The following is a 144,179-nucleotide window of genomic DNA, read 5'->3' on the forward strand; positions in this document are numbered from 1 at the left end:
AAATGCAGAGATTTATATATCCAGGAAATTAACATCATTCTTGTTGTTGGCTTGGTATAAACAGCTTAGCTGCAGAAGAAGATGCAAAGTTGGTGAAGAAAACAGGCTCAGGTCTTGACATTTTTTTCCACCCAGGAGCCATGTACACTAGTCCAATCGACATCATCTAGTGAAGGCTAATCCATTTGGGCAGATTAGACACTGGCCCACCAAACTCAATTGGCTTTCAGCCTCCACCTGCATCCAGGGCCTCGAAGTGGCTATCAACTTTTTTCGCCTTAGTCTCAGTGTTGCCTCTTACAGAACCCAGCAGGGGAAATGATGAGGACACAACTAGAATTAGTTACCTCTGCATGTTATGGACTCTAGCTCCACCTGTCATTGGCTCTCTGGGTCTATTGCGGTTATTGTGTATATGGAAGCAACAGGGTGAATAAAAACTTCTGGAAATAAAAATTGTCCAGTCCAAAAATATGCTTCAAACACACACTCAATGCTACATCCAAACAGTTGCATAATATCATGTGTTTGTCCAAGCAAAGATACAGCATCTTAGAAATATGATTTTCTTCTATTCAGAGCTGAAAAACAAAGCCTCTCCCTCTGCCACAAAGACTTCAAATCACCCATAACCACCCTTTAAGGCGGGTACAGACCCCAGAGGGCAGCACCTGCCATTTACTCCATAGAAGACCAGTACCACCTCCTAGTTGCCTAGAGGTGGCATGGGGGGGGGGCTGCTGAGGAGAAGACCATTTGACCTCCAAGAAGAGCATGGCAGCAAGTGATGCATTCCTGGGAGACGGTATCTGCTGCCCCTGTGGATCCTGCTGCTTGAAGCAGTCACCTCACCTTGCCTCATGAGTGGGCCAGCCCTGGTTCTTAGGTAGCAAAGCTGAGGAAAGATCCCTGCTGGCAACCTTAGAGAGGTATAACCTATAAGGCAGCTTCACCTGTTTCACCTGTTCAAGAGATTTTAAGCTGCTACTTTACTTTAGGACAGGGGCAGCAAACTTCCAGCAGGTATGTTGGGACCAAAGCTCACAATTTGAAAAAGAACTGTTACAAAATAAGGATAAACTTTTGCCTTAAATGTATAATTTTTTATTAGAATGGGAAACAAAAGTTGAGCTAGTTAAAACTTCAGTGACATACTGGGAAATAGATATAGAATGCAATATAGACTTAAACCTCTGGGAGAAACTTTGGAAAAGTTAATTGAAATTTACTGCATGTTATTCATTGAAAGAGAATTATTTGAAAATGATTCGTAGTTGGTATTTAACTCCGAGTAGGTTGGTTAAGATGTATAAAGTAGAATCAGATATGCACTGGAACTGTAAATAAATGGAGGGAACTTTTTTCATATGTGGTGGACATGTAAAAAGGTAAAAGAATATTGGGAAATGATTTATAATGGGTTGAGGGGGAAATGCTTAAAATTACCTCCCCAAATAGACCAGAGTCCTTTCTATTGGGAATAACCCAGACAGAAATCCCTAGGTTCCAGAAAAGTTTATTTATGTGTGCAACAGCGGCCAGTAATCTGTTAGCCCAAAAATGGACAGTGAGCAAGGTCCCATGTAAAGAGGACTGGATGTTAGAATATGCAGAACTTGCAGGTTTAACACACAGAATAAGAGAGAAAGAAGAATGTATATTTAAAGAAGAGTGGAAAATATTTATCAAATATATGGAAAAGGGGAAGTCATTAGATATTTTAAAGCTTGTAAAATGTTTATTTTGAAATGAAAATTCAAAAATCTATAAAAAATAGATTTTTTTTAAAAAAAGCATGTTGATCTCCAGATCTGTCTACCCATCAGGACTCCCCAGGCCTCAGTCTGCACTCTCTGTGGTTGCTTTTACCTGAGTGGAATGTATCCTTGAATCAGGGTGGGAAACCTCTGACCAGTGGGCTGAATTAGGCCTAGCATGGGTCTCAATTTGGCCCATAAACCTATTTCCTCCAAACAACACACACCTGTCACACCTGACATCAGGTGTAGGGCAAGTGAACCATAGGCTACAAAGCAAGCTCCCAGTTCTGCCTTTGCTTAACATGAGCTCCCAGTTGCTCCTTAGGTTGGCTGACAGCACCAATTACATGTTTTCTATCTGCATCATAACTGATGTGAAGAGGACATACATGTCTTGCCATGGAGATTCAAAATTCTAAGTATGTTTTATGCTTTTTTTTAAAATTCAGGGGAGGCTGAGCCTGGAGCCCACCATAGTGCAGCTTCAATAGCTGGTGGCTCCTCCTCTCTTGTGCTCAGGAGGAGCTGGCCACTGAAGCCGTGACACGCTCAGCTCCACGCTCAGCTCCACGCTCGGTCTCCTCTATGTCCTCAGCATTGAGGGGGCCCAGCCCCTCCCAACAGATATTGAGAGAGCTTGAGACACCTTGGCCCTATGAAGTTGGAGCTCCTGCCTACATGTCAGGATGCTTTCAGCAGCTCCCAGCTGGTTGCCCAGGAAAGTATAAAGACAAGGAAAAGTTTCTTACCACCCTTTTTTTATTTCAGTCTTTACAGAGAGAGGCTATAGAACCCAGCCTCTTGGATAATGGTGTTGTCCCTAGTGAATCTCCACCCCCTTTCTCTCCCACTTCCTCATTTGTCATTCTCATCATCTCCTCTATTGGTTCTGCTATGTGCCCTCTGTCTTTGAACTCTTTGCTCTCCTACTTTTAAGGCTCACCAGGTTCTGGGAGATGGAATGCTTTCTAATGACAACATGTCAACTGGGTGTTGTTCTGGCTCTTCCATGATTTCCCAGCTTTCCCCTTCATCTGCCTCTGAGCTGCTACCTCCCTCAAACTCCTGCTGTAAATCTAGACTGTCTTCCTCCTCCCTGGAAGGGTCAGGATGGGGAGGCAATCTCCACCATTCCTCCTCTGCCCAGTCCCTGACACTATAGCAGTATTGAGGCATTATCCTCATGAGCAAGTAAAACATGCAAGTGAGATGAATGGAGACAAGCGTACTAACTCCACCACCCTGTTGCCATCTCCATCTCCTTCCACAAGTTAGCAGCAGGGAGACTCTTGTACTAATGGAGGCTCCCTGTATCGTGTAGATTTCCCATGGTCTTGCATCACATAGAGGTTCTACACTAGTAGAGCTGCAGACAGTCCGCCTCCAGTTTATGGAAGACGATGAGGAGAAAATGTTCATCCTTGCTCTCCCAGGCCGCCTGTCCTACTTACTCATGGGTGTCCTTCCTGAGCTGAGATATGAGCCTGGGCCACTGGAGTTGGACTGTGGGACTGCCTGGTCCCTTTTGCCTTTGCAATTCTGCAAATTTCCAGGAAAGCATTTTTAAAAAGCAAAAGAAGCAGCACCAGAAAAACAGAATAGTGACCAAATTTAGAAACTGATGCCTGTGCCTTCAGTTGTCCAAAATAAAGCACCAGATTGGGGCTTTCAACACGTAGGTCCAGAGCTACATTTTGCTACTCAGGCCTTTCTCCATTTCCTCTCAGGGAGCCCATTCATCATCGATGCTGACATATCTCTGGCCCCAACTGCAGCTGCCAGAGAGTTTTTGTCATTTTATAATAAATCTAATAGGAGTTGCATATGACACGCGATGAGGAATGAAGAGCCTTCGCTGCTTTAAAATGAGTAGCTGCGAGTGCCAGAATGACATGCAGAAACAGAAGGGGATGGAGGCACAGAGAGTTTCCAAGTTCCACGTAAGGAAATGTGCTGATTTTTCCACTTAACAAACACAGAGTCCAAAGTATTTCCCCCTTTTAACTTCAGTGCAGCTGATGCTGCCAAGAAATTGGGGCAGTGGAATGCTCCTAGGAGAAGACACCTAGGGCCAGGGAGCACATACTCAACAACTCCTGAACTTATGGGGCAGCCCCAGCTCCACTTTTCCTGGGGTTGATTAAGTCCCGTGTGCCCTGAGCGAAGGCAGAAGAGGAGAAGCCCAACCCATGCAGCCAGTGTCGTCTGTTCCTGAAGTCAGCATGGGAATATTTTATACCGTTTGTTTGTGTTAATATATTAAATTATGCTGATATTACATTGGAATTTCACTCCAGCTAAGCTGAATAAAATTCATTCAGACGCACAATTTAAGCATTGGAAGTTCCCAGCTATAAATGCACCTTTGTCACATATGCAGCTGGATTGTCAGAAGGTTTATGATTTGGGGAGGAAGATAGTCAGAACTATAGTGAAAATGATAGGTTGCAAATTAAGATACACTCCAGTGCTAGTCTTAGGGATGTAAGAAAGCAGTAAATTCTGTTCCATCTTGTCTTCATCTCAGTCAGTGCTGTTTCCATTCTGCTGCAGTTCAGATTCCACTGAATATTACACTATTCTTCTTGCTGTCAATTTAATAGAATTATGTGCATAATTTTATGCTAGTTACAAATTTAATATAATTAATGATGTCATTGTTCTATACATTTAAGTGAAGAGGGCATGCAATTTAAATGGGGTGGGTGGGGTGTCATTAGTTACGTATCTTTGCAGACTAAATACAATCAATCAATATTTTCTGGATTGATTTCCATTCTGGGCATGGGACAAATATGCAGACATTGGCAATTTCCATTTCCATTTTTGTTGAAATTCTCTTGTCTTGCTTAATGTGATTGAGGCAAACACGTGTAACAACTTGAACTTCTTGATGCCAATTATGTTAATAGCTGATCTGTCTATAAGGGAGTGGGTACTGAAATGTCTAGAGATGGCAGAGATTGACAAATGGAGATGGAAAGTTTTGGATTAATTAGTTTATAGAGAGATGGACTTGTTTTATCAATTACTGGAGTGTAATTACGCCAATGTAAGGCTCTTGAAAGACATTTATTTTCTGTAAACAATGGTTTACTTGCAAATGGCTATTTGCCCATTGATTTAATAAAAAAAAACAAAAACTGCTTTGGCAGAAGGGAGGTATGTAAATGCAACAAGTAAATTAGTAAAGTGCTTGAATGTCTATTTTGCTGACGGTTACTCTCCGTCTTATAGCATTGTACAGTGTATTCATTCATGTTTGTAATATTTCCTCCTTTGCTAATAAACTTTTACAAGCAACTTTTTTGTCGAGGAAAACAAAACAATAATGTTTCTTATGCTTTTAAAAAAAGATATATCCTGAAATAAATATTCCATCAAAGAGACTTTTGTTTCACAGTGGCAAGTCTCAAGTGACTTGAGTGATATCATGTTCAAAACCTGGGGTATGATCCATTTTTACAGTAGATTTACTCTATCACAGTTACTAATCAGATTAGTACTGCTTTCATTCTGACAAGCTTTTAAAAGTTGGGAGTAATTAAGGAAGTTGCATATAACAGCAAAGGAGCATGTGATGTTGAGTTTTGCTTTTCCAGGGAACTACTTTTGCTAGCTGCTTCATCCCTGAAAACAGCCTTCAAGTGAAGAATTAATTGTTTGTGGATAGGCAGAGCCTCTAAGAGAAACATGAGGGACTGATTCCTATTATTATTATTACTACTACTACTACTATTATTATTTATTACATGTGTATATCATCCAAAGATCACAGAGTGGGTCACAACATAAAAATACAAAATGAGAACACAAAATGCATAATAAAACCAGAACAAACACAAACCAATAATCCCCCCTCCCATAAATACATTTAAAAGGCCATAGAATCAGTGGCAGACCTTGACACCTCATATTTCAGTGGCACCCTGTGTGATGCCAAAATTTGGTGCCTCTCCCATCACCTTCTGTTGGGCGTCGTTGTGGTGTCTGCTGCAGCTTCCCAGAAGCTCCCCACCCGGTGCGACCAAATCGGTCTTGCTGCCCTAGATCTATCTTTGACAGAATGTTCAATCAGCCCAAGGCCTGGTTATAGAGAAACCACGTTCCCATGAGAAAACAGTTCCTGAATGGCAGCAGTACCAGAGCAAGGGTGTGCATCTTTCCTCCCAGGAAGCAATGGCACGGGCCTAAGCCCTCTTCAGGTATGCAGATTCTGCATCAATTTAACACATGAGAGTGGACTATGGGGACAAGCACTCCAAATCTGCTCCCATGTGCCGTTCATGAGGCAGAAACAGTGACAAACTTTAAACACCACCTAAAAAACCATCTATTTAAGAAGGTATTCCCAGACTCACAAGACTCATCGCATTGCTCTATTATTTATTGATATTTAACTGAAAGTTGTATTAATGGCTTCTCTGGTATTTACTGATGTGTTTCTTGGTATTTTGGGTTTTAAATGTTGTATATACAGCTTTCTTTTTCTTTATTATCTTCCTGTTTTTTATGTAAACCACTTCAGGATTTTGCATATTAAGCAGTATATATTAATATTATTGGCGATGATGCATTTTAAAATGCCCTCTGTGCTAATACAGTACTCAATGCCCAGTTAAAAACATTAAATCATAGAATCACAGAACTGGAAGGGAGCACAAGGGAGTCCATTTGGCTGTTGAACAGCGCTTTCTGTCAGAAAGTTCTTCCTGGTGTTTAGTTGGAACTGGAGCAGAGGCAGCTAACTCCACTCACCCCAGACAATGTATTTCAAAAATCTAGGAGCCATATTGGAAAATGTATTTTCCTTCATCCTCAACCAAACAGCTTCCTTCCAGAGCAGACCTGCTCCCAGAGCAGTTACACATAAGGAAAACAGTTTCCAATGAAGCAAATGAGAGGGGTATTTTTCCTTTGCAAATTGCAATTCCCCCTACCCCTCAATCCAAATCAGCATCATAGTGGGAGTCAAAAAGTTAAAGGCGCCTGTGGCGTTTGCCCGCCTATGTGTGTGACATCATACTGGGATCATAGGGAAAGGGTTAACTAATTGTAAAATGACTAAACAATGGGAACCCAGGGGGCAGAGTTAACTGTGTATAAGGTTTAAGCACAGGGGTGTGTTTTTTAGAGAGTTAGAGTTAGGGTGGTTGAGAAGACAGTCTGGAGTTAGAAGAGACAGAGAAGATAAGTCTGTGGGTTGGGCTAGTCTGGTGTGAGAGAGTGAGAGAATTTGTTAAGAGGAGTCAGTCAAACAGCTGAGATAATCAGTCAGAAGGTATTAGGAAGTTATAGGCCGGTAAAGAAACTAAAGTCAAGATACTGACAGGAATATTATCTGAGAAACCATAAACTTGTTAATGTTTGTAAAATAAACTTGGGTTTTTTGGTTCACTTTTAACAACTGTCTGGACTCAGAGTTTTACCCAAGAGTAATGGGTTGGTCCGTATAGTAAAAACTCTGGTTTTCCCAGTAGTGATGTATGGAAGTGAAAGCTGGACCATAAAGAAGGCTGATCGCCGAAGATTTGATGCTTTTGAATTATGGTGCTGGAGGAGACTCTTGAGAGTCCCATGGACTGCAAGAAGATCAAATTCTTAAGGAAATCAGCATTGAGTGCTCATTGGAAGGACAGATCCTGAAGCTGAGGCTCCAATACTTTGGCCACCTCATGAGAAGAGAAGACTCCCTGGAAAAGACCCTGATGTTGGGAAAGATGGAGGGCACAAGGAGAAGGGGATGACAGAGGACGAGATGGTTGGATAATGTTCTTGATGCTACCAGCATGAGTTTGACCAAACTGCAGGAGGCAGTGGAAGACAGGAGTGCCTGGCGTGCTCTGGTCCATGGGGTCACAAAGAGTCGGACACGACTAAACAACTAAACAACAAAAACAATGGGTTGGTGGCAGCGGGGAAGCGAGCCCAGTGGTGGTACAGGGATCAATAGACTGTTAAACGTCCGGGAACCCTGTGTGATTGCCATAGTGCCCCACAAAAAGGTCTTCATCCAGATTTAGGGCCCTGAAGTAGCAATTTGCCCTTTTTTAAAAAAATCAAATATCACTGCTGTCAGGTCTGCCGCTAGGTCCCAGCTCACAGAGGACCAACGCCCAGTGAATATTATATACAAAAGTCTTTATTGAAGTTTAGTTTCCATTTCCAAGCTCTGGGCGCGCAGGCCCACGTCTTAACGCTAGACCGGCTAAGTCCCCTCTGACTCACTGCTCCACCCACACCAGTTTAAGATTCTAGCCCGGCTCCACCTCTTGCGCTGCTCTTTCCTGCGTTGGGTCCTTCTGCCCTCTGGGGTTCCCTCCTTCCTGGACTCCTCTGACGCGGAGCCTCCTGAGTCTTGCCCCTCCCTCCGGCGGGCTTTAGGACCTGGCTCCCTTCCCGGGCTCCCCGCTGTGCCGCGCTCCTGTACATTTGAACTTGGCGCGCGCGCCCAGCCGGTGACTTTCCTTCTGACCGTTTCCCCGCTTCCTGATGTGGGTGTTGCCAAACCTGACTCCTCTCCTCCCTCTGGTGGTGAGGACACTGGTCCCGACTCCTGGGACTCCCCCTCCCCACTGCGCTCTGGTGGAGACGCTGGCCCTGATCTCCAGCTGCTGTTCAGGGACTCCCCGCTGGCCCCTCCCTCTTGAGGTTTCTCCCTTGGAATCTCCCTTGCTCTGGCCACCGGCGCTCCCTTCTGTGAGTCCTCCGATTCGCTAGAGAGGCTTGTGGAATAACTCTGGCCACTGTCACTGCCTGCGCCCCCCTCGTACTCCTCCTCCTCACTCTCCATTTGCTCCCCCTCCTGTGTCTCTCCTTCTGAACCCCTGACAACTGCACTTAAGGGCACAGATACAGAGCTAATGTATCCTCTCCTTTAGCCTTCATTCATTTCAGTAGGCATTTGTCTAAAAACAGAAATCTGAAACTGATGATTTCCTAATGCATACTTTCTGTCATACAAATTCTGATCAGAGTTCTTATTTTAGGCATGATTGTGCAAGCAAAAGATTTCCAGTAAGTGTTTGGTTACAACTAAATTTTTAGTCATCTTTTTGGCAAGGAGTACTTATTTACAATAACAAGGCTTCTTTGATGTTCTGGTCATTGCTAACCACTCAATAAATGAATAAATCATTGTGCCCCCCTCCATGCATCAAGCCTTTTTTTAAAAAAAGAAAAAATGGGGAATTTAATGTTACAAGAAATCTCTGTCAGCATGTTAGTTTCATCAATATGGATTTAAACAGATATACATAGGAACCAGTTTTCATAATAAATCTAGCTAGGTCAATAATGAACAACATCTAATTTCCCTTTGAAGCCAATTACTGTGGGGGGGGGTTAATTAAATATATTTTCATAATGGTTCCTCCCCCTCCCTAATTTCCTAGATGGTGATAGTCATCTGGTATCCTCAAAGACTGGAAACGAGCCTTGAATCCAGGTTTCACCACTCCCATACCTGTTGCAGGCTCTTGTGGTCAATAGAAGTCTGTTGCCTTTAGTTTATAGAATTGTAGAGTTGTAAGGGACTGCAAGGGTCATCTAGTCCAGGCCCCTGCAATGCAAGAATCTTTTGCCCAATACGGGGATCAAACCCACGACCCTGAAATTAAGAGACTCCTGCTCTTATATTTGACTTGCTGATAGGCTGCACTCTGCTGTGAATGTTCATTGAGCAGAAAGTTCAAATGAGACTCTTGAGTGATTCTGTAGATATTTGGCAGCTCTCTACCCTCTTGCCATTGTCTCAGAGCAAGCAAGCAATGTGGTACCCTGCAGATGTTGCCGGTCTCCAGGTCCCATTGTCCCTGACCAATGGCCATGCTGGCTGGGGCTGATAGGAACTGTCTGGCAACATCTGAAGAACATCACGTTGGCTACCTCTGTTTGGGGTGCATAAGCATGAATGCCAAGAAGCTATTTCTCCAGGACACTCCTAGGCTCAACTCTTGTGCTGCATTGGTTTCTGAAAGTTAGGCTGGTCTACGGGGAATTGCACAGTGAGGGAGGCTAGAACTGGGAGCATTGCAAGAGCATCCCTGATCTCTGAAATGAAAGCGATGGAGAAAATTATCATTTCATAAAAGCTGCATTGCTTTGATGGTTCCATTTTATTTTGAGTCTAAATTGGAGAGGCCTGTGCTTACCTTTTATAATAGAGAACTAGCTGTTTTCAGGTTCGTTGTGTAACGGGTGTTAATTCTAGAACACTTATAAGAATAAACCGCTAAAATGCATGAAACTCTATGCATTAAAAGAGAATCGGCTAGACATGGCAATTGTGATTAATCTTGAATTGTTTCGTAGACAGATGAAAGAGGGATTTGGGAGACATTTAAGGGGTAGGAAAAATTAGTTCAAAGTCTTAATAAAGAAAGGCCCTGAAAAAATGATTATATGTAATCACATGATAATATGACGACAGCTGATCTGAAGAGCTAAATGATTTTGATTGGTTCAGGATGATGACATTGGGCTATAACTGGAAGGGACAGGAAACGACTTTTGTTTACTGTTGGTCACCAAAGCTACTCAGAAAGGCTGACAAGTGGCCAATCTCAGCGGAGACAGCCTACAGGTTGCACACCAGCTCTTAGCAATTCTGTATTGCATAGCTACTAAAAACACAACAGTCCTGAAGAAGGCACATTCTCTTTTAAAGAAAGCTTTTGGAGATGGTTCCGTATGTTCAGAACTGTATTTGTGTAAACTGAACTTTTTTCATTGCCTGCTTAAAACATTTTTGTTTTAGGCAAGCCTCTGCAGACAGATGTTAATGTGTTTTAATCTCTTCTATTGTTAATTTTAATCATTTTTAAAATGTTTTTATTAGTATCTGCAATATTTCTTGTAAACCACTTAAAGGTTTTCTCACAATCAAGCAGTATATACATTTTGTTAAATAAATAAGAAGCTTTAGACATGTACCACAATGAATTTCTTTCTGCTTTTAAATAAACAGAGGGTAACCATAACAGCAAAAATGTGCCTACATACATACACAAACAAAGCTGTATTCTTAGGGCCAAAAGCATTGTGAAGTGGGACAGCTATGGCACAACTTTTCAAATATATTTTAAAGTTTCTATGGCAGTCCTCCAATTTTGATTGAAAACACAGGGGTTTTTTAAACAAGCAAGAGTGTCATCTATCAGAGTGCCAGGATAAATGACAGAATGGCCTTGCTCTGGCAAGTAAATGAGGTTTGCTTGTGACAGAACAGCATAGAGGAAATCAGAGAATGAGAGAAATGATCAAGCAGAGGCTGAATATGACTTTCCTGTTCTTTGATGGGGTTCCAGCTTCCTACTAGCAATTTCAGTTGTAACACTTCTTTACAAAATTGCTTGCATTTCTCATTTAACAGCTAAAGTTTGCATTTCAGCTGGCTGAAGTTCTTCAGCTCAATATGCTTTACTAGCTGAAGGCAGAAGTTTGAGTTATTCCCAAATAAGTATGCAAGTTTGACTAAACTGCGAGAGGCAGTGGAAGACAGAAGTGCCTGGTGTGCTCTGATCCATGGGGTTACGAAGAGTCGGACACGACTAAACAACTAAACAACAACAACAACAAGTATGCATGGAATTGCAGAATGGTGATCCTAATTAATTGGGCATGATTCACAACAAGAGTCTTTTTCTGGTGGGAAGATGAGAGCTTCCATGCCCACTTTGCATCCAACCGTAGGGGCTCCCTGTGCAAGTCCTATCAAAGGTGTCAGATATGATCACTTTAATAAAAACTAATTATTTTTTTTAAAGATATGATTACCTTCCATAACAGGTTCTGTGTTGGCATAGCAAGATACATACGAAACACAAATAGCCTTTGTATTCAGCAAATAAATGATATCAATCATTATAACAAAGGACTTGACAAAGCATGCAAACCTATTCAATATAAGATTCCATTGACTTCAGTGATATTTATTTAGGACTGGAATGAAATGCACACGAATCATAGAAGGGCACCAATACATAACAGCAATTCTATATTGCTTCATTGAATGGTCTAATCATGAAAACCAGACATTTCCCCTTAATATTCCTGTGTGTTTTACCAACTGCTCTTATTTTAAGTGAATAAATGCACTTAGCAGAAAATGCAATAGATACAAAACATCACACTGCTGCATATGCTCAAACCAAAACCATATATTGTGGCTGCAGGTTTGAAAAGGCCAACCCAAACAATGTTCTACAAGTTATTCGGGGAATTGTTTTTCACACACGGTGCCCCAACTGACTGTTCTGCCCAGTGTTATATAACGATTCGAGCAAGCATGAAAGTGAGGTCAATTCCAGTAGCAGTCCGGGTAAACATTAATGTTGCAATAGGGAACAAGCGAGATTGACCTTATGGCAGCGTCTTCTCTGTAAATGTTAATAACTGGTTTGTATACATCCAGTTAAATATTTAGTTTGCTTTGGAAATAATAATTCCCCTGCAGTCTAGATGAATTCTGTTCTAGGGCCCCATATCACAACTTCAGACCAGGGCCAGAAATACTGTACCTCATTAACAAGATCTAACCAGAACTGCAAATACAGTGCTACCTCGGGTTACAGACGCTTCAGCTTACAGACTCATTAACCCAGAAATAGTACCTCGGGTTAAGAACTTTGCTTCAGGATGAGAACAGAAATCGCACGGCCGCAACAGGAGGCCCCATTAGCTAAAGTGGTGCTTCAGGTTAAGAACAGTTTCAGGTTAAGAACGGACCTCCAGAACAAATTAAGTTCTTAACCCAAGGTACCACTGTAAATGGAGAACACCTTGATCTAATCCTCATCTGAATTATGTCCTCCTCCACCCCTTTAGGTTGCTGATCCAGGCTTTGGAACACTGTGGTGGAAGGGCTATAGCTCAGGGGTAGAGCATACAGAAGGCCCCAGGTTCATTCCCCAGCAACTGCAGGTAGGACTGGGAGAAACTCCTGTCTGAAACCCTGGAGAGCTTGTTAATTGTCTAATTGTACCTTGAAACGGAAAATAACTCTGGATGTGTCTTGCTAAATGCCACTGAAGCTAGGTGAGGCTCTCTGAGTGCCTAATAGGTTCATAATTAACTAAGAATGTGTCTCTGCTAGCTTTCCCGTGGTGTTTAACTTAGATCACATGGGAGGGGTATTCAATTCCAAATCTCCATTTTGTGTGAGCTGGTCTTTGTTCTGAAGCCACAGAATATACAGAGGGTGTGCTAATGATGTCTCTCCTGGAATGCCTCAGGCTAGAATAGAGTCTGTGTGGAGAGAAAGGTTTTCAATTTCTGTTTGAAGTAATTTCATATTTTTAAGGTGCTTGGACAAGTACTTGATTTTACGCAACAGTATGGATGCACCATTATAGTTGAAAGTCTGTTTTGGAACAAGTTCTGTTAGAAAAGCTTTGGAACCATGTTTTTGATCTGGACAATTTTACTTCAGGAAGAGTCAGCTTTTATTCATCCTATTGCTTCCATATGTGCAATATTAATAACTGCAATTGAGCTGCTGCCAATCAGCGTATACAAGGCTGTGCTAGATGGATCAATGGTCTGTCTCATAAGGCAGCTTCCTATGTTCCTGTGCAATAGCAGGGTGGTCAGAAAGCAATGCAAGTTAGGAGCTGTACTAATTACTTATTTAGCTACATTTATATCCTGCCTTTCCTCCAAGGACCTCAAGGCAGTGTACATGGTTCTCCTGCCACCCACCCCCAATTCATTTTTTCCTCACAACAACTTTGTGAGCTGGTTGGAGAGGCTGTGGGTAGTGACTGGCCCAAGGTCATCAGGGAACTTTATAGCCAAGTGGGCATTTGAACATGGATCTTCCCGGTCCTCCTGTTCATGCATACATCTCTGCACCAACACAAGGTGCATTAGGGTCTAAATCACGGGAAGTCAGTTCCTTCCTTCCTGGCTATCAAAACAATTTACTAAGAGAATACGCTGACATGAGAGTTTACAAACTCCCCTTCAGCAGTTTTTCAGAAGTGTTCAAGGAAGCTCTGGAGTAGACCAAGGATGGGGGAGCTTTGGGCCTCCAGATGTTGGATTCCAACTCGCATCAGCCCCAATGATCTGGGATGATGGGAATTGTAGTCCATGGGGATGCCTCACCACTTCCCTAGGCATACATAGAACATCTCGCCTCTTGGGCTAAGACTGAATTATCCACAAAGTTGTTCCATTTCTGATGTTGTTGTTGTTTAGTTGTTTAGTCGTGTCCGACTCTTTGTGACCTCATGGACCAGAGCACGCCAGGCACTCCTGTCTTCCACTGCCTCCTGCAGTTTGGTCAGACTCATGCTGGTAGCTTCGAGAACACTGTCCAGCCATCTCGTCCTCTGTCGTCCCCTTCTCCTTGTGCCCTCCATCTTTCCCAACATCAGGGTCTTTTCCAGGGAGTCTTCTCTTCTCATGAGGTGGCCAAAGTATTGGAGTCTCAGCTTCAGGATGTGTCCTTCCAGTGAGCACTCAGGACTGATTTCCTGAAGAATGGATAGGTTGGATCTTCTTGCAGTCCATGGGACTCTCAAGAGTCTCCTCCAGCATCCATTTCTTATATTATAGTAATATTTCTGTTATTTCAGTACAGGCTCGTAACAGCGATGATGTTTGGTCCAAGTCCAGGGAAGGAGCTTCATTTCTAAACAGGTGCTCATTCCTCTGCAACACATTATCAATAGTCTTGTGCAAAAACTGTAGCTAACCAGTAACATAAAAAAAGCCACATCAGCCATTTAGTTCTAAATAGAAATATTAGCAGGTCCTTGCAAACAATGGGATGTGCATCTATTTAAATAAACTCAGTAATTAAGGTGAAATCTCCTTCCAGTTAATTACATTTATCCTTTATGTCTTATGTTCCTACTTACCTACAGATTGCTCAGTAAATAATTTATGTTGAAAAGATAGATTTATATTTTCATGCCAGAGTGGTGGGGGGGCCCACCCTGGATTTTCAGTATAAGTCTTGGAGAGAGGGGGAGAGATACATATAGTATCAGTAACCAGCATACAGCAGAACTCAACACTCCAAAGGTTGAAAGTGAACTTTAGTCCTCCAGTGATCACCCTCAAGTACTTAGTCTTCATAAATTTCCCCCGTTTATAGAGTGTTTTTGATGGCAGACAATTCTTTGCTGAAAGTTAAGTGCTCTTTTATATGAACATATAAAGCAGGCTTTGGTTTGAATGAGTACATTATTTTGACAAATGTTTATTGGAAAGCCAATTACAGCTTCATAAATCAGGGCTCTCTGTGGCACATCAGGCAAGCTTGCCAGTGCCACCAGATGCCGCAGCTGAGACCAGCAGAGTAATTAAAATAATTTGGTGGGATCCTGCCCCCTCATCCACAGCACTGACAGTAGTCAAAACAGGAAGAAATTGTTTATTATCTTTCATTTAACTTATTAAAATACTTGTTGCAAGATGTCATGGCTATACTGGGGGGTGGGGGTGGATGTGGCGGGTAACATTTGCTTTCAATTTGCAGTTAGATTAAAATGACAAGGTCAAGCACAATCCATGGTCTGACTGGCAGCTGGATTTTAAGGGCTGCCCAGAATAGAAAGCGGAAGTGTGCCTGAGCATCTGTAATAGATTGGAATCCAAAGAGGCCTTTACCATTTTATTTTCGAGGTGGCCGTTTTTAATTTGAAATATCACCCTTAATGATATGCACATTTACATGATTCTGCTTGACCTCAGATACACTGGTACTGATTTAGACACATTCAGTTGACACGAGGCTTAAGCACATCTGAGTCATTCGAGTTTTATAGCCTATGGGTTTATTCTAGGCAATGTTTACAGGAAACGCTATCATTACATTTTGCTGTAATTCTGTAGTTACTCATTCCTGTTTCTTACAAAGAAGCCCTCATGTGGTGAAATCAAGATATAACATGACGGAAGGACTGTCCTGCAAGATGGGTGGAGAGAGAGACTGGAATCATGCATGCATTTTTAAGTACTTTAATCAATGTTCAGGAATCTCCACTGCAACAGTTAATGAGCGTTGCTACTATGTATTCCCACTTCTCCATGAAACTGATTAGGTAAAAAGATTGTCATTGTCACAGCTGCTGGTTGTACCTGAGCTGCTGACGTGTTAAAGAAGAAAACAATTGCAGCAGTGAGTTTCTCTTACCTTGTAAGCTTCATGGAAGAACAAAGAGTGAAGAGAACGGTCATACTGTAGAAGGCCAGATTTGTAGAAAAGGAAGAGTAATTTGATAAGGAGGGCATGCCAGTCAATAACAACACTTGCAAACAGGGAGATGGTGTTATAGGAAAAGCTGCAGGAAAATGGTGAGTGGAAGATAAAAAATGTGCTTCGGACAGACCACAGCTGTTCACAGGTAACAGAAAGTGCAAGAAGGTTATGATGCAACTCTACCTTTCAATGCCACTATTAATGGATTAAAAAGCCTGATACAAGACTATTTTGAACTGCATTGCTATTTTTCACATAAACACAAGAATAGGAGAGAGGTTCAATAGTGTATTATGCAGCATGTGCAAAAAAGGATAGCCATATCTTTATAAATGTTGTGCTGGGGCCAGTTCACTCCATAACTTCCATTCTCTTTGAAATAAGGCCAGCAAATACGGTGCCTTCTATATGTTGTCGGATCCTGACCTTTGCCAGGTTGGTTGGGCCTGCTGGAAGGTGCAGTACAACATCTGGAGGACACAAAGTGGGCTGCTCCTCCTCTAAAACCTACCACCAGCTATTGTTAGATGCCAATAGTATTACTGAGGGCATTTCCACACAAAGCACTTTGCAGACATTTGGCACCTGAAGCAGAAAACTAATCATCCACTAACCACAAGCTCATGGCAGTAGCAGTCTCTGGCTGCATAGGCAGCAAACATTTTAAGCACGACTTACCACAAAGAATCCTAGCTTACCCCTCACAGAGCTACAATTCCCTGCACCGTTAACAAACTACACTTCCTAGGATTATTTGGAGAAGTTATACAGTTTAAGGTATGCAGACTTAGTCCCTGCCTAGCAGAAACAGCATAGAGACAGAGCTACTCTTATATAACAAGTTATGGTAGCTCTTAATCCTTCCAACAAGAAGTACCTCCTTAAGAGACACTTCCTGATTCTGTGGTTCTGTCATGAATCAAAACAATAAGTGGAACAGCCCTTTGGATTTTGCCCTTACAAAGAGCTTCCTGGTCAAGCTGTATAAAGCATTCCCCCTTTGTTGTATAACATACCGTTCATAGCACCTGTGGCTTTTTCTTTCCAGTGGGGTGAAAGTCAAACATCACATGTGAGCATGTGAATTCCATTTGCTGAACTAACGTAGCCTTTCGTCAGTTTCACATGCTTATAAGATGCATATTGAAGGAATTGCAGAGAAATGTACCTTGAGTGGGACATTTCCCTGTAAAGAGTATATAGAAAGTCACCCCAAAATAACAAAACAGAAAGCCAAACCAAATACAACACATAAAATAAAATAAAATGATATACGGTACTAGAGATACAAAGGCTCATTATACCATAATTGAAAATTGCTTTGTACAAACAATAATTCCAGCCAGGAAATGCCAGCCTGCCATGAACATGACATTTCACAGAAAAGTAATGGAAGGCTCAAGCTGTTCACATATTCACAGATCAAAACTAGCATCACAAATTGTGATGTATTATAAGGGCATAAGAAACCATTGAACATCCTGGATTACTAATTCACTCTCTAGATCATTCTGAATCAGCTGCAATCTTCAGGCGAAACACACTGTAGAAAACATTTCTGCAATCAAGTCTTGGCATTAAAAGGCATGAATGAAGTTGTCAAGACCAAACTGAAAGAAAGGTTGCATTTTCCCCTCCAGATGAAGTCACTGAAAGGATTTCGTTATAGTTCCTACCTGAATGACAAGGAGCAAAGCAAGCCTGCAAGTCTAATAAACTTGGGAGCCTTCCAAATGTATTTTATTGTTCATTCTTGATTTGGGCTCATTATGATATTGGCGTACTAGTTGTATGTGATCACACTTTCAATTCTGCCAAAGTTTCAGGGTCCTTTGTTTCCAATCAGCGCATGTCCTGCAGCTTCCTGCTGAAATCCTCTAACTTTTCATATGCCACAATTGTTCTGGGTTATCTTTCAACTGATGTTGTATTATATGCAAGAAGACTCACCCAGACAGAAATAATGTGGAAACATTGGGGAAGCATCATGTTGTTGTTGTTTAGTCGTTTAGTCGTGTCCGACTCTTCGTGACCCCATGGACCAAAGCATGCCAGGCACTCCTGTCTTCCACGGCCTCCTGCAGTTTGGTCAAACTCAAGCTGGTAGCTTCAAGAACACTGTCCAACCATCTCGTCCTCTGTCGCCCCCTTCTCCTTGTGCCCTCCATCTTTCCCAACATCAGGGTCTTTTCCAGGGAGTCTTCTCTTCTCATGAGGTGGCCAAAGTATTGGAGCCTCAGCTTCAGGATCTGTCCTTCCAGTGAACACTCAGGGCTGATTTCCTTAAGAATGGATAGGTTTGATCTTCTTGCAGTCCATGGGACTCTCAAGAGTCTCCTCCAGCACCATAATTCAAAAGTATCAATTCTTCAGCGATCAGCCTTCTTTATGGTCCAGCTCTCACTTCCATACATCACTACTGGGAAAATAAAACATGATGGCCCAGTATAAATTGCCCTCCAATGCACTATTACTGCATCAGTGACTTTTTGCACTGAGGGAATTATAGAATCATAGAACTGGAAGATATCCCAAGGGTAATCTAGTTCATCCCCTTGCAATTCAGGAATCTCAACTAGATCACACATATGAAATGGCCATCCAACCTCTATTTAAAAACCTCCAAGGAAGGAGAAACCACCTCCTCTCGTGGGAGTCTGTTCCACTGTCAAACAGCTCTTACTATCAGGAAATCATTCCTGATGTTTAGTCGAAATCTCCATTCTTGTAACTTGAAGCCACTAGTTCAGATCCTAGCCTCTGGAACTAGAGAAAACAAGCTTGCTCCATCCTCCATGTGGCAGTCCTTTAGATATTTGAAGATGGCTATCATATCTTATTAAATAAAAAGAAGCATAGCAGCTGCAACAGATAATTGTCATGAGATTTATTGCATCAGGAATCCCCTCATTCTACAGTTTTCTGTTCTTTCACTTCCTGGTTCATCAACTACATCTTGTGTGTAATAAATTTCTGGTCCATCAACTACATCTTGTGTGTAAAAATTCCTAGGATGAAAATATGCATAATATGAAATAAGAAAAATAATGCCCAATATTAGGGTGATAATGACCACCATGATTACAGATAACAAATATATTTTCCCATTAAACACTGATTTGCAGGACATGCAAACATACACTATTGTTGCAGTTATAAACCCCCGAGCAGTATAATAAACAATCAGAGGTATTTTGGTCTTTTCTCCCTTGACATTAAAAAAGGTAAAAATAAGAATGATTCCCACAATAGTCCTGTAGACAATTTCTGGTCCTTTAGATATACAAAATGTTGTGTGTTGCTTTAGGACCCAACATATACTCAAAAGCCAAAGAAACACAAGTAGAACGAGAGACGTTATACTTAGTATGGTGACCAGAGCGATGCAGAGTATCCAAGAAGTCAAAGTCAACAGTTTATAGAAAAGATATATTAATTTGGAAAATATCCCTGGAAAGTTTTTTTTCTCAGGCAGGGATTTTCGTAACGCTATCTGATAATCCACAGTTGCACAGGAGATGCCGCAGAAAGACATTGCAATGGTTACATCTAAATAAAAGGAAATAAAAGTTGTTAGCCCTGTTAGAAAAAGAAGAGTTTTTTCTATTCAATAATATTCATACAAAAATGGCACAAGAGTCTGAACTAGATAGACAGAGAGACATACTCTTAGAAGCTATGGAAATTAGATATACAGTGGACGCTTGGGTTGCGAACGTGATCCGTGCAGGATGCACATTCGCAACCCGCAGCGTTCGCAACCTGCAGCTGCACATCTGCGCATGCACGAGTTGCGATTTGGCACTTCTGTGCATGCGCGACTGCTGAAACCCAGAAGTAACCTGTTCCAGTACTTCCAGGTTTCGGCGGTCCGTAACCCGAAAAAATGCAGCCTGAAGCATCTGTAACCCAAGGTATGACTGCACTAACTACTGGGAAGCTTTTGGTCAAATAACTGGCTGGTGGTGAATTCATATCAATTCGGCCTGTCCCATCCCATAACTTGTTTTCCTTCACTACCCTACGAAAGCTGCCAGATCCCAGAGGAAAGATATCAACAGAAATCACAAGTAGGATGCAGGGCTTTTTTTCAGCCAGAACTCACCTGAACTCAGTTCCGGCACCTCTCAGGTGGGCACCTTTGCCATTATAAGAGAACAAGGGAGGTGTTCATGGAGGGTTCCGGCACCTCCTTTTCTAGAAAAAATAGCACTAAGTGGGAGAATATCTCTTCTATGTAGTTCATGAAGGTGCAGCTGACCTGGCAGGTTCTCAGCAGTAGACAAAATGGCCCCTTGGCTCTCTACCCACTGTCCCAACTACTCTGCCTGATTATTCCCTCCCTAATGAATGCACACAGCCACTTTGGCCTCCAGGCTCTTCATGAGGTTTTACCAAAGTCCTCCTTTTTCCTTAGCTCCTTCTTTGAGAGCATCAGAAGAGCACTGCTGGATTAGACCAAAGGCCTATCTCAGGAGTGGAGAACCTTTCTCAGCCTGATGGCATTCCTGCCTAGTGGGCAACCTTCCAGGGGCCACATGCCAAAACTAGGTGGCACAATGGGTGTGACTGTTAACTTTGTGCAATAGGTTAGAAGTCCGTCCACCAAAGGGCCAAGAGGGATGCATATCATCTATGCACCCATCTTTCTATGCTGGCAAGCAGAAGCCTTTATAGAAACATCCTAGACAGTCAAAAAATAAAAAATAAAAAATGGGAGGATGGTTTGAGGGAAGGCCAGTGATTGGTATGGCTTGGGAAAGGTGTAAATAAGAGAGTACTGAGGTGTGAAAGATTTTGTGCTATGAATGGGTAGAGGAGGAAGGGAAAGAGAGAGTGAGAGGTACAAGGGAAGACAAGAAACAAAGTAGAGCCGGGAGCAGTGGACTAAGAAGCAGAAAAGAGAGGAAGCAATGAGTGATCTAGAGGGGAAATGGAAGAAATATGGAGACATAAATAGATTTAAAGACACTCCAACCATGGAGTTGGGTGAATGGGCAACAGCATGGCAAACATTATTTAATGCGAGTCTAAAGTAATGTACCGGTACATTGAGACAAAAAACAATAATCAAATGCCACATAAACAACAGCGAGGAATGAACTGGTGGTGACTGATCTCTGTCTTAAGGCACAGAAGGTGCATTTCATATGTACTGAAGCAGTTCTCTGAGCAGTTTAAATGTTTGTGAATATTCTGTGCCATCACATGTTCCACACACTGTTAGGAGATGGCTTCCATCACCACAAGCAGACTTACACTGACTGGGGGTAGAACTGTCAGATGTCATCAGGATATAGATCTGAAGAATGAGCTGGGGCGTGCTCTCCAGAAATGCCCTAAATAGTCTGAGCATACTTATATCAGTCATTGCACAAATGGCACTCTTGTGAATGGGGCTCGTGCACCCATCAATCAATCCATCTTCCAAGTTGTTTGTTTTAAATGCTGCCTGGTAGCCACATTTCAGCGCGGCCCAGTACCTGCAATGGAGAAAGGCACAGTCGGGCATTTTGTAAGATTTAGGGCCATGTGCACAATTGGTTTATCATCCCTTTCCTTCACATTGAGACCCATTCACACAAAGGGAGTGCGAGAAACTCAACCTCTAAGAAGCATCTACCGTATTTTTTGCTCTATAAGATGCACCAGACCATAAGACGCACCTAGTTTTTGGAGAAGGAAAACAAGAAAAAAAATATTCTAAATCCCAGAAACCAAAACAGCAAGAGGGATCTGGCTTCTGGGATAGCCTCTTGCTGTTCTGTCTTCTGGGATAGCCGTGTGAAGCCTCTTCAGGGCAGCAGGATGAAGGCTCCCCCTGCCCAGAAGAGGCTGCGCGCGGCTAAGCTGCCCTCTGTCCCTTCCCCCACCTCCTGCAAAAACCAACCAAGAGCTGGGCACTCTTTAAAGGGAGCGCGGCTCTTGGGGGCTTTTCTGGGAGATGGGGGAAGGGACAGAGCTGTGCGCTCTGTCCCTTACCCCACCTCCCACAAAAGCCGCTTCGCGCGGCTAAGCCAGAAGCTAGAACAGCGAGAGGGAGCGCTGCTCCCTCTCGCTGTTCTGGCTTCTGGGATAGCCGCGCAGCCTGCATTTGCTCCATAAGATGCACACACATTTCCCCTTACTTTTAAGGAGAAAAGTGTGTCTTATAGAGTGAAAAATACAGTAAATGAAACACAAAATTAGCGGGGAAGTTCTGAAAGAAAATGTTGGCATGGTGACAGATCCCATAGAAACTATTGCTCCCACTTCCCTCTTTCCATTTTATTTTCCCTCTTTTTTCAGAATCTCCCCCCCCCCCAACTTAATACAAAAATATGGGAGGATATGGCCCCATCTGCACTATACATTTAAAGCAGTATTGTATCACTTTAAATGGCCATGGCTTTGCCCCAAAGAATCCTGGGAACTGTAGTTTGTTAAAGGTGGTGAGAATCATAGAAGCGTAGGGCTGGAAGGGACCCTGAGGGTCACGTAATCCAACCCCCTGCAATGCAGGAAATGCAAGGTAACCCAACGCAATGTGAAACCATACCGGACCCTGCTTAGCTTTTTGCAAATGGGCTAGCTGCTTTACCAGAGTTCTGGGGAATAAGGATTGGTTGTAAAACCACTCTGAGAATTATAGCTCTGGGAGGAGAACAGGAATCTCAGCACCTTGAACAAACTACAGTAGTTCCTAGGATTCCTTGGAGAAAGCCTTGACTGTTTAGAGTGGTATGATACTGCTTTCAATATATAATGCAGATAGGGCCCATGATGCACATGCTAAGCTTTTCTCTGCTGATGGCAACTTTATTTCCTATAACAAGAGCGCCATCCTAGATAGGATAAATGACTTGCTGAGGACTTTTCAGAGCTCTATAAAAAGCTGTGTGTCCCCCCTCCCCTGTGGAAACAAACCCTTATCTGTTTATTTAGAATTATTGCCTGCTTTCCATTTTAAAGAAAAAATCCAATGTAGCTTGCAATAATATTAAAGTAACGGTATTTGGGAGTTTAAAACTTATATCAGAAAATTTTATATTCAGTCCCTGCTTCTACAATCCTATTGGTAACAGCACATTCCACCTGTGCTTTTCTTTTATATATATAGTAAAGCCACTTTTATATATATAGTAAAGCCTTGAATTCCTGTGCTATCCTTACAAGGAATGCCAAAGGCGGCTTAAGTCTTCAGTTTGCTTACCTGAAAGTAAACTCCATTGAATTCAACAGGACCTACTTTTGAGCAGGCATGTTTGTTGGTTGGTTGGTTGGTTGGTTGGTTGGTTGGTTTTAAGAACCCTATTTATATACCACAATTCATAAAATGGATATCAGAGCTATTTACAACAGTGATACATAAATCCACATAAAAATTTACAATCAGAGATCAGCTAACTATTATGGAAAGATGTATTCTTAACTGCTTGCAGAAGCCTGGAGGAACTGAAATGTTTTCGGTAGACATTTGAAGGTTGTAACAGAAGGCACCTGCTGCTCAGTATAAATAGACATGCAAATTCTATTGTAATTCTTAGGGCACATGAATTTCTTGTGGTGACATGCATTTCATTGGTAGACAGTGGAAAATGAGGGGCTAATGCACGCTAATGTTTACTACTGCATTATATCTCAACTCCCACAGCCGTACACTGAATAATGTGTCCTTAAGGCTATGAAGTAATTTCCTATAAAATAAAACATAGATGGAAAACACACTAAACATTTCAGGGGGGGGTTAATTCATTGCCTCATGAAGAACGTTCGCTTCTCAAAATATTTCTATTTTCTTTTGGGAGATGCAGTTTTTATTCCCACTATCAAATCACAGCATACATCCTCTGGCAAGGAACACGTACATCACTGAAGAAAAGATGTTCGGCATTTGCCAAACTCGGAGAAACACTCTTGGGTGGAATCCATACACATACAGTGGTATCTCAGGTTAAGAACTTAATTCATTCCGGAGGTCCGTTCTTAACCTGAAACTGTTCTTAACCTGAGGTACCACTTTAGCTAATGGGGCCTCCCGCTGCTGTCACACCGCCACCGTGAGATTTCTGTTCTCATCCTGAAGCAAAGTTCTTAACCTGAGGTACTATTTCTGGGTTAGTGGAGTCTGTAACCTGAAGCGTCTGTAACCTAAAGCGTCTGTAACCCAAGATACCACTGTATTTGAAAAAAGGTATGAAAATGCTTTTTTTTAAAGTGTTTTTAAAAATAAATTGAATTTTCCATAAGGCTCACCATCCAGTGTCACATTGTATATTGCACTTCAAACATTTTATTTGCAGCTGTATAGCTGAGTCCTTGGTTTACGCAAGAATTACCGGTACGTTAACCCAATACCCAAGTTGCTGATTTGGACGCTTGTTTTCGAAACAGAGGTGTCTTCTCATTTGAGCACAAGGCACATTTTTGAGCAGATGCAAAGGTGTGTTTGCTCTGCATCTCAAATGTTTCACAAAGAAGCAACTGCAAGCAGAGATAAAAGGAAGATAGAAAGCCCCTCTTAAAACGTATTTTAACCAACCTCATTTTCTGCTGTTTCTCAAAATGACAGGGCACTTACTTGCTCCTCTTCAGTTTGTTGTTTTTAAAAGCTCTGCTTACAAGAACATATCCCAAGAAGTACCGATTGCCCCTGTGTGAACTTCTGAATAATGTTTTGAAGTTCACATGCTGGCAGTTTTGTGGCAAGCTCCAATGTACCCTGCAGAAATCTTGGGTAAATTTATACATAAATATCTTCCTGCAGAACAGCAATGGTGGCCCTCCATACCTGTGGCTCACCTCACAATGCTTTAGCTGAACACTGAAAACAACTTTCACCCCTTAAAATAGATTTTGGGGTGTCAGAATGTCCTCATTATTCTGATAATTATAGCGAAGATTAACCCAGGGGTAGAAGTTCCATGCACAGTGTGCCTGAATGGCTTAAAATATTTGACAATTGCACTGGATGTTTAATGAAACCTTACTGCAGGGGTCGGCAACCTAAGGCCCATGAGCCACTAGCGGCCAATGGGGGTCATTTAACCAGCCCATGAGCCACCCCCAAACCAAGCTGCCTACTTAGCGAGCCCCCACGTGCTGTGCTAAACCGGCCCAGCAACTCGCTTCCACGGTGCCGGAAATTGTGTCTGCGAAGATGCAGACACCAGAAATCATTTCTGCGCAGACGCAGATGCCAGAAATCGTGGGCGCATCCACGGAGGGATCTCCACTGGAGTAAACCGGTCCAGACAAGGTAAACCTTTCCGACCCCTGCCTTACTGTATGCATGGTTATGTAGTCCACAGGGCAGAGACACCCTATGTTTGTGATCAGGGGATGTCATCAATGACTGCCTTGCCCCACCTTCCAGCCCCTAGAAGCAGTAGCAGCTGGTGGTGTGGGCAGAGTTGCGATACTGACCTAACTTCCCAAAGCCACATATCACTGCCAGTTGCTTAGAGGTGAAGGGCAAGACAGCAGGGACAGTTTCCTCCTTTTTTAGTTTCCTCCTTTTTTAGTTCTCTATCACCATGTGACCTCATCAAAATAGGACGTGCCTGAGTTTGCTCACTAGGAGCTCAGACCATGAGCTATTTTATTATATTTTGTATCCTAAGATTATTGCCTGTGTTTACTTGCTGCTGCATGGATAAATACATGAACTTGACCTTTTGAACTTTGTAAGTACAGTGGTACCTGGGGTTAAGAACTTAATTCGTTCTGGAGGTCCATTCTTAACCTGAAACTGTTCTTGACCTGAGGTACCACTTTAGCTAATGGGGCCTCCCGCTGCCGCCACACCGCCACCGCGAGATTTCTGTTCTTATCCTGAAGCAATGTTCTTACCCCGAGATACTATTTCTGGGTTAGCGGAGTCTGTAACCTGAAGCATCTGTAACCTGAGGTACCACTGTAAAGCATTTTAAAACTTACTCAGGACAGGATACATTTAAAAGGTTTGACTGCCTATATCCCCAGGCTATTCTGCTGCTTTCTTTTGTGACTTGAAAACTCTGCTGGGAACTGTCTCTTACTGGATAATATGTTTAATCTGCACTTTGGATCTAGGGATCCAGCAAGTTTTTAATTAATTATCACATATGGGTGATCTATATCTATTCCCCCCCCCCAAAAAAAAATAAATCTGTGGCCCTCCAAATGTTGCTAGACTACACCTAGCAATGTGTGGAGGGGAGATTATTTGATTGTTCTTTTTTATTGTGTATTTTGTGTTTTTATATTGTGACTTTATGTTGTGAACTGCCCTGAGACCTGCAGGTATAGGGCAGAATACAAATTTAATAAATAATAATAATAATTAATAGACTACAACACCCATTTTCCCTTATCATTGATCATGCTGGCTGAGGCAGATGGAAGTTAAATTGTATCTGGAGGGCTGAACCATAGGATTTAATAACTATGCACAGATGCAAGGACTCCCTTCCTGCTCTTTCTGAGGCATTGCTAGCAACTCTTGAACTGGGTAGCAAAAGTACTTTGAATGGGCAAATGGCTAGGCATAGGCTCTTGAGCAGGTTACTTGTAACACATGAGATGATGGTGCCATTTTTCTCTAAAGGAGGGTATGCATTCCATTCAGGGATGTTGCCCTCTAAAGAAGGGTGCATATTCCTTTCATGGAAGTTTATTGCTGCCCTTAAGATTCATGAGCAGTTTTGGAATAACAAACTAAAAATCCAAGACCTGCTCCCTGTTCCTTCGGGAATGCCTGCAGCATTGACAGAAACTGTAGGGATCCCATTCATGACTTTGAGTTTAATATGTAAAAACAAGCAACAAAATTTCTATACAGAACTGCTTTCTTGTGTGGTGCTGATGACACACATTTATATTTCTGAATGACAAAAGCCCTGCAGTATTCTCAGTTTATAAAACAATCAGAAACGCAAACATCTGGTTCTTGTATCCTAGACTGAGGCATCTGTGTAGCCCAGTATTTTCCAAAAAACCTGCTTGAGTAAATCAATCTGTTCCTCACACACACACACTCATACACCTAAGCTTGTGGTTGTCCAAGCTGTGTGTTGGGGCAAGCTCGCAGCTTTATGTGAAACCTCCCCGGTTCACAACTGAGAAGCTTGATAAGGTGTGAGGTGACCTTTGGACGCCTGGCAAGGATTCTCACAAAGTAAAGTGCTTACTGAATATCACTTGGCATTTACCTAGGGAGAAATTGTTGGGTTATGTTTAGCTTCTGCTTCTTGACAGACATATGACCTGCTCTTGGGCCTTGTATTAATGCCAAATTAAATACATTAACCGCTTTTTTAAAAAAAAGTTTTACTAATATATGTTTGGATTGGATGGGGAAAATATTAAATAGAAATAAAGAGCAATTTTTTTGAAAAAAATGCTTCATATTCTACAAATAGCACATTATTTTGAAGATCTGAAAGACACGATGTTATGGAAGGAAAAGTATTGTACAAATGCCTGGCCTGTTAGACTGTTTGCTCCACAATGCTTTTTACATTGCAAATGATAAAAGAGTATCATTCTCTCCTTTGCCACCGCCACCATCCAACAAACATGTTAGGAATTTGAAGTCTACTCAGTACTACTGCTCACCCTGACCTGCTTACTGAAAGGTAGAAAGTGGGCAGGGAGGTTGGCATGGTGCAAATGCACCAGTAGGAGGGTTAGATTGGCTCTGCTGGTGCATTAGCAGTGCACCACCCTTGCCACTGCCCTTCTCCATCTATCTCCTGGTATGCAACAGCAATGCAACCAACCAGAGGTCAGGCGAGTGGCGGCACCACATCATCCCCTACTGAGTTGTTATTATTATTAATAGGTTGTTTGATATTGCACATTCCATTTCCATAGTGGTCACTTGCTTGCCACTTGTACAAACTGCACTCATCTTGATGGAGCATATAGTGGGAAAGATAGCAAATGTATGGTTCTTTTGTTCTAGTCGCCTTCTTAAGATGACGAAGAAACATTTTAGTGGCAAGTACAGAAAGCAAGCATCCTTAGCACTTCCAACATCCACAGCCTGGAACAGAGGAAAAGTTAATTTGTCTAATAGTTCCTTTGGCTAAAATGACTGTGAGAAACGTAATTAGTTAAGAACATTTTAAATCACACAAGTTCTCATGACAGTCATTAAAGGAATCTTGGCAAAGCAACTAATACACTGTCACTTGGATGCTATGTACATAGATGCTCCTTTGTCGGTGTTTGACATCCTTAGTTATTGGGGGGGATGAAAGAATATTAAACAAAAATAAAAGAACAACAGGAATTTTGGTAGTCTCCAAACTGTTGTTGTTTTGGGGTGGGGTTTGATCACGTACCAGCAAATTCATGTGTACATCACTCCACATCCCTGCCTCTCCTTCCTAACTGTCACTCTTTAGGATAAAGCAACTCAGCAAATGGCAACTAGGCAACCCACTCTACTTATCTTACACCAGGGGTGTCAACTTGAATAAAACATGGAGGAGGGCAGGTAAGCCCTGCCCCACATAATCACATGACGCAGTGCAAGAACACCATTTGAATGGCAGTGACCATCAACTTTGGGGAGGCTGGCCCCCTCAAATATTTTATTGGGAGGGTGAAGACCCCTAGGAGTTGGCTCCTATGCCTCACACCCCTGCACACATTTGAAATTTTGAAAATTTAACCAGTCACCATCATCATCTTCCCCGTTAAAAGTCATCTAGGACATTACAAGCATAGCTAGTTGTATGTTCTATGTTTTATATTTACCTTGTAAATATTCCAGCTTGTAAGAGATGTACTGAAGAAATCCAACTCAGCTTGTGAGTGCCATCATCTTTAAACCAAGTGTAACTGAAATACTGGACAACTAGTGATGAAAGAAGCCCTGTGGCCAATGTCAAGGCACACCAGAGATACTGTCCCTCATGGAAATATTTGTTTGCTACCCAGAGATCTGCTCCAATATCCGCGACATAAACCACAATTCCAAGAACCATCGTAGCAAACTCTTGCTTTGTATATCTCATTGTCTTGATGGATCATTTCATCTCAGGTCAGAAGCAAAATATGTCATTTCTCAGTGCATCACATACTAAGAAAATATGTGAGCGTATTTCTCCTTGGAGAAATTGGGGTGTGTATTTGTTGAAGTGGCAAATTGAATCAAAAACCACAGATATTCGGATAGATTAGCTCTGCTTCAGTACTAAATATTCATTTGCGTACATATCCATATGCACAGTGAATGGTATTGGTGAAGCTGATTCCTTCTGATAAGTCCTGAAAAGAATAAATGGATAGGTAACTAGCTGAATCAGAAGAGTGTAAAAACAGCAGCATAAATAATGATTACAGCAGCAGAATTACCGATGAAAGAAGAACGGAGGATGAAATTGATGGACTATGCAGAATTAGATAAACTAACAGGAAGGATTCGAAACCTGCGGGATCAGAGCTTCTCAGAAGACTGGAATAAATTTACGGACTATTTGAAAAGTAATCATGATGGACAGTTTATGCTAGTAGGTTTGCAAGAAGTTTTGTAAGGTGAATTATTTGAAATATTGCAAAAAAGACAATGAGGAGAATTATTCGTTAAAGGTAAAGGTAAAGGTACCCCTGCCCGTACGGGCCAGTCGTGTCCGACTCTAGGGTTGTGCGCCCATCTCACTTAAGAGGCCGGGGGCCAGCGCTGTCCGGAGACACTTCCAGGTCACGTGGCCAGTGTGACAAGCTGCATCTGGCAAGCCAGCGCAGCACACGGAACGCCGTTTACCTTCCCGCTAGTAAGCGGTCCCTATTTATCTACTTGCACCCGGGGGTGCTTTCGAACTGCTAGGTTAGCAAGCGCTGGGACTGAGCAATGGGAGCGCACCCCGCCGCAGGGATTCGAACCGCTGACCTGACGATCGGCAAGTCCTAGGCGCTGAGGTTTTACCCACAGCACCACCCGCGTCTCGTTAAAGATAATTAAAGGTAATATGAAATTAAGAAATGTATAATAAGTGATAAGAATGGAAAATCATCAGAGGTGTTGACGGAAGTCCAAAAAATATTGTATAAGATGTGAAGTTCTGTTGTATGAATGTTAATTAATATGTTAAAAACTAATAAAAATGTGTGTGTGTGTGTGTGTGTGCGTGCGTGCATGTAACGATTACAGCAGCAACAAATGCAATGCAATCCTATGCATGTTTTGCTGTGTTCAATGAGATAACTGTGCATAGGATTGCAGCCCTAAACTACTAATCAGATAGATTAATCCATAAAAGCCTTTCCAATTGATTTAAAAGAAATTAAGAAATTAAAAGAAATTAATAAGGAATTCATTTGTTGTTGTTTTTTAAGTTGTTTGTTTTTAATATAGGTATGTCAAAAAAGTAAAGATGAAAGGCAGCATTTTAGGACAGACACTCCCTGTTCTCTCTCAGGTGATGGGGATGGAAGAAGACACATCTGAAAACAAAGTATTCTATCCAATGCTGTGCCAGCAGAGTTCTGCTGGTGTAACAGGACTTCTACTTCCTCTCCTCCCCCTTTCTGCTTCTATGGCATGTTTGCCTTGTACTTTGCACTCGATCTTTGGTACATTTGTCAGAACGATTGGCCGCTCTTTTCCGAAGCATTTCACTTAATTTAACTCTTGAGACCCTTTCCAGGGGGAAATCCTTTCCTGCTCAGCAATGTGTCGTTTTTATGGCTCATTGGTAGTGATAGCCATACGGAGCAATACCCATTACATTTTAAAAGGGTGAAAGGCTGGCGTTGTGGGACGGCACAAGAGATGGTAAGATGTTTGTGGCTGCAGACAATTGCTGTCTGTGTGGTTCAGGGGCAAACAATTGTTTAATCTCTTCAAAGAGACATAGCCAGTTCCTTCAGGCACTTGTGCAGTGCTAACCTTTTCTACTCAGAAGTAAGCCTAATATAATTCAAGGAGCCTTACTCCCAGATAAGTGGGGTTATGATTGCAACCTTATCAGAGGGGCAATTTGACCCTAGGGCATTTTGAAAGCGACCCACAAGTGTGTGTGTTTGTGTTTGTGTGTGTGTTTATGTGGAACAGAAAGTGGGAATTGGGAATTTCGAAACTGAATGTGTTTTATTTCTACCCAATGTAAGTTTGACATAAGCATGACAGAAATGCAGAGAATGAAACAAACTGAAAATGCCTTCAGTGTCAATTTTTCATTTCCCACCTACAGTAACATCTTCAACAATGTGGAGAGCATTTACTGAGAATCAACATGAAGAAACATATCCCTTATTATTCCATACCCAAAAAAATCCCTCTAGTTTTTCTTCCAAGATCTAGGGAAACATTTGATAGACTGCTTGACAGCATGAGTTAACCATAACGGAACAGTTCTGGAACCCACAGTAATACTTGTTTGTTTCCCTGCCGTATAACCACTGAAGTAAACAAGACACATCTACTTTGGTTGGCTTCTGGATTGTCATTCTAAGTCTGTAGATGATGTAGAATATGATCACCTAGATTTTTTAACTACAGGCAACACCCCTCTCATTAAGAAGACTTACCTTAAAACTTTCCAGATAAATAAACATTCCAGTAGCAAATCCATAGTCAGAGAGGTGCCTTGAAAGTCTGGATGTTTTACACTGTTGAACTGTGATACTTTGCAATCTGCAACCAGGAAAAGGTAAAGGGTGTGGGATAGAATGAAAACTGAAACGCCCGTCTCCTCTGGGCCATGTGATTCGATTAATAATACTCTAGCTACGTGGACTGTCATTGCTTTGACTGAGTCAACCTTTTAAAAAAATATAAAAAAATCATTTTTTTTAAATAATCTGTGACCACTTTCCTAAATCCATGCAAGATATAAAAATGAATCCTTTGTTTGGCTGCTTTGTTCCACATGTATTTAATGGTGATGACAAGTTGTACCTGCAACAAAGTGTTGCTATGTAGAATCCTCTCTCTTCAGGATTCTGGTCACTCCATTCAATTCCATTTCCCTTCCCCATATCCCCCACTCCAAGAGTAGATCAGCATCCCATAACTACTGAGCGTGCTTAATTCTCCTTATTGGATAGTTTTAGGTTCCCCGCCCACTCCTGCTTAAGAGTTTTTCATTTATATATATATATATATATTTTGTACTTCTGCAAACCTCAGGGTTCCTTCTCAGTCTTCTCACTTGTGCATTGGTGGTCTGCATACATAATCAACAGAGCTCATAACCTGAACATCAGAGGCAGAGGGAATAAAAGAGTCTTGCAACAAAATGCTGCAGTATGGAATGCTCCTTTCCCATTTTTCCATCAACAATGAGCGGGTACACACTAAATCAGGCTTTCTCAAACTCGGCCCTCCAGATGTTTTGAGATGACAATTCCCATCATCCCTGACCACTGGTCCTGCTAGCTAGGGATCATGGGAGTTGTAAGCCAAAAACATCTGGAGGGCAGAGTTTGAGGAAGCCTGCACTAAAGGATAATGATAAGGAACTGTTTTAATCTATTTTGTGCTGAGAATACACTTCTCAGGTGCTTGCTGCTGCCATGTGTACATAGATTATGTTTTCTTAGGTCACCTCCTATTGACTTAGTGAAGTTTCAGGGCTGTGCCACTTGCCCTCTCCTATCAAACTTCTGGGATATCAAAAAAGACACAGGAAAAAATTAAGTAGAGGAGGGAAGCGTGCATGCACATGTGCAGCAAGCTTTCACATCAGTTCTGCCAATGCTTAGGAGGCGTGCATAGACTGATTGAGGGGAGTTGAGAACATTGATGCACACTGCTTCGTAAACATGCCCACCTGTATGTGCAGATAGAACAGATATTGACTCCTTCCTTAGGCAACATTATTGCGCAAGTATGTACATATATATAGCAAATGCCACCCTCCAACCTTCGCCCTCCACCTTCACTTTCCTTTTTTTTTTAATAATTCTTTATTGATTTTCCAATTTTATCGACACAGCAACACTAAACAATACATACAACAACAGACACACACAAAAAGAAAACATAGATCCAACTTTCTTAACCTCCTTTTCATAAGCCTCTTTCTCGGACTTCCCCATACCTTCCCCTTTTTGCATCCTAGTTTCACAATTTTTCAGCAACTCTTTTAACCAATTAAAATTTAAACTTATTCTCCTTTTCAATATCACATTAAATGAAAAAGAATAAATATAGCTGTAATTACATCTTCCTTTCCCTTCACACTTTAACACTCCTCAATTTTATAGTGATTTTTAAGATATACTTTAAACTTATTCCAATCTTCCTCCACAGTTTCTTTCTCCTGGTCGCGGATTCTGCCGGTCATTTCTGCCAGTCCCATAAAGTCAATCACTTTCGCATGCCATTCTTCCAGTGTGGGTAGCTCTTGTGTCTTCCAATACTTTGCTAGTAGAATCCTTGCTGCCGTTGTGGCGTACATAAAAAAGATCTTGTCCCTCCTTGGCACCAGTTGGCCCACCATACCCAAAATAAATGCCTCTGGTTTCTTATGAAAAGTACATTTAAGTACTTTCTTAATTTCATTATAAATCATTTCCCAGAAAGCTTTAATCTTCGGGCAGGTCCACCAAAGGTGAAAGAAGGTACCTTCAGTCTCATTACATTTCCAGCATTTATTATTGGGCAAATGATAAATCTTAGCAAGCTTGACTGGGGTCATGTACCACCTATAAATCATTTTCATAATGTTTTCTCTTAAAGCATTACAAGCCGTAAATTTTATACCTGTGGTCTACAACTGTTCCCAGTCAGCGAACATAATGTCATGTCCTAGGTCCTGTGCCCATCTAACCATTGCTGATTTAACAGTTTCATCAATTGTACTCCACTTCAACAGCAAGTTATACATCTTTGATAGGTTTTTAGTATTGGATTCTAACAATTCAGTTTCTAATTTCGATTTTTCCACCTGGAACCCAATTTTCCTGTCTTGTTTAAAGGCCTCCATTTCCTCCACCTTGGCCCTGTCCTGTCCTGCAGGCTGCTCCTAGGCAGACCTAGGGGAGAGATTGGTTAGGAGACCTTCTGCACAGCACCAGCATTTAGGGGCACCAGTCATTACTGTCTGAGCATCACTGGGTGTTGGGAGTCAAACAAAAACAACACACACAAAGAAATCTAGCCACACTAGATTTTTCCCTGTGATAGTGGGAGAAAGCTCTGCTGCTGTGCAATCTAAGAAAAGCTAACATATTACTTCTTGGGGGTCTCTCGTTCATTTTTCTCACATACGTCAATTTATCCCCCCAAAAAAACAAAGTAAACCATGTTCAGTATGTTTTGAATAAAAATACAGAACTGGGCTTTAAGCGAAAAAATCGGGAGAAAGGAATTTGACTTGAACCACTCTAGCTGAGCTGACAAAATTGCTAACACTTCAGAAATATCTCCAGGGTTTCAGCTGACAACTGTTTGCATGCAAAGGCGGGGGAAGTGTTCAACGTGTCTTAAAACAAATTACTACAATCTACTGTGTAGTTAAAAGGATGCTTCGGTCCTATGAATCTCAATGGGAGTTGAGTAACAGATCTTTGCTCAGGATTGTATGTGTAAATAAGCTCTGAAGGCTGTGTCCTGCTTTGAGAACGCACCATATTAGCTTCATCATCATTCTGCACCCATTTTGTTATGACAGAACTTGTAATTTACTTCAGATGGTGTTGGTACTGCCATCTACAGACCAAATATGACTTAGCAGCCTTTTAAAAAAAAAAGTCTACAATAGACACATCCAACTCCCAAAAGACTGAGTTGTTGTGCTTTTTGGGGGGAGGATTGCCTAAAATCAGTCCAGCACTGACAATCGCTGGACAATACAATTTATTCCCCATGCTCTGTGTTTAAGACACGGTGTGTGGATGTGCCAAAAATACAACTGGGCTATTACAAGCCCCTTTTGTGGATCAATATACCCCAATACTCCCAGAGCTACAATTTTCGGAGTTACCTGGTGTTGTAAGAAAAAAACTGCTCCCTTTCCCTTATGGGGTATCTAAGAGCCCGTATAGAGTCCTTATGTAAGTTCTCTATTGGTAGGAGAAAATAACAGAGGCCAGCCAGAGAATATTGAGAAACAAAGCAGCTAGTAAGCATGATCTTTATTAAACTGTTGCAACAGGGTCCCCCACTCCCCCCACACAAGGAGGGAGGAGAGGAAGCCAGAACTTTGGTGTGCAAGCTCTTATACAGACTTTTGAAATTGCCTCCCCTGTAGCTCAAGACCACCCCCCAAAACATCATGCATACATCACAGAAAGAGGTGGTCCCCAGCAGAAATTTGAGTGTGTTGCTTCTCTCCTGTCTGCCAGGATACCTGATAATGCCCTGATTGCCTTATCTGAGTAGCCTGGCCATTGCTCTGAGATGGTAAATACTTAGTTCCTGAATCTGTTATGCATATTGATAGTGTGCTCAGCTTAACAGATACTTGCCAGACTGTATTTACAGGGAGTGTAAGCCTCTACAGTCCAAAGACAACTGGAAAGCTTTTCCCATTTCCTTCATCCTTGCAGAGAAATATTCGAGGTCAATTTGGGAGAGTCAAAATGGCTTTAGGATTGTTCTCCTGTACTCCTGTATTTCAGACACATGGTTTATATACTTATGTTTGTGTTTGCCTTGTAGATCTATGAACATTTATTTAATATATATAAGACCTTAGAATTCATATAACACAGGGAAAAGGGATTCATAACCCACTCTGAAAATTGTAGCTCTGTGAGGGGAAGGGGGGTATATCCTAACAACTCTTAGCACGCATAACAAACAACAACTCCCAGAATTCTTTGGGAGATACCACTATTTAAACTGGTATCACAGCGTTTTAAATGTATGGGGTGGCTGTGGCCTATGTCAAAGCTAAAATATAATGTGGAAATGGACAGTTAGGGAAACATTGTGGAAATGGAATAAACTGCCATGTGAATATAACTGCGTCAGTTCTTTCCAGGTCTCCCAAGCAGGTCCACCAGTTTAGTTTCAGTTTTGGTATGAGTTGGCAGCAAGGCTTCATGTATAAAATAGGCATAAAATCAGGCCTAGAATGATGGAAGTTAAGGTGCTAAAAGAAATAACTGCTCTTGCAGTCTCTGAGCTTATTCCTGTAATCCTCTCCGCGCCCAACAATTTTGATTTCCAGTTGTTGTTGTTGTTGTCGTTTAGTCGTTTAGTCGTGTCTGACTCTTCGTGACCCCGTAGACCAGAGCACGCCAGGCACTTCTGTCTTCCACTGTCTCCCGCAGTTTAGTCAAACTCATGCTGGTAGCTTCGAGAACACTATCCAACCATCTTGTCCTCTGTCGTCCCCTTTTCCTTGTGCCCTCCATCTTTCCCAACATCAGGGTCTTTTCCAGGGAGTCTTCTCTTCTCATCAGGTGGCCAAAGTATTGGAGTCTCAGCTTCAGGATCTGTCCTTCCAATGAGCACTCAGGGCTGATTTCCTTAAGAACGGATAGGTTTGATCTTCTTGCAGTCCATGGTTCCAGTTACAGATAGGTAGCCATGTTGGTCTGCCATAGTCAAAACAAAAAAATTTCCTTCCAGTAGCACCTTCCTTCCAGGTATCTGAAGAAGTGTGCATGCACACGAAAGCTCATACCAAGAACTAACTTAGTTGGTCTTTAAGGTGCTACTGGAAGGAATTTTTTTTTGTTTTGCAGTCCATGGGACTCTCAAGATTTCCAGTTAGCCTGTGCTAATTTCTAGTCATGTGATTGAACAATAAGGGGGTTATATAAAGGCTGCTGGGATGCACAATCGTCAACCTGGTCCAGATCATTGCATGCCTCCATCAAGTCCTTGGAAAGCAATGCTCAACAACTCAGCAGTGACATTCCAAAAGCTGATTCAAGCTAAGTTCACACCTGCCATCAGCATGCACACAAGTGCTTCAGTCCATGTCTGTATATACACCATTCAGAGCACATTCAGAGAACATGTCTCTCCCTCTTCAAAGAAACCTGGGTGCTGTAATTTGTTATGGATGCTGGCAATTGGAGCTCTGTGAGAGCAGCAAGCTCCAGTTCCTAGGATTCTTCGGGGGAAGCCATGTGCTTTAAATGTATGGTGTACACACAGCCGAAGCAGAAGTTAGCATAGGCTGCCTGAAAATCATAAAGTGAGAGGGTAATGGAAGGAAGGCAACCCTTATTCAGGAGACAGAATCTTCCTGCCTTCTCATATCTAATCTTGTATCGGCTCATGAACCTGCCTGGACTTTAAGATCAGCAGCAGACGGTTTGTTCTCTGTTCCACCCACTCAGATAAATCTACACAAGAGACAAGGCTTTGTCAGTGATGACAGCCTGAATACATCATTCCCTGTTAGTGAAGATAATGGGGCTACTCTCGATGTTGGCCGGTAGCATTATTCATTACTTTTGTCAAGGGCAGCAAGCAGCTCACCACATGCACTTTGTGTTGCTTTCTTTATAACAGCCAAATGGGTTTTGTTATGTACTGATGTTCTCACCCTGGGGCAGCATGGGGATACTGTAGATAGTTATGCAAATGAAGGGTCGAAAGTGACATTCAGTGATTGGATAGTTTGTATGCAAATGAAGGATCGAAAAGTGACGTTCTGTGATTGGATAGTTTTAGAAAGTTGCAACAGTTACAATTGTTCTGGAGCTCTATATAAGCAGGCTGACTGAGCTCCTCAGTTAGTTCTGTTCCAGCTTACAAATAAAGAGCTGCTTTGGAAGAATCGCTGTGTCATCTGATATGTTCGCCCACAACTTAACAGGTTTTCTTCATTGTTGCTATCTGACTTGGGCCCCTAGGAGGTTGTTTGTTGGCTGGCTGGCTGGCTAGTTGGTTTGTTTATTACATTTATAGTCCTCCTTTCTTCAGTTGTGGAAGCTAAGGGAGCATAAATGTGGCTTCAGATGCTCACCCATCCAGACCCTGACTGACCCTGCTGGGACTTGTTTAGTCTTATTTTGCCGGTGTCATCAAGAGCAGCTTCGGTTCACAAAACAAAATGTGTGGCCTTTTCCAGCATCTCATTAGTGAAATACTGTACACTTCTGTTAATATTAAATCAGCTTTCAACCCTTTCCTAAGCATTCGTCGTTAGCAAAGTCCGTTGTTCACTCTGGAAAAGTTAATTTGTTCCTAGATTCAGAAACATTCCCAGGGCAAAACCTGCAATCAACAACAATGAAATAACAACGAGTCTAAAGCCTTTGAGGTGCCACCAGACTCCTTGCTGTTTTGCTACAGCTAAATCTCCAGAAATTAATTCTGGAGTAATTTAAGCGTAATCGTATTTTTCCTTGCTTTCCCGGTTCAGTGGAGCAGCGTTATGTATTGCTCTTGGGAGAGGAGAGGGGAGGAAGAGAGGCACATTTAAGGAAATGGGCAAAAGTAAAATTTAAAATACACACGCTAACTGCACGCAGTTAAATCCAGTGCGTTACTTAGAACGCCCCGTTCTGTCAAGCGTGAGACTGTAAACAAACCCCGCTGGGAGAAGCAGTTTGTGCGGGGACTCGAGTGTAGAGTCACACGGAGTGGCCAGCTTCCGGGTTAGTTTTCGACGCCATTTTTGTTCACCGTCAGAACTGAAGTGACAGAAAAATTAGGATTTTAGCGGTACCTGTCATCATCTCCCTTCTCTCATCCCCCTCACGAATGGAAACAACAAAGAAGACAGGATTCGTGCTCCATCTTAGGTCGTCTTATTCTGCGCTCTTAGGTCGTCTCCTGCGCTCTGAGAAGAGTTTTGTGTCAGCGACTTTTGGATGGGAAATCCAAACCAGCCCCACTTCTAACCTACAATATATGCTGCCCTACACTGCAGGGGCTGTCAAAAGCCGCTTTAACTCCGCCACATCTCCCCGCTCTCCAAGTATACTGTGATATTAGCTGCGATCTCTAAAACGCTCAAACGCTTTCGGAGGAAAACAAGGCTCGTAAGAAAGCCTGCGTTTTGAAAGTGCATGAACATGCAGCTGCTTTTTCTTTCTTTCTGGGCGTTAGACACACACACACACCCATCACATCTACCCTAAAATCCAGAGGGTTCTTGTAAGCTCTCACTCCTGCCCAGGGAGGCGGGTGGGAAGTAGTGTCGGAGGTAACCAGGAAGCTGCTTCTTTAGCGGTAGCACCTCTACAGAATTCCTATCTCTACGTTTCGGCCGCTCAGCCGCTGGAAGAAGCCCCGCCGCGAAGATGGTGTCTGTGCTGCCGCGGGTGGAGAGGCTGTCGTCGCGGGTGGTCCGCGTGCTGGGCTGCAACCCGGGGCCGATGACCTTGCAGGGCACGAACACCTACCTGGTAGGGACCGGCCCCAGGTACGTAGCAGCCCCCGCCGGCCTCCCCAGGAGGGGCCAGCGGAAGAGAGTGGCTTATAGTTCCCTTTTACCCTGCTGCTAAAGTAGCGATTTGGAGCTGGCTTCGGATAACTGTTTCATGGGCAGGGCATCCTTTGCCCGTAATAGCTGCATAGGCAGGCAGAAATTCAACAGGTGGGGATTCTTCCTCACCAGAGTAGGCGTGTGTGTGTGTATCTGTACATATACATGTGTGTTTGTGTGTGTGTGAGCACATAAGGTAAAAAGGTAAAGGACCCCTGGACGGTTAAGTCCAGTCAAAGGCAACTATGGGGTGCAGCACTCATTTCACTTCAGGCCGAGGGAGCCGGCGTTTGTCCACAGACAGCTTTCTGGGTCGTGTGGCCAGCGTGACCAAACTGCTTCTGGCGCAACGGAATACCGTGACAGAAACCACACAAAAACACAGTTTACCTTCCCACTGCAGCGGTACTTATTTATCTACTTGCACTGATGTGCTTTTGAACTGCTAGGTGGGCAGGAGCTGGGACAGAACAACGGGAGCTCACTCGTTGCCAGATTCGAACTGCCGATCAGGCAAGCCCAAGAGGCTCAGTGGTTTACACCACAGCACCACCCACGCATACATACCTTTGTGAGTGCATAAATACACACAAACACAAACACACATTTATGTAGTGAGCCCCCCATGTTTCACGAGTTCAGTTGGTACGGCGCATGCACTGCCTGCAGAAGGTCCAAGGTTCAAACCTCAGGCATCTCCAGGTAGGATTAGGAAAGATCCACAATGAGATCTCTGCTGCTGCTGCCAGTCAGTGAATACTGACAGGCATCATTTTATTTGTATGCTGCCTTTCCACAGTTCAAACCATTATCAAGGTGGTGGCTTTCAACATGAGAAGAATGCATAACTGCAACATAACAAAAGTGGTCATAAACAAACAAAACATTAAAAAATCTTTCACCAAACTGAAGAGTTTCCACATAAACCAGGACAAGATCTCAAATAAAGATACTGCACCAAAAAAACCAGTAACAACGCGTGCACACACACACCCCGCAACAAAAAACCCCAAACAACATCGCAGCCCAAGAGTCTGGTCAGCAGCCTCATCTTTGGTAGCTGGAGTCAGTCTGGGCCCTGCCTACCCAGGCCAGGTAAGAAAAAGCCTACAGGGCAAGGAGCAGGTATTTCAGGACTTGCAGCCAAGATGCGCTGAGGACTGAGATAAAGGGTGTCATTAGATGTAAAGCAGCTGCAGGTGTTGTGAAAAAAGCAGAAGACCTCCCAAGTGAGAAGAGCGAACCTTTATTTTTGAGAAATGATCCATCAGGATTCCCACTTGTGTAAGGATGCAGTGATGTTCTGGAGTAAGAAAATATTGCTTTCCATGTCACAGACATTTTGTACTAGGATCCAACCTTACTTTTCTATTAATTGTGCTTTGACTTTTCCAGTTATGGTGTCTTTTTGGGGGGGGGGGTGCGATTCTGTCTTTAATACAGAAGGATCCTTATTGATACAGGAGAACCAGCTGTCCCTGAATATATTGGCTGTTTGAATCAAGCATTCAACGAATTCAGCATCTCAATTCAGGAAATCTTAGTAACACACTGGCACCAAGATCACACAGGAGGCATATCTGATATTTGTAAAAACTTTCCCACTAGTAAGCAGTTTCATTATTTTTGTTGTTGTCTAAAATGTCTATATTCTGTTTTTTATACAAAATGTATCCAAGATGTTTTTCAGTACTTCAATCTGACATTAAATACTGTTAAATAGCAGAAAGATAAAGTAATAAAATTATTGCTGGTAAACACTGAATGCTGGCAACTAACTTCTACATAGTTGATTGTTTACTTCACAGGCTATAAGTAAAACCAGCAAGGTAACAGTTTTTGCAATATAAAGTACATTAGTCTGTGTAGCTATTTGTAATTGTTTTTTTAATACAGTCAAACCTCAGAACCCGAATGTAATCTGTTCCGGAAGACCGTTCGACTTCTGAAACGTTTGAGTTCCAAGGTACAGCTTTCGATTGGTTGCAATAGCTTCTTGCACTCAAACGGAAGCCGCTTTGGACGTTCGAATTCCGAGGATTGTTTGAAAACCGGAACACTTACTTCCGGGTTTTTGGCATTCGGGAACTGAAACGTTTGGCAATGGAGTCGTTGGAGTTCTGAGGTTTAACTGTATGTGTTTATTGTTAATGTTTTATTGTTAATTGTTTCAGTACGTTTCATGGGAAACAGCTCATGAAGTGAAAACAAGACTGCTTTGCTATGCTTATAAAGTCAGGAAATTTAACTTGCGCGTTTTAAATTGGCCAGACCTCTTGCAAAGCCATTTCTTTGCATGCTTACTCATAAAAACTGTTTCTCTTGTTAGCATCATAATGGTATAAAAAGTTGCCCTGGGCAACTAAGTGTGTGTGCGTCTACATCCTTTATCTGTCAACCCATCACTACCAAATGTATGCCATTCTTTTCAACCCAAATGTAAAGTGTATAGGACAGCTTGTTGGCAGGGCATTGCTTGGTCGTTATGGCCGCCAAGTTGCCATTAGTTTTAACATTACCCCTAACCTGTAGAAGAAGAAAAACTAAGAGACAGTGTGGGTGCATGGAAGGCAAGGGCCCTTCCAGATTGGTGGAATTTTTCACAGGTGTCTTTTTGCAATATGTCATTGACAGAGTCATAGTGCATTAGTCCACACATAATTTCATTAGTAGTTCTTCAATGGTTCCCAAGCATTACTGCATTATTGCCATCTGTGGGGAACATTTGGGGTCTCTCCAGATGCTCTTTCTGTTGTGCATTCCGTTCATAATGGTACCAGGATAATTGTATGCAATCCTGCTTTCAGTACTGTTTGCTTCTGCAAAAGTTCTGAGGTGGTCAAACTGCTTTACTTGGAATCGGTGTATGTCCTGTACATTCCTGCCAAAATCCTATTCTAGTGTTTGTTGTGCTGTCGTGCAAGAGTGCCCCTACAGACAGCAATTATGTGTCGGGGAAGCATTGCAGAACAACTAGCAAATTGGAATGATGTGTGGCTGATCCAGTGTAAATCCATCACTGATGCACTATGACTGAGTCAATGACGTGTTACAGAATACACCTGCAAAAACCAGCCCCAGTCTGAAGAGGCCTGAGTGATATGAAAAGTTACAGGATTTCAGCAGAAAGCTACAGAACATGCACCATTGGGAGATGAAGCAGTCTGCCTTTCCATTAAAGAGAGCAAGAGTCTCCTAAACACACTGGACTCTGGGTTATTGGCCCAAGCATCTAAACAAAAGCAGTCATGTTTCATACCTTGTGCTAATGTTAGCCCAGGTCCTATGAATCATTTGCCTCTCCTCCTATAAGCATTTGCTGGGGCACACTTTATCCTTATTTCATTCCAGAATCTTTTCATTCATTTCTTAAGAGCAATTTATATGACAAATGTCTGTAAAACAATGTCAGCATGCACTTTTGGGAGCAATGTTACAACATGTAAAATAAAGTAATGCTGCTTTTTTATTTTTGTGTTTAAAAACTAAGATACTGTGATTTTTCAGGAAATTTTAAATAATGTGTGACTAAGCTGCTTCTAAAACATATTTAATGCCACATTTCTTTTCAAAACTAGCTTCTGAGTACTGCATAAGCAAACTTCCACGTAACCCACACTCGGAAGAAATAATAGGAGAAGGAAAGCAAAAGTATACATACCTTAGAGATGGAGATCTTTTAAAGACAGAGGGAGCTACTCTGAGGTAACTGATAACTTCTGCACATTGACCACTGTATGAAGATTTTCTCTTTCATGTGCAAGATTTTTAATATTGGCGCAATTATGTATTTTATCATGGTATTATCTACTATATATTTAGGAAAATTGTGTGTATCTGGGTTTGGATTGGACCCAAACCTGTCTGAGTTCTTGGGTTCTTCAGGAAGACTGCTTTTCCAAGTCCCACAAACATCACAAGTGCCTTTAGCAGGAACACAAGCCTGTCTCTGTTAACTTCCAAAGACAAATGAAAATTCATGTTTAGATAGGCCTTTGCCTTATTCAAGTAGTTTTAACTCTACCACAGATTCTTAAAGCTTCATGTTTCATGCTTTTTATATGTATTTGTATTTCTTGTCAGATGCCTTGAGGGCTCTATTGTGGAAAGGTCAGGTATGAGTTTAATAATCTTTTTTTGTCAATCTGCAGGGTATTATATACCCCTGGACATACAGATGACCACATGGCTTTACATCTCCTAGAAGAAAATGCTATATTTTCTGGTGACTGCATTTTAGGAGAAGGAACAGCAGTGTTTGAAGACCTTTATGATTACATGAAATCGTTAGAAAAGCTCCTAGAAGTGAAAGCTGACTTAATTTACCCTGGTTAGTTCCACATTTGACCTGAATTCATAACACACCACTTCTTGACCTCCTCTGGTACAGTTCTTATGACTAGAACTGTTGTTCAAAATCCCTAATCCTTTGCTCTACATCGCCAGAGCCCTCTGATCCTTCTGTTGATTGTTGTCCTTTCATGGCAGGTTACAGCAAGCATAGAGAAGGTCTCCTGTGTCTCTTGAATCCTGTTTACAATGTGTTTTGTGATGCTTTAGCTTTCCTATTCATAATAAGCTGAAATTGCTGCCTGAACTTGCACTACGTTTGATTTTTTTAAAAAGTCTTGTATGTTGCCAGAGTGCATCCTAGATTTATGGGCCTTATTGCAAACCATTTAGTGCAATATGCAGTGAAATAGTCCCATTAGCACAAGGGCTTCTGGCTGTGCATTCCCTCTCCTCTCATTCCCTAAATTTGTTCTGAGTTTCTCCCCAACACTCTTGGCAAATAGAAATCCTTGTGCTATCAGAACTACTTTGTTGGATAGCACCCATAGTTTCCTAGAATCTATTGAAAATTATCGAGAGGATACATAAAATGTAACTGCCAAAATAGAGAAGATGCATTGTGGTGCCATCTATCTGTGAATCCTTGTTGAAATATATGGACACAGACTGATTCGGTAACTTTTTTGTTGCCTAACATCTACCATTGGAATCTCTGCAGTGCTCAAACTACTGATGACAAAATGTCATACTGAATTAAAGAAGAGCCTTCTGGATCAGGCCAAGCATCCTGTTCTCTTAGTGGCCAACCAGGTGCCTGATACCTTCAGCTGTCTAGAGAGCTCCTGATCTCTGCAATGACTTTGTCCTTTTCCTTTGATGCCCCTTATGACTAGAAGTGCCTCCCAAGATGCCTTCGTGCAGTCACTTCCCTTAAGTCCCTCCTTGAGATTCACCTGTTGCAGGAAGCCTCACACTACATAACTAAGCCAAAATATGTGCAATTTAAGTAATCACATACTAGTCCTCAACCTACTGATACCTCTGCTACCCCCTCCCGTCTTCTTTTGTCTCTCAGTGTCTATTTTAGTTTATAAGTCCATTGAGGAAGGAATTAACTATACCTGTTCTTTGCAAATTGCCACATACATAGATAGCACATGACCATTTCCTAGGGTAGGTGTGTACTAATGGTCTGAGTTGTGAAAAGTCCTTTGGCCACTAGAGGGCCAACATTTTTCTTCACATTTGACCTAACAATTCAGAGTTCAGTGCTTAAAAGTGACTATAGAGGAGATGTTAAAGATATGGGGTGGTATCTGATGAACTTGGAAGCGGGCCTGTTGAGATCAATAGACATGGTTTCAATGAGTCTCCTCTGAGTATGTGTTTGTCTGATGACACCCTAAACTGGAAATCATAGTAATATTAACGTAAAGGCTTTGCTCTTAAACTGTTTTGTTTTTGTTTGTTTTTGTTTCAAAATTTTAGTGTTGTGGTGATCTAATGCAACTGCTAGGGTAAGAAAGTAATAATACCTCTAAACTTACTGGTGCAGACACCAGCAAAATCAGAAGATACTGGAACCATACGTGACAGCTATGCCACTTGCTTTGAACATCATAATAACAAATACTGCAGCAGAAGTAGAGATTGTAAACGTGTATCGTTGTTGTAGTTTTTCTATATTAACCACTTTTTTCCCCTTACAGGACATGGCCCAGTAGTAAAAGGGGCAAGAGCTAAAATTCAAGAGTACATTTCTCACCGAAATGCACGGGAACAGCAAATCCTCAATGTCTTGAAAGAGAATGCTGAAAAATCTCTTACAACACAGGAACTTGTGAAAATTGTATACAAGGTAGCTGTCTAACTGACTCTTACTTTTGAATTAGGAATAAGATGTTTAATTTCCCTAGTAGAAGCAGTCACAATAAAATGAATGGTTCACAAACATCGTAGTTTCTATGACAAGGAAAAAGTGACGTGTGTATGTGTTCACTGTAGCAAGGCAAATTGGAAGCTGTCCTGTATCTAAACTTTTTAGTTGGGACATTAAGAATTTCATCAATTTCCTTTTTTCCCCAGAACTAAAATTATTTTTGCAGACCCTCTTCAGGAAAAGCAGAAAATGCAATTTGTACAGTATGCGGTATTACTGCTATGTGATCAAGGCTTCCTAAGCTGATACACCAGCAAAAATATTAGGGACACAGAAGCTGCCTCATCTCTAGTTAAGATTGTTGGTCCATATAGCTCAGGGTTGTCTACACGGAGCAACAATGGTATTCAAGACCTTCAGGCAGGGTTTTTTCTCAATCCTAACTGGAGAGGCCAGGGGTTCAACCTGGACTTTCCACATACAAAGCATATGAACTCGCTGTTGTTTAGTCGTGTCCGACTCTTCGTGACCCCATGGACCAGAGCACGCCAGGCACTCCTGTCTTCCACTGCCTCCCGCAGTTTGGTCAGACTCATGCTGGTAGCTTCGAGAACACTATCCAACCATCTCGTCCTCTGCCGCCCCCTTCTCCTTGTGCCCTCCATCTTTCCCAACATCAGGGTCTTTTCCAGGGACTCTTCTCTTCTCATAAGGTGGCCAAAGTATTGGGGCCTCAGCTTCACGATCTGTCCTTCCAGTGAGCACTCAGGGCTGATTTCCTTCAGAATGGATAGGTTTGATCTTCTTGCAGTCCATGGGACTCTCAAGAGTCTCCTCCAGCACCACAATTCAAAAGCATCAATTCTTCGGCGATCAACCTTCTTTATAGTCCAGCTCTCACTTCCATACATCACTACTGGGAAAACCATAGCTTTAACTATACGGACCTTTGTTGGCAAGATGATGTCTCTGCTTTTTAAGATGCTGTCTAGGTTTGTCATTGCTTTTCTCCCAAGAAGCAGGCATCTTTTAATTTCGTGGCTGCTGTCACCATCTGCAGTGATCATGGAGCCCAAGAAAGTAAAATCTCTCACTGCCTCCATTTCTTCCCCTTCTGTTTGTCAGGAGGTGATGGGACCAGTGGCCATGATCTTCGTTTTTTTGATGTTGAGCTTCAGACCATATTTTGTGCTCTCCTCTTTCACCCTCATTAAAAGGTTCTTAATTCCTCCTCACTTTCTGCCATCAAGGTTGTGTCATCTGCATATCTGAGGTTGTTGATATTTCTTCCGGCAATCTTAATTCCGGCTTGGGATTCATCCAGCCCAGCCTAGGACCCTTTATTTATTTACTTACTTACTTACTTACTTACTTACTTACTTACTTACCACCCTGTACCTGGAGGTCTCAGGGCAGATCACAGAACAAAATCAAAATATCAAACCACTATATATATAGATATATATATATAGATATAGATATAGATATAGATATAGATATAGATATATATTCAAAATAAAAACAATAACACAATATCAAGCAATCCATAGTCTGTTGTCCACTACCAGTTGGCCAGGGAAGAAAAGCAGAAGCTCAGCGGTGTTTTTTATATGATAACTATAATTATGGGAAGAATACATTTGCACAGTTCTCTCTCTCTTTCTCTCTCTCTCTCTCTCTTTCTCTCACACTAAGGCTGCTTGAGGACAGTAACATTAACATGATGAAGGCGCTCATGTACTTAATACTATGAACACACACAAGTCTGTAAAATAAAATAATAATAATACATGTGATTACCAGATATTGCGGGGGAAGCTGGAGTATAAATATAATGACAATAGCCCAAATCCAAATAATGGTGTAATTTATTCTGTGAGTCCAAGGAGGCTTCAGGTTTGTGTTTGGTTCTTTATATCTGCCCATCTCCCCAGTGCTTGATCGCTTACTGCTTCTGAAACTGAGGGAAATATTTAAATAGCAGTTCGTAATCTGGTGTGGGGAGGAGTTATCTGGAGAAAAGATGTCTGATTTGGCCACAGTGACACATGCCTTAGCTATATCCTGTTTGGATTACTGTTAACGTGCTCTTTGTGGGGCTGGCTTTGAAAAGTCCTCAGAACTTCAATGGAGTCAAAGAGCTGCAGCCAGATTGTTGACTGGGGCTGGTTATAGGCAGCATATGACTCCCTTGATACAACAGCTTCACTGGCTACTGGTCTGTTTCCAGGCACAATTCAAAACATTGGAAATGACCTACACAGCTGAGGTCCAAGCTATCTGAAAGATCGTATTCTCTCATACAAACCTGCCTAGGTTTTGAAACATTACAGGGAGGCCCATCTCTTGGTCTTACCACCCTCACAAGCACATTTGGTAGGGATATAAAAAATGGCCTTCTCAGTGGCTGCTCCCAGACTTTGGAACTCCCTCCCTAAAGAAGCTAGACTGGCTCCCTCTTTGCTGTCCATGTTGGCAGGTGAAGTATTTCTTTCAACAGCCCTTTGGGAATTGACTGCTTTTAATCAAAGGGCTGTTGTCGTGCTGTTTTTATTATAATTATTGGTATGTTTTAAACATATTTTATATTTGCATATAATTTTAATTCTGTTGTATTTTAATTTTAATTATGGATTTTTCCTGTGTTTTTAGCGGTTCTTGGTTTTTTCCTGGAAGCTGCCTTAAGTCTTGTCAGGGAAAAAGGCGAAGTATGAATATATATTAAATAATAATAATAAATGTCAAAAATTACATTGGGCTAACACAAGCTTCTTGTGTGAGCCTAAGCAGTTCTTTATTTCCCTGCTAATAAATATATGAATAGGTACTGCAATCATACCGCTTTTTTCCTTTATCTGTTTGTCAAGAAGATGGAAACCCCCAAGAGTGCTTTAATTAGTTCAACATTTGGCTCTGTTCTGTTCTTTAACTTGGCATTAGTGTGCTTGTGTGACTTTTTAAAATCCTGACTGAAATGAAATTACCAAGATGCCATTTTAATAGTGTTGCCATTTAACAGTTCAACCTTATACATCTCAACTCAGAAATAAGACTCTTCTTTTTTTATCCCAGTTGAACTTCCTTACAGATAGTGTATATAAGACTGCTTCCTAAACGTGTGGTTCATGTGTTTTTAATTATTTTTTCTCTAGGACACACCTGAACACTTGCATAAAGCTGCAGAGATTAACCTCAGCCATCACTTGAAGAAACTAAAAAAAGAAGGGAAAGTGTGTAAGTGGCTTTGTCTTTAACACACATCTGTTGTATTCCAGCAGCATGTTTATGATCCAGTTTTCCAGAATTTTTCTGTGTCTAAGCCCAGGGGAGGGCAGAAGGTAGATCTGGAATGTACTATTGGATGCTTGTACAGTGGTACCTCGGGTTACAGACGCTTCAGGTTACATACGCTTCAGGTTACAGACTCCACTAACCCAGAAATAATACTTCGGGTTAAGAACTTTGCTTCAGGATGAGAACAGAAATCGTGCTCCAGCAGAGCGGCAGCAGCAGAGGCCCCATTAGCTAAAGTGGTACCTCAGGTTAAGAACAGTTTCTCTGGAACGAATTAAGTACATAACCAGAGGTACCACTGTATACTATAGCTGTCCATCATGCCAATAAGGTGTTTTTAATGCAAAAATTCTTTGTTCCCAAATGATTTTTTTTTTTGCTTGAATTCAGAGACCCAGATCTGCACAGAGCCTTTTGAATAGTTCTACACTGTGGACACACATATTTTATTTATTTAAATCAGGGGTGGCTAACTGTATTCAGCCCAAGGGTTACAATGACTGTCAGTCACCTTCCTGAGGGACATATGCCAGTAGTGGGTGTGCTCAGTGTTTTCTCGCATGCACACATACACACTCCACCCATACAGATGGCACAAGCACACTTCCCCGCTCCCCAGCATTCACACGCATCCTCACCGCACATGCTGGCACACAGCACTCTGTTTCAAACACACACAAATGCAGTCATACACACACACACACACACACACACGTTTGGGCACAAAAAACCCCAGCACTCTTCCTCTCCCAAGTAAGGAAAAGGGTGCTTACAAAGATATCCTCGCCCCAGCAATGGAATGGGGGAAATGCTGCCTTTACTTTTTCATCTCCGCTGCCTTTATTGGCAACTCAGTCCTAGGTTATGGGCATACTGCATCAAAACAAAGCCCAAGAGAATTCACTGGATCATAAATAATCATAGAACATCTCTGAACTGTAAATGTTAAGCTTCCTGCTATTTAGAAAAACAGCATTTTGGAACTTTAATAGAGGATAACTTGTCAAAATACTTAAATGCCTCACTAATATTCAAATAGTTTTAATGGGCTTTTAAAAAAATATTCAGATTACTGTTTTTTAAAAAATCATATTCCCAAATTGATAATCTTTGAAAGATGCAATATACTAACAGAAAAAATTGAGATTAAAGTTGTGCTTGTAAATCACTTTCTGCTTAACGTCTTGCATCAAAAAACTTTTGTTTTAAATGGTAATGTTTTCAGATACCAGCTTATTTAATATTTTCTTCTTCTTTTGCAGCAAATGAAAATTCTCCCAGCTTCAGTTGGAAAAGCAGTTTATAGACAAAACACAATAATAAGTGTGAGGCTGATGTTCTTGTGCCCTCCCTCTAAAGAAGTACCAAATTGTCAACACAATATTTTTTTTCTTGGCAAAAGATATTTTGAGTACTTCGGCATAGCAAGAGTAAATTCATAAAATCTGACCAAGTCACTTAATTCTGTTTTTCAGCAAAATGAATAAAGTGCAATTATTCACATATAAATTATTGTGTGTTTTCTTAACTAGAATTTCTTAATTATACAGGCCTTCCTGTCTAAATAATGGCATGTCTACGGTCTTATTTTGTGAAACAGCAGAACTATTGTAAATTATTTTTATTTGTGGTGATTTTTTCTTTTAAAAATTGTTGTATATCTCTTCGATTGAGGTAATAAATTCTTTAAATAAATATTTAAGCACACCACTTTTAAAGAATGTTAAGCATTTGTGGGGGGCAAGGACACACTGCATACTAGACAGGGCTGGCCCAATACATTTTGACACCTGACACGAAGCACAAGGTGGGTGCCAAAGTGGGATGTGAAGATATGCAACAGGAAGAAGGGTAAATGGAGACCAGCAGTGCTTCCTTTTCACCAAGAAACTGCTGTAGAGGCGGCATTGTGGGGGCTGCCAAGGAGGTGGCAAATCTGGCCTCTAAGAAGCATGTTGCAGCTGTTGCTACTACTGTGGCAGAGGCAATAGACAGTGTAGTCCTTGGAGGCCAGATCTGCTGGCTCTGTGGATCCTGCTGCTTGAGAGGGTTGCCTCACCTTGCCTCACAGGTGGGCTGGCCCTGAATATAGGGTTGTACAAAGATGCATAAAAGCTAGCAGGTAACATGGTGGTAATGGTTACGTATCATTTCAAACTCAGTTGAATACATGTAGTGTTGGTTTGGGGAAAGCTTGATGGGGACTAGTCCAGGTGTGCAAGCTTCATATCAGCCATGTGAAGTGATGGAGAGGGTGCAGGTGGGTTGGAACACCTGCTTTTGTACACAGGAGGAATCAGATGCACTGAGCAGCTTGTCTGTTCCGGATATGCCGCTGGAGGTAAGCAAGCCGTAAGTTTCTTAGCTGAAAAATCTTAAGGGGAAGTAAATGGGAGGCAGACATGTAGAGAGTCAAAATCTAGATATCTGAAACAGGGTTTCAGACTGGAGACTTTCCCAGAGACTGAACTTGGACCTTGTGCATTCAAAACCTGGTGTTCCCTTACTGAGTGACGACCCTGCCTTGCCCGATTCAGTTGAGATATAGAAATTTGGGATACAGAAACCCACACCTTTGTACTTAAGAAGCAGAACGTACAGATCTAAAAAGGGCACAAAGACCGTCCTCTCTCACACATATAGTTCTCGAGAGCTGCTGCAGACAACCTGTGCTCTTTCAGTAACAGGTAACCCAAGCAACTCCTACGCGCATGTTCGCCTTTCTCACACGCGACCCCTGATTTTATTCACCATAGACTTTTCTTCTCTCTCTTTCCCCCTTAGTACCTCTAGGACTCTGAGCCGGCCTCTGTGATTGGCCGGGCGCCCTTTCTAAAAGGGGCGGGGAGGGGCCCAACCTCCCGCTTCGCCCTCTCGTTAATCCAATCCACATCCAGTTCCGGATCTGGGGCCTCCGGAGCGGAAGGTGGCGCTCTCGCAAGTTCCCAACGCCTGCCGGTATGGAGCCTTCTCTGCGGGCGGAGAGATAAGAAGCGACGAGTCGCGGTTTCGAATGCTGGGCTGCTGGAGACTCGGAAGGGGGGAGGGGCAGGGAGGCGAGGAGGAGGAGGCGAAGTTGGGCGGAGCGGCTGCCTGGGCGTCCTCCCCTTCCTCGGGGCCCCGCCGCAGAGAGCGCGAGCGGGATTGGGCTGGGCTATAGGCTAGCGGCGGCAGCGGCGGCGGCTGGAGCAGGGGCCGAGGAAGGAAGGAAGGGCTGGTGGTGGCCGCGCTGCGCTCTGCCCGCCATGGCGATCCGCAAGAAGAGCAGCAAGAACCCGCCCGTGCTGAGCCACGAGTTCGTCGTGCAGAACCACGCGGACATTGTCTCCTGCATGGCCATGGTCTTCCTGCTGGGGCTCATGTTCGAGGTGAGGAAGGAGGACCAGGAGGGATGGGGGGAAGGCGGAGAGGAGCTGGCGCCTTCCTACGGTCAAGCAGGCGCCTCGTTAGAGAGCGAGGTCCGCTGCTCCCCGGCCAGCGCGGCGTGGGGAAGAGACTGGTTTCCAACAGGGACAAGCTTCTAGTCCCTGCCGTCGCCGTCCCTCCCGCTTCCTCTTTCCCTTCTAGTGTGTGTAAAGAGAGGAGGGGAGTGGTGTGGCCGTCCAAATGCTGCCAGCAACATGGTCGTGGGGAGCTGGAGTTCCTCCCTGGCCGCAAACCTGTGTGGGTCTTAGAAAGGATCCTGCGTGGCGTGGGTGGTGGAGGGGGAGAGGACACGGAGTTGGGTGATTAAGGCAGCGGCTTCCTACACCCACCCACCCACCCCGCCCCGGGAAACATCTGGCAGGCTCTTCGGTCCTTCCTCGAGCCGTTCGCCTTGGCAAGAGGGAGAGTGTGGGGTGGTAGGAAGTCAGCAGGTCCTTGTGTCAAGACGGGGGGGGGGACACGGGGGAGGCAGGCGGATGCGCCTTGTTGTGTCCGCGTCAGCAGTTGCTGTTGTGGGTTTGCGCGGAGGAGCAGCTCGTAGGTAGCCCAAGCGGTGCATCATCCTGCGAGCAGGAGCAGCCGCCCCTCCCCGGCAGATGTGGCTGCCTCCGTCCTCAGTCAAAGTCTGCTGGGCCTGACATCTGTCTCTCATGCTCCCCCCCCCCCCCATATACACACTCGCTTCTCCTTTGGGGGAGCCGAGTGTGCTCCACACCCACTTCAGCCCCGTCTTGCCGAAATGCAGACCTGCAGCGCTGAGCATCCTAACCAGGGAGTAAGCCACACGGAGCACGGTAGTGGGGCTTACTCCTGAGTAAGCCTGCACATAGCACCCCGCTCTCGGAGAGGGGAAGTAGGTACAGCCCCCGTCGTCTTTGCTGCCTCCAGGGTTTCCGAAGCGGAGCAACCGCCGCAGTGTAAACGGGGTTTTCGGAGTGTGTGGCGAAAGAGCCTCCGCCGTGCACGCCTCTCTGACCGGTTGTGCGCTTGCTTGCCTGGCTGCCTGCTGAGTAGTTCCTGGTCTCGTCAAGGTTACGTGGCACTCGGAGCTGGAGCACTATGGGGAGGGCGGGGAGACTCGACGTTTTTGGAGACGGGAGGTGCTGGCAGGGTGTGCGGAGCGGGGAGCGCGCAGAGGGAGATTTGGCTCCGGTTGCCTGGGCTAAGGGGAGGGGAGAGGGCGCGCAGTCCTTTGTGTGCAACGGGCAGAACTACAAGCCCCATGAGGCGCTGCGGGAGCGGCTCCTCCCCTCCTCTCGGCTCCAGGGAAGGTGAGCTGGACGGTGACGTGTACATAGAGCGAGACCCGCGGCCCGCCTTCTGAGCGTGGCGGTCGCTTGCAGTCGTTGGTCGCAGCCAGATGGGGTTGCCTGGCGCCCCTCCAGATAGGGGGTGCGACACGTGTCAAGGTGTGTGCATGCCATGGCTCTGGATTAGAACCAGGGAAGGGGAAGGTGTCCTTGAAATAGTTAAATAACTGACTTATAAAAATATTTATATACTGCTATATCATATTAAAAAAACATGAAAGCAATAAAACATGAAACAACTTATTAGCCCCAGAGCTTAATGAGGGTATGGAAGACTTAAGCAGTCGAGTGACTTGCTCCAGAGCAGTTTTAAATGGTAGTGCTTCTTTGTAAAGTACTGGAGCAATATAACTTTAAAGCTCTGTTGAAAACCTCCTTCAGTAGCTGCTGCCCCAAATTCTGATGACACTATGGAGGAAAGTAGCCTGAGGAGCAGATGCACTTTTATAAGGAGCGGTATTAGAATTGCACATAGGAGCTTGACTTTATCTGAGCAGCATGTCTGCAAATGCCTTTCTAAAATAGTTGCCGTTGGTTTTCCATGCAGTACATTGGTAAATAGTAATGTGTCTAGCATTTTTCTTTCTTGAAGCTAAAGATTGCAGCAGTTTCTGTTCTTTCTATACCAGCTTGCCCATAAGTGATGTCCTGAGGCAATTTTTGTTGGGAACAGCTGTTTTAAAAGTGGCATGAGCAGTTATGTGTACTCAACAGTGCATTTGCTTGCGTTATTTGGACAGACACAAGCTTATAAGTAACCACTCATCTGGGCCACTGTGGCAAGCCTGGATAGGCTTGCATATAGATAACAGCCAACAATAGGAATGTATTGGCAAGAAGATTGGGGTAGGGGACTGAAATATCTGTGGGTTTTATAGGTGATCTTGAGTTACTGGGTATATTTGTTGAAATAGTAAAGAATTGTGGAAATAACCAGTCTTCTGTGACCCATTGTCCTAGTTTGATGTCGTTTCTTCAGCTACACAAATAAATAATAATTGTAATAATAATGTTATTTTCCTTGCTTCTGAGTAGGCATGGTTAGGGTTGTGCTGTTAGTATGTTTAGAATGTCATCCTTGGTGTGTTCTTTGTAGAAATAATTTTATTTAATTGGGTTTTGTTTCATTTCAGGTTACAGCAAAAGCAGCTGTTGTCTTTGTTACACTTCAGTACAATGTTACCATTCCTGCCACAGGTAAAGCTCTAAAAAATATTTAGGCATTTGTCCTAGATAGAAAAGGAATACTGATTCACTGCTAATATATTGCCATATCATCTAATAGGCTAGTCCTAAAACATGCTACACTAGCAAACACTGTACTAGTGGAACAGCAGAAAGATGAGAAAAATCAGCACAATTTTTCGGTGTCAGTTCACCAGTAATGATGTTTGCTTTGTGACCTATAGGCTAGTTTGAATATATCACCAAGCAATGGCTTGGTGCAACATGTATGAGTCTTGAAAGGCTGTAGAATTTCCTCTCCCTTCCCCACTCATCACATATCATTATTTCATCCCTTCCTTCCTGGTTTGCAGCAAATAGGTTTGTCTTTCCTCCAGCAACATGGTTTACACTTACTCCCTGAAAACAAGGATCAGAAACAATGGATCAGAAACCACAAACCCAGGGAGGGGATCATGAATGCCGGAGGAAGAGGGGCACACAAATGCAACGGTCCTGCTTCCCTTGTTACTCTAGCACCAAACCACATTTTTGCATTGTCTTACCCTGCCTATTGTCAATATGAGCTTAGCTCTGGGTGGAAACTAAGTTTTCCTTGCTGTGCTGCTCTTAAAGATAAATAAGATTTTGAATCTGGTGACTGAAATAATAAAGGCATGATTTGTTCCAACATATTAGCGTACTGCATATATTTTAATTTAATTTAGACTTTTACTTGCATTAACTAATGCTGTGTTAGTGGAGAAGTAAATAACAAACTAGTCCTTGTAGTCTTCATTAAACTTGAAATAACTCTTTAATTTCTTCAGTTCCAATTTCAGATTAGGAGCGGGTTGGTAAAATAAGTGTATATTTCATGTTGCTGTCTTTTCTTCTCCTAGAGAAACAATCTACAGAAACAGTCACATTGTATCACTATGGCATCAAAGATTTGGCTACGGTTTTCTTCTACATGCTGGTTGCAATAATCATACATGCTATCATTCAAGAATATGTGTTAGATGTAAGTATTGTCAAGACAATATTGAGTATTGCTACAGTGGTATTTGATTGAGTGTATGGATGTGTTGTCAACGTGAGTCTTGGATTTGGCTTCACATGACAGATAACTACGTATGAAAGCTGTTACGCAGATCACTAACACGGATTCCTTTTCTTTTAGAAAATTAACAGGAAGATGCACTTTTCCAAAACAAAGCACAGCAAGTTCAATGAATCTGGACAACTCAGTGCGTTCTACCTTTTCTCCTGTGTTTGGGGAACAAGCATTCTTGTCTCTGTGAGTATCTCACTTGTACATACTTGAGCTGCAATTCTGTATCTCTTAGTAGGAATTAGTCCCATTGACCGCAAATGAGACTAACTTCTCCATAGACCTGTAGTTAGTTTAGTCTTAACCATAAAAGGTATTTGACATGTTTGTTTCTTATTTTCAGGAGAATTATGTAGCTGACCCAACATCACTCTGGCGGGACTATCCACATACATCATTGCCGTGAGTTTATCAGAGCTGCAGGGTGGGGCATGTATCATATAGTTTCTTTAACTTGTCCCAGGGTGTTAAATCAACCAGCAACTTGTTTGCAGGTATTTCAAGTTCTTTTCTTCAAACAAAAGCCTGCTCTCCTGGTCTTCTGTTGCCAATTCCAAGCATGTTGTTCTTTCATAAATGTGTGACTGGTAGTTTCCATCCTACCATTAGTTCTTAATCTCTGTAGAAAATATTTCAGATATGACTCCATTGTAACACCTAATTTAAACAAGGTCTTATTCAAGAGCTATTTCAATATCTTTGACCTTTTCCATGCTGTATTGTAGGTTCCAAATGAAATTTTTTTACATCTCCCAACTGGCATACTGGTTGCATGCTTTTCCAGAACTATATTTCCAGAAGACAAAAAAAGTAAGTCCACCTTTAGTTTCATGTTCAGAAGCCTCTAAAAATATGTGTACAGTGGTACATCGGGTTAAGAACTTAATTGGTTCCGGAGGTCCGCCGGAGCACAATTTCTGTTCCCATCCTGAAGCAAAGTCCTTAACCCGAGGTACTATTTCTGGGTTAGTGGAGTCTGTAACCTGAAGCATATGTAACCCGAGGTACTACTGTATATATTTTAAAGACTTAATTAGCTGGTAGGAAAGAAAAGTAAATTCTTCTAAAAGCAAACTCTTTGTTCATGGCAATGCTTTAAGCAAGGTTGTTGCCTAGTTCTGTATATCTTACTGTCAACATTTGTAGCATTCTCCCACACTGTACTTGGGTCTTCTGAGAGGTAGGGAAGATTTCTGTAAATTACTTTTCCAAGGGACTTTGCTTTTACCTGGATATACAGGTTGATTCACAATGAAGTATACAGTTTTCATTTATAGCAAATGGAAACTGCATACTTCATTATGTATCACCCTGTATTTCTAATGATTAGGCTGGAACCCCACGCAGCAGGTGTTGAAAACCTTTGGCCATGTTTGCTAGGGCTAATGGGAGTTCAGCAGCATCTAGAGAGCCAAAGTTTTCTTACTGCTATACACATTTATCTAGGAATTAAGTGCCAGTGAACTTAGTGGGACAAGTGAATAGACATGCCTAGGAGTCTCTTGTTAGTTAGGAACACTAAACTGCACCTGGGAAACCTACCATACTTTTCCATGTATAAGACTAGGGGGTTTTGCTTTAAAATAAGGTTAAAAATCTGGGAGCGTCTTATGCACGGATAGTGCATATGCCCGTTTTCTAAATTTGGGGTCCCCAAAAGTAGGGGGTGTCTTATACATAGGTGCATCTTATACATGGAAAAATACAGTTAGTTGCTGAACTGCAAACCTCTGAAGGCTGTGTCGCTGCCTTGCTAAGCTCCAAAATGGTGAGGGTGAGACCCAGCACAGAACCAAGGTTTAGCCTCTATGGGCAGCGGCAGCAGCACACACCCATCCTCCAGCATAGTCACGAAGCTTTCATTTCCTTTTTTAAAGTAACCGCAGTCATTTCCCCCTCTTTGCATATTGCAGTGGCTGTCAGCTCTGGTTTATGATGATCTCGATGCAGAACAGCTGCATGGTATAAACGTTTACAACTTTCAGCATTGTAATCAGCCTTATTAGCAGCTACCAGGGCAAATACAGTGAGATCTTTCTCATTTCCTGCTAACAAAAATTAATTTTCTGCTTGGTTGAACAGTTCATGGTTTGAATGATAATAAGAGTAATTTGGTCATTACGTTCTGAAAGATGGCAGGTTAGCAAACAGTGAATAAGGTCTTGTATGACCACAGTATATCAGTGTGTGGTTTTTACCATTTGTCCAAGGGTACTGTTGCAACATCCAGTGAATAGTTGGAGCAGCACTAGTACATTTATTACTTCTTAGGTGGCAAAGTTTCTGGCCTGTTGCAATTTGAAACCTAGATGTGGGGAACTGAGGATTGCATATTGTAGAAATCTTACTACCATGCAAATCTTCTACATTCTTATTTGCAAAAATACATTTTAAGCATTCGTGAAATAAATCAAGCAGAACATTTATTTTAAAGATTTGAGTAAGATTTCAGGGTACTAACAAACTCCAGGATCAGCTATTAGAAACAGAATAGTATAAGACAAGAAATGGTTGTCCAGATTGGGTAATGGCCAGAAACTGGTGAATGTATGAGAACTCCCTGCAGAATTGATAAAGCTGTGGCTTTTTCATAGGAAGACATTCCTCGCCAGCTTGTTTACATTGGACTCTATCTTTTCCATATCGCTGGAGCTTATCTATTAAAGTAAGTGACTTACTTTTTTTGCTGCCATACAGAGCCCCTTAGAGAAGATGGGGGGGTGGGGTTAAATTCAATAATAAATAACTATTTTGATAGTGAAACACAGTATCAAGTGTTCAGATACTGCAATCCAACATACCTTACATTGTACCCTGTAAAATGACTGTAGAAGTCCACTAGGTGTTTAGCAATCAGGTGTTTCCCTCAAAGGGAAAAGGTTTTTTTTGCAATAACTCATTTATTCCATCTTTCCCTGACCAGACCGCAGGAAACAAGATCATACCTGAACGGTTGAATTTATCTTGAATGCACACAGCAACTTTATTTCAATATCCAAAGTAGAATAATATATATATATATAGCATTTCTCCCCTGCCTTTGAAATTGAGCATGGGGGGGTCAAGCAGTTGCTTGAACTTCACATTCACAGGAATGATGCAATAAGCCCATGGTTCACTTTGAATGCTCAGTTTTCAAGTTGAATGTCTAATGGCAGTGTATTTTTACAAATTTTCTTCTCCCCTAGAAAAGCTTGTATTTAAATTTTGAAACATCAAGTTGTTGTTTTTTGGGTGGGTGTGGGTGTATGCACATATGTATGTATGTATGTATGTATGTATGTATGTATGTATTTTTTATCATATCCAGAGTTGCTTCAGCGGATAATCAATTTAAAATCGCCAATAAAACATTAAAATCAATAAAACTGTCAAAGTGCAAAGACCAGGAGAATTCATAACAGTTGCCATCAAGGACACGTGCCCTGAACTGTTCTAGGACAGAGTTATGTTCTCGTTGTTTGGCAGAAGGGTGATAAAGGCAGAACCGGATGGGCTTCTATCAGGAAGGTGTTCTGTAACTGGCACCACAACTGAGTGAACCTATCCTTCACACCTATGAACTGTGCCTTGGATGGCTAGGGAACCAAAAGGCATGCATCAGATTTTCATTCTGATGATCTGCATCACTGAGGGATCTATACTGCTGCAGAACATGTGTGTATATTCCTGGGCCTGTTTGAAAGCGGACATAGGAAACTGTCACTGAGCCCTGAATTCCTGTGCCAAATTTAATTAATGCAAGGCCAAATGAGTGGATTTAATCAAAGACCTTGTGTCCCTCTACCAACTCGAAACTTCTTTCCTTTCATTTTTGTTCTTACAGTTTGACCCACCTTGGCCTTGTTCTTCTTGTGCTACATTACTTTGTGGAGTTTCTGTTCCACATCTCCAGACTGTTTTACTTCAGTGACGAAAAATATCAGAAAGGGTAAGTACTTTACGGTAACTTCCAACCTTTAAAAATATGTCTGGAAATGCAACTTCTAATTAATGCTTGAACGTGTACAGTTAACATTGGGCTGCTTCAGCAAATGATCCCTGTTCTTTTGTACATTAAAAGAACATCTAATAATAATAGAGATAGTTTTGTTCTCTGTTTAAGATAAAAATTGAAGTCTGTAAGCAAGTATCTGGCTGATTACTTCAGGTACACAGACTTTGGCCTGGCTTACCTGTGTATCTCTTGGTCAGGTGCACCCCCTCCTCTTTCTCCTACATTTTCTTCACTTCTGACACCATGTTCCAGGCACTTCTCACTCCCTTGATCTTGCCACCTCCTGCCCTTAAGGATCAGTGCAGCTTAGCCAGATATATTCCTTCCTTTCCCCTCTGGCATAAAGACAACTTGCTGTTCAGTTACAAAGCCTTCATTACCTTCAGTACAACCACAGAATTCCTATGCACAAAACAGTTACCAATTACTTCTTGAGATTGGTGTGCATTCAGATACACATACAAAAACCTGGAATAGCTTCATTAGTTTTGAAGAAAGGATTTGACCAGCCTGTTTATAGAAGATGATATATATATCCACATTGAACAATTCCTTAATGTAGAAGCTATTTGAAGCTTAGATGGCTTCACACATTTTTCTGAGCCCTCAGAGATGGAAGAAGTATGACAGAAGAGCCCCACCACATGATATCCTCTAGAATGCCTTCCTAGATGTGTGAGAAGGGACAGTGTTCTGGCTTAACGGTGTTCTAAAATGTATGTGTGAAGTCAAGTACTTTAGGCCCATGACACCTTAATATTCAATACTTATGTTAATCGTATCTGCCTCTGAAATAATTGCTGTAAGTAGTACAATGAATGGATGGAATTCTACTGAGGTGCAGTAATAATATGTTCATACCTGGTCTCTTCCCTCTAGGTTTTCAATCTGGGCCGTCCTTTTTGTTTTGGGAAGACTTCTGACCCTAATTCTTTCCGTCCTTACTGTTGGATTTGGCCTTGCTAGAGCAGAGGATCAAACATTGGATTTTAGTACCGGAAACTTTAATGTGCTGCCTATCAGGTATGAGACAACAGGCACAGCTTCATAGTTAGAGGCAGTAAAACTTCATGAGTTGTTTGGGGGCCACTTTCCTAAAAGCATCTGGTGGGCTTCTGTTCGAAAGAAGAGGCTGCATCAGATGAACAGCTGGCAGGCTTCTTTCTTCTGTGGTGCTTTAAAGTCATAGCTTCATGTGAATGAAACTTGTTTGATTATTCTGCTTTTGTATGAACTGGCTTTACCTAGAACTTGTACAATTCCCAGTTACAGATAGGTAGCCGTGTTGGTCTGCCAGAGTCAAAACAAAAAAAATTCCTTCCAGTAGCACCTTAAAGACCAACTAAGTTAGTTCTTGGTATGAGCTTTCGTGTGCATGCACACTTCTTCAGATACACTGAAACAGAAGTTTCCAGACCCTTCTATATAGTGGGAGGGGTATTACTCAGAAGGGTGGTGGGAATGGGTGATTGGCAGATAGCTGTGATGAGCCTGTTGATGACTCTTAACGACTGCAATAGGTCTTACAGGAAAAAGCAAGGGGTGAGAAGGTGAAAAATGGCTTTGTCATGTATAATGAGATAAGAATCCAAGGTCTTTGTTCAGACCAGGTGTCTCCATGGTTTTAAGTTTGGTGATAAGTTGCAATTCAGCAGCTTCTCTTTCCAGTCTATTCCTGAAATTCCTTTGTAGTAAAACAGCTACTTTGAGATCTTATATAGAATGTCCTGGGAGATTGAAGTATCCCAAAGACAGGGTACAGAGGTCTGGAGGGTCATATTTGGCTCCTGTCAAAAAAAATTTTTTAATTTATTTCATGAACTTTATAGTATAATTATTATTATAATTAAGCTTTATTATAAAAAAAACCTCAAAGTATTTTACAAAAAAAAGATAAAACATTAAAATCAAGGAAAAAATCACAACCATACTTTTAAAAGATACGAAAGTTAAAATAGTAAAACAGATGAAAATTACCTCTCTCTATGCAGGATTAGGGTACCTTAAGGGTGAATTAGCTGAGTTGTAGAACTATAAAAATACAGTGGTGCCTCGCAAGACGAAAATAATCCGTTCTGCGAGTCTCTTCGTCTAGCGGTTTTTTCATCTTGCGAAGCAACCCTATTAGCGGATTAGCGCTATTAGCGGCTATTAAAGGCTTAGCGGCTATTAAAGGCTTAGCGGCTTAGAAAAAGGGGGGAAGCAAAAAAAATCGCAAGACTCGCAAGACGTTTTCGTCTTGCAAAGCAAGCCCATAGGGATATTCGTCTTGCGAAGCGCATCGAAAAACGGAAAACCCTTTCGTCTAGCGGGTTTTTCGTCTTGCGAGGCACCACTGTAGTAAATAAGAACTTTCCTTGTGTACATGTTTTGCAGAATAAAATGTGATGTAAAACATGCTGTTAAAAATGTGTGGTGTGCACTGCCTGTCTTTTCAGGAAACGTTTCTTTTTGTAGTTCAAGCATAAATCCTTAAATTTAAACACTTGAGCATGTTGACCACCTGATGTTGTTGGTGCAACTCCTTCACATTGAGGGTAGATGTTTAGGGTCTATCTGTGATGACTCCAGAAAGTGTTGAAACCATTCCACAAAGAATTTTGGCTCAGTTTCAGTATGAATTTCAGCTTCTAGTTACACAGTACCGTGACTATATTTATAGTTCCTGGAAGGATGTTGTTTCAGTGAGCTGCAGATCATGGGCTGCTGTTTATCTAGCCACATAGTGTATGTCACTGATAACGAAGTGTGAAATATCTTCATCTAGATCAAAGTACAAAAAGTGTCGCCCTCCTGGTTAGAGAATTGGATGTTATCTTCTTTGTCATAATACATAAATTTTATTTGTATGTTGCCTTTCCACAGTTCAAACCATGCTCCGGGCAGCACACAACTAAACCCCACAGACAAAACCCGAGACCAAGAGTCTGTTCAGCAGCCTCAGCTTTTGTAGCTGGAATCAGTCAGGGCCTTGTCTTCCCAGGCCAAGTGGGAAAAGGCCTGCAAGGCATGGAGCAGGTCTTCCAGGACTCACAGCCAAGTGTAGTTTAGTTATTGCATGGGAACGAGAGAATTTGCCAATTTCAGAACATGCTTTTCAGTCTATGCATTCCTATTGTGTTATTACCTTGTTAAATTCCTGAAGCTTTGCTATGCTTCCATTAAACCTAATCTCTCTGGGCTTTTTATGTACTTTCCTAGATAACAAGGAAATAAAAGGCTTGATAAATGGCCAAGAAACATCCTGCCCAGTGGGAACAGTTTTCCTGATTCTTCTCATTTCCGGATCTTCAGGAATCCTAGTACAGTAATCTGTCTTCTCTTTGTAGAATCAGCGTACTGGCATCTATCTGTTTCACACAGGCCTTTATGATGTGGAAGTTCATCAATTTCCAGCTGAGAAGGTGGAGAGAACATTCTTCACCTCCCCAACCAGTGAAAAAGAAGTTTGCAACAACTAAAAGCAAGCCTTCCAAAAAAGAAAGAGGTTTGTATTTCAGTCCTTTACTCTGTACATACTAATTTCTTACATAACCAAATATTGGCGAGACAGATTCATTGGGAGATAAAATTGGTTTCCCTTAAAGAATCCTGGGAACTTTCATTTGTTAATGTTCTCCTAACAACTCTCAGCACCCTTTGCAAAACTGTGGCTCCCATGGTTCCTTGGGGGAAGCCATGACTGTGAAAAGTCAGTGAAATAATGCTTTAAATGTATGGTGTGGGTTTGTCACACATAGCATCCTTCATAGTATTCTGTCTCTGGAAGGAGCTCTTGTCTCTTTTCATTTATCTTCTTGCCCTGGGTTAGTGATCACAACTGCAGAGTGTAGACAATCCACAGGCTTGAGTGGTGATCTTAATTTACTGCACCTTCTAGCGGCGCATAAAGGACGAGAGGTCTCTGCAAATAAAGCAAGAAGTTTCTAATGTCAGAATTCTGGCTAAGTTATTTATTTACTGGATTCCTGCCCTTCGTCGTAAGATCTCAGGGTGGATCACAGAATGGTTGGCACTCGTTCAGTAGCACTCAACTGCTCAAGCCCCAATTCATTTTTTTATTATTTTTAGATTCTTGGGTTGCATGCAGTCATGAAAGTGCTGAAAATTAGACATACGGAGTCATTACCTAGTTTCACTCGTTGACTCTTGAAATTTATTATGTATATTTTTGTTACTGGTGCATTTTACTGTTTGGGGTTTTTAGTTGCATTGTAAGCTGACCTAGGATGAAAAGTTAAGAAGGGCAGGAAAGGGGTAACCAAGTGCCCCCCTAGGCATTCATTGCCTGCTGGATCTTCTGTAAATGACATAAATTACAGAGCTTTACCTATTTGGAAATCTAGATTTTTTTATTATTTCCCCTTTTCTACAAGGAAATATAAGGTAGTGTGCAGGGATCCAGTTCCTTTCCTCTTCACAATTGTGAAGTAGGATATGGTGAGAGTTGCTGACAGGCCCAAGATCACCCAGCAAGCTTCATGACTGACTGAGGATTTGAGCCTCTAAGTCACTGCTTCCCAAACTTGGGTCTCAAGCTGTTTTTGGACTTCAACTCCCATCATCCCTAGCTAGCAGGACCAGTGTCAGGGGTTGTGGGAATTGTAGTCCAAAAACAACTGGACACTCAAGTTTGGGAATCACTTCTCCAAGTCTACCCACTTCTAGGCCAACTCTCTAATTCTTGGCGGCAGCCCTCAGTGGTGTTTTTCAGATAGTGTGGCCTTTCTGCCAAGCATAGAATACTATTGTAGCTATTTGTCCTAAGCCACTCTGGGCACTATTAACATATATCTATATCGGGTGTGAGGAAACTTTGGCCTACCAGATGTTGCTGGGCTGTCAAGTCCCATCAGCCCCAACAAGCAATACCAATGACTAGGGATGATGGGATGTGTAGTCCAAAAATATGTGGTGAGTCAAAGGTTCCCCACACCTAACTTGTATGATGAATGTTATTTTTGAAAATCTGGTTGTAATATAAAGTTGTCTGGACATAATTTTACCATTTCTTCTAAAGCTGTTGTGGGATATGGGATGCTAAACAAAATTGACCTTTGGTCTGATTCAGCAGGGCTAGTCTTGTCTTGTTTTAAGTTTGGCTTTCTACTAAATGAATAATTTTTTTTAATGCTTTCTAGATATGGTACCTAGAAAAGAGATTAACAATGTATATTGTCTTATTTTTAGAAAATGGAATAAATGGAACATTAACCTCAAATGGAGCAGACTCGCCTCGCAGCAGGAAAGAAAAATCCTCTTAAAACAGAACTTTATTAAGTTAATTGACTAATATCCCCAAAGAGAACTGCTTTTTACTTTGGAAAGTCCTTCAGCACCCAAGTTCCTATGGTTAACAAATAAAATAAAATTAATACTTTTTTGTTATTGCTACCATAATGTTTGTGCAGCTTTTTAAACTGAAAAAGGGGGCCACATTATTTTTTTAGTATCTTTGAAAATGTTGTGAGTGTTAATTGGAATCCACTTGCCAAAAATCAGTGATACAATCTGCCATTCCTTCCAGCTTTACAGTGATGAATCTAGTCCATTCCAAAAATCACAATATGAAATTCTTGTTTAAGGAGAAATTGAACATTTAAGTAAAATAGTAATGCCATATTTTTTTTTAGATATTCTCTTAACACTTAGGTTATATTTTGATTTTACAGTTCCGAACAGAATTTGTAAACTACCAAAATAATCCTTGTTACTTTGTAGACAATCTCTACCATGATTGAAGAAATTCCCTTATTAAAACACAGTTGGACTGATTGAAATGTTGCTGTGTATGTATATTGTCAAGTATACTGTGAGTTTTGTTGCCATCAGAACTTCCATCAGCATGTCTGGATAGCCAGTGACAAAACACTGCGAGTACATATTGATTGCTGTTTGGCATCCTCCTGGTTTACATTCACAAATTCCTGAATTTGAAGGCTCCCTGTGAAGATACCACAGCTGCTTTGCTCCTCTTCCCTGGGGGGTTTTCTGCTGTGCCATGGTGAGCTAAGTCACAGTTTGGTTTTTTGTCTCATCCAAATCCAGACTCATGGTTTATCTCTTTCCTGACTAACCACATGTTTGTTTTATGGTTTGTGGTTTGTCAGGGAGAAGCTAAACCACAAGACTGGGTTTGCACAATGCACTAAGCCAAACACACCAGCGAAGAAGCTACAACACCCTTTTCCTGGTGCCTACACACCAACCAGGGCATCGGATCTTGTTCTGCCAAGCCACATTCAAGTGTGCACCTGAAAGCATGCTGAGACAGGAGCGAGCATCACACACTACTAGCCCCAGTCACACCGGTCTCCCATCTCCACCAGCTGCAGCCTCAGATCTTTGGGTGGAATGTCGGAAGGCAGGAAATGCCTAAACTGTTAAAGGTCCAGGTAAATATATGCATCATTGGTATAAGTCAGAAGCTGAATAATGATGGAACTAGATGCACCTCTGTAGGGAGGGAATTCCACAATTTTGGGCTGACATGGAGACAACCCTTTCCCAGGCTGCCATTTCCTCCCCCCCAATTCTTAGTGATGGAACTAAAAGAATGCCCAAGAGCAGTGGCGTAGCATGGGTTGTCAGCACCCGGGGCAAGGCAAGTAATTTGCACCCCCTAACCCGTGGATTTGCGCCCCCTAACCCCCAGATGTTGCGCCCGGTGCAGCCGGGCCCCCCCTGCACCCGCCTCGCTATGCCACTGCCCAAGAGGATCTGTAAGAACGAAGACGGGGCCTAAGTTGTTTAAAGCCTTAAGCATCAGTGTAAGTAAGCACCTTGAATTGGGCTTGGAAACAACTTGACAGCCAGTGCAACTATTTTAAAACAAGGATTATATTCATTAAGTGGAGCCTGGTCACTGCATTTTGGACCGGTTATAAGTATGGAATAGGGCAGGTGGTAGCTAGCATGGTGCTCAAAAGAGCCAGTATTGACTCTTCAGAAAGGCGCATTGTAGTGGCTATTTCAAAGTTTTCCTTAATTCAGTGACCTGATGTAACTTTGAAGGCACAGTGGTCAAACCAGAGGAACAGCTGCCACCCTGGAAGATCACTGTTTGAGCAGAGATGTTTGAGTACATAGTAAGAAAGAGAACAACAGCAGCATCCTGGTTACAATTGGAGAAGGATAGGCTAGACATAGGGTCCTGGGAGTGACCCTACCATTGGAAGTTGGCTAGGAGTGCATCATTAGAGTAGCTTCCAGCGTTGCTCTTTGGTTAAGGAACAAGTCCTGTCCTCTCACCACAGCTGTCTTTCAGTTTTACTTAGAAGAACACTCAGGTCTTTAAAGCTGTGTTGATAATAAGGGTCAAGTCATCTAGCAAGCCACATGCAATTGAAACAGTATCCAAGAAATCTCCCAAATACGGAGTGTACTGGGCTCTACAGAAAGAACCATCAGCAGTCCAAATGCTAAATATTCCAAACAGTGCTGTTGACTCTTGCATTCTCTTCTATGGTTTTATTGCTTTGTCGCTTGCTACAGATCATTGGTTTATTTATTTAAAACTATTTCTAAGCTATTTAATATTTTTAAATTCTCATAAATGGTGTCCACTATGTACAACGTAAACACACTGTCCATTAAAAGAAAAATACAACCTTAAAACAATATAAAACCAAGTGAAACAAGTTCAGGAGATTCGTGTACATAAATTAGGGTCCAGTCATATGGGTCAGGGAAAGCCTGACCAAAAAGGAAGTATTTGCAAGATATCTGAAGCAGCTGGTGGTTGCTGCTTCCTGAATGGCAGAGGGGAGGACATTCCACAGAACAGGGGCAAGAGCATAGGTCATGGCCCTATGATATGTAGAGTGCAGTGCCATGAATACATTTTCTCCAGATGATCCAACTGGTCTTACAAGTCAATACAGGGGCAGGAGGTTCTTTCGGGTTACCTGGATCCTAGTTGTTTAGGGTTTTATATATTGAAAGACCTATATACTGAAAGACCTACACTGGCTCCCAGTACGTTTCCGAACACAATTCAAAGTGTTGGTGCTGACCTTTAAAGCCTCAGTCCAGTATACCTGAAGGAGCGTCTCCAACCCCATCGTTCTGCCCGGACACTGAGGTCCAGCTCCGAGGGCCTTCTGGCGGTTCTCCTGCTGTGAGAAGCCAAGTACAGGGAACCAGGCAGAGGGCCTTCTCAGTAGTGGCACCCGCCCTGTGGTACGACCAGATGTCAAAGAGAACAACAAGTACCAGAATTTAGAAAACATCTGTTTAGGGAAGCTTTTAATGTTTAATAGACTATTGTATTTTAATATTTTGTTGGAAGCCGCCCAGAGTGGCTGGGGAAACCCAGTCAGATGGGTGGGGTATAAATAACAAATTATTATTATTATTATTATTATTATTATTATTATTATTATTACTACTACTACTACTATGACAAGATCTTGAACATGATCTGGTACTAGTGCAAATCATGCACATCAATCCTCCTTCCCATAGAATGACTGGCTCCTTTTTCTGGAATGTCCGCCTTCCCAAGCATCTTATGCATGCAAGATGTGAGTCCCATGCATTTTGCTCCTCATCTTGCCCATCCAAGACCCATCCCACATATGTACCAGGTCTCTTTCCCTTGCGACCAGGGTGCTCCTAAGATAGCACTTCATTACAATTGGAATTAGTAGTCTTTGCTGAATATTTCCTTACCTGGAGTAATTGGATGACTTTACTAATTTTTGTTGCCTGGAAGCTTAAATTTTAATTGCTTTAAGATTTCCTTTTCTGCCTAAAGTGGAGCATTGTAAAGATTCAAATATTCTCACCTGGGAAAATGTTTCTCTGGCAACCTCCCTCAATAAAGATGGGAGTGAGGTAGCATGACCAGATTTGGGTGCTTTAAAATTTCGGTTCTCCCTATCAGTAACACTTGAGAGGCCTGATATTATCTGTATGTGGTAATGTTTCCTCATATCCAGTAGCAAGGATTTCTAATAATATGAACAAAAATCTGTGACCACTTATCCCTCAATCAGAAAATTAAAGTAATGATGAGGCACTTTGTAAACAAAACTGGAATTGTATTTAAAGACAATGCGGGCTATGGCTTAATGGCTACTCTGATGAGGTACAACACTTTGTTTCAGTCAAAACTCTCTACACTTAAAACACTCACTTTACTGTGTAAAACTCCCAGCCTCTTCAAGGATCTTCCCCTCAGAGAGAGAAACTGGGTTTCCCTGCCTAGGTAACTACTAACCAAGACCTTTCCCAGCTGTAATCTGAGCCCTATCTGACAGTTAAGCCTTATCCAGGCTGTAGCTAAGCCTATTTAACTGACAGTCTAAGTCAGAATCTAACTATCCACTCTCTCCTGGTTGGATAACACTCTACCTAGCCCTGATTGGTTTCTGGATCCCCAGGAGGCTGACCCAAGGTCCATCCATCACAAGTTCCAAAAAAAGGCGTAATATTACAAGAAGAAGAAGAGTTTGGATTTGATATCCCGCCTTTCACTCCCTTTAAGGAGTCTCAAAGCGGCTAACATTCTCCTTTCCCTTCCTCCCCCACAACAAACACTCTGTGAGGTGAGTGGGGCTGAGAGACTTCAAAGAAGTGTGACTGGCCCAAGGTCACCCAGCAGCTGCATGTGGAGGAGCGGAGACACGAACCCGGTTCCCCAGATAATGAGACTACCGCTCTTAACCACTACACCATACTGGAGATCATAGCAGATGAAGCTTCTGGAAGAGATTTTCAAGATGGATTGGGAATAAGTTATTGCTATTGCAAGATGGATTGGGTATGCTATTGCTGCTTTGGAAATATAAATATATAATAAACACTTAAAGAGCATGCCTTCTTTCAGTTTCTGCCTTCATGTATTTGGCAGAACCTGGCAAGTTTCCATCTTTAAGGCAAGAAAATGTATGTGTCAAAGGAGAAGTGAGTTTTAAATCAGTTTTGTGTTATAAGTCGGCTCTGATAACGTGTTGCACAACTGGATGGCAGGTGCTTGTTTGCCAAGGGAGTGGAACTGGTATTAACATCAACAACTGTCACTTCCATTTCTCTGAATGATGGGTGAAGAGCTGCAGACTCCAGCAGTGTCCTTGAATGGCTCATGTCTTCAGGGAAACTCTTTTTGTAGCAAGCAATGCAGAGAGAGCCTGATCTGATTGCAGGCTTCAGAAAGTGCCAAAACAGAGTTTTGATCCTTCCCTTGGGCAAATTCACCCCTTTATCCCTTTGTGTTGTGATTGCCTTGGCACAGCCTTGGCTACAAATGAGCAGTGGCATGTGTTGGGAGTGTGATGTGGGGAAAGGACATCTTTTGGAATGTACATTTGAGTGTTCAATAGGGGCTTCAACACTTGGTGACATGTTATATCTGCCAGTTGACAAGGAGTCACATGTAAGCAAGCTCTCACTGTTGAGAATGCGGAAACTTCCCCTGGAGATGACTGGGATATCCTGTGGGCAATTACACAATAGCTAAGAGCCATTAGCCACCTTTCTCTGTCCTACAGCCCCTCTCTGCTTAGCCGGTAATTTTTCTTGGAAGGGGAAGGAACAGAGAAACATAGCATCTCAGCAGAAATTGAGAGGGGAGGGAAGGAGGAACTGTGATCTTGTCCGAATGTCTCAGAATGTCTGCAGAACTTCTGGCTACTTTTTATGTAGAAATGTACTGCACAGCTCATCTCTAACACTCAAAGCAGAAATGGCTATGCTGTAGATGAGAGGAAACAAACCAATAGCCTTGGGGTTTTTTTCCAAATTGCATATTAGATTTACTACAATTATTAACATTCCACATTTCAGGTTACAAATCCTACCAAGGCAGCTTAAAAGTAAAAATCAGTCACATATTTTTAAATGCACAGTAAACAATATCAGCATCAGAGCTGTCGTGAACTGGCAGGACAGGGAGGAGGAAGAGGATCCCAGTGGGAGGTGTAGCTGGGGCTGGGACACACTGGGGCATGCGGGGGATGGTGAAGGAAGTACTCACAGGGTGACCAAGGATGGTGAGGAAATGGAGGTCAATACATGGGACCCAGAGCAGCTGAACCCATCACCAGAGCTAGAGGGAGCCCTGTCCCCACAAACATGGCAGGCTCTGAGTTGTAGGGGGCAGTGGGAGGGGTGCTTTAAGAGGCTGAGGCAGGCAAGGCAGGTGGGGCTTGGTAGTTCTGGGAGGAGGTGTGTGATTCCTCAGTAGACTTAGAACAGGTGAGGGTCATCTGCCTCATCAAGCCCAGATGTTGCCATCAACATGCAAAGTACAAAAGGGAAGCAGAGCTGAGGTGCTGTGTCTGCTCAACTGCCCATGTTGATGGTGTTAGGAAAACACTGGGGCCTAATTTTAATAGTAGAATGTCTGACATCTGGTGGGCGGAGCTTTTGTGTTGTGCTCCGGAATTGGCCCCTTCCTTTGGGTGTTCAGTTAAGTTCAGTTAGATACCAACTGTCATTCTTGCTTTTTGCCTCTTTCTTGCCTTAAGTTGTTATAGTTTCTCTCAGATGGTATGTTATTGTGTTATGATCTTCTTTATTATTAAAGCTTTGTTTGACGTATACGTGAGCCGCTTACTTTGCTGAAAGAAAAGAAAACTCTGCTGAAGAATGGTGGAATATCCTAAACTACATGAGTGAGGGGGTATTTCCAATTGGACAGGAGGATTGATCTTTTTTTAATTGCCCCCATCCTCCACAACAGATGGGCCTTGGCTTGGAAGTGTAGTCCAAAAACAGCTAGAGACCAAAGGTTGGGAAACACTGCTCTATGGGACTGTGCTTCAGGTTTGACTCTGGACTGTATTCTAACTGCTAGACTTCAGACTTGGCTAATTGGATTGACCGTGGACTGCGTTTCTTGGACTCTGAACTTTGCTTGTGTGGCTTGACCCCTGGACTTTGGACTTGACATACTGACTTGCTACCAGGTAGGCCAGGGGTTCAGAACACATTCATTCGATTCTCCATCCAGTTTTTTGTTTTTCTTCCCACAGTTGGTATTCCATGTCTCCTGAACATGCTCGGGCTGTTTGTCTTCGTAGAGTTATTTTCCTTGAGATGCGCAGCAATTCTGCAGACCTGAACATTCACACAAGCATGTTTACGTAATGTCTGGGTGGTGCTGTTTTGGCTGTTTAAAGACTGGTACATGGAGCAGTGAGATCTCTATTAGTATACACGGTGGGAAAGGGTACGTTAAAGATGGCTGGACATTTCAATCATAGAATTGTAGAGTTGGAAGGGACCCTGAGGGTGATATAGTCCAACCCCCTGCAGTTCTGTGTGGGCTCAATACACCAACCTTTTGTTAACAGCCAGACACACTGACCCATTGCATCACAGGAAAGATACTAAAAACGCTCCTTCCCCTTGACTTCCACACACTGAAAGTTCAGTATCAGAAGGCCTGACAAAATTTTGGCCCTTATATAAGCAATAATGAGAGAAACAGACCAGTGTTATTATAATCATGTCAGCAAATGGAGTTGTATTTTCAGTCTCCCATTTCCATGCAAACGTTAGATTTTCTTTAAAAGTGTTATAGCAGCGTTCTTGTTCCTCCAGCTACTAAGTAAGTAATTGAAGCAATTATGCAGCTGACACTGAAATCTAAGAGTTCAAACTGCCTCTGAAATCTAAGAGTTCAGCAAAATCCCCCTTGGGTATTCAAATTCACACTTTCAAAAATGTGACTATCTTCAGCTTGCTGAGCTCTGCTTAATTTACATTGCACTCAGATGCCATACCAATTTAGCCTAGTTAGCATTCCTATTAGGAAATATTCTTCTTGAGTAGCTCAACTAACCTTACATCAAATCGATAAGGATCAATGACTATTGTGTGATAACTTGGTTGAAAAATTTTATGCCACTTATCCAAATGCTCGAGTCAAATACGAATTATTTTTTTAAAAACCTAAGTAACATTTATTTTTAAAAAAATAAACATATAAACCATATGGCAGTAAAAATATTTATAAAACTACAGAGTGCAGAAGTCATATGCATCCATTTAGAATGCCTGGTTGACAAATATATTTCAAATATATGAATAAATTGCTAAGTGCTCCTATAAGAACAAGGAAGAGAAACAGGCCCTGTTGGAGATTTGTCAACCTGTTTCTGCTTTCTTAAAAAATGTAGACATAAATATAAAAGTTAGTTTTATTTTAATAGGTTTGTAATTAATACTACTTTATGTGTGTTCTTGGGCAATTTTGCTCTCTTAAATGTTTAACAAAGTAAAATTAAGCTGAAATAAGCAGGATGATGAGTTCCCAAAGGTCAACCTAAGATACACACTTTCCTTACATTCTACTAAGGTATAGGTAAAGGGACCCCTGACCATTAGGTCCAGTTGTGGCCGACTCTGGGGTTGCGGCGTTCATCTCGCTTTATTGGCCGAGGGAGCCGGCATACAGCTTCCGCGTCATGTGGCCAGCATGACTAAACCACTTCTGGAGAACCAGAGCAGCGCATGAAAACGCCGTTTACTTTCCCGCCAGAGCTGTACCTATTTATCTACTTGCACTTTGACGTGCTTTCAAACTGCTAGGTTTGCAGGAGCAGGGACCGAGCAACGGGAGCTCACCCTGTCACCGGGATTCGAACCGCTGACCTTGCTGCCAGCTAGTAGTACATTCTACTAGCGAGCAGCAAAGGACTTCCTGTAGGAAATGATTGAAGATTGGCCAAGCAGATGCTGTGAAAAATCCACACTAGTCCTCATAGATGTTTTTATACTGTGCATTCTTGGCTGACTGGAAATTTTTAAGCTCACTGAATCTACGTTGGTCATGTTACGCCTCCTAGAATGTTTGAGAAGCTTTTGTTTGAATAATGCCCTCCCACAAATCACAGGATCTCAGATCAATAGTAATTCTTTCAATTGAAAATGATCTTCTCATCAGTTTAGTCGTCCCGTCCCCCCATTATTTGTACATGTATACAGTTTGTGCTGTGGAGACTGCATATGTGGAGTATGCCTTTCCAGTAGTTACCTGATATGCTTGCAATAAGGTTATTGTAAAATATTTATAGTGTTGCTCACCACCTGCACTGAAAACCAGTGTTAGCTTTTACCTCCTAATTGATCTTTATTCAGGGGATTGTCTCTTTCTCCTCAAGCCACATAACATAGCCAGTACTCTGCATTTCCCAAGGTTCCCCCAACTTCAATTTTTTATAAATCACTTGGAGTAAAATCTTGATACAATTTAGTACTGTAAGTGTTACAATAAAAAAAGGACCATTTCATGTGGGGGTTAGGTTCCTGGCCCCTGCACGCATCGGTGGAGCGGGCATAAGTGCACCCCACCATAATAATAATAATAATAATAATAATAATAATAATAATAATAATAATAAATAATTAATACCCTGCCCATCTGACTGGGCTTCCCCAGCCACTCTGGGCGGCTTCCAAAAAAATATTAAAATACTGTAATACATCAAACATTAAAAGCTTCTCTAAACAGGGCTGCCTTCAGATGTCTTCTGAAAGTCTGGTAGCTGTTGTTCTCTTTGACATCTGATGGGAGGGCGTTCCACAGGGCGGGCGCCACTACCGAGAAGGCCCTCTGCCTGGTTCCCTGTAACTTGGCTTCTCGAAGTGAGGGAACTGCCAGAAGGCCCTCGGCGCTGGACCTCAGTGTCTGGGTAGAACGATGGGGGTGGAGATGCTCCTTCAGGTATACAGGATTGAGGCCGTTTAGGGCTTTAAAGGTCAGCACCAACACTTTGAATTGTGCTCTGAAATGTACTGGGAGCCCAGCATGGCCCCATTATGCCCCCGTTCTGGCCTCTTCAGGGTCCAATAGGAATCCATGTGTTGGTGATCAAGGGCACACCTAAAATGGTCATCACTTGGATGTTACAGCTGTAGGAATATAGGAAGCTACCAGTACCTTATACCAAGTCAGACCATTGGTCCATCTAGTGCAGTGTCTACCCTAGATTAGGATTTCAGATAGGGGCCTTTTTACAGCCTTTTTAAAGCCCTTCCTGGTGATACCAGACAGGGCCAGCCCAAGACACCTGAGGCAAAATGGCCTCCCCTCTCCCTGCTGGGAAGAAGTGATGATGATTGAAGATCCATTCTACATCAAGAAAGTGGGGAATAAATATCTACATTGGGATCTGCTGCCCCTGTGGATCCTGCCACCTGAGGCAGAAGCCTCACCTTGCTTCATGGGTGAGCCGACCCCAGTACCAACAATTGACCATGGGACCTTCTGCATACAAATCATGTGTTCTGCCTTGAGCTGCAGCTGTTTATGAACAAACGTTTTCAAAGCCAGGACTGTGTCCTTGAGTGCTTGTGAAAATTCTGTCCTCAGTGGTGCAACAGATCTCATATTTGACAGTATTGCACATAATGTACTTAAAGTCAGCCTGAACAAATAAAAAATGTTGTTCGCAGCTTTCAAACAAAGTTATTCCCTCAGACAATTAGGGTTGTGAGGAAACTACGTATTTATTTTCTTTGTCCAGGCAGTGTCCTTTCACTTTATGCTCTGTCCCTCTATCTTTTCTGAAACACAAAAATGTGTCCCCGTTGAGTTGTTGGTTTACTATTTTAACATGTCTTTCTGAATCTCTAGCCCGAATGCTTGATATTAACCTGTCATTTTGGTGGAAAGAAATCAATCCAACACAAGATTAAGCACTCTTGTTATTAAACAGATAATAAGCCAGGCTTTATCTGAACAGGGCCTGGTGACATTTAAGCATGATGTGAATACACATAAAAGGTAAAGGTAAAGGTACCCCTGCCCGTACGGGCCAGTCTTGCCAGACTCTGGGGTTGTGCGCCCATCTCACTCAAGAGGCCAGGGGCCAGCGCTGTCTGAAGACACTTCCGGGTCACGTGGCCAGCGTGACATCGCTGCTCTAGTGAGCCAGAGCTGCACATGGAAACGCCGTTTACCTTCCCGCTAGAAAGCGGTCCCTATTTATCTACTTGCACCCGAGGGTGCTTTCGAACTGCTAGGTTGGCAGGCGCTGGGACCGAGCAACGGGAGCGCACCCCGCCGCAGGGATTCGAACCGCCGACCTTTCGATCAGCAAGCTCTAGGCGCTGAGGCTTTTACCGACAGCGCCACCCACATCCCGTGAATACACATACCTCATTCTTATTTGATCACAGTTGATCAAACCACTGCTGAGATAGTTTGAATTGGTTTCAGATTCTGGATTAAGCATGAACTCTGATTAGTCCTAACCTGCTGCCAATAATTACAGTTCACTCTTACTTTGTTCCAGAAGGAATGGAAGGGGGGACAGCTTGATTTTATGGTCCACTCTTGCTTGCTTAACCGTGGTCAAGCAATTGGCAGACTTGCATCTGCTCTGGTTTCCCAGGGTGGAATTGGAAAAGTTACTACCTTGCAAGGCTGTTGTGAGCTTGATTAAAATAAGAAAGGACTTGAATAGTCATCCTTCCCATTGAAATGCTGCTTATGTGATAATAATTACATCGAGCTACATTAACGCAACATTGTTCTGTCTGCTTGCGTAGCATATTTTATGACATATTGACATTATGCTGTTTGAAATTGCCTGTCAAAGTTACATGTCTATTATTTTACTAAGCATATGCACTGTTTTATCCCACTTACTGGCTGTGTGTGCAGAAACCTATCTATTTCATGCTAGCAGCTGTTCCTCATTCAACAGATGTCATTAAAAGTTCATTCTATCACTTACTTGGAATTTTGAAAGACACGGCAACCCAGCAGAAATTGGTTTTTGTTTCAGTATGTCTGTGGAATGGGACTTTGCAACATTTTGGGGAAATGTGGATAATTTTTAAAGCTGCATACATAAAAAGAATGGGTACATATCTGCTTCATAATATTCATTGTGCGAGAATTATGAGCTAGATTTTCCCCCCTAGAACAATACAGATGATAGAAATATGCATCAGAAGTACTGTTGTGCTTTACTTATCCAGGATGGGGTTTGTTTTGAGTATTTTGTTAAATCAAGCCATAATCTAGTAGCAGGTTCCATATATAGATATTACAGTTCAATTTTGTAACACTAGAGGGGGTCAGGAGTTTAGTTCCACGGGGAATGTAGGTGATCAGCTTATTATGAAGCACTGTAAAGTTATCATTTCAGGATTAAAAGTGAATCTACAATCTCTCTCTCTCTCTCTCTCTCTCTCTCTCTCTCTCTCACACACACACACACACACACACAAAACCAACCTATAAAATAATGCAAGGTGTGAAGAAAGTGGGGGAAGATAAATTTGGTTTCCCTCCTGTTCATAACACCAGAATTTCAGTCATCCAAATAAACTAATCAAGACAGACAAGTCTATCAATGTCTATTAACCAGGACAAGTTGGGCCACTGCACTAAAATGGTGCAGCATGGATTGCTTCTAATTCAGGATTTTAGCCACTTTATTCCCTTGTCCTTCCCGGTTTCCCCCCACCCATCTCCAGCAGTCACACTGCAGCATGGTAGCGCAGTTGGTAGAGCATGAGACTATTAATCTCAGAGCATGGGTGTAGTGCGGGGGGGAAACTGCCTCCCAAATCAATAAAAATACATAGCAAACAGAGGTTCTCCCCCCCCCCCCAGCAAAAGGCCTACCCCTCCCCCACCAAAAGGCCTGCCCTCCCTAACAAAAATCCTGGCTACGCCCATGTCTCAGAGTCACGGGTTTGAGCTCCATGTTGGGCAAAAAATTACTGCATTTTAGGAGGTTGGACTAGATAACTCTTGTGGGTCCCTTACGGCTCTACAATTCTATGAGTCCATGTTCAATTCTCTTCAGGCTCTTTTCAGGGTTTTGCTTCTTAGTTTATTTTTCCTTTAAAAAAATATTTTGTTATACAGTGGTGTGACGTTAACATATAAGAGAGAGTGCTGGAGGGGAATTAGTTAAATAGGTTGCACAGACAGGACCCAGGGGGCTGGAGTCAGTGGGACTATAAAACCAGTTCTGGGAGGAGTTGGTTGGGAGTTGTTGGTGGGTAGTTGGTTGGTTTTAGTGGGTTGGCTGGTTGGGAAAGGCAGTTGGTAATAGAGAGACAGTTAGGGCAGTGGGTTCTTGAGTGTGGGGAGGTAGAAGAGAGAGAGAGAGAGGAAAATAAGACTAAGAAAGTAAAGAGCAACAACATTTGGAATGCCGTAAAAGTTTGTGTGTGTCTGAAATAAAATACACTCTTCTACCTGACTGAGACTGAAGTGATTTTACCAGGGAGGACCTGGTTGGTGGCAGTGGATTAGTGGTGTACGGGTCAATAGTCCGTGAGATGTAAGGAAAATGAAGGAACGTTCTTTCACCTTTGGTGGACCTGCCCTAGAGTGAAGGCTTTCTGGGAAATGATATATAATGAGCTGAAAAAGGTATTTAAGTATACCTTCCCTAAGAAACCAGAGGCCTTCCTTTTGGGTATTGTCGGCCCAGGGGTGTTTTAAAGAAGGACCGAACATTTTTTATGTATGCAACAACAGCAGCAAGGATACTTGTCGCTAAGCATTGGAAAACTCAAGACCTACCCACACTGGAAGAATGGCAGATGCAACTGATGGACTACATGGAACTGGCCGAGATGACTGGCAGAATCCGAGATCTGGGAGAGGAGATGGTAGAAAAAGACTGGGAAAAAATTAAGATTTATTTGCAAAAATATTGTAAACTGTATGAATGTTAAGCAGGATGCTTGAGTATAAACATCTCGGCACCACTAAAACAGACGAAGGGAATTAGGAAGATAAGTTAAACTCAAGTAAAAACAATTTTTTAGATAAATCAGGTTAAGTTTAATTTTGTAAGGAGTGAAATAAAGGTATCTAAAATTTGAGATATAACATTGGGAAATTAGACAGTAAGGATGGAGATAAGGTGATAAATTGCTGGTTAAATTTTTATAATTTGGAACACAGGAGCGGGAGTTGTGAGGAAGTCCAAAGGAGATAAGAAAGTATGTTATGATGTGTAATAACTTTGTTTGCTTTTTTATATTGTAATCAAAAAAAAACAACCTTAATAAATATTATAAAAAAAAAAATAGTCCGTGAGACGATTGGGGGACCCTGTGTGAACGCCACAAGTGGTGCCTCTGGTGATGAACTGAATTCATTCCGGAGGTCCATTCTTTAGCTGAAACCATTCCTATCCTGAGGCGCGCTTTTGCTAATGGGGCTCCCGCTGCATGCGTGCATCCGGCACCGATTTCCGTTCGCATCCTGGGGCAGAGTTTGCAACTACTTCTGGGTTAGCGGAGCTCGTAACCTGAAGCGTTCGTAACCAGAGGTACCACTGTACTTCTGCAAACCTTGGGTTTCCCCTCAAGACTGCTGATACAGTGTGTGCAGATGGTTTGTGAGACTAAAGCAAGAAGGTTGCAAACAAGAATGCTGAATGATCCTAGACACAGGAGACCACCTCCAAACCTGCATTTTGAATTCATCATAGTAATTGGGTGGAGAAGCGGTAGAACACAATATCCAGAGGAGAGCCGTGTCAATCTGTTGCAGCAAAAGCAACAGGAGTCTTGTTGAATCTTTAAAACTAACACATTAATTGTGGCAGAAGCCACTTTACTAGATGGGGAAATGTCAGAGAAACATGGGCTCTTTTTTTTCTAAGGAGTTTGCAAGGAACAGCAGACACACTGCATTATTCTGAAGAGCACAGCTTAAGACAAGATCCAACCAAATGGCAGAAGCGTTCAGTCAGTGTGGGTGTGATCCAGTCTCATCAAGAAGCTACTGATTATGAATTAGAAAAGCAACATGAACATATTAGTGTAAATAAGCATCTAAAGAGGGAGATTACATTTTGTAAGGAGCTGGCCTCTCCCAGTCCAAGTTTCAGATTTGCTAATGAAACTCATTGGTTTCAGGTTGGAGTCTCACTCTGAAATGTTATTCTTGTTGTTGCTGAACTATGTCGACAACCAACGCTTTTTCTTGAGGCGGTACACGCTGCTACACTGTCCCACCAATTGTTTTTGCCTTGCCTGCCACCACCACTGTACAGCCTCCTGGGAGTGCTCTGGCACAACCCTTTTATTATCACCAAAGCACCTTCCAGGAAGGTCCTGGCTGATCTTAAAAAGGTTATACCAGAGCAGAGGCGCTTTGGAATGACCCTCTTATGGTCATCAGGCAAATTCCTGGAAGGAAGGAAGTAAAAGGGTTGCTCTAAAGCGACTCCAGAAGGCTGTGCCAGTGGAAGCAGCAGATGAGGAGGAGGAGGAGGGTGGAGCAAGGGGTGGGCAGGCGGGTAAGTGGCAGAGGCAGGAAGGTGGCAGGGATGCAAGCAAGCAAACATTGGTGGGATGGGGGGGCATGGTGAATACCGGCACCTTTTTTCACAGAAATAAAGCACTGCTGGCAACCATATTACAGGTCTGGCAGCTAATCTATGACATTTGTCCCTAATGCCTAGGATGCATATACAGTGGTACCTCAGGTTACATATGCTTCAGGTTACAGACTCCGCTAACGCAGAAATAGTACCTCGGGTTAAGAACTTTGCTTCAGGATGAGAACAGAAATCGTGCTCCGGCGGCGCAGCAGCAGCAGGAGGCCCCATTAGCTAAAGTGGTGCTTCAGGTTAAGAACAGTTTCAGGTTAAGAATGGACCTCCAGAACGAATTAAGTACTTAACCTGAGGTACCACTGTAGAACTCTCATCAACCCCAGCCAGCTTGAATGAGATAGTAGTCCAGCAACACTGATATTGAGTATATTATAGACCAGGGGTTGGCAAGGCTTACCAGGCATGGGCCGGATCACTCCCGCAATCCTTCATGGGCCAGGCGGGCGTAGCGCAATGCCGGAAATTGCTTCTGTGCATGCCCAGACGCCAAAAAGCATGCCTGCGCAGAAGCAATTTTTGGTGTCTGGGCATGCACAGAACCGATTTCTGGTGCCACAGACATGTGAAGAAGCGATTTCTGGCATCTGGGCATGCGCAGAAGTGATTTCCAGAGCCGCAGAAGAGAGTCCCCGCACCACGCTGTGCTGGTTTAGCGCAGCGTGCGGGGACTCGCCAAGTGGGCAGCTTGGTTCGGAGGCAGCTCATGGGCTGGTTAAACGGCCTCTATGGGCCACTTCCGGCCTATGGGCCACAGGTTGGGGACCCGTGTTATAGACCTAACTCCAAACAGTACTTAGACTTGTAGAATTATAGAGTTAGAAGGGGCCACAAGGGTCATCTTGTCCAACCATCTGCAATGCAGGGATCTTTTGCCCAACATGGGGCTCACTACCCTGAGATTAAGAGTCTCATACTTATTCTGTGGTTTTCTCCTGCCCTCTAGTGAGCTCAGCTTCCCCCACCTGCATAAGACATTGGGGGAAAGTACTTGCCATCAATTGCTTCACTATTTCACCCCACCACAGCTCCAGCCTGCCCACTTCAATGAAGCTTCTCCCCTTTCTTTATTTTTCAAACTGACAGTGTGGTGTAAAAAACAACAACAACAAATTACAGTGTTGTATAGTGGTTAAAGTTTTGGACTAAGATCTGGGAGGCCTAAGTGATTCGAATCTCACAGAATCATAGAATTGTAGAGTTGGAAGGTACCCTGACGATCATCTACTCCAACTTCCTGTAAGAAGAGTTTGTATTTGATATCCCACTTTATCACTACCTGAAGGAGTCTCAAAGCAGCTAGCATTCTCCTTTCCCTTCCTCCCCCACAACAAACACTCTGTGAGGTGAGTGGGGCTGAGAGACTTCAAGGAAGTGTGACTAGCCCAATATCACCCAGCAGCTGCATGTAGAGGAGCAGAGACCCAGTTCACCAGATTACGAGTCTACCGCTCTTAACCACTACACCACACTGGCTCTCAGTAATGCAGGAATACACAGTTGTCCCATATGGGGATTGAACCTGCAGCCTTGGGGTTATCAGCATCATGCTCTGACAAACTGAGTTATCCAAGCCACAAAGCCCACTGGGAAATCTTTGGCCAGTCACTGGCTCTCAGCCTAGCCTACCTCACAGGGTTGTTGTGAGGATAAAAAGGAGAGGAGGAAAACTATGGTAAGTAAGCCATCCTGAACTCCGAAAAATGTATGTTGAAACAATCAAATCAATGTCTTCTTTTCATTTTTTTAAAAAGTATATTTAAAATACAACTTCAAAACAGGTTGGTGGGGGAGTGATGAGGGGTTTTGTTGCTTCACAATACCAGCTCAACAGTTGTGGCTGCTTCAGGACTGGTAGAGCTGGTTTTCCCTGCTCTTGGCCCTGCAGAGGATTAGATATATACAAACAGGAATGTGGTGAGTGGACATCTAGAGGGCAGCACATCCTCTCTTCATATACTTCCATGCTCACCCCTAGTTTAGAGGCCCATTCCTGTTACATAAACCCCCGTCTGAAGTATAAAGTGCTATAGTCTCGAAAAAGGTTTGCCACCTCTGGGGCCAAAGGTACGGTGGGTTGTTTATATGTGTATTATAAAAGTAAGTACTGTATGAGGTGTATATAAAGTGGTTAAGATTGTGAAGTGATGCTGTTTTTGTTGTCTGGGGAATATATTTTCAAGCCTTCCACTTGAAGGATGGCCTTCAGTGAGGGAAAGCTCTTTTAAACCCTTGTGGGGAGAAGCAGCTGTTGCTGAAAGAATAATTAATGTATTAATTCATTCTTATCACATTTATATCTCACCTTGGTAGGTGATGCTGAGAACTGATGGTGGCCCCAAGGTCACTCAGTGAGCTCCAAGGTGAAGCGGGGATGCAGCCTTATTTGGTTGCTAATCCACTCCCTTGCCCCACTCGAATGAAACCAGAGTACTGTAGTTCACACCCACATATATTTGAATTTATATATGAGGAGCATATATACCAGTAAGCATTATTTTTGTGTGTTTATTGACACCTCCTAGTTTGTTGGCTCTATTATGCCCAATTAAGCACTGACAGGGCAAACGCACCATGTTTAAACACAATAACAACACCCAGGAAGTATGCAGAAGCACTCAGACAACTGTAAATTCTCAGAACACACTTTTCAATGTAGTTTGGGCAGGTTTCTGGTTTTGTGCAGAATCAAGTGAAATGTATAAATTTAAGGCTACGCTCCTCCGTTCAGGAGTGCGCCAGATATAGTTATGAGCATGGCAGAAAAAGAAATGAAAACACTGAAGAAGTAGTGGGCGTGAAAAGGGGAGTATCAGAAAGTGAACACTGATCCATCCCTCCAAAAACAGAAACAAATCACCAGGAACCCAGAGTGGAATGGTTTGGAGCCCAATTTTCCTGAATTTATTGGATTATCCCTATATAGGGTAAGTTTATAGGGGGAAAGCATTGAGACTGGTGTTGACTGAGGGTGTGGATTACATAAATTTAGTGGGAATGCAGCAGTTGCAAACACACAGCATGTTCCAGTGTCATCAAACTGTCCTGAGATCTTACAAAGAAGGGAGGGATATAACTTTAATTAAACAAACAAACAAACAACCTGTAATCCAGCAACATCTGGAGGGGCACAGGTTCCCCATCCCTGCTTTAGACAGATAGGTATATTTATGTTAAAAGAAACTTGTAAAAGCAACAATGCCCTTTAGATTCTTTGGGTGGGGGGAAATTTAGCAAACACTGGTCAAGTTGAACATTTGGGGAGAGAGAAGACAATATATTTCAGCTAGTAGTTTTAGTTGGAATATCAAGCTGCTAAAATTGATTTTGCATTTGGAGTTGTAGATTTTGATTGATTTTGCCTCTTAAATGGTTTATTTGTAAACACCTCTTTATATTCTCTCAAGAGGTGACAAAAACTGAGTTCTAGAGCTAATAATTTTAATATAAGAGTAAATGGTGTAGAAACTGCATAGTGTTAAAAAGAAAATTCAGAGAAATATATGAGATATTGTTGACAGGGAAAGGGGGTAATCAGTGAAGTTCCCTACCTGGATTGTCTATCAGGCAAAATAGGTGTGGATAAGTAAAGGATTACTATCAATTTTACCCAACCGCCTTGGGTTTTTGAAGGACTAGTCCCAAATGACCTTCATGTGTGCTTCATGACATCTTCTGTATTGTAGGGTAGCAACAGTTGATTATGTAGCTGCCATGAGCCCCTCAGCACTATTGAGACTGATTTTGGATTGGCAGGTTCTGACACAGGAGGAAGAATAAATGAGGAACTGCCATGGGCTTCCTTCCCAGGTTGACGAGTCCCACTTGCCTCTCACTTTCCTCTACAGCACACGCAGAAACTGCCTTCTTGACCATTGGGCCCATTATTGGTCTCATCCACTCAATCCACTGGAGCTTGTTTTCATATGCAGGGGAGGTCCCTAACTCACTGAGGGCTTGAGACCCATTGACTACCCTCACCTGGTTTAGCCGGAAAATCAAAGCCATTTCTGCAGTGTGGCTGCCAGCGGCGTAGCTAGCCGCTCGGGTGCCTGGTGCAGGGGCGTGTCCTGCAGCTAGAGGCGGGGCAATCAGCCCATGGGGGCAGGGTGAGCCCCTTCTATGCCTCCCCCTCAGCTGTAGGGCAGCTGAGGGAGAGGCAGTAGGCAAAGGCAAGTCCCATGCTGCCGTTTCAGGCAGCACAGAACCTGCAGGAGCCTAAGCCACCATGTCACTCCTAAAAAGTTTCGTGAGCCCATTTTTTAAAAACTCATTTTGTCACACCTCCCCCCGCCCCCCGATAATGATAGACGGGGCAAAAACACACCCCTTCCTCCACCACTGGTGGCTGCTGTCACATGCTGACAGCTTGTAGGAGCCACAGGTGAGAGCTGAGTGCAGGGTGGGGATCAAAGGTGGACAAACTATTCCAGAAGTAGCACAATGTGTCCCCCACTAGATGTACTACCCCTCCTCTAACACCCCAAATGAGAGACTATTTAGAAATGAAAATATGAATGAGCTACAATAGGCTTTCCTGTTTTAGTGTGTTTTGCTGCAGGCTGAATGAGCATGAAGAATCCCCTTTGGGAAATATTAGTCTTGGTTTCCTGTGATTTTGCATACATCTTTATTCCCATTTTCCCAGGTAGGCAATTCTGGAAAAGCTTTTTGGGAGAAGGGCACAGTGGAGATTTATAGTTCTGTCATATTATCAATTTTGTTTACAGATATGCAAGTTGAGCTGGTACATGCAAGCAACTAGGGACAGGGGCAGATGGCAGTAGTCTCCAAGTAACCCCAGCACCTGAGATCAAAGAGAACAACAGCCAGCTCCAAAAACCTATTACTTTAGGTATCTTCTTCCATTTTACTCGATGCAGACCAAAGTCCAGACTGGACTTTTGCAGTTCCCACATTAACAGATGCGCATGATGTTCCAAGTTAGCTTTTTAGACAAAAGGCAACTTTTATGGCCTGCTTAATTACCTGATGAACTTCTCCCACTGAAATCAATTAGTGATGGGCGAACTCCCCTCAGCTCAATTTGGAACCATCTCAGTATTTACAAGCTTTCTTGGCAAGCATTCAGAAAAAGCTTGTCTGTTTTCCCAGGGTTCTCTCCCAGCTCATAATGGGGGTACATGCATGCTGATGGTACAGCATCCATACACCTTGTCATATTGCCCCCAAAACAAACACACCTGGGGACAAGAGAGGGTTTCTGATTTGAAGGGGAAAACAAGCCCCTCAGAGGATTTTAAGAAACAACTGCAAGAATTGGTTCTTAAATAGCTTACTTATGAAGTAAAAGGCTGTTTGCTTCACAGTCCCCCCTGTTTCGCTGAGAAAGGGTTAGTATCAAAGAGTTTCTGTGCATACACATAAAAAGTTAGTTGGCTTTGATCACCTGGTCTACTGAATTCCAATAATGCTTGTGTTTGGCAGCATCATTAAAATCAGTAGGTTTTAAAAAATGCATAAACTGTGGCTGGATTGCAATTAGTTTTTGTAACCTGATTCTGATAAGGATGGTGTATTGACCACGATTAAAACACTAAGCTTTGGGCATGATGCAGTTAAGCACTTGGGTACCACTGATTTAAATCTCTCCCACTGAAATATGTGGGTTGATCACCCACATGCTTATTCAGAAGCCTTATTTAGTTTAACGGGATTTACTCTATAGTATGTGTGATTAAGATTATAGCCTTAGCAGCCCAATCCTAACCAGGCCTACTCGGAAATAAGTCCCATTGAGTTACCAGTAAATGGAACCTACCCAAAGGTATGTCAATACAATCATACCTCGAGTTGAATGTGCTTCAGGTTGAGCGTGTTCGGGTTTTGCCGCTCACACATGCGCAGATGCTCAAAATGACATTACACGCATGCGCAGAAGCGGTGGAACACGACATATTATTGTCTTACGTTCCGTTCAGGATGTGAACAGGGCTCCAGATTGGATCCCATTCGCATCCCGAGGTACCACTGTATAGGACTGCTGTCTAAAATGGTATTTTTTTGCTATGTTGTACCCTTCACTAATTCAATACATTTTATTGTGTCGATGCCTTTCTGTAGTTACTGGCCTTTCCTCTTCTTACATGTTTTTTCTTAATTCCTTTTCTCCCAGAAAATGCAGTCATTAGAATCAGAGAACAGGAACTCTGGGCATTAAAACCAGTAGCCATTACCGGTAGGTTATAAGAACCAACGATACTTGCTCTGAACTGTGGTTTGCAAGTGAACAAAAGTGTAAAAGAACAAATGTTTATGCATGTGCCCAGAGTTTATTTTAGTCTGTTTTCATTAGCTTTTCTTCATGGAGGCAAGGCAGCATAACATCTAGCTAGTTTTGCAACATGGCATTCATTTCTTTGGTGACATGCAGGAAATGTTTTTAATTCTGGCAGGTGAATCATTCTAAACTTCTTAAACTGACCCAACTACCGTTTGGTTTTTACATTTTGTCCAATCAACATTAGGCAATGATGAGTCAGTGTACAATAACATGTTAAAATGAAGGGTGCCTCTTCCTGTCCCTAACATCCGCTGGAAGAGGTGGCAATTATTTTCTAAGACTTCAATCCTGTACCTAGTTTCCTGTCCCACTGGCCTAAGTGGGATTTACCTTTGAGTAGACATGTGTAGAATTGCACTGTAAATCCAGAGCAATCTTACACATGTGTGTGCCTGACTGTCCTGTTTAAAGCTAATACATCACATGGATTTAACAGCCAGTTACAATTTCAAACATCCTGAAACTGACCTAAACTGTCTGATTGTGCTGCCTACTTGAACTGTGATTATCATCTGTCCAACGGCTTCACTGTTTTCCAGTCTCCAATAAGATTACAAGGCTATCAATGTCTACAAGCCACAATGGAGATGTTCTACCTCTACTGTCAGAGTCACGTCCCCCCATCTCTCTCCCAAAACAGGGAAATCATTATGCAAGGAGATCAAGGCACTTTTCATACCAAAAGCAGGTCTGAATCCCAGTTGAAATGGATCTATAAAATCTGTATCCTCCCAAGAGTACCTGGATGTGGTTGGCAATGGCCCTCTCAGTAAATTTGCCCATAAAGTGGACCTCTGCATCTGGTCTATAATTGTTAAGATATTCTGGGTCCAAAGAAGGTTTGTTTAGAAACAGTCATAGTACCATTGCCTTCTGTCAGCCTGGGATCTCTCCTTCTTGAAGTGAGGTGTTGATTATCTTCCTAGCCCATCCAGCTGCAAGATTGTACAAGCCATGAGAGGCAAGGGCCCAAGACACAAGTGGTTGCACAAACCCGGCCAAGAAGCTTCTCCATGCCTTCAGGCTTCAATAGCAGAAACTACAACAGTCCTGCTGAGTGGTTGGCTGTTATACCACTACAGTATTGTAAGCTGGAGGTCTGTGCTGCGAGACAGTAACATCCAGCATCCTTGCAATACAATCCACTGGCAATATTGCAAGTCAGAGGTGAGGCTGGTTTGCAGTCAAAAATGATTCATACATCTCAGATTGCAACAAAGATCAATTTACTTAAATTGCCTCCTCAGTGCCTGCTCCCAGGCCAAATCAAGCACTCAGCTGTATGCAGGAGCCTCATTATCCATTGACTTGTTTGCAGATTGTTGCGCCGTTAAACGTTCAAAAACTAAACACCTGATGTAAGACCCTAGTTAGAACAGGAATTCTTTTATTTGATGCTAACTGTTGTTTTTCACTCCTACTCAGCCACCAGTTCACTTAATGCAGCTGGTAGCTTCTGGAGGTAGCTAAAAGATGAGTGGCAACATATATGGGCATGATGCCATATTTTATGCTGCTTAATTGGGGTGATAGTGACTGACAGTTAGAAGCATAATTGACCAACGAGGGGGACTTGCATAGGCAGGGAATGCTGCAGGAAGAGGCAATTAACTCCAGCAATTGTCTCTAGTAAGTGAGGTTGCAGGTGGCAAGCTTTTTTAATTCCAGACAGCAAGGTAAAGTAATGGGATGCTGGTTTTGTATGTGACTGGCAGGGTATCATGATGTGGAATCTGCTCTTCCAACCAACTCTTTGGAAGATACAAAATGTCAAATTTCTCCCGTCCAAAGATTCATGACACCTATTCATCCGGACCGCACTGTGCCTCTGGAGTATTACCTTACAAACAAAGACAGGTGCAGATGGGAGAATCACTGTCTAGCAAACAGAGAACAGTTTTAAAAAATGTTTTATAAAAAAACCCCAAAGAAAACAATGGGAAGGGGGAGGAGAAAGGAGAGCTCCCTTGTTTGCATCCCATCACTAAAACCACTGGGTGTGAAATCATGCTGTTTCAGATGTATTACTACTGCTACATACCTGTTTTTGTAGAATTTCCTGTATTCCCTTTAGGAAACCTGATCAGCTTTGCATCTGAGGTCCTTCCTCATTACTCAGCCTTGTGTACCTTGCAATGACTCCTTGTGTAGACAACTCCCTGTGTGTCAGAAAGCAAGCACCCAGGGCTTACATTATACAACAGTTTCAGTGCAGCTTTGTGCTCCTCTAAAATGACATATCCCCACCCCCCACCCCTGTAGCTGCTCTCGGAGTTGCACTAATAAACTTCTATTCAGTGCGCAGCTGAGACAGTGAACAAAAGCTTTACTTGTGTGCACAGTATTTACTTAAACTTTTCAGCTTGTCATACCTATCATTTAAACTTTATTATGCAATGCTATTTCCTATATTTAAATTTAGCCGACATGCAACTTACTGGTTTCTGACAAGGGAGACGAGCAAGTCTTGTTTTGATAAGCTTGTACATAGAGAGTTTCATGCTCGTTTTGTTGCAGGAAAAAGGCAAGGCTTGGGCTTCATCTACAGGAATGGTGAGTACTATTTAACAAATCTTTAACATATTTTAATTTCTGTTCTACTGTCATTGAGGGCTAGTTTTCTCTCTGACAGGGGAGATAAGCCCATGATTTTGTAAGCAATCCCCAGAAGTAGCCTTATTAAATGTAAAGGAAAGGAATCGCCTCAGGTGCAGGATTTTGGCAGCGCAGAGGGGAGCAAGACATTTCTGTCATGGGGAGGCAGTTGCCTCCAGTGCTTTGATGAAAGTGAACAGAGAGAAGTTTTCTCCTTCTCTCCTAGAACTGGGAACACCCAATGAAATGACATGTCGCCTACCCTTCCCCTAACATTTCATGCACTCCATGTGGATGGATGAATGGCTACAGAAATGTCTTGTCATGAGATATGGTAGTGACCACTGTCTTGGATGGCTTTAAAGGCCTATTAGATACATTCATAATGGAGGATAGGCCTATCAATCGAGATTAGGCACGATAGCTCAGGGATAGGCCTTATGCCTCTAAATTAGAGGCAGGGGTCCTTAGGCCCTCCAGCTCCAGTCTGGACAAAGGTCCACCTTGCTCAGCATTGCCTAGATCAGCTGGCAGTGGCATCCCATGGTTTCAGGCAGGAGTATTTCACCGCCCTACCTGGAGCTGCTGGTGATCACACCTGGGACCTTCTGCAGGCAAGGCAGACACCTTCTTGCCTTGTTTGTGGACTTTGTGGAGGCATCCAGTTTGCTGCTGTGGGAGGCAAGATTCTGGACTTGATGTTCCCTGGCTCTAATCCAGCAGGGTTCTCTTTATGCTTTTTTGGTCCTATGGCATGGTGACTGGAGACTGGGGGGAGTCTTAGCTGAGTGAAGGAGGTACAGCTAAGCCCTCGGAATTTAGGAAATTCCTTCTAGCATGAAACTGGTGTGATGCTTTCAGCACCAGAAATTACCCCAGTGAGGGAAGAAGTGAGGATGAATCAAGTTATGGGCTTCTATTTAAAGACCAGCATGCTCAACTACTACTGAACTGTTTGTTCACACAAAAGTGTGATCCACTCCTCTTCCTAGAAAAGAGCTGAGGTCAATATCTTTATGGAGAATGGTACCTTATGAGCCCTCGTGAAAAAAGAATATGTTCAGCAAGAAAGTTTTGATGTGTATGAATAGTACAGAAATAAGGCGTGCTTTCCTGAACAACCCCTCCCTCCTATTCAAGTGCTAGTATTGGAACTAGCCCTGTGGAACGCCCTTCCAGCAGATGTCAAAGCGATAAACAACTACCTGACATTCAGAAGACATCTTAAGGCAGCCCTGTTCAGGGAAGTTTTTAACGTGTGATATTTTACTGTATTTTTGGTTTTTATGGAAGCCGCCCAGAGTGGCTGGGGAGGCCCAGCCAGATGGGTGGGGTATAAATAATAAATTATTGTTATTATTATTATTATTATTGAATCAGAGGGAGGTATAGCTGACATGGACATGCTGTCAAGTTTACATGTACCACTATTGAATCAAAGTACCGGCACAACAGACTGTGTGATGTTGCACTGCCAAAGTAGTGATTACGCCTAATTATGAGCACCTATTTCCTGACACATTGGGCCTTGGGCTAGCATTGTATGATAGCCACCTGCCTCAGAAGGAGGGACTTGGATGCAATTTGTAAGCACTTTGTATGTAGAAGCCAGGCATAAGTAGTAATTGTAGATCCTGAATCATATTTTAACCTAGTAAATTTGGGATGCCTTGATATTTGTGAGTCATGAATGTGATGCTGAAAATCAGGACTTGCAACTTTAACCTCGTGTTTCTACAAATCACTTGTCAAAGGCACTGTGTTTGGTTAGATGGTGTTAGTAGCCAGAATTGCCACATTGTTTCCTGGAGAAGACTGGTCACAGTTATTCATGCTTTATAGTAGTCTTTATTTACTCTGCTTGGGACTGCTTATATACAGCATCCAAAAGCCATGGGTGGGCATACAAATCAATAGAAATTTGAGGTTCTGTTCTCCCTAACAAAAATCCTGGCTACGCCCATGCCAAAAGCTGCTACCATTTTTTTGTTTGGGGTTGTCTGGCTGGAGCATATTATTTTCAGTACAGTGGTATCTTAGTTTTCAAACGTCTCAGAAGTCGAACATTTCGGTTTTTTAATGCCGAAAACCCGGAAGTAACTGCTTCAGTTTTTGAACGCTTTTCAGAAGTCGAACAAGCCACATGGCTTCCATATTGAGTTTTCCGGAAGTTAATGTTTTGGTTTTCAAATGTTTCGGAAGTCGAACAGTCTTCTGGAACAGATTATGTTCGAAAACTGAGGTACCACTGTACTGTATTGCCTTCATTGATTACTTATTCATTTCTACACTTAATTCAAGGTGCTGGTTCTCACATTTAAAGTCCTAAACAGCTTCAAACCACAGTATTGAAATGACTGTCTCCATATATATGGGTACTTTGGTCAGCATTTGAGGTCTTGCTTTTTTGACAAGTGAGGACAAAGAGCAGTGCCTTTTCAGTTGTGACACAAATACTATGGATTGCCCTCAGGGAAGCTTGCCAGGACTTAAGTTTGTTTCCTTTCTTATGCCTGATTAAAACACAGTTATTCAGGCAGCGTTTGGGTGATGTTGATGGCTTTGCTGATTCTGCTGGGATTTGCTTTGGGTTCTTTTGTGTTTACTTTGCTGATTGCTTCCAGGAAGCCTGTTGAGATACTAGTTCACCTACCTTCACTCCATTTTCAAAGTGTCGCTTCAAGAAAATTAGTTGCTGACCAGGGATTTAGAGAGTGGAAGTTCTGGCCCAATGTTTAAATGTTAGCTTTTTCGTTGTGGATTCAAGTAGATATATTCAGAATTAAGATTCAGAGTGGCAGGCACTTTGACATGTGCAGGCTGTGTGAACCTGTGCCAATTCCCTGTGTTGGTTCCTTCCAGTCTGGGCAGGATCCATGTGAGTAGCATCACAGTCCAAAAACCTTGTGTTACATGGTACCTGCTTTTATGGTACATTCATCTCCCCCTTTCTGGTTTAGTACTATGGCATGAAACTCTACATGGAGGAACCTACCATCTGGAAAAGTCTTTAAAGAGCCAACTAAGCAAGTGCAGTGTGGAAAGGGCTGAGATGAAGCATAAATTGACTGTATTTCATTTTCCCTTAATAAAAAAAAATCCCTCAGTTTTTCCACTGCTAACTGTATAATCAATTTGCTCTCCTGCTGGCTTGCTAACTTGCTGTTGGCTTTACTTCAATAATATCTAGCCTGTAATGAGGGAAATGGGAGGCTATAATCACACTGAGGAAAATAAGCAATTGTGTTATAACTTGTGCTTTAGCTTTGTAGAATTTTGCTGCCTTTTTTCATTTAAAAGCTCAATATGTCTTTCCCAGCCTGCTTTGTTATTAGAAGAAGAAAAAGCAGAGTTTTCCTCAAGCTGCATTAATCATATTGCAGTGATTGGCTGGCTCTAAATGCTTAAATTCTTCTCGGTTTTCTGCAGCTATAAGCCCTACCGGGTTCCCTCTCTCCTTCTCTCTTGAACTTTTATCATTAAATTGTTTCAGAATCAAACTGTAGTGAAGATGCATTTCAAGTATGGAAGCCTGCATGAGTAATGCAGCATAATTTTCTTTCATGATGTAAAATTGCCAGCCCGAGTATATTTTAGTTGTTAAATTATCCTACTAGAAGTCTTGGAGAGATTACAGAGAAAATAATATGCCATAATAACTGCTGAGTTTGTTTTTCCTTGCCTTCAGCATGACTAGAAATTATACCCTCTATTATGGGTGTGTTCACTCACTCAGTTCTAATTCCACATTTTTTCCAACACCTTGGATATACTAGATACTAGTTAAACATACAAAATAAACAAAGATTATCTTTACCCACAGTGTTGCCAGACAAAAAGCTCTTCTTAGCAAGCTGTCCCCACCCCTCCATTTCTATTTCTGCTTCTCCTCAAATCTTACATTTTTAGAAACATACAATATGCCTGGTAGAACTGTATATAAAAATAGATGTGATTTTTGTTGGTGCAAAATTAAATATGCCATACACTTGTTTGCTATGTGCTGTCTTTGATTTCAGAACTGAGTGGACAAGCAATCTGTTTGTGATCTGTTTTTCTATACATATTTTTTTTCTGGTTTAAAACGAGCAGAAAAGGAGGAGAGAAGGTTAACATTAATATTTTAAATTTACTGTGTCATTTTTATAATGTGCAGGCAGTATTTTGTATAACAGCGATGGGGTTGAGCAGGGGAGTGACACACCTCAGAGATCATTTACTAAATGTAAAGTGATAGGCATTACTGACATTTCATTCTCACTTCTCTGAAAATTAATAATATGCATGTTGATACAATGTATAGTGGCTATTCAGAAAAAGTAATTGCATTGTAGTAATGAATTAAAAGTGCCTCTTAAATCCTTGTTTTAAACTTCCTGGAGGAGACGGGAGCCCACTTTCACTTGATTCTCATGGTCTCAGTAACTTAAATTCAGCTGCCTTTTCTTTGTCATGGAAAAGACTAAAATCTGCAATTGAAGAGCCAGTGTGGTGTAGTGGTTAAGAGCGGTAGTCTCGTAATCTGGGGAACCGGGTTCGCATCTCCACTCCTCCACATGCAGCTGCTGGGTGACCTTGGGCCAGTCACACTTCTCTGAAGTCTCTCAGCCCCACTCACCTCACAGAGTGTTTGTTGTGGGGGAGGAAGGGAAAGGAGAATGTTAGCCGCTTTGAGACTCCTTAAAGGGAGTGAAAGGCAGGATATCAAATCCAAACTCTCAATCCAGGAAACTGGGAAAGAGGTGAGTAAAGTTTCTCTGTGCTTGATGAAAAAAAACTGTACAAAATAACAGATGTTCACAGCACAATCCTTTACGTTTCTACCAAAAACTGAGTAAAAAGGGACTTATTCTCAACCAAAGTAAGAAAATATAATTGCAGAATTATTTTGCAACTTCTGCAGGTTGCAAAACTGTGATATTAGAAATAACTGTAACGAAACCACCGCCCTTCATCTAAAGGGCATTGGAAGGAGTTGAATGCCAACATAAACATAACTTTAGGAACATGCTGGCCATCACAAAGCCCTCATAATGCCCCACATTGATATATCCAGTGGTGTAGTGATCTGGGGTTACAGCAAGGTTGAAGAGCCATTACTATTTCTGCAGCAGGGTTCCTGTCTCCAGTGTCCAAGAGCCATACAATTAGCATGAAATTGGAGGTTTGGGGGCAATGAGAAGAAGGCTTCTCACCTCTTGTGCTGACTGGAGGCAATCAGAGAGAAAGGAGGTAAGGATTGGCTCCTAGGGTCATTCTGGAGAAGGCATGCAGGAAGAACACTGAGGTAAAGTTGTTTTGTATGCTCCAAGGCACTCTAGAACCAGAAGGTGCTTCAGTTTCGAGAGAATGGTGTGCAAGTTCTGCTATGCACAACGGAACTTCAAGGAAAACACAACTTAAGTCACTCTAGAAGAAGATATTAGATGAACTCCAAATCATTTGTCCATGCACATGCACAGAAAATAGTAGATCTAGTTGAAAGGCAACATATGGAGATTGGCCATTGCATTGCATCTATTATTATTATTATTATTATTATTATTATTATTATTATTTATTATACTATGAGATTGTATAATATCAGAAGGGAATATGGCCCTGGCTATGAAGACGTGATCCTGCACTTCTGAAATTGCTACGATGCTGTTGCATATATCTTAGTTTTAAAGGGGCCAAATGTCCCCCCCCCTCTATCTGGCCCTCAGGACTCCCCCCAAACCATACCGCTCCCCAGGCCGCATCTGTTACTGGCCCTGTTCTGCATCCTCTTTAAGTGTGTTCTTGAACTGTGATGATGCCTCTTGTCTGCATGGATGGTGAGATGGGTGTGTAGAAACCTGTTAACTTTTGTGGGGGTGGAATGCAGCCTACTGTACAAAGGTAAGTCTCACATTGGTTGCTCTGCCAACTTTTTCCTTTGGCCACACCCACCAGTGGCATGTGGCCCCTTCAGAAGGTTTTCCATGAGGCAATGTGGCCCTCAGGCAGAGAAGTGCTGCTTTAAAGTATCTGCAGCCAGACATGCTGGTCAGGCTTCTCTATCCCAAATGGCTGTTCTGTATAACCCAAGAGGTTCAGCCTGGATTCTAGTAACCCCCTGTGTTCCATTGACCCCTTATTCTAGCACCCCATTTGCTTAAACTTAAGGGTCTGGCATAGCTCCACCATTCATAGAGCTCATTGGTTTCCTCTGATGTGCCCTAGCTAAACATGTTGCCAGGCCAGGCTAGCAAAAGTTTAGCTTAGGCCTTGCCTATCTAACTTATTGGGGGATGTGAGTGGTGCTGTGGTCTAAACCACTGAGCCTCTTAGGCTTGCCGATCAGAAGGTTGGCGGTTCGAATCCCTGTGATGGGGTGAGCTCCCGTTGCTCGGTCCCTGCTCCTGTCTACCTAGCAGTTCAAAAACACGCCAAAAAGTGCAAGTAGATAAATAGGTACCACTCTGGCGGGAAGGTAAATTGTTTTTCCATGCGCTGCTCTGGTTTTGCCTGAAGCAGCTTAGTTATGCTGGCCACATGACCTGGAAAAACTGTCTGTGGACAAATGCCGGCTCCCTCGGCCTATAAAGCAAGATGAGCACCACAACCCCAGAGTCGTTCGCGGCTGGACTTAACTATCAGGGGTCCTTTACCTTTATCTAACTCATTACTTGCACTCAGCCTGCTTGGTTCTCTGCTTGTTTACCACCACTGGATACCTGTTTGCTTGGGTCTTCTACATCAGCTTTCTTTGAACATCCTTTTTCTAATTGGCGCCTCTGCTGGCAGTCCTTGCAGCCACTCTACCCTGCCTGGAGTGCTGAGCTTTGGAGAAGGCTTGATGACAGAACTGCAGAGCCGGAAGCTGATTGTTCTTTTGCCTTGAGACTGTCTACACACTATACACCTTTGGAAGCCTATTCAACAAACTACTGTGACCTTAACTATTTGAGGGAAAGAATTTGTTTTGAACCTGCTTTAAAGGTATAATGTGTACACAACTTTAGTATTAGCAGCCCAATCTCCAGAAATCAATGAATTTTGTTAAAAAGATGTTTAGTATATATTGCGAAATGAAATAAAAACAAGAACTGTGACGAACATCTCAACTGTCTTTCCAGTATTTGCCCACAAGAGCATTCATGATAACATAAATGAAAGGACAGTCCATTGTCAGCGCTACGCCCCTGGCTGTGGAAATGCATGTGTTCCTTCATACCTGAGATTCTCCCAACATGCATACTAAAGCATAGTGAAGATAGTGAAGAGCAACTGTGAAGTCGCTCAAACAAATTGCAGTTTGGCAATTAAAATAAGGTTATCATTTGTTGCTTTCTTTTCTGACCTCAGTGAGATTGTCTGTTTAGGAAACTGGGAAGGGTGAAAAATGTGCTTTTCCAATAATTTTTTTTTTAACTCTTGCTTGACTTAAAGTGATACAAAATATAATCCATTTTTTACAGATGAATTTTCATGTTGCCCTTTTTTCCTTTGCAATGGAAAATAGCCATGTGAAGCTCCTCTTCCTCACTGCCTGTTTTGTCTCTCTGCTTCCTAAACTGCATACACACCACTAAAGCATATTTAAAGCACATGATTTCTCACAGAATCCTGGGAGTTGGAGTTTGTAAAGGGTGCTGGTAATGGTAGCTGTGTTAATGGTAAACTACGGTCCCCATAATTCTTTGGGAAAACAATGCCCTTTAAATGTATGGTGCGTTTACAGCCGTAATTGTGCAGCTCTTCTACTGAATTCAATCACAGCAGGTTAGTTCATGCTGCAGAAGTGCATGCTCAAAATACTTTCTCTAAGAAACTAAATTTATTTTTATGATTATTTTGTATCTTAGCATGTTGTCAGAGGAAAAACCCAATGTGCTACATAAAAGCAGAAGGAAAGTCATTTATTTATTGGGGGTTTGTTTTTCTGATACATGGAGTTTTGTTTGTTCCATTGCAAAATACGTATCCAGTCTCAATGCTGTTTAAGAAAAATCTAATTTGTGTGATGTTGTTTTTCTGCAATGGTTACAGTGCTGTTCTTCATTTCTTAATGGAATTTTAAGAGAACTCATGCCATATGGCAACTTCACAATCAATTATTTTGGTCATCTTTTAAAGATAGTATCTCGTTTTTTTTTCCCAAGTAGAGGTTCCTGTGTTCATCTACCAACAATTTTATTGGGTGGGATGGGGGGATCCTGGTAACATGAATAGATTTCTGAGTCTGGGCAGTCTAAAATGCAAAGACACTGATTAGCTGGTGTGACAATATTCTGCCGCCAGCCCATATATACTTTTTTGCTGTTGGAAATGGGATTATGGCTTGAATATAAAGGATTTCTTATCCATGTAATTTGATGATAGGAAATATTAAAATAAACTGCAAAGTCAATTTCCAGATTTTTCTAGGAAGGAAATGAAAGTAGGGCTGAATACGCTTCAGATTGCAGGTTAGTGTTTTAAAAAGAAAGCCCTGAGCTTGCTGAAATAGAACCAATGCTTACGCTTTTCTGTGCTATTTTCTGTTGTTACACTGAATATAGCACTTTTCCTATTTATTTTTAAACATAACTGTTAAGTTACCGAGCAGTGGAATTTAAACTCAAGTTTCACTGGCTGAAGAAAAGCTTGGAGCAAGGGTAGTGCTGAGGTAAAATCCTGGGACTAGAAGGAAAACAGTAAACATCATATCCTGAAAAACTCTTCCATAAATAAAAATGGTATTTAAGAAATATTTTAGAAGACTTTTTGGGGGGAGGGGCACTCTAATTTGATAGCCTGGCTTTCTTGTGATTTAAGCACGTGTGACTTTCAGCCTGAGCTTCCTCTTCTTGGGTATTTAAGACCTACTGTATTTTTCGCTCTATTAGACGCACCTAGTTTTTAGGGGAGGAAAACAAGAAATAAAAAAGCAACACAAAGCATCTTGAGCTAAGAGGGAGCGCTCCTCCATCTTTGCTCAGGAGGCCTTGTGGGGCCAGAAGAGCAAGTGGGATCAGGGCGCACCGATCCCTCTTGCCCTCCTGGCTTCAGTGAAAGCAAGCCTACTGGCTTCCCCCCCCACCTCCCGCAAGAGCCGCGCTCCCTCCTCGGGGAAAAGGCCCCAAGAACCACACACACGCTCCACGCGGCTCTTTAAAGGGAGAGCTGAGCAGAGCTTCCTGCCTGCATTTGCTCCACAAGACGCACACACATTTCCCCTTACTTTTTAGGAGGAGAAAAGTGCGTCTTATAGAGTGAAAAATACGGTATTTCAAAGTAAGTCCAACTATATTCATTGGAACCTGCTCACAGGTAACTGTGCGAAGCATTAATTGGGTTTGTATTATCTCAGCCTTGGGCTGAAATCCTATATTGGCTTACTGAGAGCAAGATCTGTGGAACTCAATGGGACTTACTTTTGCATAGGCATGAATAGGATTATTCCCTAATGGTTTCTGCCATCGAGAAGTAGAATCTTGAAACTGGAGGAAATTCTTTATCCCATCTGGTGGCATTTTACTTTGGAGGGGAGGTACATGCCCCCAACCACGGTGTAATTTGGCTTTGATTGACTTTTTACCCAATATGCCCTCCTTAAATCTGTAAGCTCCTTATGCGGGACACATTGGTTTCTTTAGATGCCCTTTTTATTATTTTATGGTGAGATACTGAAGGCACAACTGCAACAAGAAAGAAAAGCCTGAGCTCCAGCTTATTCTGAGTTTTTGCCTGCCTGAGCTTCTCTGCAAATTTTGGCTACTTGTTTATATTCTTCCTTCATGATTTCCACTTACTTAATTCATTATTTATTTATTAAATTTAGACCCTGCCCTTACTTGCAAAGGAATCCTGGGCTGCTGGGCGGCAAACACTTCCATCAAAAAATGATCATGGACACAAATCCTATAATGGCTTGACTTCAGCAACTGAAAGCCAGCACAAACAAAAAGCTATTCAGGGCTCTCCCATTTAATTCTCTAAATTATTTACCATATCTCTCAGGGGAAGATCACACATAGCATGTCATATGCAGTACTTGAAACTTTCTTGAAACCAGTGTGCCAAAGAGAACTGATTTTCCAGGAGCAAATCCAAAGTTCATTTGGACTGTAGGAGACCACGGAATGGTTCTTTGGATCCTAGCCTTTGTTTCTAATATAGTCAACACATCCCCTCCATCATTTCAGAATCTGTAGGCCTTTCCCACTGTTCTCTTATTTTTGTGAAGCACTTATCTGTAATGGACATTGGCTTTGTAAGAGTTAGATTAGTTTTAAGTTTTGCTTTCACTTCAAAACGTTTTGAGAAATAATGTCTGGCAAGGCAAGGCAAAACAATATCCTCATAAGCTGCCAATTTAACCAATACCCCTTTCATCCTTAGTCCTTTTATCTCATCTGTGTTTAGGCTTGTCTCAAGCTGGGATCCATACCAAACAAAAACAATAAGGGAGAACCCCTCTGACTACACAGAGTACAAGGCTGAGCACATATACTACTGGTAATTAAGGAGCCTTTGGAGACTGCAACTAGTGGAGATAATTAGAGTATGCCCATAAGTGGAGAACAGCCTATTTAAATATAAAGCACTACTCCACTGTGTCCAAGACTTAAGTCTGCAAGCAGGAAACCAACTGCTGCTTGTCTACTGCTTCAACACAAATGATCCTTCCTTTCCACCCCATTCTGAAATGCCACTGCCTCTGTTTTTGGCTATTGTAAACCATTGTGTACACAGGCAGACTGCTTGACCCATTGGAGCACATGGGAATTAGATAGCCTAACTGTGCACATGATTACAGTGTGGTGTGGTGGTTAAGAGCAGTAGATTTGTAATCTGGAGAACCGGGTTCGCGTCTCCGCTCCTCCACATGCAGCTGCTGGGTGACCTTGGGCTAGTCAACACTCCTTTGAAGTCTCTCAGCCCCACTCACCTCACAGAGTGTTTGTTGTGGGGGAGGAAGGGAAAGGAGAATGTTAGCCACTTTGAGACTCCTTCGGGTAGTGATAAAGTGGGATATCAAATCCAAACTCCTCTTCTTCTTCCTTGAGTCAAGGCACCATTGTACTTTATCTTTCTTGTTGGGTAGTAAACTCAGTGGTTGGTTGGCCTTTGCCCTCTAACAAGTAAGTACTATTTACAGTAATATTTGCAGCACCAAAGACTAATTCAGTGCCTAGAAGGATTACATTAGAATGCAAATTCAATAAAAACATCAATAACAATATGAAACATAGCTCAGGATTAATGAGGAATAAGCCCAATGATCAGTGAAAGAAAATGCACATGCAACACAAACCGGAAGAACAGAGTGTGCATGTGTAAAAATATCTTCATACATACTTTGAGATTTCTCCTTCGCTTTCCCCAGAGCAGCTCCCAGCAGTAAATCAGTAAATGCTGAAGAGTAGTTTGCTGCTAGGTGCTGCCACAGGGCAAGTCCGGAAGAAAGTCCCTGTGACGGAACAGTCAGATCTTTTGCACATTTGTTCTCAGGAGTTCTGCGTTGTGACTTTTGCAAACTTTACAGTAAAATATAACCAATCACAGTTAACTGGAAGTTTAGAAGTTTAGAAGTTACATAGAAGAAACTATGAGAGGGCAAAATAATGGCATATATGTCAATGATCATTTAAAAAGCTAAGGCGCTGTGGGTTAAACCACAGAGCCTAGGACTTGCCGACCAGAAGGTCGGCGGTTCGAATCCCTGCGACGGGGTGAGCTCCCATTGCTTGGTCCCTGCTCCTGCCCACCTAGCAGTTCAAAAGCACGTCAAAGTGCAAGTAGATAAATACGGAAGGTACCGCTCTGGCGGGAAGGTAAACGGCGTTTCTGTGCGCTGCTCTGGTTCGCCAGAAGCGGCTTTGTCATGCTGGCCACATGACCCGGAAGCCGTACGCCAGCTCCCTTGGCCAGTAAACCGAGATGAGTGCTGCAACCCCAGAGTCGGTCATGACTGGACCTAATGGTCAGGGGTCCCTTTACCTTTATAATTTTAAAAAAAATGTTGAAGGAGGTATTTTCCAATGTGTATGTGTTATTGTGCAACTTAAATCTACATGGTATAAGTTTTCAGAGAAAGTAAATGAAAATAGTTGGCAGGGAAATTTCTGAACAAGCATGGGGGGGGGGATTCTTTAACCAGGGACCAGTAAGATTTGCTTGTGTATATATAGAAGACAATAATTATGAATAGATTTATCAGTGGTACATGAAAACACATAGATTGAGTAAAATATGTACTGTAACGGATGAGATTATAAATGTTGGAGGTGTAGATCAGTGTTTCCCAACCGGTGTTCCGCGGCACACTAGTGTGCCGCGAGACTTTGCCTGGTGTGCCGTGGGAGGGAGGCGGGCTCCATGTGCTTAGAGCAACAGGCTGCCGCCCCAAGCCTCGCGCGCCCGACGGGAGCTCCTGCCGGGTGCGCAAGGCTTGCAGACACTCGCCCGAAGCACGGGGCACCCTCCGGAGGGCTCCGCGTGCTTCGGGCAACAGGCTGCCGCCCCAAGCCTCGCGCGCCCAGCGGGAGCTCGTGCCGGGCGCGCAGGGTTGCAGACACTCGCCCGAAGCACAGGGAGCCCTCCGTAGGGCTCCCTGTGCTTCGGGCAACAGGCTGCCGCCCCAAGCCTTGCGCGCCTGGCAGGAGCTCCTGCCGGGCGCACAAGGCTTGCAGACACTCGCCCGAAGCACGGGCAGCCCTCCGTAGGGCTCCCTGTGCTTCGGGCAACAGGCTGCCGCCCCAAGCCTTGCGCGCCTGGCAGGAGCTCCTGCCGGGCGCGCAAGGCTTGCAGACACTCGCCCGAAGCACGGGGAGCCCTCCGTAGGGCTCCCTGTGCTTCGGGCAACAGGCTGCCGCCCCAAGCCTTGCCGCCTGGCAGGAGCTCCTGCCGGGCGCGCAGGGTTGCAGACACTCGCCCGAAGCACGGGGAGCCCTCCGTAGGGCTCCCTGTGCTTCGGGCAACAAGCTGCCGCCCCAAGCCTTGCGCGCCTGGCAGGAGCTCCTGCCGGGCGCAGGGTTGCAGACACTCGCCGGAAGCACGGGGAGCCCTCCGTAGGGCTCCCTGTGCTTCGGGCAACAGGCTGCCGCCCCAAGCGGCATATAGTCAATATAGGCACAGAGTTAATTTTTTAAACATTTTCTAATGGTGGTGTGCCTCGAGATTTTTTTCATGAAACAAGTGTGCCTTTGCCCAAAAAAGGTTGGGAAACACTGGTGTAGATCACCAAGGGCATATGTGCAACATGTTTGGTGGTCATACTCATTGCTTAAAATATTTTCATTGATGGTCCATTATGCTATTATCTTCAGATCTTTTGACAGTTTTGTTAGGATATTTCGCTGAACCACTCAAGGATAAAAAGTTGATATGGAATTTGATAGTTGCTGCCCACATACTAGTGGCAAATAAGTGGAAGAACAGATTGCCACCAACGATGAATGGAGGATTACTTATTAGTAGTAGGTTTATTTTTTTACATTTGTATACTGCCCTCCATCCACAGATCTTGGGGCTGTTCACAACATAAAAATACAAGATAACACAACACAAAACAAGAATAAAAGCAAACTAATAACTTCCTCACCCTCCTCAATTTATGAAAAGCACATATCTAATGTGGTGTAGAGTGTTGGAGTAGAATGTGGGAGACCAGGAGTCAAGTCTCCATTCAGCCATGAAGGACACTGGATGACCTTGGCCAGTCAGTCACCCTCAGCCTAACCTACCTCACTGGCTTCTTGTGAGGATAAAATGGGGAGAACTATGTACTCCACCTTGGGCTCCTTGGAGGAAACGATGGGATATAAATGCAGTAAATAAATGGTGAGTATAATAGTTTTCCCACATTGTAAATTAAAATATTAAAATTTATTGGAATGTTAATATTTGTTTTTATAGATTTGCATGTAGAGAAAGATGCATTATTATTGGCACATGTGCCCATATATTTATGTATATAAATGTCTGAATTTAAATTAAATTTAAAAAGAAAAGAAAAGGACATGTTTCATTCGGGGGGGGGGTGAGTGTTTGTAAATCACATTGCTGTGGAGAACAGAGTTATTTAAACCCATCTGCCCAGTCCAGTGCCTGACAGGGATGCAAATCGTATCCTGACTGGCATGTCCTCTCTAGAAGGTTGGCCAAGGATGAATGTGACTCTTGGGCCAAAAAAAGTTTGCCAGTCCCACCTCCCTCTACTTTTCTTGGTTTGATAGCAAGGAAGCAAGTGGGTATCCGTAATATTGAACATGGTACATTAAGTACAGTATATATGGATGTGATAGATGCAGATGAGCAAACTTTTTCTCCCAACCACCTGAAAAACATATTATTTATTTTTCTGCATTCTGCTCTAAGACTAGAGCCCTGACAGCTGGACAATGAGCTGCATGTATAACCGTAAATAAAGCAGAGCCAGAAATATTACCGCTTACTGAATTTCATTGTGAAAAGTATTGGTCAGAAAGAACAAACTTTTGTCATATTCGGCCAGCAGACTATGCAGATTCTGCAGCGAGCTGCATTGTGGCATGCATTTAAATATGATTATTTATTATAATAATCTACCTTTGAGTTCTAGAACAAACCCAACAGGGAAAAATAATCAACAGAATGTTATATATGGGAATACGTGCTGTATCCTGTGTGCTTTTAGCCCAAGGGGGCACACACAGCTGGAAAATACAAAAAAGTAAAACATACAGAAACAGTGTATACAAAATCAAGACACCTCCAGTGTTTGTGGTGCTCAAAGTGTGCCCTAGATGGGGCTGGAGAGTTCTAGCTTCCTGCAGTGCACCCTACAATAAGTTGTAGCTTCATGGTATATTATAAAAACTAATGGTAATGTGCTGTGATTGAAGGTGGATTAACACCACATCAAACACCCTTCCACATTCAGTAGGCCCTCAGCTGGTGAACCTTCTATTTAGGTTTGTGCCCTAGAAGATAAAGCAGAACAGAAATATAACAACAAATCAACAATGAAACAATGGAAGTATAGCATGTAAAAAACAGCATTTAAATACCAGTAAATCAGGGACTAGGAGGTGGGATCACTTTGTTCAATGGGGCTTAATTTCTAGCGAGTTTCAGATTTCAGCACAAATATTACCAGGAGGCTAATTTTGCTAGCTCTGTGATGGGGAAAATACCTTTTGGATACCATGTACGTAACAAGATCAAATTCTGCAACAACAGCTTTGTCCGAACTATTATTGGCAAGAATGTTTGTTTATTTGTTTGTTTATTGTTGTTGTTTCAACTAATGTGGTCATAGCAACCACTGAAAAAAAAGTACATTCTATACAATATATAGATAGATAGACAGAGACACACACATGGTATAAATATTTTTTTATATTTCATTCCTGATTAAATTTTTACAGTCCACCATGTTATTTTCGTTCTCCTCAGTTTTGGATAAGTAACTGCCAATTTTGCAACTTTGTCAAAACCAGACAACAACTGTGTGATTTTCACTTGGTCATCTGCATCAGGTATCTTACAGAACAAATCAAGGATAAACTTAGTTCTCAGTTCAGAATACAGAGAACATAATGGTATAGATCTTCTGCTTGGGTACCACGTATACGACGATGCTATTACGCTGCAATTTTCCTATAGCATCCTTCTATATATTGTGATGGCATAATCTGAAAACACAAAGCCAGAAAGGCTTTCCTAAATGAACAGAGTGGTAAATCATATAGATCAGGGGTAGGCAACCTAAGGCCCGTGGGCCAGATGTGGCCCAATCGCCTTCTCAGTCCGGCCACGGATGTGTTTTTACATGACTAGAATGTGTCCTTTTATTTAAAATGCATCTCTTGGTTATTTGTGGGGCATAGGAATTCGTTCATCCCCCCCCCAAAAAAAAATATATAGTCTGGCCCACCACATGATTTGAGTGACAGTGGACCAACCCACGGCTGAAAATGGTTGCTGACCCCTGATATAGATAATTCTCAAACCCATGTGTTATTTTAATTAAATGTGCTGTGGAAAGAACAATGGTTTCTGGATTGCCTGTTATTGGCAAGAGGGTACTGCTAATGTTGAAGGGTACTGGTGTCAGGGTACTGGTGTCCTTCAGACATAATCAGGTGCATAGGAGCTGATTCATGAGCAGATCCCATATGGCTGGGGGCAGTGTTTTTACCTGAGGCTAGAATGACTATTGCTGATGTAGCAGCACCACCCATGCTATTAATGTCCTTTAAACATTGGGGCCACTTATTCAAGAGTATCTTTCACATGGCTGGGGGCAGTGTCTATACCTGAACCAGTATGGGATCTGCTCAAAAAACATTGTGTTTCCTTTGAAATTACAATTTTGGTGCACTGCAATCCTAATCTCATTTACCTGGGAGTAAACCCCATTGGATTCAAAATGACTAACTTCTAGAAAGACTTAGCTCGGAAGCCTTAATTTGAATGACAAAAAAACCTTGGAAAAGTGGTGCTGTGGTAACTTTGGGACAATGACTGCATATTTAAGCGACCCAAATAATGACTGGAAGGAGGTAAATCTGATATGAAAACAACCTCTAGTTCCAATCCTAGGTAGATTTACTACATTTATAATAATTTCCTTAGAACTTCAGTGTACAACCCAGCCAAAGCTAAGTACTTTTATCTCCAATTGATTTCAGTATTCAGTAGTTAATTATATGTCTTCAAATAGTTCAGGGTGACATCCGTGTGGTTTTCTTATTTTATGCTCATAACTCTGTTTGATAGGTTTCACTTAAGAGTAATTTGGCCAAGACCACACTGTACGTTTCGCAACGGAGCAGAAATACAAATCTGGGTCATGCTGGTCCAAGGTTCAGTGTTCTGTCCACTCTACCACTGGCTCTTACTTCCAAATAATGAATAGGATTTAAATCAAGGATAAGAATATATAAGAGAGACTTTGCAGCTTGAACATGGCTGCCTGATTTTACTGCTGTAATTTGCACTTTTCAAATGCACAACTAAAATGCACCATGATTTGCATTGCACTGCCGTGAATTCTGTGATCAAAATTCTAAAATATATATATATAAATCCAACCTTTGAATTCTGCTAGTAATGTGTTTAGGATTTGGACATAAGGATAAAACTGACAGTGACTATTCTGTGAAATATATTTAATATCTTGATTCAGTGCATATTTGAGCTGATATCCTACAACAGGAAACAGTAGAACATCCTGTTTCTGAAAGACCAAAACAATTTTGTAGTCTATTAAAAAGGTAATCTAAATCTATACTTTCTGCTTACAGAGAATCGGTTGAAAGAAAGTATTGGGGCAAGGATATGGACATAAGGAACATGATGATATTTGAAAATGATAGGAAATCATTCTACTGAATGCATTTCTTTCTAAATTAAAATATGCCTCACAGTGAAAAAGTAAAAAAAAAAAAATCAGCTGTAGAGAAATAGTTCAGTGTCTCATGGGCTAACTAGCTTTAAGTGCAGAACTGAAATCCCGATTGTAAAAGTTGCTTCTGGTATATGTGCTTTTTCGGGATTATGATTTATGGCTGCTAGTGGACTCCATCCTAATAACTTCTTTAGTCAGGACAATCGTACCTTGGAAGTCAAACGGAATCCATTCTGGAAGTTTCTTTGACTTCAAAACATTTAAAAACCAAATCGAAGGTCCTGCAACCAATCGGAAGTCGTGGAAGCCCCGTCGGATGTTCGGCTTCCAAAAATAGTTCGCAAACCAGAACAGTCACTTCCTGGGTTGCAACGTTCGGAAGCCAAAACGTTTGAGAACTAAGCTGTTCAAAAACCAAGGTACAACTGTATATTCAAAGCCCAAACATTTCACTCAGGGATGCAGACAGTCCAGCTGTTTAAATTGGGATTAGGACAAGGAAAAACCCAAGGCAATTCCTTGATTTCTTGAACTATGCAAAATTGCTGTTGCTGTTATGACAAGCCATAAACTTTTACCTTGAAAGCTTTGACCGGAAGAAGGAGGCCTAGGGATTTTTGAAGGACCGTTGAAAGCAGTTACAGATAGGTAGCCGTGTTGGTCTGCCATAGTCAAAACAAAAAAAAATTCCTTCCAGTAACACCTTAAAGACCAACTAAGTTGAAAGCAGTGTAAGTGCCAGCACAACAGTACAAACACTCCCAGAGACCCTTCGGTTTTACCTGTGGAAAACTCTGCTGGCATTGGTGTCCAGCTGGCAGTGCACACCAGCTGTGGGATTGAAATGGGGTGTTTGGGTGGGGTATCAGAGGAGGCCACAAACCCACATGGGGTCCTAAGCCCCATTTCTCCCTGCTCCCACCACTCCCTCAAGCAGATTCCAAAAACTACACAAGCCCTGGTGTAATTAATTTTTTTAAAACCAAAAAGAAGAATGGAAGGCACTTAATGCAAAAAAAAGAGAAATCTGTTCCAAAATGTTTATTGTCATTGTAATTACCATAATGTCAAAATAGAAGTCTCAACAATATTTTTTCCCATTGTTCCAACAACAAAAATTGCCTCTGAAGAAGAAAAAGTTTTTTCACATGCATTGGGTGTTTACAACCACAGTGAACTTCAGGCGGCACTTTGAAAACATACTTTCAATCATTTTGGGGGTAATCAATTTCTTCCCACCTCCTGCCCTGCCCATAGCTAACCAGCAGGGCTTTGGACATGGTAGTTACTCTGTAATAATAATAATAATAATAATAATAATAATAATTTATTTATACCCCGCCCATCTGGCTGAGTTTCCCCAGCCACTCTGGGCGGCTTCCAATCAAGTGTTAAAAACAATGCAGCATTAAATATTAAAAACTTCCCTAAACAGGGTTGCCTTCAGATGTCTCTTAAATATAAGATAGCTGCTTATTTCCTTCACATCTGAAGGGAGGGTGTTCCACAGGGCGGGCACCACTACCAAGAAGGCCCTCTGTCTGGTTCCCTGTAACCTCACTTCTAGCAATGAGGGAACCACCAGAAGGCCCTTGGCGCTGGATCTCAGTGTCCAGGCAGAATGATGGGGGTGGAGACGCTCCTTCAGATATACTGGACCGAGGCCATTTAGGGCTTTAAAGGTCAGCACTAACACTTTGAATTGTGCTTGGAAATGTACTGGAAGCCAATGCAGATCTCTCAGGACCGGTGTTATGTGGTCTCGGTGGCCGCTCCCAGTCACCAGTCTAGCTGAGGCATTCTGGATTAATTGCAGTTTCGGGGTCACCTTCAAAGGTAGCCCCACGTAGAGCGCATTGCAGTAGTCCAAGCGGGAGATAACTAGAGCGTGCACCACTCTGGCGAAACAGTCCGCAGGCAGATAGGGTCTCAGCCTCCTATGGATGATTACCCCCCTCCCACGCACACACAATACAGTGTTAGAGTTTTCTTTTTTGCTGCCTTTCCAAAAAAATGCTCAAGATGATGTACAAGAAATACCTGCCACACCTGTAATAATGTATTTTTAAAAACTCAGGTAAATGCTATGGCTAGGATCCAAAGAACTGGCCAGTTTGTACCCAAAGACTTTGAACCTGTGTTTCTTGAAAAGCACTGCCACCACCCCCTCAGCTCTGCAAGGTGAACTGCCTTTGAAACTGAGAGGAATTTCAAAAGGAGATTGTAAAATGGGAGGGTGTGTGCAGGCATTTCAAAACAACCTGAATTAAGCAAGCCCTTGAGTGCATCCAAGTAGCTATGTGAATCCCATTTTATAAGTAGTGTAACAGCTGTCTACACACTATACATTTTAAATATTTTAAAGCACATTCCCTACTCCAAAATAATAATCATTATTACCATCCTGGAAACGGTAGTTTGTTAAGGGTGCTGGGAATGGTAGCTCTGAGAAGGCTAAACAATGTTTCCCAGGGTTCTTGAGTAGGAGAATGTGCATTAAAGGCATGATGGTTTTTCCCCCTGGTATTCAGGTGATAATGCTTATGAAGCCAAAATGGCCAAATTCACACAGAAGTATTGGCAGCCTTGGTGAAACGCCCCCCCCCCCAATTTTTTTGCAGAAGTACAGAATATATTTAGGAAGAGGGAGGCATAAGCCGGGGATGCCCCACTGAACAGCCAAACAAGGACTGAGCATCTCAGTGGTCATTAAATGCTGGCTGACCGGTCCACAGTGGCAGGGGAAATGTTTGGGACCTACTGGCTTAGTGTGTTTTCTGAACCAGGGTGCATGGCTAAAATCTCAACTCAGGAAGCATCCAAGAACAAACCTTCACTTCTGTCAGGGCTGGCCTGCCCATGAGGCAGAATTTGGGGAGGTCGAATCCTGTGCAAAGATGCCCCGCTCCTGCCACCACTGCTGGCAGTCATGCGACAGTGGCTTCTGGCAAGATCTCATGTGAGTTCCACGTGATTTGGCTGGAAGCCGCCACTGTGCAACCCCAGGAAGCAATGCATGGGCATGTTTGTATGGTCTTGCAAACCAGGCCAATGACTTCCAGTCCATACTGGTGGCCCTTTTAAACCTATTCACTTGCTTGCATATTGAATACATTTTTAAAAAATTGCATGCCAGATATCTGGGAATCCCAGAAGTGCACAGCCCTGAGCCTTACCTTTTACTTCAGAGGAGGACTAGTGAGTTCCCTAGTGAGGAACCCCTAGCAAGTGAAGACACAGCTGCCAATGTACTTTTAGGAACCTTGAACTGTGACCCCAATTGTACATCGACAAGGGAGGTTTGCGATTTGGTGGTGAGAGCAAGCAAACTGGGAATGGCTCTGCTACAGTAATTTCAAGCATCTTGGATTTTTCAAGCTGGACTAGAAATGAAAAGTGAGTCCTCTGGCCTCACAATCATGTAAGGTGATTGAGAGGTGAGCAGACCCCACCCTAAAAATGGCCTCCTGAGGGTATGGGGACCCAGGATCCAGCCCACTGATCAGATCCACTTCCTCAAATCTGTGCTAAACCATGGTTCAATAAACATGGTTGAGTTTTATGTGTGTACTGGGCCAATGGCAGTTACAGAATTTATTCAGCCCCTTCATACATGAGAAATTGAATATAGTGACACCCTGTGAATGTTAACTTTCTCTGGGAAGTTTGTTTATAGAAGGAAACACATTCCAATAACTTCCGGGGGGGGGGGGGATGAGTTAGCCTGTTGCAGCAAAATTAACAGAGAGTATTGCAGCATCTAAAAGATTATCAGCTTTCTAATTACATTAACTTTCATGGACTGCAGACTACTTCATCAGATACATGACATGTTAAATGGTAAACCAATGACATATGTGATGTGACACAGAAATCCATTGCCCCAGTTCTATCTACAAGTAATAGCACATAAACCTCTTGATTAATTCTAATTTAGTAGTTTCATGTTGCAGTCCCCCTTTGAAGTTTTACGGTATTATAGTTCATCAAGAGAGTCAGTGCTATGACTTCTGGACTGAATCAGGACAACTGCTTTTTATTACACTGCATTTATTAATTTTCTTACCAATGCAATTATGTTTGTGTTATCAGCTACAACAGTTTTGTGAATTACTGCTTTTATTTATGTAACTATCACAATCTCTGTACTTTCGACATTTCATTTCCCTCTGACCTCACTGTTTACAAACATACCCACCCACATGTATACAGATACCTTTAAATTAGGAGAGCACTTCATGCATCTGATGAAATCACACAATACTTTTGAAGCACATTGCTTTCCCCTAAATTATCCTGGAAACTGTAGTTTGTTAAGGCTGCCGGGAGTTGCAGTTACATGAGGGGTAAACTAGAGTTCCCTGGCTTCTTTGCAGGAAGTGATACACTTTAAATATATGGTGTGGAAGCTGTAATGTATTTATTAGTCTTTATTAGTCAGTGCTACAATACTGCTTTTATGTTTTAATAAGTTGCTATTGTTTATTGTTCAGTATACTCTGTGTTAACTTATTACACACTATAGCAAAAGTGGATGAATTAATTCCAGTTAGCTGACGTTATCAGTGGTCTTCTCCAGATGCCTCTGCCAGTTATGTGCCAAATGGGGAGGTGCTGTTTTCATCATTGACTTCCTGCCTGTGGAGTTCTTTTCAGAGAGGCGCACCTGGCATCTGCTTTGGGGTAATAAGCAAAAGCTTTCTTGTTCTTCCACACTGTTAAAGTTCTGAGTTTTAAACTATTTCATTGTCAGTTTTCCATTGTAGTTTCATTTTGTTATATTGATTTCAGAGTTGCAGAGTGGTTATATAAATGTATTTAAGCAAACAAATCCCTTCTGTTCACTTTTTATAGCTGTATTGCTGCAATTACATTGTTTCTGTACTGAGTGTTAATAAACTCACGTAACTGATTTAGTTCACATGAACTGCAGAGCAATGCAAAAAGTGTTGTCTTCAAAAACAAGCAAACTGTAAAGTAATACACACGCTTATATGATCATGCATAATACTTCTAAAGAGACGATAGCTCATTACAAAAGGTGAGCAACTTGATTACCTACCGCAATGTGATTGCTTTTATAGATACAAAAAAATAATACCAAGAGCAGAGAATGGCCTCCACAATCCTAGGCTCCCTAAACATCCTGATAGTTGTGTGTGTGTGTTTTACTAAGTTCAGCTGTTTATATTGCCTTTCAGCTGCAGCACATGACATATTGTTTACCAATGTACACATTCCTTTACAACCAATCAGACTGAGGGCACACCACCATATCAAGGGGGTAAACAGAAAATCTTGGGCCAAAAGTGTCAAGAAGAACTTAAAATTACAAAAGACCAAATAGGGTATTTGAGCAGACAAGGACCTGCAGACTTTGCATGTCACTACATGAGCCTTGTAAACATTGTAGGAACACCCAGAACTTAAAAGAGGTGTGTAAGAGACCAGTCTAAAAAGCAAAGGCCGATGTTCAAAGCCATCACTGTTGTCTGTACTGTACTGTACTCGAAAATGAACAGAGATTTATTCTCAGACGTTTAATATATGACTTTCCAGGTTTGCATAACTGAGCATATTACTCTATGAGTTTTTACAGATTTGTACGATGTTTCCCCTTGTTCTATAGCTGCCAAAGCATTCCATCGTCAGACCTACATTAATACTACTACTACACTACTACTACTATTAATAATCGCCAGCGTAGGTGGCGCACGGATGCTTCCTCGCTTCCTTTCTTTTGGACAACAAAAGAAAAGAAATCAGATTCGAGCGATTCCTTCTCCCTGTCTGTTAATGGCACAATGGCAACATTTCCAAATCCTGCGCTGGGTTAGCAAGGCTGCTTCCCCCAGCCGCCACCCCACCCCCTTGCAAGCTGACGCTCGGCCGAGCTCATTTGTCTTCGGCTCCAGGGCGAGAACGCAGCCTCGCAGGCGGCGAAGGAAGTTTCCTCTCCGCTCCCGCAGACCGGTAGTAAGCCGTGGTGCGGGTGCGTGCCGTGGTGTGTGCGCGCCCTGCCTCCCTGCCGAGCGAAAGGACTCGCCTCCGAGGCCACTTTTGCTCCTGGTGAAGGCAAGGGAGTGGCGGCGGCGGCGGCCCTGCTCTCCCTCTCTGTCTCCTCGGCCCTCCCAGTCCCTCCTCTCTCTGGGTAGCTTTGCGGAGAGGAGGAGGAGGAGGAGAGTGAGCTGTGGGAGGGTCCCCATTGAAATAAACAAGCAGCCAGTGATTAAAACGGGAACATGGCGGCCGCGGAGGACTCAGCAGCTCCAGCTTCCTCTTACAAAGCGAAGGTCAGCGCTGGCAGCAGCCTGGGCGACGGCAGCCGGAGACATTGCTGACCTCGGTAAGGGAAGGCACCCTCGCGCCCCTCGCCGCGGGGTCCCTTTCGCGGCGGGATAGGCTGGGGAAGGGGCTGGCCGAGGGGGTCCCTCCCCGGTTTTGTGTGTGTGTGTGTGTGTGTGTGTTGTATAATAACCCTGGTTGTGTGGCGCGCTGCTGGGGATGGCTGCTTAGTGTCTGGAGCCGCTGCCTTGAGAACTTCGGGGGCGAGGGAGGAAAAAAAGGGGGTGTCCGCAAGACTTTTCTTGCCCCCCATCATCCCCCCTCCCCGCAAAAAAAAGGCAAGTTGTGGAGGTTTTATTCTCTCCCGAGACGAAAAGCGAGAGAGGTGTCAGCCTGGGTGTCTGGTGTTCTTTTATGAGTGGTGGCGGCGGCGGGTGTGTGGCTGCACCTCCAGTTTTCTGTCGCACCCCGAAATCTGCATGGAGATGAAAGTAAAAAAAAGGGGGGTAGTAATACATGGGAAGTTGGGGGGTTTTACCCACATCCCCCCGACCCCCCCGATTTCTTGTGGAGGAAAGGGGGCGCCTTGGCTAAATGAGTGGGAGAAGAGCAGAGCTGTCTGAAGGGGAAAGCGGGGTGCTCGCAGCGAAGTGGAAGGGGGTGTTAATGGAGAAGGCGGACTTGCTTCCCCCTCCTCTCTCCTCGGCATGGAGGAGGGTCGTTCCTCGATAGAAAGGACTGAAGGGGTGGCAGCTGCGTGGCTGACAATGGGGGGTGGCGGGGGGGGGGGAGAGACGGGAGAGGGACTGTCTCTCTCTCTCCTTTTCTCCAGGCGAGAATGCCGTGTGGCTTCTTCTTCGGAGCGGGGGCAGAACCGTGTGGCAAGACCCCAGTCGTTTTTTTCTGTGGAGAAAAACGATTGCTCCGACCGAGGGAAGAGAGTGAGTTGCGCGAAGCGCCTGCCTGACAATCGCCTCGGAAGGAATCGAGATTTGGGGTGGGTGGGTGGAGTGACGGGACGGCGGTGTCGCCTCCTCTCTCTCTCCCTCCTCCGCGGCCGCTAGCGACGGGCTTTTAACTTCTCCCAACTTTTGTGTGCGCGCGCGGCCCTCGAAGTCCCCCCTTCCCGGGGGACCCGACTAGGCCCTGCCTGCCCGCCTGCTCGCCGCTGGGTGAGAGCGCAGCCTAGGGAGCCGCATTGCCGCTGCCGTGCGCCTGGCTGGGTGGGGGGAGGGGCCCCTGGCGGCGGCGGCCCCAGCGGCGCCTTGGTGCTCGTGCGGGACTCGCTCGGCTGGTGCCGGCCTCTCAGGGCGGAGGCCTAGTCGCGGGCTTCTGGGTGTTGGGGTTGCTACGCGCCTCAGTCCCCGGGGACCCAGCGTCGCAGCCTGACGCCGCCGAGTGTGTGGCCATGAATGGGAGGGTGGCGGTGGTGGGGCGACGGGCCTCTCCCCCTTCCTTTCTGCCAGGGACTCTTGTTGTTGATTGTGGGGCTGGGAGAGAGGCGCGCATTTCTGCTTCTCCCCCTCCTGCTTTGTACATGGAGAATGGCCTTGTCCTCCTCCCTCCCCCTTCCGCCGTGTAGCGCGGAGGGTGTGCGTCTAATCCCCTCTCCACCTGCTCCCTGAGCTGCTACCCTTGTGTAAGGGGAGGCTGCGAGTGTGTATCCGACGCAGGCAGCATGCTCTTATTTCTCCCCCCCCCCCCCACATGTCTTCTCCACCTTCCCCGAGAATCCTGCCCCAGCTTTTTAAATGGCGAGGTTCAGTCTGGCGACGCCAGAGATTTCATCTCTTGCACAGTGATGGCGTTTTCTTTTCTTTTCTTAGGAGCAGAAGCTCTTGTAGTCGTGGCTCCTGCCCACAACAGTACTGTTGCAAAGGTATCCAGGGTTATTGGTTGTCTTGGCAACTTTGACTTTTCTTCCCGTGTCATCTGTGTTTTCTTCTGCACCATACTTGATATGTTCTGTAATCAACCTGGCGCTCATTCGGAGCTGATACTGATGTATGAAATATGCATGAAATGTGTGTGCAAGGTGGCAAGAAAAATAAAAGGAAATGTACCTGGCTTCTTTGCCTGTTAATCACATATCCTTTCCATGAGAAATGTTTTGATACCTAGAGTCTTGGGAAACACACTGGTTTCTCTGCTGTCCACTTCAGAGATGTTCCTTTTGGACATGACTTTTTCATACAGAACTGCTGGGTTGTGAACTGTCCTGCGATCTTTGGATGAAGGACAGTTTAAAAATTTAATAATAATAAAAAAGACCCTTCAGCCATATCTACACCAAAGACAAACCAATTTGTTAATAGCCATTTCTCAAATTTTAACACTCAAATTACAGTTCCTTTGCAGGATTATGGGTTGTATCTAGTGCTACTCAATATACAGTCATACCTCAGGATAAATAAACTTCAGGATAAGTACTTTCGGGTTGCACTCTGCAGCGACCCGGAAGTAACGGACGGAGCGCATTACTTCCAGGTTTCGCCACTCGCGCATGCACAGACAGTCAAAATGACATCATGCGCGGAAGTGGTGAAACGCAGCATGCGCAGACGTGCTGTCACGTCTTATGGTCTGTTCAGGATGCGAACGGGGCTCCGGAACGGATCCCGTTCTCATCCCGAGGTACCACTGTAAGCCCATTGAAGTTAGTGGGCATGATTAAGTTGCATTATTTAATTTCATTTGTTCTACTCTTAGTAGGACTAACATTGCAATATAATTACATAATATAGATCTTATAATTTTGGTTTAGCTGCATTTAGATTTTCAAATAAAAGGAAGGATATATAGGTTAAATAAGTATGGTTATAGACACTCATTTATAATTTCAGTAGGATAAAACTATTCATGGTCCTCATACTGAATATATTGGACCTCAGATTTGGTCAGTGATAAAATCCCATATAGCATATGAGACCTATTGATAAATTAGTAGAAGAGAATAATCACTTCTTATATCTTATGCAATGTTTTTTTTAACACAGTTGCAGAATTCATAATAGAAAAATTGAGAAAATATCACTCAATAGAGAGAAACTTAATCAGGTGGCGATATTCTTGTTCAACTTGTTTTAAATGTAGTTGTATTGATTATAGTGAGTATCACTATACTGAATTCAGCTTATCCCTTACCAGCTGTGTCTTTGTAGATAAAGGCTGCAGTCCTAACTCTACTTACATGGGAGTCACATTGAATTCAGCAGGGCTTCTTAGTACCACTGTTATACTGCAATGCTATGAACTTTTATCAGGAAGTAAATTTCACTGAAATTCGAGGGACTTCTGAGTTAACATACATGGATTGAAGTCAAAGGCAAGGATAGATTTCCCTTTGCCCAGTTGAGGAGCCTTCAACAGATTATTGACCTTGTTGGGTGGGTGATTGTAGGTAAGATGTTTGTGTATTAGCTACATGGCTCTATTATTTTCAAAAGAGACAAGTATAAATCAGCTGAATTATAATTTATAAGGAAGTTAGGTTTTGTTCATTTGGGCCTGAATAGAGACAATGGATTTTTGTCCCTCTGATGTTAATTTACATAGCAATACTAAGATGGCTGTGTTATCAGAGATTGCTACATTTGTGAAGTCATTGTTCATGTTTTAAATAAGTTTCAGCTCTAATTGAATTATCACAGACTTTTTGTTACCATAATGCCACCTTTTACCATTTTTCTTCCACTGAGTCCCTGCAAATATTACCTGCCAAAGGAAGGTACTACATACATCTCATGAAATGGATTCTGTTACTTCTGTTAGAATAATTTGTTAGTGTTTAAGGTGCCTCAAAACTCTTTGTTGGGTTTACTAGCTCCTTATGTACTCTTTGCTTTCAAAGGTAGTGCTCTATATAACAAGTCAGAATGTTTCAGGCACAGATCTTAAATCACAGAATTTCAGAATCATAAATATTTTTGTAATTCTTTAAAAATCCTATTAAATTATGTTCCCCTCTGTATACTGTATTTAAGAGATTAGATACATGAGTGGTTTTCTTTTTCTGCTTTGAATTTTCTGTTTCTATTAATATATTTTAGAACTTACTGTAATCATTACTCAAACATTTTAAATTTTGAATAGTTAAGAGACCTAATGCTTGAAAGCATGGTGAGCTAATCATGCTTTTTGTGGTGGGATAATGATAGGTGCAACATGTTTGGCTGGAAAGAATTTGTTAAAGGCAGTATCTCTGACAAGTTTACTAAATTGAATTTATACAATAAATTTAAAGTGGGTTCATCTTGAACACTGTTTAAAGGTTTGAGATTTTTTTGTTAGATTTAAACTGCCCCAGTTGGCTTTCACAGCATTTCACTTCAAAATGGTAGTAAGCACACCCATCTGTAAAAAAAGAAAAGGAAAAAAAAAAGGTACAGGTTGCTCCATGGAAATAGCAAAGTTCTTTAGAAAGACAGCTGCTACTACAATGCCCACAGTCTTCTGCTCTCTGTCCTTTTCTTGATGATGTCACTGACATGTTGGCATAAGCTGACGTTCTATGCAAAAATGAAACTCAGGCAGGGAGGCTACATAACTCAGATTTTTAAAAGCTGAGCTGTGAAGGAAAGTTGAAAAGTTCTGAAATAATTTCTAAATAATAGTTTGTGTACTGAATAAATTGGTGTGAGATTGTACTTGTGAATTTTATTTCATATAGTATTTAAGACAACTTAGCATAACAAAACCCTAAAATATAATTGTGTATGTAACAAGTTCTTTCTTTTCTTTTCATTGTTTTTGTTTATTTTAAAGGAAAGCACTAGTAATAGTAATAAACTGACTTCATGGTGTGTGTATGACCTGTAGCAAATCCAGATTTTAATCTTCAAAGACACATTTACTACTTCCCGGGTATTAAACGGGGAAAACAAAGAACATTTTTGTTTTGTATGTGCATGCATTGCATATGTGTGTTCATACGTTATTAAAAACTACCCTGATCTGATCCACACCATGCATTTTAATTACACATTGTTGCAATTACACAACACACTGCTTAAAAGGCAGCACACTACCGCACCTTTCTTTATTCATTCCATGAAAAATGCTGTTTGATGATATTGGATAGTAGCAAGTTCTATAATGTGAGAGGGAATGTGGTGGGGGTAGGCAAGGACCTCTTGTACATATGCAGAAAGATGTGCATTGTCAGCTGTGGCTCTATTGTGTGGTTTCTGATGGGCATGGAGCTCTCTTTCCTCCTGGGGATTTTGATCTGACAGAGGAGTTCTTTGACTTTAAGATGCAAGGACAATGAAGCTTAAAGTAGCAAGCTAGTAAGGGTGTGTGTGCTGTGTTGATTCTTCTAAAACAACATTGCTCCTTCAGTGAGGTAATGCAGGTGACGTTCTTAGTAGTATCATATGCTGACTATGTGTGAAATAGGCTGATTCATATTGGCTTTGTCTTATCTGTACAGTAGTTATATTATTAATTGTTTGTTAGTGGTATATACATTATGCAAACATTCCTTGAGCTTAGAGGGTCAGTCGCTTTGTGTATCAAATCACATGGTGAACTTTGAAACATATAACTGGGAATGTGAATAGGGAGTGAAAACAGGTGTGATACTGTCAATTTGTTTCACATTTTCAAAAACAAAATAAGATTAGTATTTATTTACTGAAAATACAAACCTGCAGGCATTGTTTAGTGCAGTGCTTGTTTTCTATTAAAAAAAATCTTTGAATGTGACCTGGAAAGTTTTAGTACATAAACATTTAGGCCTTACGGTAATATGAACTTTGCTGTAGAAATGAACTTACATACAGCATGGTTTTTGCTCTGCTCCTTTCTGGATAACTTCGGTCCCCTAAAATAATTCTGCAAAAGCTGCTCTTGAAGGCAACAATGTAATGTTACATATAATTAAATCTAGTGAGTATAAACAAAGTACTAACTGGACCCCTCAGATCATCTTCGGCAGTGTTTCTGTAGATGCTGTTGCCAAATAAGGCTGAGGCAGGTGGCTTCTAACGAGGGCCTTTTCCGTGGTGGTTCCTCATTGTGGAATGCCCCCACCAAAGAGGAGCTGCCCAAAGAGGTCCACTGCTACATTGTGGTCGTTTCAGCAACATTTGATTTTCAGTTGATTGCCTTTAATGGTTTAGACTGCTTTTTCATTGTGGCTTGTTTTATTCTGATTTTTTTTTCTGATTTTTGAACTCACTTTTATGTTCATATTGCATTTTTACACCTTATGAAGGTTTTTTAAAAAATGCACACAGCCTAGATACTTTTCTGTTAATGGGTGATATAAAGAGGCTATGAACAAAATAAAAACACAGAACAAAACCAATGGCAAAACTCCTATTAAGTTGAATGTTAGGGGTATGCTCTTTAAAATGTTTCTTCAACTGTGATCGCCATTGGTTCCTATTCATGGTCTCCTGACTCTTAAGTGGGACTTGTAGAAAAGAAGGTTGTTTTCTTTTTCAGAGGAAGACACAGAATGAACTGATGTGTAAAACTACTGGGGGACGGGGGGGGGGGGCGGACTGTTTTGTACCAAGCAGCATGAAGGAGGATGTGCACCTGTACAACAGCAATAACTGTTTCCTGTAGAGGACTCAATATACATCTTCCTCTGTGAAAACCACTGCTGATTACTTGGAGGAAGCTGTTGCTGTGTTGACCACATAATTTGTGAGAGGGCCACCAGATACTATTTTGATAAAGTATCCAGGCAAGAGAAAGATAGCAGTGTAATTCCATTGCTGACTGGAAGCAATAATGGGTTGAATGAGGGCATGAGGCCAGTAAGCTAAAGGTGAATCTTGATGTGACATGGGTCCTGTTGGCAGGTGATTCTTGTATCCAGAAGTTGAGTAGATAGTCTTTTCTTGATGGGATTTCATTTCCTCTAATGCAGTAATGGCCAAACTTGGTTTTGGGACTACAGTTCCCATCATCCTTGACCACTGGTCCTGTTAGCTAGGGATGATGGGAGTTGAGGTCCCAAAACAGCTGGAGGGCCAAGTTTGGCCATCACTGCTCTAATGGAACGATGGTTTATCTGCAGAGCAATAGTTCAGTAGCGAGGAACTCTGGGTGGGGCACAATTGGCCCTATAATCCTATCTGTCCCTTAAGACTGTCCCTGGGCCACACCCCCTTCCTGGCCATACCGCGTACTTGGTGTTCAAAATTCCCAATGTGCCAGGTGCATTTTGCAACTGTGGAGATCTCTGGATGCCAGGTTGATGACTGACCTCTCCATCTAGCTGGCTAGTGCTGTGGTGTTGCATGTGGCAGCACCACAACAAAAGATATGTAGCTTGTGCTTCTGCACTGCCGTGTGAATTAGCAGACTTGGCGTCTGTGTTGCCACATGAGCTGCAATCCTAGGTGCACTTACTTGAGGATAAGAAAGCCCCACTGGAAACAACGGGGCTTATTTCCAAGCAAATAAATTTCACCACAAAAAGATGCTTAGACATTCCATTGTGGTGCCCATAACCTAAGTTTAAGGTGCCATTTAGTGATTAGCTTATATATCTGCATTACTAACACAGCTCATATGACCTTGCTCCACACCACCCTTGAATGTTTTTGTGTGGCTGGAATGTGTCCTTGAATGATGTTTCTTGTTTGCCTGGATGGAGGAGAGAGAAGGGATGTTTGGAAAAAACTAAGCTACTGTACATATGTAAAATTTGCATTCACTTTAATTTTGCCTTTGGCTCTGTCCCCTAATGGCAATTGACTCCCAGAAGGTTGTTCAGAAGGGAATGTGGCCCTTAGGCTTGAAAAGCTTCCCCATCCTTGTAATTATGTATTTATTGCATGAGTCTTTCTGCATGCCAATAAGGGCAATGAGGAAGGCCCAATTCTTTGATTCCGTTGCATCTTCAAGTCGAACCTTTTTGTATTTTCTGAGGTCTGTTTTAGATCTTTCGAAAAAGTGTTGCTGTTTGTTTGCAAGGCACTTTGAGGGCAAAGTCACTCACTTCCATAGCAGTCTTGGTGCTCCTGGATCCATCTCTCTAGGCCTTAGGATCTAGTAGTGCTTTTTACCAGATTTAGTAAGACAGCTGAGGCCGTTTCGTGACCAGGATAGCCTGTTGTCCAGGTGCTGGTAACTTCCAGATTGGATTACTGCAATGTGCTCTATGTGGGACTGTCCTTGGGGTTGCCCTGGAAACTGCAGCTGGTGCAAAATGCAGAGGCTTGAGTGCTCACTGGGATGGAATAGTCACATCATATTACATTGGTGCTGAAGAATTGCACTGGCTGCCAATTAACTATCAGGCTAGATTCAAGGTGCTGGCTTTGGTGTACAAAGCCCTATCCAGGGTGGAGTGCAACATACAATCTACAACAAAAAGTCAACTAAAAACAGCAAACTTGATATTGAAATAAATTGATAAACTGTAAATCACAATAGCAGCTTAAAAACATATTAAACCAAATTTTACCCAGAGTAAACCTGTTGTGCTTAGAATTTCAGTGTGTTTGCACTGAGTAAAACTTAGCTGACTACCACTACAGAGCAGGCTCCTCACCCTGGGACAGTAAATATACCAATACATTTCAAATGCTCAGGCAAACAGGTGAGTCTGTATTTGGCACCAAAATGATAATAGTGTCAGTGCCAACCATACTACAGTCGTACCTCAGGTTACAGACGCTGCAGGTTGCGTTTTTTTCGGGTTGCGGACCACCGAAACCCAGAAGTACTGGAACGGGTTACTTTTGGGTTTTGGTGGTCGCGCATGCGCAGTAGCGCCAAATCGCAACCCGCGCATGCGCAGACGTGCCCCTGCGGGCTGTGGGTTGCGGACACGCATCCCACACGGATCGCATTTGCAATCTGAGCGTCCACTGTACTAGAACTAGATCAAGTGCATTCCAATACTAGGGCCACCACAAGGTAAATGTTGCTGCTTCATTTTTGCATCACAATGTAATATACGCCCACCACCACCAGTAGTATGCAGAGAAGAGCTGCTTCTGAAGATATTGGGGCAAGGGCAGGTTGGTTCTGGGAAAGGCATTCCTTCATAGACCATCACCTTGAATTTGGCCTAGAAGTGAACATGCAGTCAATGTAAGTCCTTAAAATTCGTGTTTTGTGATTCCATCCAGCTGAACTGGCAGCTTCATTCTGCACTAACTGAACCCCTTGGATTGTCTTCAAATGTAACTGCGCATACAGCACACACACCACATTACTGTAGTTCTAACAGGAGGTTACCAGAGCACAAATCACTGTGGTAAGGCTGCATCTTATTAACACATAATCATATTCGTTGTGAGGGACATGGATGCAGACGTTCTACTTTGAAGCTTTTGCCAAGAGTTTCCAGTCTGTGGTATTGATACCTTTTAGGTGTAAAATCCTTAAGGATGTTCATGTTGCCTCCATCTACCTCTGCATCTATTCGTTCTCCTGTGTTTTTTCATAGACAGTACTGTGCTAGAGAATTGTTTCCTGCTGTTCCATACTAGATATTTTTTTTGAGGTTTTATTACAATCAGGTAGCATATAAATGCTGTGAAATAAAATAAAATAATAATTTATTTCCCTGTTTATGCAGGATGGTGATTGTTAGAATTGAGGGCGTAATAGTATACAGTACATGACTGGTCCTCACAGTGCCTGGTTTAGGTATGAGTAAAAACATGAGTTTGTCATTTCAGTGGTTGGTGAAAATGACATGTAGAAATCAAGCTGTGCAGGAAGACCTTTTGCCAGGGGTAGGAAAATCCTAAGGTGTTTAATAAAAGTGCTTAAAATCTTCGTAATTTTCTTCCCCAACCCATCCATGCACATGCTAGTGCTTTAAAACTTGATATTGGGGTTGAAAAAGAAACATTTCATTCTTCACAGTCCTACCATGAAGAACCATCACTTGTGTGGATTTGGGAGTTTGTAGGAATATATATTTTACATATTCATGGTCCAACTTAGCAACTTGTCAAGGGTCTAAATCTTTTTCTAATGGTATACTTGCATCTTACTCCTTTCAGCTTTCAGTGTAGAATGAGTTGGTGGACTGACTTGGGTGTGTGGGTGTGTATGTGTAAAATATGTGTATACACTGTAGCATAAATATAGTATAAATTTGTAGAAAATGTGATGTTTACATAAACTGAAGAAATGTAGCACCCTTTCTTGGGAAGAAGGGTTGGAATTCTATGTTTAATTTGTGAAGTTATTCACAAAAAGTTAGTGTGAGAATTTGCAAGAACTTAAAAAGTGAATATGTTCAACTCTAACTCTGAAACTTCATATTGTACTTGTGAAGTTGTAAATTGGTCCTGTAATGGTGAAGATTGTGCCTAGGTTTTGGGGTGGGGGCTGGGATTTTGATCTATTTAGTGGCTGTAAAATGATACAGTGAGACTACTAGTTTTTTCTTTAAAGCAGAGATGGGGGAACATGTGACTGTCCAGATGTTGTAGGATTCTAAGCCATGTCAACTCCATCCAGCATGACCAAATGGTCAGGGATGGTTGAAATTGTAGACCAGCAACACTTGGAGGGCAGTAGCTTCCCCACCTCTGCTCTAAAGCTTACTTTAATTTACATCAGTGCAGATGTCCCAGCCCAGTGAGCTTATGGAGGTAGAGACTGCTCAACAGTCCTTGCATCCTACTGTATTCCTACTTGTGTGAGAACTCTCTGTGCATTTGAATCCTGCAGAATTCTGGAGGATGTCTCTATCTTTTTCAGAATAAATAACATTGTGTTTTGGTGAGTCACTCAGATGTTCTGAGCAGAGGCAGGCCTGCAATCCTGTGCATGCTCACTCACTCAGTAGGATGTGTTTCTGAGTACATACCGTATATCTAGGTTTTGGGTGGCATATTTGCTTACTGTATTCAGTATAGCCATGTGATAGAATGAGGGGGGGGGGAGATTGTTGAGTATCTTGAACCCTATTTTCAAGCAGCAGAATTCTGTGGTTAGATCATCTGATCTGAAAATAGAGTACATTAAACAAACATTGGGGTCTTGTTCGGATGTTGTACAGGCTTCCTTCCCCTTTTTGCACAGCCAGGATTAGTAGTTGTTAACATTTTGCTTTCACATTCTTTTAACTGCAGTTTGTGTTATCTGGTGTGATTAAAACTAACTATGGTTAATTTTCAAGGTTTTTTTTTTTTTAAAATAAACTGCCTTGTTGAAACTAAGAATATTTTATATTAACCACAATTCCCAGTTTGGACAACATGACAAGTCACGGTTAACTGCAAGTAGAAGTGAAAGCTTCTGAACTACACCTCTGAGTGATGCAGGAGGAGGACAGCAGAAGGGAAATGTACAACTTAAAGAGGGCTAGGCTGAGTCACATAACGCTGAAACACTTTTTAGTGTGATGCCTGGACACAGCCACATTGTTACAGTAGAATTATTTAGAAATGATTGAGGGAATTGTAATAACTGGGAATGCCAAATATTCTAGTGATTTTGTTTTAGCGTGAATGACATAACCAGTGGTAAATAGAGAATATTTACAGTTTGTTTGCTTTTGTTTTATAGCATGCTTGAGATGTATCTGAATATTGAACCTTTCAGACACATAACCTGTGCTATTGATTTGACTGCCTCATTGAGTCTTGGTAAGTTGTCTTTAAATAATGCATATTAAAATAGCTATTTTATGAATGAAAATGTAGTTTTATGTAATTGTATCCATAAACTATCCATTTTGTTCTGTGAGAAAGCTGCTTTTTTATATTATTATTATTATTATTATTATTATTATTATTATTATTATTGCTGAAATTTTGGCCTCATACATGAAAATGATTTGTTGGCTAAAATGCACTAAACATTTAATCAGAGGTCAGAGCACCATAAGAAAGTGAGGTAAAGATTGTATCCACTTTGATCATACCTATATCTGTCTGGGGTAATGGAGATCCTATTGTATGGTTACACATACTTAGTTGGTCCAGCTATAACTCCTAATCTTGATTGTACGCTATGTAAATGAGCTCTGCACTTGCATGCATTCTCCTCCCTCACGCCCAGTTTAGTTTCAGACCTTAGTTTGCTGTTAGCATCCTAACTGGCAAAGCAGAATTGTAAAACCAGTTTAAACAATAATCTAGAATTCTCATTTGTAGACAAACCATTACGTGTTAGTAAATTGGAAGGTGAGGCAGGAAAGCTGAGCATGCAAGAAGTGAGAGCAAATAATCACAGTGCCTTGTTCATTGCATCTGAACTGGCCTAGAAATTCAGGCTTCTTAAATCAGGCAATTATTCATATGTATAGATGTGTGTGTGATATATATAATTTTGACATCTGAGACGTTAAGGCCAGGATTGCCAACCATTTCTTGGTCCATGGACATATTTTCACACTAGAGGAATTGTCATGGCACCACACACAAAACAATCTATTATTCTTATTGGTACAATAGAATTATTATTTCAAGCCTAATTTCAGCTGGGCAGAGGGGACCCTGCAGTTACCAGAGAGGATCTCTATGGATCCCTGGGTACCTGTGGGTGTCACAATGGAAGCACCTGCATTAGAGTGTAGCTGTAGACTTGAGGACTATAGTTTACAAAATGTGGTGTGCTTCTCCACCATCTCCTTCTAAACAGAGTTTGAATATGAGGGGATTATCAAAAGCAGTTTATGATCTGGCACAGGAACCTTTCTATTGAAAGGTGCTGTGAAATATCCCACAGGAAAGTTTTAAGCCCTTGTACTAGTTACCCTTTTGGAGCCTCCTAATAGTTCTTTTGCAACTGTTGTGACCTTAAAATGTAAAGAAAAGCTGTAATTTAATTTTATCAATATTTTGTACTCACTTATATACTTCAATCAATCAGACCCTTGCAATTCAAGGGGGTCTTCAACTGCCTATATCCTTATCTTAAATTTGATGAAATCGTTACCTATTTTCTATTCCTGTGACATATTGTACCATTATAAGGTGGCTAAATTGACCTGAATCTCCCATTTCAAGTTTTTGTTCATTGGAATTTCTTTTAGCCCAGTAGTTGAGCCACAACTCTCTGTTTTTCGAAGGAGAACCTCCTGATTTTATTGGCTGGAGTTGTGACAGCTGGGAGAAGCTAGCCAGGACTATAATTTTAGCAAGGGAGCTTGGAGGGAGCTCACTTTACAAGCAAGAGTGAAGCCCCAGATAACAAAGTGACAATATAATGTGAGTGAGCCAGCAGGGTGAAGCTTACTCCTCCTAACAGATCCCAAATTCCATAGTAAAGAAGCTCAATAAATAATAATTGGTTTCAAATAGAAAGCCATCGGTGTGGGGGCTATTCCGTGTATTGCACAGAATATTCCACACAAAATGGTTTACCTGCTAGACAGAAGTTATGGGTTGTGCTTGGTGTAATGAGCATCTAGCCATCAGAGAGGAAGTTGAGGTTGTTGCATGTGAAAGACATAATTTAGTTGGAATGAACAAATATCCTCCTTGTGTGGTATTCAACTAAGTTTTACCCTGAGCAGACCCATTGAGATGAATGATCATGACTAAGTTAAACCTGTTTAGTAAGTAAGAGAGAGTGATCAACCATACCAGAGACAAAGGTCAAGAAGTATGAGGATTGAAAAGTGATATTTAGATTATTCAGTGATGAGTTATCAGTGATTTTTGTGATGACATCCTCGTAGTGCCTGCATGTGGACTATCATTTATTAGGCCCATCAGCTCCTGCCTCCCTTCTCCACCATAATGGCTGTGAGGATACAATTAGAAGCTTTTGCTTCATTTTTAACTAACCAAAAGTTAATGTAGTGTCCAAACCCAGACAAACTGTATGGTTTGTTGAAACAAGTTAAGTTCAAGCCATATTTTATGAAGATGTCTTAATTAAATCATAATAAAATAAACCACACTTTAGGGTTTGGACATAATGCTAGGCTTCCAATCTTATCACAACTGCTGGAGGATACAGGGGCAGGGGTTGTAGTACACAAACCAAGGACTTGTTCATGTAATAGATAAATAAAAGTTTGTTATGTCTAGATACAGTCTGTATCTTTTGTAGACAAATTTTAGAAGTATTGCTGGCACAGACATAATCTAGAAAGGTCGGGCTAGTTGCATAGTAGACTAGTGATCTATCTTGGATTGGTTATAAAAGAGACTTGTTGTCTAGATTAAATTTGATACTTTGAATGTACTGCAGGCTGAAAAACCTGGATAGTAGGTTTAATATTTCATTGTCAAGATGCCTCTGAATGATATCCTGAGAACTGTAGCCAGTAATGGTGCATGTTAGTCCCACAGGGATGTACAAATACTGGAGAGGAAACTTCTTAAGCACCCAGAGATAAAAACAGCCTTAGTGTGATTTGACCTGTAGATTTAAAAAAGCGGGTATAGTAGTATCTTCTGTGCAAAATCTTATGTAAGTGATGGTTCAGGCTTAAGTAATAGAATACAATATTCCTGAAGATGTAAAGTGTTCTTAGATTCTGCTCCCTACCGAATACGCCCCAAATTGTCTGTAACATGAAAGAAAATACTTCTCCCTTAATGGACCTTTTATGTTTAATCCATTGACTTGGTAGGTGAGTATGGATTTTAATAAAGTAATGTGCGTGAAATTGTGTTATTCCATAGAGATAGCAATTTGGCTTAAATATGCTGCACATTTGAGATTTGGCATAAACTTCAGTTAGATATCATATCAGCATATGCTCACATAATATGTTGATGCTGAAGAAAAAGCTTATATAAAAGTATTACCAAAATGTCAGAGAAGGGTAGCTGTTTTACTTATATTTTTCCTACTACAACAGATTGTTTAAGGTACCACTGAACAAAATCTCTGATCCAGAGACAGATAGTATAATGTATTCATGTTGAAATCAGTGAGACCTAGTAATGACTGATTAATTTGTCATCTTGAGTTCTGCACGATTTCATGTGACTAACTTTCTCTGGATTGTGGTTAATACATTTATTGTGACATACACTGACAAAGCAGGTTCTAGCCCACAACAGTGTATCACGTGACGTTTTATTGGTATCATTCTTTGGCATGTTTCAGCTGAGGAGCTCATTTTTGTAACATACATTTTTGATTGAACCGTAAATGGGATTGATCAGAGAGATTTATTCCTTAGCAGATGAATAAATCTTTTTTTTTTTTCATGGTCTCACAAGAGCTACCTGATGCCATTTACTGCAACTATTTTGTTGCCTAGTGTTAAGTGCTGGCCTTCACTGGCAAAGAGAGCACCACAGGTGGTGTATGGAGGTTGCCCAAGTGGCAAGAAAGGTGTTTTCAGTAACCAATGGCAAGTCTTGAAATCAGGTGTTTTGGGGTAGACCTGCGGTGGTGGAAGCTTTGCTTTTGTAGGATCCAAAGTCTGACAGATCCCCAAGGGGCCTGATTTAGGGGCCCTGAGCGACACCATTCTGGAACTGGCACAGTGAATTATGAGAACACTCCAGCCCTAGTTTTTTGTCCTGGCTGTCACAAGCACCAGGGCTTGAGTTACAATGGTCATCTTGGTCTGAGCTGGCCATGTAAACCATGGGTAGGCAAACTAAGGCCTGTGTTATTTGTGGGGCATAGGAATTAGTTCATTCCCCCCCCCAAAAAAAAAATATAGTCTGGCCCCCCACAAAGTCTGAGGGACAGCCCCCTGCTGAAAACGTTTGCTGACCCCTGATGTAAACAGAGATTAAGAATGGACAGTCATACCTTTGCTCCATATTCCACCCATCTCTTATATCCACTTCCTTTTTTAGTGTTAGAGGACTATATGTTCTTGGTTTTAGACGCAGATACCAGCTTGTATGTAGTGCTATGATTTAAAAATATTGTTAAAAAAATATTCCTGAATCTTGCCTAAAAGGTGTAGGTAGACTAGTTACAGCTCTTGCCCCTCTGCTTCAGATATTGAAACACCAGGAGGTATTTAACATAGGTGGAGAGAGAGAAGTGCACACCTGTGCACTGATCCAGCCCACTAACTTGGTTGCGTCAAGCCTGCATATAATAAAGCAGATTGTGCTTTAATTGTTGTAACCCACCCTGGGACCTTAGGGTGAAACCGGGGTTAGGAAGAAAAATCGCAGAATCATAGATGGTCATTTATGCAGAGAGTGCAAGTGAGAGGAGGGGGAAGCTCTCTTGTGAGTGTAGAATAGCAGCATTGGGTGCAACCCTATGCTTCAGCTGCATGGATGACACATGTTATAATTTAATATATCTTGTTGAATGAAATAAAACGGTTTCAAAATCAGACCTTCATGGCAGATAATTTGCATGTTAAGTATTCTTTATGGAAGTGTGTGGTTTGTCTAGAAATGGATTCAAAGAATAGGAATGTTAGAAAAAATAGTATTTTATGTTGTTTTATGTTGCTTATTCTAAACCTGGGTTTTCACATTAAAATAATAGTTGTGTAATGGAAAATGGTTTTTCCTAAATTAAATCTTAAGTTCTGATAGAGAGGATGTGTTACAGATTTGCCAATGAAAGAAATGTCACTTTAATTTGTGAAGAACACGTAAGATTTTAATTTTGTGGCCACAAACAGGACAACTGAATTCTTACCTCTTCAGAGATGACCTGGTGCATATTTGAAGCCAGATCCCCCCCCCCAAAAAAGTATTTGCTATAAGCCTTACTGAGGGTGGTAAAAGATCTACCCAAGTGAGTGCTTGACAGTAAATAGTGCTAATTAAATACAGGGCCTGACAATGACACTGATTCTTGGATGAGGGCCAGTAGATTTGTCTTGGTTTTCAGAAAATTTAATTTTCTAGCTCTGTTTATCTACCAGCTTGTTAAAAGATCTAAGGACACTTCAGTGTGATGATGCCGCTGACTTTGCTGTTTTAAGCTTCTGCTGGAAACAGCTTTTGCATTGTTATTTTCTCAATTTCTGATGCTCAGACTGTGAGTGCTTATGTAACTGAAATGGCACTACCCCCACACAAAAGGCACGTCCTTACAGACCTGGGCGTGTAAAGTTTGTGTAAGTACAGTAAATGGGGGGGGGGACTTCTAGGAGTGATGAGTATGTTCAGTAGCTATGCAGTGCTGACTGACAGTTGGGTTGGCATATAAAAAAGGGGAGGTGGAATGGAATCGAGTGTACTTCATCTGGCAACATTTTGTTATAGGTCCCACTTGTTTTTTATTCTAGTAGTAAAAATATACGCATATACTTACTCACTTGGTGTTGTGTTAAAATGATTGTTGTAGTTCAGATTTGTAAGTATTTGATGATTTGTAAGTATTGATGCTCTGGTTTGTGCCCAGTATTTCTCTCAATTGCAGCCAGAAGGTTACGACTAGCAAGCAAGTAAAATGGTATGTTCAAACAAGACTTCTTGCAGTTTCTTTGTATAGCTTAAAATATGCATTTTGACCTTTTTATTTCTATTACCGAGGCTTGGTATGTACTCCTGCTGTTTCTGCAAGGCTGGAATCCCAAGATTTGGTGGCAGGGTCCAGAACTGCAGTTTTGAGCTGCTGATAATGGTTATTTCCACACTAGCAATGTGTGAAAGGTAGCCGCCATACCACAGAGGCATACAAAGCAGTTATTGCCATGATTTTTCACATGTAGTTGCATCAAAACGTGGCTGTTCTTCTTGTACTGATAGTGGCATGACCTTCAGCTTCTTTACTTTCAGAAAATATTAGAAAGTTATTATTACAGCATATAATTAGTAGATCCCTTGAAATTGTTGTTGTTTAGTCGTTTAGTCGTGTCCGACTCTTCGTGACCCCATGGACCAGAGCACTCCTGTCTTCCACTGGCTTCCGCAGTTTGGTCAGACTCATGTTTGTAGCTTCGAGAACACTGTCCAACCATCTCATCCTCTGTCGTCCCCTTCTCCTTGTGCCTTCAATCTTTCCCAACATCAGGGTCTTTTCCAGGGACCCACTAAAGGATTGCTGCTAATGGGGGATTCATGGAGATCAGTTCCATAGCAAAGCTGAGAAGGGATGTCAAAGCCCTACATGCAGTTGTAGCATCTTCTTCCTCTGGCAGTGAAATTCAGTTATTTAGAGGTGTAATTTTTTACCAGCACACCACACTGTGTGTGTATGTTCATGGAGGGGGGCAGAAGGGTCCTGTTGCTGCTGCAGTTTTGTGAACACTACTTCTACCAGCAGTGTGACGTTGTTGCTCCTCAAGTACGCTTGCTTAGAAGGAAGTGCACACAAATGTCACCTTAATCCCCAAAGAGCTTCACTTGCTATGTCCCTGTGGAATGAATGAAATGCTTTCAGATTCAGTCAATGTGCTACTCTTCCTTTTCAAGTAAATTTATGTAACAGGCACAGCAGTACACTATTTGAATCCCAAAGAGTCATGCCACATTGTAGCAGAGAAGGACCAGCAAAGCAAAAACTTCTGTATTTCTTCTCCTTTCTTTGAAGTAAATTGCACCCTTTTATGAAGGGTGACAGATTTGGGGCTAGGAATAACTTCGACTATGCCTGTCCCAAATAATTCCCCACCCAAATTTCCAGTTGGGCTACATAAGGCAAATAAGCACTTTGCTACCATTTGTGGTTAGTGGTTGGTGGGTGTTTGCATCTGTGAGACACAAGCTACCAGTATCATTGTAGCTTCAGCACTAATTCACATGTTGAAAAGATAGCACCCCCTCCCAAAAAAACCCAAGTTTTGTTGTGTTGTTGGCATTGCATACGAGAAGACAGTGTAAGCGATATGAGAGAGCTGAATCAAGTATTGCTGCAAAAAGTTGCTACTTACACTTTTACTAAGGCATTGGATAACATATAACAGTTCTTGAGATTTTTTTATTCCTGATCTGGAAATAAAACTGAGCGGACTGGTGTGTAGCTTAATAAATGCTAGCTTGTGGCCTGGTTTGCATGCAGTGCCATGCTGAACTATGACACAGCACAAATGAGCCAATGTGCAGGCTCCTAGAGAGCAGATGGTGGCCACACTAAAATCCATGCTCCAAGTTGCTACAGAGTGGACTTATAAGATCTTTGGAACTTGTGGAAGAAACTCTCACAGTCACAAACCACAGTGATCTACAACGTGTATAAAGAATAAGGTGGTCTCTCAAGTAACCTGGTTCTTAGTGTGCATGCACACGAAAGCTCATACCAAGAACTAACTTAGTTGGTCTTTAAGGTGCTACTGGAAGGAATTTTTTTTGTTTTGACTATGGCAGACCAACACGGCTACCTATCTGTAACTGGTTCTTAGCTGCATAGGAACTTATATGTTAGTACCAACATCTTGAACTTGGCCCAGTAGCAGATTGGCAGCTAGTGCAAATCCTTCTAGCAGGGTGCTTTATGCATGTGGCAGTTTGCTAGAGCATAAGTCATAGGGTACTGCTGCAGTCTGTTTAGTTGTAAATTTTGCGGTTATTCGCTCAGTGTATACCCTCGGTTAAAATTTGTGTTCTGGGTTATTTCCATTGCATCAATATAGCTGTAATAGCGAGGAGAATGTGACCTATTGTTGAAGATAAACATTTCCTGCCCCTGCCCCAAGACAGGGGGGAAATGGAGAGTGTACTTAAAACCTTTCATTGGGCCCCTTCCCCCCTATTTTTTTTTTTAAGTATTAAACTTCCTGTTTGCACTACAGAACAGATGGACGTCTAAAATGCAGCGTCAGGAAACTTTTTTAGTGTTTGCAGCATTCCTAACAGAATAGCTCATTTTGCATGTGCTGAATTTATAGAGAAGCAATAGAGGACATTTATTAGCTTTTGCTTATTGTTGGGAAGGAGACGAGTAAGCAGCTCCACATGGCTGGCATTTTAGAGAATGGAAGAGTGGCCCTTCTTGAAGTTAGATTTGTGGTAATGCAAATGTGTGGCGCTGTCTGCTTCCAAGAGCTATGAGGATGATCAGTGCAGCCATTTTGCATAATCTACTGACTTGTCCTGCGTAACAGACAAAAATTGCTCATATTTGGCATGATTTGGGTTTTACTAAACTTTCTGCCTCAAGAACCATAGGTGTAGATAGAAGGACCAGTTAAGAGTGGATAGGTTTTGGATTGCATACTGGCACAGGGATGGTGCTTCAGGGGATAATAGAAACAAACAAGGGATCATGAGGAAATAGTGACACAGCTGCAAAATCTGACAGATATTTATGGATCTGTATCCCAGAGACCCTTGGGACACAGGTCATTGTAGCTGTTTTTCATTGTTTCTGAGGTTTGCAACTTTAGGGTTACCCTGGTTCCTTAATTATATCTGGACCATTTGGCTGCAGTGGTGTCTGTGGAGTTAGTGGAGCACTGTGGAGGCAGTGCTGTCTTTCTTTTAGGGATTTTTATCCTATCTTTTGAATTCTGTCCGCACACCCCCTGGAGTGTCACAGATGCACAAAAACAAAATGCAGTTAATACAGTGGAACAACAACATATTTTTTAAAGAGTTGAATAAAACCAGCATAAAATTTATTCTGCCATGGATTAAAAATTAATTACAATTTTATGGGAGATAAAAAAGGGAGATTAAAAAGGGTTTTGTCTGGCACTGAAGAGGTAACAAAGTCGGCACCAGGTGAACATTGTTGGAGAGAGCATCACAGCATGCGTGTTTGATTGCTTAGTATTTTAGCCTTAGTTCTTGCATTTCTGTTTTCATTTTTCTACATAGCGATATAACTCTGTACATTGTGATTTAGAAAACCACATTCTGATTTCAGTATTGTGAATATATAGTACTTGTTCAAACACAAGTTTATCTCAGTTTATTGCCTTGTAACCACAGATTGAAGTCGTAAGTTAAAATAAATGTAAGGAGGCATCATGCCTTAAATAAAACAGTAAAACCAGTTTGTTTTGTGTTTTCACTTGGTAAAATTCACCCTTGCCTCATTAGATATTTGGCTAACACATAAAGGAACTACTGTTGTAAATTCTTATGATTTCTGCTTCATTGTAGTTTTATCATAGATTGTATTTTACAAGATAAGTCCATTGCTTAGAGTGGCTCTGTTCTGTGTATAAACTACCTTTCAATATCACCCGGAGTGTTTAGTCCTCAGATAATGATGGGGCATGATGATTTCTTAACTCTGAATTAGTGTAGCTATAAAAAAGAAAATGAAATCTGTTTTGTCACAAGTCTTGTAAAAGAGAACTTATTTAGCAACTGTTAAAGATGGAAGTGCTTTTCGCATACTAGTTTAGGCTCTGTCCCCCCCCCCACCTCCTGCAAAAGCCAGCAAGAGCCGCCGCACGCTCTTTAAAGACCCTAGTGCAGTCAGTCCCTTCTCCCTCCACGGGGAAGAGCCCCCAAGAGCCGCAAACATGCTCCATGCGCTCTTTAAAGGGAGCGCGGCTCTTGGTTGGCTTTTGTGGGAGGTGGGGGAAGGGACAGAGGGCAGCTTAGCCGCGCCCAGCCTCTTCTGGGCAGGGGGAGCCCTCATTCCTCTGCCCAGAAGAGGCTTCATGCGGCTATCCCAGAAGCCAGATCCCTCTTGCTGTTCTGGCTTCTGGGATTCAGAATCCCCCCCCCCTTGTTTTCCTCCTCCAAAAACTAGGTGCGCCTTATGGCCTGGTGCGTCTTATAGAGCGGAAAATATGGTATTCTTAATACTATGGATGCATTGATTTATAGGACTGCAACAATGTTTCTGTGTGAACACTTAGTGTACAGTATTTTAAATTATTTCAAGTTTCATAGTTAAACACAAAACAACTTATTTCTCCTTTCACTATGCTTTCTTTCATCAAAATATGTTGAACGCTTTCCAAAAGCAAATTTTTGGAGTTGTGGCATAGTTATACTAGACTTTTTTAAGGACAGTAATATTCATTTTAAATATAAAAGTCTTAACATGTCTAGTTCTGTACAAGAATATATATTTTTTGTCTTATTCTGTATTATCAACTTTTAAAGTATATAGTTTGATTACAGGGCAGGATTCATAGCTTCAGCACAATCATTGTTATGTTGTTTTCTACCACACATTGCTATGGCTTGACAGCTAACTGCTGTTGTGAAAACTGGATTCTGTGCCAGACACCTTTTAATCATACTTAATGAGAGTGACATCTTGGTATTTGTAGCATATAGGCCTTTTTTATAACTTCTGCAGAAAAACCGTTTGGTCCTTGTTTTTTATTTTATTTTTCTGAGGCCAGTAAAATGTTCTGTTCAAACTTGAAAAGGTATGTAGACTTGTTTTGTTGCAAATCGTGTCTGCATTTTTAAAATATCAGGCTCCTCCCTCAACTATCAACCACAGTTATTCCATCAATCTATAGGAGGGGGAGAGAGATGGGAGTGCAGGGGCTTTTCATCAGCTCTGCTGAAAGAGCAGCAGCTTTTGGCTTCTCGTCTCCCTGAAATCTTTCCATTCCAGCTGATTGCTACATAAACTCTGTAGCTAATAAAAAGTACCCAAGTTCTCCACCCCCCCATCCTTTTTTCTTTTTGTGGCATGTATTTTATATTGTAAGAATCGTTTGATTGACATTTGTGTTCTGGGAGCCTTTTTTGGCTAGAGAGAGCATTCCACAAATGGGGAGCCACTGCAGGAAAGGCCCTTGTGTAGCAACACAACCCTCCAGACTTCTCAATGAGGCGTATGGAGAAGGGGCTCCAGCCCTCTCAATGAGGCATATGGAGAAGGGGCCCCAGATGCTGATAGCAGGGTCCAGATTGGTTCAGATACATCATTTTTAAGTGTTCTAGGCAGTTACCTGCTGTAATGTGGTTCCATTGTTTCTTTGTGGTAAGTTGAGATAAAATGTAGTGAGCATAGCCATTTAGCTAGTAATGAGTATGGGTGAAGACTCTACTTTTTAATGGACAGATATACTTGGTTTTTTATGACCCCCCCCAGCCTAACCATTTCCTAATGATTCTAATCTAATAATTGATGGTTTCCCCAGAGCTCATTGTTAGACAGTTAAGACTGAAAATGTGGATTCATAGTTACTCTATCCTGCTTTGTTATTGGTCTGCAAAGTGGTATGTTAATTATTGGAACTCCAGCTCTGTTCTAGCCCTGGAGTGTATTGGGGACAGGCTTCAGTGGAAGCAAATCTGGTTTTGAATACTGCTGCCTTCTTCTAAAAAGAATAAGAATCTCTCAGTCTAACAAAATGTGTTCTTTCATAACAGAACGAAAGCTCAAAGTTTTATCTAGAAGCTGTGTTTTTGAAACATATGTTGAAACCAGCCTGTCGCTTGGGTTAAAGTACATATGAAAACTATACTATATACACATTTGATCATAGCAACAGAAAGTCGGCTTAAATTAAAAATCTAAGATGTCCAGGCTCAGACTTTGGCCAGCTCTCAGAGCTGGATAGCAGCTGGTTTGCCTTTCCATTCTTGCAGGAATGTAGCAAATGTTGTGGGCTGAAAGGAGGAAGGATAACAAATTTAGTGCCATAGGTCAAAATAGCTTCTTTAAATAGTACCTGCCCTGATGAGCAGTGGTGGGAAGGGGATCTATGTGGATGATGAAGGTGCACTGTGTTTGACAATCCATAAGTAGGATTTCTGTGGATGAATATTTTATCTGCTTCTGTATTTAAGATTAATATGAACCACAACGAGAGTTCTGTAAAAAGATGCAACTGGCAATGAAAAGGAAAAAGAGGCATCTTTGCCTACACAACTACTATATTTAACCAGTGCTAGTATATTCATTTTTGCCAGTTCCTTTGCACAATATATTTCATTGATGTACTGTACAATATATTACATTTACACTTGATTTTAAAACTGCTTTTTTAAAGATAGTACTGTTTTAACAGCCAGTCATACTTCATCAATCTTCCTAGTTGTGCCTCAGACTTGAAGCCCTGTTAGAATTTCTGAAACCAGTTTTGCTATTCCTGGTCTTGTACACTACATTGGAGGTGTCAAGCATTGACTGTAGGCCTGTCAATGCTGTCAGGTGCAGTAATTTAATTACCAGCTGCAACAACAGTGGTAGGTCTGACTGTTCAAGAAACTAGCTTCCATAAGATGTTACATCGTTAGCTAAAGCGGTTGCCCTGGTTTAGCTTAACACAACTTAACACCTGTTAAGTTTAAATGTATGAGTGCTCTGTGTGTTAAACACTGTTTCCTTAAGCAGTAGAAAATTAATCATGGAGTTTGAGCTAAATTGGTTTCTCCCCATAAAGAAATAAAGCATTTTTCCTGATTGTTAGTCGGTGTGTGGTGTGTGTTTGTGGTTTTTTTTTAATCGCCCCATTTCCAGGTATTACATATAAAGAACTTCAGGAGATGCACGCCTTGATGTGTATTCTAAACAACAAGGGAGTTATGTAAGCATCCTGAACATAGTTTCTCTTATTTTATCTCAAGTCTCTATCAGGGTAGGATTGTGAGAATACAATGTGTTCTAGGACAGGTACAATGCTCTACCTTGGAGGGATCGCCATAATCCTAAACAGAGCCCTGATTCTGCCCTGCCACTCTGCTTCCAGCGTGCATGTGAGTAACACAACATGCAGTTAATATGGAACAGGTATCCCCATCTCAAAACCCCACAATACATAGACCTCTAATTCCCTAAGCTACTCTGCTATGTTGCCTGCACACAGGCACATATTGGAGAAAGGGAGAAATGGGGTTGCTGAGCCCTATGGCAAGGATAGCCAACATGGTGCCCTCCATAATTTGTTGGACTCTACTTTGATCCCTAACCATTTGCCATGCTGGTTGGGGCTGATGTGGGTTGAACTCCAACATTACATGGATATTGGCTATCCCTGAAGTCTGGAGATTCCTTTGCCTATGGTCACTCTGCCCATGTTTAAAAGATCATGTCCAGATAAGAAAAAAAAAACCAAGGAAACCTCAAATATTACTAATCCCATATTTATTAGTTCTGATCCCACTCCCACTCACTGGTCTTTCTGAAGTAAAGGGAATATATTCATCCATGCAGAAATTTTGGTGTTAAATTTGATGTTTGTAGATGGAGCTCCTAAAAATCGCATGAATGAACTTGTTGGGCTATCAGTTTAACACTGTAAACACTGAATTAACAAGTTCTGTTCCTTCATTGTATACCTGAATTTAGCCAGTTGAAACCATTATATAAGCAGCTGCTCTTTACTTCATTTCCTTGCAGTTCATGAATTTTGATGCAGCCTCATCGTGCATTATTACTGTGTGTTCATCCTCAGTGGGGGCATGTGTGGGTATTCTGATGTTAGTCATATTTGGAATGAGTGGAGGTAGTGCAGACGCAGTAGAGCTTGTGATGTCCCTGTGATCTTTATTTGAGTATGAAGTTGAAAGACAAGTTTCCAGTGCACAGTAGAGCGACAGGCCAAAGCCTGCTCTAAGGCGGCTCCAAAGCACTCACAGGCAGCCTGTCACTATACTGTGAATTGAGATAAGCTAAAAATGGAGGTGCACACTCATCTTGATTCCTATGCAGGCAACATTTAGCAAGTTCTTTTGCAAAAATGGCTTGCTTTGCTGCTGTCTGCTTAATCTTGTTTCGGTATGTGTTGCAGATTTTCACTTGCAGGTTTTGCCGGTGAGAATATCAATCAGCTGTAAGCATTCAGAATGGGAAGTTTATCTTTGTGGAATATATATATATATATATATATATGCAGGTTTTGGTGTCCTCGGGTGTCTTCCCGTGTAAAAGTTGGGGTGTCTAGGCGACGTTTCGACGAGGTCTCACTCGTCATCTTCAAATGAAGATGACGAGTGAGACCTCGTCGAAACGTCGCCTAGACACCCCAACTTTTACACGGGAAGACACCCGAGGACACCAAAACCTGCATTCCTGTACCCGTGAAAATCTACGAAAGCATATATATATATATATATATATATGCAGGTTTTGGTGTCCTCGGGTGTCTTCCCGTGTAAAAGTTGGGGTGTCTAGGCGACGTTTCGACGAGGTCTCACTCGTCATCTTCAGACCTCGTCGAAACGTCGCCTAGACACCCCAACTTTTACACGGGAAGACACCCGAGGACACCAAAACCTGCATTCCTGTACCCGTGAAAATCTACGAAAGCATATATATATATATATATATATATATGGATTGATTTAAATCTAGCTGATTTTAAAATTATTTTGATTGCCAAGAAAAGTAATGGTTAGTTTCAACCTCCTTCGCAATTACCTGACAGTAAGCCTCACTGAATACAGTTGGACTTGTTTCTGACTAACCATGCACAGTATGCTCTGAAGTGGTACACACTTTGAAAGTTCTGCATTCAGAAACACAATTTTCCCTACCTGTTGTTTTCAAGATAATTTTCCAGATACGCATCCAATTTAGTTGCAAGATTTAATTCTGTCCCCAAATAGAAGAAAAAGGTAATGTAGGTAATGTCAATCATTAGTAATATTCAGAGTGAATTTATTGAAATCGGTGGACTTAAGATACTTGAGTCCACTGATGTTCATTTTGTCTTTTCTGAATATGCCTTAATGGTGGATATCACCCAATATTTTTTGCTAACTGCATATACATGTAATTCCTGTGAGGTTTTATTGTGGCCCTTGTACAGTGGTAATTGTTTAATAAACTTTCCCACTTTCCCAATGTAGGTTCAATTAATGACCTTTGAACTACATTGCTTGTAGCTCTCAAAACTGGAATTATTTCGTTTGCTCTTATTAATCATTAATGAAACCCTTTACAGCTCTTGAAAAGCTCTGAGAGTTTACATTAGTTTTTAAGAGCTAAAGCTTCTCTTACTAATTAGCTTCCTAAGCCAATTAGAAGATTCATTTTACACTCTAGTCAAAGCAGTTTCATAGTTTGTTTAGCTTTTAGCAAAGGTCGTGTATAGTTTGCAAGAAAGTCAGATGTTTCTGTTTCTCCTTCCTCTATATAACTCTCATTCAGCTGTTAAGAAACTGAAAAATGCACACTCATCAGAAGCAAAGTGCATGTGAAAATATAATCATTTTTAGTGTCCACATGTTTCCATCCTCCAGTTTGTTGCAATTCTCCCCCCTCCTGCAACACCATTAGGACAAGCAGTCAGTAGTTGTTGGGTACTCAGTAGTCAATTTTGTTTGTCAGATTGAACTCTAGTTTTGAAGAAACAGTGGTTTGTGAACAAGCAGTGTGCTGGTTCATGCTGCTTAAATGTTTCCACTTTGGTTCATGCTGCTTAAAGGCATCCATTTTCTGCTCCTGCTGTAGTTGTACTTTGCATGAAACATGCCAGAGCGTGGCTTACCATGCTTCTGAACCCTGCCTTGTGGTTCCCTTCTTCCCAACAAACTATGAGTGGTAAGCCAAGGTAAAACATTAGCTTTGTGATAAGCTAAAAGCTTTCCAGAATAAGTTACAAAGTCTTCACTAACTGGTGGAAAACATCCAAAGAGTATCCCAACTATGCTTCATGGGGTGCAGTGTTCCATAATACTGAGGAATCCACTCAAAAGGCCTTCTCTTGTTCCAAGCTACTATGCTTCCACCATCAATGGGACACAGAAAGGGCCTCTTCACTTAATCTTCATGAGTGAGCAAGTTGTTACAGGATGTGGTGATCTTGGATGCCAGCTATTTATGATTTTAAAGGTAATCATAAGCACTAAATTGTGCCTGGAGACAGATTGGCAACCCGTGCCAAGATAGAATAGGTGTCATATTGCCCATGAGTGAGAACCTACTAATATCCTTGCTGTTGCATTCTGGATCAACTGAAGACTTGTGCTCTTTAACTACATCTTACCTCCTTAGGAGATTAACTGCTGCACTATCCTAAACTGGGCAAAAGCACTCCTGGCCACCAATTGAATAACCATACTGCAAGGTATACAATCCAACGCACCACATGACGCACCTGACCATTAGATGCACCTAGTTTTTAGAAGGGGAATGCAAATGAAAAAAATTTTTTTTTGCTCAGAGCTCCCTTTCACTAGCCATGTGGAGCATGTGTGCGGTTCTTGCAGGCTTTTCCCCAGGAGGGAGAAGGGCAGCCCATCACTGACGGGCTGCCCTTCTTCCTCCTCGGGGGGAAAAGCCCCCAAGAACCGCACACATGCTGCACATGGCTAGTGAAAGGGAGTGCGGCTCTTGGGGACTTTTCCGGGAGGTGGGGGAAGGGACTGAGGGGCTGCCCTCTGTCCCTTCCCCCACCTCCCACAAAAGCCAGCAAGAGGCGCACTCTCTTTAAAGGGTGTGCGGCTTTTGCGTGCTTTTCTATGAGGAGGGAGAAGGGACTGACGTGGCCAGTCAGTCCCTTCTCCCTCTTGGGGAAAAGCCCGCAAGAGCCGCGCCTCCTTCCTGAGCAGGAGCACCTTTGCTTTCTTTTGATTAAGCTTCAGTTTATTAGCTTTCATCATCAAGCCCATTCCTGCCTCCAGGAACTGATTGAAAACATCAATAGCTTCCTTGGTATTGGATAAAAAGAAGAAATGAGCTGCTTGTATAATGACAAGATACTCCAAATCCCTAGATGATCTCTCCCAGAAGTACCATGTAGATATTAAACACTATGGGGGACATCATTGACCCCCACTATGGAGGACCACACATTGATGACCAAGGAATAACATCATGTTTTGAAAGAGGCTCCTGAGGAAGGCCTGCAACCAGCATAAGAGAGTCCCACTTTCCACTGATATAAGTATTTTTAAAATAACAGATGCTTGCTCCAGTCTTCCATAGGTGTAGCATCTGTGTATGGAGGATTAATTATAGGGCATAGTTGTCCTGTTCTCTCCACTCCCCTTGCATTAACAGTGAGTCTGCAAGCAATATACCAGGCTTCCATCATATTGGAATTTGACAGAATGTGGGGACTGTGCTGTTGTGTTCTGATCCACAATTCTGTTCCTCGACTAAGCAGAAATACAAGCCGGGGGGGGCGGCGGCGGGGAGATATTGGAGACATGCACAGACATGCCCTATCTACTACCATCATACACCCAGTGCAGGGTGCATTGCGCAAACCAACCAATACTTTGGGTCGTGGAGGAGCAGAATGGGAATTGCAAAGTGAAAATTCTAATCAAGAAGTCTGAACAGGTGTGTGTGAAGTCAAGAGTACTACTTGAAAGGAGGCAGAAGTAGGAATGAGGGTGGACTAGTTTAGATCAAGAAAGAAAAGGCAAGTTCTCCGCCCCTTGCAGTTCTGTAGTTGGCTAGCCATGCAACTGGTGGCCAGGATGTGTAAGTTGGCTGTCTTAAGATGGGTTGACAGTGCATTTGCCCAAAGCTTGCACAAGTAGTTCAGACCTCTAATTTGTAATCTACATATGCTGGATAAAACAGCATGCAAATGTTCCAAGTATAGCCCCTGGAGTCTTTAGGCAAGAGGCTCACTGATAATAGTGCTGGGTATGACTATGACTTGAGACCTTGGGAAACCCCTGTCAGGATTAGATTGATTGGTTAATTTTATTATTAATTACAAGCGTTTGTGAATCACGCTTCCACTCAAATGCAAGAGATGTGCAACAAAATTCTAAAACAAAATATTTGGCGGTTCTGTATGTCTCCACACACATCTGCTTACTGTTTAATTCTTGATTGAGGCTTACACCTGTGTGTTGCTCCTGTAGTGCCAACATTCCCTGGAATAATAAAATTGTAGAATTGGAAGTGACCCTGAGTATTGTCCAACCCCCTGCAATATGGGAATGTGCAACTACCCCAAATCGGGGTCGAGCCTGCAACCTTGGTGTTATCAGCACTACCAACGGAGCTTGCAGCCCTTGGCTTCTGCAAATAGATTGCCTCTGCCATCAATAGAGAGGTGCTCCTCCTACACCAGCAGGGGACCCATTTCCTTGATACATGGAATGTAGTATCAAATTATAGCCAAGAAATAAAGCTGTACTGTACTTTGGGTTTATAAAGAGTCATACATACTGCCAAAGTCTTCTGTACGTGCCTTCTTTTGTTTTCTTTATAAGGATATTCATGAAACAGAATGAGTGGGAACTTGTGGCAGTCTTCATTGTCACGTTTACCCTTTCGGACCTTCCCACTAATTCAAATGACACTCATTGGAAACAGTATCTTCTAAAGTTACTGATAAGCAACTAGCACTGCATTTTTGTTGTATGTTTTGGGGATACACTCCAAAATGAATTACATTCCCAGGACTTTGAAGACTTGCTCAGCAGAAAAAACAAGTGAATGCTCTTTTTAAAAAAATTAAAGTTGGATTGTTTGAAAGAGAACATGGGGCTTCTTAGAATTCAGCCCAAGTTTAATTTTAACTTTTTAAAAGAATGATTAGGCACAAAAATTTTAGGATTGCCCATACTTTTCCTTGTCTGGATTTACGTATGTAATGATACTCATGAGATGACTCAGTTGCTTGAAGATGCCCTTTCACCATATATAGAAGCAAGCAGCTGGCAAAGTCCTTTTTCTCTACTCATTTTATCTTTTAAGTTAGCTGCTAATTTTAAATACAAAGAAATATAAACTGCTCTGAAAATGAGATGTCCTGCTAACCTTACTTGGAGTGATACAGTAAACTGTATGTCATGCACAGGTTCTTTAGTGTTAGAAGTCAGTAGTTGCTTACATAGACCCAGTGTTGTTGTTTTGTTGTTGTCATTTCTTGTCTTGTATTTCTGTTTGTACAAACTAGGATGGATTCCGATGACCATCAGTTTTTCACATGATGAACCTGGTTGGCTGAAATTTGAATCATGAGTTTAGTAACTGAGTCCGCAACTGAGTAGTTGCTCTCGCTGAGGGAAACTTCGTATGTTTTAAACATTCATTTGTGAAAATTGTATCGTGTTGAAGTATTCAAGCAGTTGCTGCAACCCTAACCACGTCTGCTGAAAAGTAAATCCCATTGAATTCAATGTGACTTACTCCCCAGTAAGTGAAGTCAAGATTGCAGCCTTAGTTTCTCTATTAGTTTTGCATTTTGTCTTATTTGGGCAGAGCTTAAGGCAGCATACAATGGCGTTCCACTTCATTTTCAGAACAGTAGGTTAGGCACAGAGTTCTCATCCCAAGTTCCTCCTGTTAGGTTTATGGCTGATGGGCTTTTGACACCACTGCTTTTCTAGGATAAGAAATTATTATTGGTGTGTTCTTATTACATTCATCAATTTTAGCTGCAATCAGCATGTGTTTAGTGTGTTTTGTGGCTGAATTTATGTACCTAAACTGAGCATAAAATAACTCCCTATTATACCTAGTATGCTCAGCAATTCTTGCCTGTATTGTGGTGAGACATGATTGTGCTGGCTATATGGCTGTGGCTTACTGCCAAATATGAGGGAGGTCATCCAGGATTATGGCGCTGCACAAAATGCCTTTTGCCTACTCATAAGGCTGCTTTGGCAGATAACTGCACACTCAAAAAAATAATCAGCCCAAGAATACCCCTCTGTGTTTGGGTTTCCTCCATTTCTCTGAGCTAAAACAATACTATCTAAGCAGAAATGGAGTGCTCCTGTTTTGGTTACAACTTGGGCAAAATACTCTTTTGACAGCTGCCTCATATACCTCTGAGGAATCTGATAGTCAAGCTTTAGCCTGAGGGTGGCATTTCTTCCAAAGCAAGGCTCAGTGACAATTGAAATTGGTTAAAATCCAATTTATACATACTTAGTGATGTGAAAAGATTCATTAATTGTCTCTGTCTGAGTCAGAAAGGATAAGTGTGTTCATAGCTTT

General features: G+C 42.2%; 4 protein-coding genes across 31 annotated transcripts in view; 3 read left to right on the forward strand and 1 right to left on the reverse strand.

Moving 5' to 3' along the window:
* Window positions 1-15,715: 15,715 nt before the first annotated feature.
* Window positions 15,716-37,668, reverse strand: XKR9 (XK related 9). 2 transcript variants are annotated; one of them, XM_083747940.1, is made up of 5 exons: window positions 37,331-37,668; window positions 31,474-31,579; window positions 28,699-29,211; window positions 21,232-21,455; window positions 15,716-19,521 (listed from the first exon to the last, which is right to left on the reverse strand). In XM_083747940.1, exons 3-5 carry the CDS (start codon window positions 28,956-28,958, stop codon window positions 18,860-18,862), a joined length of 1,146 nt encoding a protein of 381 aa, XP_083604066.1. In that variant the 5' UTR covers window positions 28,959-29,211; window positions 31,474-31,579; window positions 37,331-37,668; the 3' UTR covers window positions 15,716-18,859. The 2 variants fall into 2 exon arrangements, with proteins under 2 accessions (XP_083604066.1, XP_083604067.1); XM_083747941.1 differs by lacking the exon at window positions 37,331-37,668 and having other exon boundaries at window positions 15,716-18,980; window positions 19,336-19,521; window positions 31,474-31,774.
* Window positions 37,669-39,060: 1,392 nt separating this feature from the next.
* LACTB2 (lactamase beta 2) lies at window positions 39,061-50,262 on the forward strand. 2 transcript variants are annotated; one of them, XM_083748047.1, is made up of 7 exons: window positions 39,061-39,224; window positions 40,734-40,894; window positions 42,866-42,992; window positions 43,439-43,617; window positions 45,290-45,438; window positions 48,612-48,693; window positions 50,016-50,262. In XM_083748047.1, exons 1-7 carry the CDS (start codon window positions 39,103-39,105, stop codon window positions 50,057-50,059), a joined length of 864 nt encoding a protein of 287 aa, XP_083604173.1. In that variant the 5' UTR covers window positions 39,061-39,102; the 3' UTR covers window positions 50,060-50,262. The 2 variants fall into 2 exon arrangements, with proteins under 2 accessions (XP_083604173.1, XP_083604172.1); XM_083748046.1 differs by having other exon boundaries at window positions 39,062-39,224; window positions 40,731-40,894.
* Window positions 50,263-51,650: 1,388 nt separating this feature from the next.
* TRAM1 (translocation associated membrane protein 1) lies at window positions 51,651-65,544 on the forward strand. 2 transcript variants are annotated; one of them, XM_083747944.1, is made up of 11 exons: window positions 51,651-52,121; window positions 54,623-54,686; window positions 55,556-55,677; window positions 55,837-55,953; window positions 56,111-56,169; window positions 56,493-56,577; window positions 58,362-58,432; window positions 59,594-59,698; window positions 60,644-60,787; window positions 63,094-63,251; window positions 64,955-65,544. In XM_083747944.1, exons 1-11 carry the CDS (start codon window positions 51,999-52,001, stop codon window positions 65,026-65,028), a joined length of 1,122 nt encoding a protein of 373 aa, XP_083604070.1. In that variant the 5' UTR covers window positions 51,651-51,998; the 3' UTR covers window positions 65,029-65,544. The 2 variants fall into 2 exon arrangements, with proteins under 2 accessions (XP_083604070.1, XP_083604071.1); XM_083747945.1 differs by lacking the exon at window positions 51,651-52,121 and adding an exon at window positions 53,425-53,588.
* A 46,698-nt stretch (window positions 65,545-112,242) lies between these two features.
* The window catches only part of NCOA2 (nuclear receptor coactivator 2), a 126,987-nt gene continuing 95,050 nt past the window's right edge, over window positions 112,243-144,179 (forward strand). For 4 of the 25 annotated variants that reach the window (XM_083747554.1, XM_083747544.1, XM_083747542.1 and 1 more), the window contains exons 1-2: window positions 112,287-112,686; window positions 124,125-124,204. The gene's annotated coding sequence lies outside the window, so the exon portion shown is untranslated. Of the gene's footprint in view, window positions 112,687-113,345; window positions 113,567-113,797; window positions 114,505-117,848; window positions 117,970-124,124; window positions 124,205-144,179 lie in introns of those variants that run through there. The other 21 variants (XM_083747535.1, XM_083747547.1, XM_083747534.1 and 18 more) reach the window with 12 other exon arrangements.

The sequence above is a fragment of the Podarcis gaigeae genome (assembly GCF_964106915.1).
Source record: "Podarcis gaigeae genome assembly, chromosome: 7".
Classification (NCBI taxonomy): Eukaryota; Metazoa; Chordata; class Lepidosauria; order Squamata; family Lacertidae; genus Podarcis; species Podarcis gaigeae.

Bases quoted from the DNA above. Each gene is read 5' to 3' on its own strand.
- XKR9 (XM_083747940.1), bottom strand. From the start codon at position 28,958: ATGAGATATACAAAGCAAGAGTTTGCTACGATGGTTCTTGGAATTGTG. The intron at 21,456-28,698 runs GTAAATATAAAA...TCTCCATTGCAG, and splicing joins CAAGCTGGAATATTTACAAG to GTACTGGGCCGCGCTGAAAT. The intron at 19,522-21,231 runs GTAAGTCTGCTT...CCTTTTATTTAG, and splicing joins CAGTTCTACCCCCAGTCAGT to ATGTAACCATTGCAATGTCT.
- LACTB2 (XM_083748046.1), top strand. From the start codon at position 39,103: ATGGTGTCTGTGCTGCCGCGGGTGGAGAGGCTGTCGTCGCGGGTGGTC. The intron at 42,993-43,438 runs GTAACTGATAAC...GTCAATCTGCAG, and splicing joins ACAGAGGGAGCTACTCTGAG to GGTATTATATACCCCTGGAC. The intron at 48,694-50,015 runs GTAAGTGGCTTT...CTTCTTTTGCAG, and splicing joins AAAAAAAGAAGGGAAAGTGT to CAAATGAAAATTCTCCCAGC.
- TRAM1 (XM_083747944.1), top strand. From the start codon at position 51,999: ATGGCGATCCGCAAGAAGAGCAGCAAGAACCCGCCCGTGCTGAGCCAC. The intron at 58,433-59,593 runs GTAAGTGACTTA...TTGTTCTTACAG, and splicing joins GCTGGAGCTTATCTATTAAA to TTTGACCCACCTTGGCCTTG. The intron at 59,699-60,643 runs GTAAGTACTTTA...TCTTCCCTCTAG, and splicing joins GACGAAAAATATCAGAAAGG to GTTTTCAATCTGGGCCGTCC.